Source organism: Oryx dammah, unplaced genomic scaffold (genome assembly GCF_014754425.2).
Source record: "Oryx dammah isolate SB20612 unplaced genomic scaffold, SCBI_Odam_1.1 HiC_scaffold_28, whole genome shotgun sequence".
Taxonomy (NCBI): domain Eukaryota; kingdom Metazoa; phylum Chordata; class Mammalia; order Artiodactyla; family Bovidae; genus Oryx; species Oryx dammah.
Window position 1 is genome coordinate 64,080,815 of NW_024070212.1, and position 144,179 is coordinate 64,224,993.

Genomic DNA, 144,179 nt, shown 5'->3' on the forward strand with positions numbered 1-144,179 from the left:
TGATGGGCTACAGTCCATGGGGTCGCAAAGAGTCGGGCATGACTGAGTGACTAACACACACACTACAATTCAACTGAGAGGCACTTGGAATAATGGGAACAGAGTGGACAGAGTGTCTAAAGCAATATTCTCATTATAGTACATATCTTATTCAGCTTTTAGTGAGAGACATGCCAGTACATTGGACCTTTAAGAGTTGTTATTGTTCAGTCACTAAGTCATGTCGGGCTCTTTGCCATTCCATGGCTTCAGGACACCAGACTTCCCTGTCCTTCACTATCTCTCTGAGTTTTCTCAAATTCATATCCATCGAGTCAGTGATGCTATCTAATCATCTCATCCTCTGCTCCCCTCTTCTCCTCTTGCCCTCAAACTTTCCCAGCATCAGGATCTTTTCCAGTGAGTCAGCTCGTCACATCAGGTGACCAAAGTATTAGAGCTTTAGCTTTAGCATCAGTCTTTAAAATGAATATTCAGGGTTGATTTCCTTTAGGACTGACTGGTTTGATCTCCTTGCAGTCCAAGGAACTCTCAAGAGTCTTCTCCAGCATCGCAGTTTGAAAGGATCACTCCGCCCTCTTTATGGTCCAACTCTCACATCTGTACATGACTATTGGAAAAACCATACCCTTGACTAGATGGACCTTTGTCAGCAAAATGATGTCTTTGCTTTCTAATGCACTGTCTAGTTTTGACACAGCTTTTCTTCCAAGGAACAAGAACCTTTTAATTCCATGGCTGCAGTCACTGTCTACAGTGATTTTGGAGACCCAAAAAATAACCTGTCACTGTTTCCAATTTTTCTCAGTCTCTAGGCCATGAAGTGATGGGACTGGATGCCATGATCTCAGGTTTTTGAATGCTGAGTTTTAAGCCAACTTTTTCACTTAAGAGTGCTCACTGCCAAATGCCTTATATGTGTTATATTAAAACATTTCAAATATGTCTCTTTCTTCAGATCTATAATTACTTCATTCTCGCTCATGTTTCTGCTGTTGAAGCTCAATGTTCAATGGAATTAAAAACCTGTCATTAGCTGTATCCTAAAAGGTCTAAATAAAATAGAAAGTGAAAGTGAAGTAGCTCAGTCATGTCCGACTCTTTGCGACCCCATGGACTTAAGCCTACCAGGCTTGTCCGTCCATGGGAGTTTCCAGGCAAGAGTACTGGAGTGGGTTGCCATTTCCTTCTCCAGGGGATCTTCCTGGCTCAGGGATCAAACCCTGGTCTCCCACATTGCAGGTAGACGCTTTACCCTCTGAGCCACCAGGGAAATAAAATAGAGTAATATGCTATTAGATTCATTAAGGGAATGAAAGGGCTTCCCTTGTGGCTTATCTGGTAAAGAATCTTCCTGCAATGGGGGAGACCTGGGTTCGATCTCTGGGTTGGGAAGATCTCCTGGAGAAGGGAAAGGCTACACACTGGAGAATTCCATGGGGTGGCAAAGAGTCAGACATGACTGAACAACTTTCACTTCACTTCACTTCTTAGCCAATTGCTTCAAAATCGATGGGAAGTGCTTACTAAAACAATATACTGCCCCAAATTCCTTCCAGCTAGTGAGAGACCTATAGCTAAATTCTGGTCCTAAATATCAGCAGAAGTGTTTTGTAGGACTTGAGAACAATTGATTGAAAGGTGTTACTAAAGTTAGTTGGAATTCATTATTTTCCCTTACACTATTCTTCCTTCTGCAACTCAGACAAGATGACTGAAGCTCTTCCTGCCATTTTGGATTATGTGGTGACCTGAAGAAGGAAGCCACACCCTTACATGGTAGAATACAGAATCAGAGTTTGGCTGCCTAATGAAGCTCTGTGACTGGCATACTAACCTCTGGATTTCATAGTTCTTTCTTTCTTTTCATGCCCTCCAATCTTCTACTGCGGCCACATGATAGGCTACAGTAGTAGAGAAATCCATGAATGCAGTCCATTGATGTCAGCCTAGTGAAGCATAGATTAGGGTAGAGAAAGAGAGAAAAGTACCCGTCATTCCAAGGTGTAAAATTATGTTACAAATGTGAAACACTGATCTCAGAGAAGTTAAGGAGCCTCCCAAATTACAAAGATTATAAACGGTAAGGTCTTGTCTTAAACTCATACTTTTATCCTTTCTATGCTAGCATTAGGATTAATTAACACAAGTCTAGACAAGCATGCAATCAACATGGACAATAGTGGATAAATTATATAGAGTGACAAGAAGAAAAGGAGGGTTGGAGGTGAGTTCCAGAAGAGACATGGTAAATAAAAGATCGTCTCTTAGACAGATCAAGAATCATTACATCACATTGAAATAATCCCCCTCTGATTGAAAGAACAGTAAGCAGAATTTACAAGCAACTGTCATCGTGTAATACAGCTAAGGTGGAGTGTACAGAGTCTGAAGATTACCTTTACTCAGAAGATCTTAAGACAGCTTCTCACTAACTGTGGTCAGCATAGTCTTTTAGATGACTGTTGCTTCTGTCAGACTTTGGATGACATGAACAACACTATGCCTTCACTTTTGTACTGTCATTATCTAATGCAGGTCTAGACACATGGTTCAGTTCAGTCACTCAGTCGTGTGCGACTCTTTGTGACCCCAAGAATCGCAGCACGCCAGGCCTCCCTGTCCATCACCAACTCCCAGAGTTCACTCAAACTTACGTCCATCGAGTCCGTGATGCCATCCAGCCATCTCATTCTCTGTTGTCCCCTTCTCCTCCTGCCCCCAATCCCTCCCAGCATCAGAGTCTTTTCCAATGAGTCAACTCTTCCCATGAGGTGGCCAAAGTACTGGAGTTTCAGCTTTAGCATCACTCCTTCCAGTGAACACCCAGGACGGATTTCCTTTAGAATGGACTGGTTGGATCTCCTTGCAGTCCAAGGGACTCTCAAGAGTCTTCTCCAGCACCACAGTTCAAAATCATCAATTCTTCAGTGCTCAGCTTTCTTCACAGTCCAACTCCCACATCCATACATGACCACTGGAAAAACCATAGCCTTGACTAGACGGACCTTTGTTGGCAAAGTCATGTCTCTGTTTTTTTAATATGCTATCTAGGTTGGTCATAACTTTCCTTCACCCGGTAGGTGCCCAATAAAACTTGCAGACTAAATTAACACAGATACATTGGTGGTTAGTGTCATGCCCTCTGTAGAAAAAAAAAAAAAAGGCTAGATTGGACCCAAATTCTACAATTTAAGTTACCTGGAACAACTTTCTTAACTTTTACACTTATTAATCAGTAAATTGAGGAAAATGACATCTTCCTCAGATAGTGGTTTGGAATAATAAATGAACACAAGTAAAACAATGCCTGGAATGTAATAAGCATTCAGTGTATGTTAACTCTAATTCTTACATGTTTTAAAATATCTTTTCTTTATTATGTTCCTTCGATTAAAATAATTTTTAGCCTAGTTGAATATGAGTACTTGGGAAAAATAAGAGAATGAGAGAAAACATTTATGTGAGAGAGGAAAATTGTGAGACAGTCATTGGAGAGAATGGGTTAGGACTCAATGTCAGAGAAACTGTGAGCTCATGGTATTGAATACTTGGTTGATGTTGGTGATCAGCAGTCTGTGGCTCCAGTAAGCTGCGCAAATGTGGTGTTCCTTCAGCAACATTCCACTGCTTAAGTACAAATGCAAAGACAGTGTGGAATTTGGTTTATTCAATTTTGCCAGTCAGATGAGTTAAATAAAAGAAAGGAGTAAGGGACTGGGAGAAGCTGAACAAATGATAAAGTGTGACAACTAGCAAGGTTATGACCAGAATTCCTAAGATTTCAGAGGTGGTTCTGTCTTCTCATGATTTATATCTCAGAGGTATTGGACACTGAAGTACAATGGTGGAAAAGACCATTAAAGAAATGGAGAGCAATATCTGAGAGACCAAGATGTTGGTTAAACCACGGAAAATATCATGGTCAAGGTGGTAATGTTTCCACTATGCAATAATAATGTTTCCACCGAAAGATCTACATTGATTCCAGGAGTAGGTGAAGGTGGCATAACAGGATGTTATAGGCCCTAAAAAGCTGTGGACTTTATAAGAGAAAGGGCTAAGAAACACAGACATCCTTACATCAGCTTCTATATCTAACCATCTGTATTTAAAATAAGAAGTTCACACAGTTACCTCCAATTCCAATCCATTAACAGGGATTATTTTACGCTTGTCCCTTTTCATATTTATAAATCCCTTCTCTGACAGTGAAAAACCTGACTCCCGTGATCCATGGCCTACTTACTTATTTACCTAATCCCCATTGTGTGTATGAACTCCTAGTCATGCGAGGTGAAATCTTAGTCCAGGACTCCCAGCTGTCCCTCACTTCCTGATGGGGCAGGAGGGTAGCTACTGGTTAAGACGGTTGGAGGGATAGGGAAGAAGGTAGAAGAATAATGTCCAGTTACAAAGGATGGCTTCAAGGAGTGCACTACATCTACTGAGCCCGTGCTCTAAAGCCCTCGAAGCATAACTACTGAAGCCTGCACACTCTGGGCCACAACCAATGAGCCCCTTTGCCGCAAATACCGACGCCCATGCACCCTAGAACGAGCAGGCTGCAACTACTAAACCTGCGTGCCGCAACTACCAACGCCCATGCAGCCTAGAACCAGCAGGCTGCAACTACTGAACCTGCGTGCCGAAACTACCGACGCCCATGCAGCCTAGAACCAGCAGGCTGCAACTACTGAAACTGTTTGCCGCAGCTACTGACGCCTCTGTGCCTAAAGCCTGTGCCCCACAGCAAGAGGAGCCACCACAGTGAGAAGCCCTTGTCCCACTACTGGAGAGTAGCCCCCACTCTGCACAGCCAGAGAAAAGCACATGCAGCAACAAGTTCCCAGTGAGACCAAAAACAAGGAAATTTTTTTAATTAAGTGAATTTAAAACAAAGTGTGGCTTGGCGCTCACTGCTCTCCTGCTCTTGTGCAGAAAGTACTATCTGAGAATTTTGTCTAGAACCAAAATCCCTGCCTCCCCTCAACCCCATCCCAACATGAAGGGCTTGATCCCCAAGGCAAGGGAAGAAAATATTTCCAGTTAGGTAAAGTTGGTCCCTTAAAGTCCTTCAGGTGTACTGCATTGACCTCTCCATGTCTTAATTATTAATCCTACTCAGTTAGAGATCTTCAACTTAGTAATTAGCACTACTGTTGTTGACTGAAACTAAATTAACTTTCAAAACTATAAATGAGGGTTTGCAAAACTAATATATTTCTTCTTCTCTTCCTATTTCTTCCCCATCCTCCCCAGCTGCTCTGCTTTAGTGCTATGAAGTTTAAGCAGTGGCTAAGTGTCTCTGACCAATAGCTCCTGCATGGCTCCAGGCTCTTGAACTCAGGTGACATTGATTCTCCTTGTTCCTTCGAGCCTCCATGAGTCATAACCTTTTGCCACTGTTGCTGGACTCCAGGTACTTCAGTATCATTTGTTGGCTCTCTTAACCCTGTCCTCACCTGTGTTAAAGTCTTTTCAGTAGATTCACTAAGTGTAATTCTATTTTCCACCAAGATTCTCACTGATAAAAGATTTAAAAATGAATGCAAATTTCTTCCTAGAGTACCTTAACACATACCATGTAGCTATTAACAGCTCTTATAACTGGGTTATCATATCACTTCTCCAAAGCTTTCAAGAAAGCCAAATATGTATCCAGAGACAGGCTTTGAAACATCATTTCCTTCTCATGTATTTGAAATACACTTGATATCTCAAAAGTATTTAGGTACAACACTAGTATTTCATGGGCATCAGCAGCTTTTAATACACACTTTTAAACATACATCTAGGCCATCATAAAAAGACTATTTTTACATATCACTTTAGCATGGGTATACATATTATTTATAAAAGCTTTTAGGATAAGAATAAGGATTAGATAGCATTTATTCTATTGGAATATAAAAAGTTGAGAGACATTTATTGGAACATTAGTTATGAACCTTACAAAATAAAACACATCCTCCCAAATATTTACAACTTCCCAATAACCAAGTGTCCTAATTTGCATAAATTCACAAGCCTTAAGAATATGAGTTAGTAGAAAAAGCCACTGCATGACTTCTAGCCAATAATAATCCCACATATCCATCCAGTACTTCTAACATACAAACTGAAAGTCAGTTCCCATGTACTTTAACTGATCATGGTATATTTTATTTTTCTCTCATTCTACTCCATACTCTTGAGAGTCCCTTGGACAGCAAGGAGATCAAACCAGTCAATCCTAAAGGAAATCAACCCTGACTATTCACTGGAAGAACTGATGCTGAAGCTGAAGCTCCAATACTTTGGCCACCTGAGCCGAACAGTTGACTCACTGGAAAAGACCTCGATGCTGGGAAAGATTGAAGGCATGAGGAGAAGGGGACGACAGATGACATGGTTGAATGGCCTCACTGACTCAATGGACATGAGTTTGAGCATGCTCTGGGAGATAATGAAAGACGTGCAAGCGTGGCATGCTGCAGTCCATGGTGTTGCAAAGAGCTGGACATGACTGAATGTCTGAACAACAACAACCCTATACCATACTCCTCACTCATCCCTAGCATATGTGTGTGCATGATCATATGTGCATGCAGACAGTGACTGTTTAGGGGAGGCTACCCAAAATATAATAGATGAAAACTAAGAATTAATAAAATCATTAAGTTCCACAGTGGATAAGTAGCTCAGTAGCTTTTGTGAGTTACGCCTTATACACTATCATCCCACCCTTCCCTTCAGAATGGTCTCTGGATTTTCAGACAACCCAAAGGGTGAATATGATCTAAACACAAAGTTCCTCTTGACTTTCCTTCTGTTGTGTTTCATTGTTCAGCTGCTATTTATTCCCATGGCTGCAGTATGCCAGAGAGTTTTCACAGTCACAGGAGTACAGTGGTTGATTTATCAATAGCTGTAAGATTTTCCCAACTGCTGATCAGTGCCGTTTGGCAAAAAGGAGTTGTTCGACATGGGGGACACAGCTACCACCTATACAGCCACCCTATCTCCTTACTAGCCATATAAACTTGTATGAGCCTCTCTGTGCCTCAGTTTCCTCTTCTCTAAAGTTTAGGGTTGTCATTATCTTATTGCTGTTGTTCACTCGCTAAGGCATGTCCGACTCTGCCACCCCATGGACTGCAGCACACCAGGTTCCCTGTCCTTCACTCTCTCAATTTACATAATCCTTTCTGTTCTTAAATTTAGATTAAAACAATTCACAAATCATCTAAATGTTTAGAGACTTGAAGTAATTTCTTCCTTTGCCGATGAAATAAAAATGCTTCATTTGTTGGCAATTTGTTCACTAAAAGCCTCATTAAATCTGAATTGTTAGTTCTGATAAATAACTTCTACCAAAAATTCCTCCCAAATCTCAATGGTTAATTCAGGGGAAGTTTATTCTTGATTTGTGAAACAGTCCAATACAAGGTGGTAGGGGAGTGGATGGAGGGTATCCCTCTGCTGCACGCAGTCAGTCAGGAACCCAAGCTGAGGAAGGCTCCACCATCTTCAACACAAACTTCCTAAGGTTGCTGCAGGCAACGATATCCCCAGCACTGGAAGAAGAAACACAAATAGGATCAGGCAGGATGCTTTAGGAGCCAGTCCTGGATTCAAGATTGCCGGGAAAAATATCAATAACCTCAGATATGCAAATGACACCACTTTATGGCAGAAAGCAAAGAAGAACTAAAGAGCCTCTTGATGAAAGTGAAAGAGAAGAGTGAAAAACTTGACTTAAACCACCATTCAGAAAACTAAGATCATGGCATCTGGTCCCATCACTTTATGGCAAATAGATGGGGAAAAATGGAAAGAGTGAGAGACTATTTGGGGAGGGCTCCAAAATCACTGCAGATGGTGACTGCAGACATGAAATAAAAAGACATTTGCTCCTTGGAAGGAAAGCTATGACCAACCTAGACAGCATATTAAAAAGCAGAGACATTACTTTGCCAGCAAATGTCCATCTAGTCAAAGTTATGGTTTTTCCAGTAGTGTATGGACGTGAGTGTCAGACTATAAAGAAAGCTGAATGCCAAAGAATTGATGCTTTTGAACTGTGGTTTTGGAGAAGACTCTTGAGAGTCCCTTGGACTGCAAAGAGATCCAACCAGTCCATCCTAAAGGAAATCAATTCTGAATATTCATTGGAAGGACTGATGCTGAAGCGGAAATTCCAACACTTTGGCCACCTGATGTGAAGAACTGACTCATCTGAAAAGACCCTGATGCTGGGAAAGAATGAAGGCAGGAGGAGAAGGGGACGACAGAGGATAAGATGGTTGGATGGCATCACCGACTCAATGGACGTGAGTTTGAGTAAGCTCCAGGGGTTGATGCTGGATAGGGAAGCCTAGCATTCTGCAGTCCATGAGGTTGCAAAGAATCAGACATGACTGAGCAACTGAACTGAACTGAACTGGTAGGTAGAGTTTGAGTTAGAGACAAATGGTCAGCATATGATTTTTAATAATCATTTTATTTGGAATAATTTTAGATTTTTTTAAATTTCAACTAGTACAGAGTTCCCATATTTCCTCACCCAGTTTCCCCTAATATCTAATATAACCTTGGTAAATTTCTCAAAACTATGAAACCAGCCTTGGTACATTACTGTTAACAAATGCCAGACTGTATTAGGGTTTCACTAGTTGGTTCACTAGTCTTGATTTGTTATCATTGTTCCAGAATACAGTCCAGGACTTCACATTTCATGTAGTTTCTTCTGGCCTGTGGCAATTTCTCAGTCTCTCCTTGTTTTTCATAACCTTGATAGTTTTAAGGAGCATTGATCAGTGATTTTATAGAAAGTCCTACAAATTGAATTCATCTGATGGTTTGCTTATGATTAGACTGGGGCTATAATGTTAGGAAAAAGTGCCACAGAGGTAAAACTGAAGTGCCCTTCACGTCACAACATATTAATGAATATATGCTATCCACACTCATCACTGGTAATGTTTGTCGAGATCACTTGGTTAAGGCAATACTTGCAAAGTCATTATTTTCTCATATTCCATCCTTCAGAAGCAAGCCATTAAGCCCAGTTCACATTTGGAGGATATTTTAGGTTAAAACTGAGCAGAGTAAAAAGTCATTGAAAAACACGATTCTTGTTCGGTGTTATTCTTGTCTCCATTAATAGACAATAGATACTAATGTCTACATTACAGTAAATAATAAAAGGCTAACTGTATTTACTGTCTAAAAAGCACTTTGAACCAGATGAATTTAGTGTTGCTTATTCATTGTTAAATTTTAAGCTAGCTCTTTTAGTAGTAGCTGGGAGGGATTGGGGGCAGGAGGAGAAGGGGACGACAGGGGATGAGGTGACTGGATGGCATCACGGACTCGATGGACATGAGTCTGAGTGAACTCCGGGAGTTGGTGATGGACAGGGAGGCCTGGGGTGCTGCCATTCATGGGGTCGCAAAGAGTCGGACACGACTGAGCGACTGAACTGAACTGAACTGAACTGAATACAATCTTAACTGATGCAAAATTCCACTCACAAAGAATCAGTCTAAGTTAGTTTCTCCTGTGAATCAGATAGAACCAATAATGCATAAAGTAGAAAGTGTTAGTCGCTCAGTCACATCCGACTTTTTGTGACTCCATGGACTTTAGCCCACATAACTCGTCTGTCCATGGAATTCTCCAGCAAGAATACTGAGGTAGGTAGCCATTCCCTTCTCCAGGGGATCTTCCCAACCCAGGGATTGAACCTGGGTCTCCCACATTGTGGTCAGATTCTATACCATCTGCGCCACCAGGTCACTCCTAAAATTACATTTTTTTAAATCGTTCACATTGGCCTTCAAACAATGTTCTTCCAAACTATGTGGAATTATTTCAAAGGACAAACCTTATTTTAAAATACATTTATATTTATTGCTTAATATTTGCCTTTAAAAGCTTAAGATTTTATTTTGGCAAAATAAACATTTAAAAAGCTGTTTCACATGTGAAATTCTCTTTGATGATAATTTAATAAAATGATCAACATATATGTGTTTCTACATTTTTTTTATAACAAGCTCTAAAAACCTGGCAAATTGTATTTAATTTTGTTTGTTTTGTTCTCAAAATTTTTTTATTCTCAAGTAGCCAACAAGGGAATGCAGAAATGTCTCCAATGGATGAAACTCAGGATTCTTTCTATTCTTTACAATATATATGATATATGTGGTAAATCTATCATTCTTGGTATGCCAACCACTATGCTAGGATATTTAACATTTCACTAGCTGAATGGTTTGTTTATTTAACTAATATGTGGGGGTGGATGGGAATACTACGAAAATGTAGTATTGAAATCTCTAAATTCTTTCTCTTCCCCAGATTTGGAATGCTTATTAAGATTCTTCAAAGAAAGTGAATTATTTCATTAAAATATGATGTACAGCAGGCCTTTCCTGAGGTTTACAAAGGTTTGCAAGGCTGTGTGTAGCCTATTACTATTTTATAAGTGGCTGGATGTTCTCTAAAATCAAAACAGAGGGAGACAAGACAGTAATTGGTCTTGTCATCAAACAATAAAACAAATTAGCTTTTTATTGGCTTTTTATCCCCTTTAAAGTTTCCTTAAATTTCAAAGTCAAAGAAAATAAAATTTCTCTGGCCATCAAACAAGCAGCCTGTTAAGGAAAACAACTTCTGATGACAGCAAAATGCTAAATAAATCTCTTTCGATTTGGAGAAGCCTCTTCTCTGTCTCAGGGTAGGACTTCACCAAAACCATTCCCGATCAGAGGATATCAGTTATGTTTTTAAAGATACTCACAGAAGTAAATTTCATCACTGCTCTTAGGAAAACATCTCTGTTAACAAAATACCAATGCAACAAACACTACTGCCTCCAGCCACTGTGGTATGCTTTGTGATTCTATCTTCAATTTCTGAAGTTACTGAAATTTTATCCTGGAAAGCTGGCAGTAGGAAAAAAAAAATCAGAGAACAAGAATATGCAAGTAGCAAAGGATAAAATTGAAACTTGTTCCAAATCTGGAAAAATCTAACAAATTACAAATATTTTTCAGACAATTTAATTGATAACACAGATACAGCTCTAATAAGTACTCATATAGTATTTATGAAATAAATAAATGCCATAAAATGTTTACAGCATCACCATGATATAGATCTCCCCTATCAGCATGATTCTTCCTGTGAGAAATTTATATGTAGCAACAAGTCAGGATAGGAATTTTAAAGAGGAATTCATTTTATTTCACCTTATAAAGATAATGCCACATAATATCTGAAATAACTGACATTTTTCATATTTTAAGCTTTTAGAACAGATGTATTAAAACAGCATAGTTATTTAAACTGGTCTAGCTCTTGCCTTTGAGTTCTTCCTTCCATTTTTATCTCATTAAGTATTTATTCCAAATAACAATGTGGCAGGCAACAAAGATACTGATAACGTGGTGACGTGGCAGAGGGGCTGATAAATGTTGCTTTCTATTTCTTTACATTTTGTGGCAAAAAGTACATAAGAATTAATAATGTATTATAACCAGTATTTAAGTTCTATTTCTAACTCTCAATAAACTTAATATCATTTGGCCTCCATTTGCAGACATCAACAACAGTAATTACCTACCACAGAACAGGAGACCGTGTATGAAAAATAATTAGTGCAGTCAGACATAAATTGAGTGTGTTATATATGTCAGGCACTATGCTGAATTCATTCTTTTTATCTCATTTTCAGTGTTTAAAGAACTCTACAAAAAGAAATTTTTTTCTTTCATATGTTGCTGTGATTAGTCGCTCAGTCGTGTCCAACTCTGCGACTCCATGTACCATAGCCAGCCAGACTCCTCTGTTCATGGGGACTCTCCAGTCAAGAATACTGGACTTGGTTGCCATGCCCTCATCCAGGGGATCTTCCCAATCCAATAACCAGGTCTCCTACATTGCAGTCAGATTCTTTACTGTCTGAGCCACCAGGGAAGCCCAAGAATACTGGAATGGGTAACCTATCCCTTCTCTAGGGGAACTTCCCCACCCAGGAATTGGACTGGGGTCCCCTGCACTGCAGTCGGCTTCTTTACCAGCTGAGTTACCGGGGAAGCCCCTCTCCTGTGTTAATATGCACATTTTGCATTACAGTAGCTATAGAGTAGGAGAAGGCAATGGCAACCCACTCCAGTACTCTTGCCTGGAAAATCCCATGGACAGAGGAGCCTGGTAGGCTGCAGTCCATGGGGTCGCACAGAGTCGGACACGACTGAAGCGACTTAGCAGCAGCTATACAGTACCAGAGAAGGCAATGGCACCCCACTCCAGTACTCTTTCCTGGAAAATCCCATGGATGAAGGAGCCTCCTAGGCTGCAGTCCATGGGGTCGCGAAGAGTCAGACACGACTGAGCGACTTCACTTTCACTTTTCACTTTCATGTATTGGAAAAGGAAATGGCAACCCATTCCAGTGTTCTTGCCTGGAGAATCCCAAGGACGGCAGAGCCTGATGGGCTGCATCTATGGAGTCGCGCAGAGTCGGACACGACTGAAGCGACTTAGCAGCAGCAGCAGCATACAGTATAGATGGGGAAAAAATGGAAACAGTGAGAGACTTTATTTTCTTGGGCTCCAAAATCACTGCAGATGGTGACGGCTGCTGCTGCTGCTGCTGCTGCTGAGTCGCTTCAGTCGTGTCCTACTCTGCGCAACCCCATAGACGGCAGCCCACCAGGCTCCGCCATCCCTGGGATTCTCCAGACAAGAACACTGGAGTGGGTTACCATTTCCTACAGACATAAAATTAAAAGACGCTTGCTCCTTGGAAGAAAAGCTACTACCAACCTAAACAGCATATTAAAAAGAAGAGACATTATTTTGCTGACAAAGGTCGGTCTAATAAAAGCTATGGTTTTTCCAGTAGTCATGTATGAATGTGAGAATTGGACTATAAAGAAACCTGAGCATGGAAGACTTGATGCTTTTGAACTACGGTGCTAGAGAAGATTCTTGAGAGTCCCTTGGACTGTAAGGAGATCAAACCAGTCAATCCTAAAATAAATCAGTCCTGAATATTCACTGGAAGGACATACTGAAGCTGAAACTCCAATACTTTGGCCACCTGACCCAAAGAACTGACTCATTAGAAAAGACCCTGATGCTGGGAAAGATGGAAGGGAGGAGAAGAAGAGGACAACTCAGGATGAGATGGTTGGATGGCATCACTGGCTCGATGGACATGACTTTGAGCAATCTCCGGGAGTTGGTGATGGACAGGGAAGCCTGGCGTGCTGCAGTCCATGGGGTCACAGAGTCTGACATGACTGAGTGACTGAACTGAACTCAACTGACTTTAGGTCCTTCAAATAAATTTTTCTTTTTCAAGATTGTGTTGGCAATTCTATAGATCCTTTACATTTCCATATAAATTTTAGAATTCATTCAGCAGTTTTTTTTAAATCTGCCTTCTTATAGCTTATTCTAACATAATGTTTATCACAATATAGCATCATGATTTGCTTAAATACCTGTTTCTTTTCTACTGTGAGATCCCTCAAAGAAACGAATGTTGTCTTATTTATTATATTCTTAGAATCTAGCCTCTTATTATAGAGAGTGCACTTTTGAGATTTCTAGTTATTTGTTAACTGACTAATACAATTAAGTCAGCCTTGAGTTGGTTCTTATGATTTCTATGAAACAGAGTACAGTCTTTCTCATAGGTTTTCTCCTGCTGCTGCTGTTGCTAAGTCACTTCAGTCATGTCCGACCCTGTGCGACCCCAGAGATGGCAGCCCACCAAGCTCCGCCATCCCTGAGATTCTCCAGGCAAGAACACTGGAGTGGGTTGCCATTTCCTTCTCCAATGTATGAAAGTGAAAAGTGAAAGAAAGCAATAATTCAAAAAAAAAAGTGTCCTTTGTATTTTAGCTATTTGAGGCTATTGAGCTTGTCTCTCCACTCCTTACCTATGATAGAATTCATTTTCCTAAATTGATCCATTTTCTCTAAATATTCAAATTACTGATTGATCAATAGGTCAAAAATGGCCAAGATACAAAACACTGTTGAGAAAAATTAAAGAAGACCTAGATTTTAAACATGCTGTGTTCATTGGTTAAAAGACTCACTGTTATTAAAAAAGTCTATTCTTCCAAATTGATCACACAGTCAACATAATCATTACCAAATTTAATTTAGTAGTGAGAAATTGATGAACTAATTCTAAAATTTATTTGGATGCATAAAGGATCCATAATTACCAACATAATCTTTAAAAAAGAGAACGTTGAAGTACTAATCTCAGATTTACTGTGAGACTCATTGTGAAGTTACTTCGATACAAAAAAAAAAAATGCTATTGATATGAGAATCTGTTCTGTTCTGTTCATTTGCTCAGTTGTTTCCAACTGTTTGTGACTTCATGGACTGCAGCATGCCAGACTTCCCCGTCTATTACCAAATCCCAGAGCTTACTCAAACTCATGTCCATCGAGTCAGTGATGCCATCCAACCATCTCATCCTTTGTCCTCCCCTTCTCCTTCTGCCTTCAATCTTTCCCAGCATCAGAGTCTTTCCCTATGAGTCAGTTCTTTGCATCAGGTGGCCAAAGTATTGGAGTTTCAGCTTCAGCATCAGTCCTTCAGTGAATATTCAGGACTGATTTCCTTTAGGATGGACTGGCTGGGTCTCCTTGCAGTCCAAGGGACTCTCAAGAGTCTTCTCCAACACCACAGTTCAAAAATATGAGGATAGACCAATGGAAAAAATAATAGAATCTAGGGATAGACTCACATATATACATTCAAATGATTTTCAACTAAGGTGCCAAGACAATTCAATAGCATCAGTGCTTCTAATATATGACATTGGAACAACTGAATATTCATATGGAAATAAACCTAAGGTATCCCATATACAAAAATTAATTTAATAAAATCCATGTACCTCACATAAAACCCCAAACCAAAAGTTCTTAGAATAAAGTGTAAAGAAATATCTTCTTTTCCTTTTATTAGGCAAAAATTTTTTGGATAACACACAAAAAAGAAAAAAATAATAAATTGTACCTCATCAAAATTTTAAAGTTGTTCCAATCCAAAGACACTACTAAAGTGACAATAAAAAGATGAATGACACAATTAGAAAACAGTCAAAACGCTTGAACAGACACTTTACAAAACAAGATATATAATTGGTCAACAAGCTCATAAAGATGCTTAATGTTTTACTTCAACTCCTTTTTACCTAAGAGAAATTAAAACATAGATGTCTATCAACAGAAAAGCTTAGCTTTGAATGCTCACAGCAGCTTTATTTTAATAGGCCCCAAACATAGAACAGACCAAATATCCATCAATAGGAAAATAGATGAGCAAATTGTGGTAAATTCAAACAAAAAAATACTACTCAGTTAAAAAATAGAAGGTGAGGCGAACAAATTACTAATCCATGAGTTAATCTCAAAAACATTTTGCTGAGTGAAAGAAGGCAGACACAAGAATATACATATATAATTCCCTTCATATTCCTTGTGAGAATAGGCAAATTGATCTCTGGTGATACAAGTGCCCAGAGGATTCCACAAATGAGACAGCCTTCTTGGGGCTCCATTAGCAGAAATGTTATAATAACAATACTTGCTGTTTTGCCCAGAGTCTGCATCCCCAAAACAGTGAATAAGACATCCACAGCAATGCAAAAGCATAAAGGGGTTTATTGCTAGCTCGAGTCAGGGCTCCTGTCACATCCAACACAGTGGAGTAGAACAAGAGCCCCGAGCCCAGATTTTCAGCAGTATTTATAAGTTTAGAACAAAGACAGGGAGTTGGCAAGGGTTGATTGGCTGCAGGGGTTTTCTGGTATTTACTGATTGGCCACTTATCATCCCTCTGATTGGCCAGAGTTATCATCTCTCTGAAGCCCCAGAAGCATGACTCAGGGATTATTTTTGGCCTAGTGCACTTCTCTGAGCCTGTCATGGCTCTGGTGAGGTTGTAACATTCCCCCCTGTCTTTAGATCATATAGAGGAATCTTCTTTGTTCTGGGGTACAGTTTGATATTGTTGTCTAAGCACAAATAGTTGAACTGTATTAATACACTCTTTTATAAACGTAATGAGCCTGTTAAGGATGCATGGGCCAATGGTGAGTATTAGTAAAAGCACCATAAGAGGTCCCACCAGGGTGGAAATTAATGTTGTCAGCCACGGAGATTGTTGAAACCAAGATTTAAACCATCCCTGTTGGGCTTCTCGCTCTCTCTTTCGCTGGGCTAGTCCTTCTCTCACTTTTGCATTGATTTTCTTATTATCCCGGTATGGTCTGCGTAGAAACAACATTTTTCTCCCAGGGCCATGCAGAGCCCCCCTTGCTGCAGAAAAATTAGATCTAGCCCTCTTCGGTTTTGCAAGACCATCTCGGACAGAGAGGTCAGCGATTTTTTTAGGTGACTAATTGACTCTTCTAGGTGGGTAATGTCTTCATCTATGGCTGCCCGCAATGAAGTAAATCCCTGGCCTTGGAGGGACAACGCCACTATCCCAGTCCCTGCCCCAGCGATCCCAAGGCCGAACATGGTCGCTATGGTGATGGCGGTAATAGGTTCTCTCTTGGTTCTGCCTTGTATCATTTGACCGGGTGTTTGTTTTTGGGCCCAGTAGTTGTACATTATCTCTTTAGGGTGGTACAGGATTTTTGGCACAACTGCCACCAAGATGCAGAACTCTTCTTTAGGATTGAATACTGAGATGTGTAAACAAGGGGTTAGACCAGTATGTGAGCAGACCCCCTGTCCCCCCATCTCTGGGATAATCTATTTAATCTCAGTTAGCTCTGTGGGTTTGGCTGTGTAGGCACATAAGGGGGAATTTTGGGGTGGAACTCTGCCCACACAAAGTCCCTTTCCCCAAACTTTTTTCATTGTGAGGCCTATTTTCCGTTCTCCCCAGCGACACTGAGGAGGATCTATACTATCAGTCAGGCCGTAAGAGGCGTTAAGACCCACTGCTTCATAGTAAGGGGGGTATAGATTATAGCAAAGCCAGCAAGATCTAGTTGCTTCCGGGTTAGTTTGATTTAAGGTTATATAGGCTGCCTTAACTAATTTCCATAACGGGTCTGAGTTTTTGAGGTTGTGGATGGGACCCGGAGGATCCAGTGAGACGAAGGATGAGGAAACCACTGTGATCGGGCTGGGAGTTACGTCAATTTTTCCATTGGGTTGGTACCTATACTATGTATCTGCATTGGCTCTAGAAACTGGCTTATAATTATAATTCCTCTGTAAATTTGCGTGCCTGCCACCGTTCCTGTTTATATTCCCCAGGATAAGCCAGAAATCCAAGCACTCTCCTTTTTTGCTTTTTTTTCGATTGAACCTTATCTTAACCTGTGCATAGTTCCAACTCTCTCCACATTTAAAAGTTGGGTCCCCAAGGGCTCTGGGGGTGGGCTTTGCGAATGAGAAGTTAAGTAAGTCCTGATTTCCTACCTCCCAGCGCCGAGGCCCATCATCAGAGTCTCATGATTTACAAAAATAATCTTGTGCCCCCCCACAAGTCTTTCATTTGGTCCTCTGGTAGCCTGGGCATGCCCAGAACCCCTGCATCAGGAGGAAACCCCTTGCCCAAGGCACACCCACCACCGGCTTTAGGTCAAAATATAGGTCTGGCCATCAGGTATTCGGAGAATGTATTTCTGTGGTTAAGTTGAGCACCTCTCATGTTAGTCCGTCTTGAAGTTTCCAGGTGATTTTGGCTGGCTGGTGTGGGTTGTCATGGGTGGCTCCAGGGCCGATGAGGATGGTCACAAATAGGACAGTCAGGATGATTTGTCTGGATCCTGTCGGCGGATGAGCTTTATCTTGAAGGGGTTTGAAGGGTGCAGCGTTACCTCCTATTCTTTTTGGGCCCTTTCTTGCTCTTCTGGAGTAGCTTGGTGTACGTGGTTGCAGTGCACCCAAGGTCCAATACCGTTGACCTTTAAAGCAGTGGGGGTGGTAAGAAGAACAACATAAGGACCTTTCCATCTAGGTTCTAATGTCTTGGGTTGGTGTCGCTTGACCCAGACCCAATCTCCGGTACCAATATTATGTGAGAGGATGGTCCCCTTGTTCTGACCCTCATGGATTTCCCTGATCAATTTCCAGACATGCGTATGCACCTTGCCTAATGTCATCAGGGCTTCCTGGAACTGTCCTAAAGTAGGGGGTGGTTGTTTTCTTCTCTCAAAGATAGGGGATATGGGAGGGGGCCTCCCATACATAATTTCAAAAGGGGTTAAGTTCAGCTTGTAGGGGGTATTACGCGCACGGAAGAGAGCAAAGGGAAGGAGAGTCACCCAGTCCCTGCCAGTCTCTATTGCCAATTTTGCCAAAGTTTCTTTTAGAGTCCGATTCATCCTCTCAACCTGACCTGAGCTCTGGGGACTGTATTCACAATGCAGCTTCCATTTGGTCCCCAGAGCTAAGGCCAGTCCCTGTACAATCTGACTCACAAAGGCAAGCCCGTTATCAGAGCCAATAATCACCGGCAGCCCAAACCTAGATACTATTTTTTCTAGGATCTTTTTAGCTACTATCATTGCTGTTTCTCCCTTAGTAGGGAATGCTTCCACCCATCCAGAAAAAGTATCCACCAAAACTAATAGATAACAGTACCCATATTTGCCTGGTCTTACCTCTGTAAAATCTATCTCCCAGTGTTGCCCTGGCCTCTCTTCCCAGTACCTCATTCCCGTATGCTGTCCTTTTCCCGGCTTCATCATCTGGCATGCTTTGCAGGCCTGGACTATGTCTCATACAGTCGCCTGTTGTTGGGGAAACTGCAAACGTGCTGTCTGTAAGAGGGTTAGAGTCTTTTTTTCTCCTGGATGGGTGGTCAGATGTAGGTGCGTACAGAGGTGTTGACCCAAGTCGGTTGGAAGTATTAAGTTGTCATCCTGGTCCCCATACCATCCGTCTTTGCCCTCCTGAGGGCTGGCATTTTTTTTTTTTTTTTTTGAATCCAATTGAGATCAGAAGAGGAATACTTGGGGGTTGGGGGCAAAGTTCCCATACCTGGGGGTGGCAGCCCCACAGTTAGTATAGGGGCTGTGCAGTCCCTGTCAGCCGCCTCATGAGCCGCCATATCAGTGGCTCGGTTGCCTCGAGCCTTGATGTCTCTTCCTTTTTGATGTCCAGGGACATGTACTATTGACACTGCTCGAGGTTGTTGGACGGCTGCTAAGAGTCTGCGGATCTCAGGCAGGTTTTTAACTTCTTTTCCTTCAGCTGTCAAAAACCCCCGCTCTTTATATATTGGGTCCTGGATGTGTATGGTGCCAAATGCATACCGACTGTCGGTATAAATAGTGATTCTTTTTCCTTTTGCCCTCTCCAGAGCCTGTATTAAGGCTATTAGTTCTGCTTTTTGGGCGGAGGTACCCGGGGGAAGGGCTTCAGCCCATATTATCTTTCCAGAGTCATCAACTATTGCGGCTCCAGCCTTTCTCTGTCCATCTTTCATAAAATTGCTTCCATCTGTAAACCATATCAGCTCACTGTTATTTAAAGGCACAGCTGTTAGGTCTTTTTGTATTGCTGTCTTCTCAGCCAATATCTCACCACAATCGTGGAGGGGGCTGTCTTCTTCCGGGTTGGGTAAGAGAGTAGCCGGGTTCAGGAAGCAGGGTGTCTGGAATTGTATCCGTGGGGTGTCCAGCAGCAAAGCCTGATAATGGGTCAAACGGGCATTAGAGATCCATTTACGTGCTGGCTGCTTCAGAATCCCTTCGATGGCATGGGGAGTGTAGACCAGGAGTCGCTGTCTATAAGTCAGCTTGTCAGCATCATGGACCAGGAGGGCAGTAGCAGCAATGATTCGGAGGCAAGGCGGCCATCCCGCAGCCACCGGGTCCAGTCTTTTGGATAGGTGGGCCACTGGTCGCCTCCAAGGCCCCCACTGCTGCGTCAAGGCTCCTTTTCCCACTCCCCGTTTTTCATCTACGAACAATTGGAAGGGCTTGGATGGGTCAGGGAGAGCAAGGGCTGGGGCTTCCAGTAGAGCCTGTCTGAGTTCTTGAAAAGCCCGTTTCATTGACTCAGGCCAAGTCCAGTTTTTATTTTCTCTACTTCCTTCATATAGTGGCTGGGCCTTTTCAGCAAATCCCAAGATCCATAGCCGAGAATACCCAATAGTCCCAAGAAATTCTCTCACTTGTTGAGGAGTTGCCGGCTCAGGGATCTGCAATATGGCCTCTTTCATGGCCTGCGTCAGCCATCTCTGTCCTTGTTTTATTTTATACCCTAGGTATATGACTTCCTGCTTAGCAATTTGGGCCTTCTTTGCACTAGCCAGGTACCCCAAGGTCCCCAAAGTTTGAAGGAGGTTGCCTGTTGCTTCTAGGCATGCTTCCTCAGTGGTTGCAGCTAGCATAAGATCATCAACATATTGCAATAGAACAATGTTGGGGTGATCAACCCGGTACTCATGGAGGTCTTCACCCAGAGCCTCACTGAATAGTGTTGGTGAATTCTTGAAGCCTTGCGGAAGTCGAGTCCAAGTTAGCTGTCCTGAGGTCTGGTTGCCTTCTTCTATCCATTCGAATGCGAAGATCTCTTGGCTCAAGGGGGCCAAGGGTAAACTGAAAAAGGCATCTTTCAAGTCCAGGACAGTATACCAGACGTAGTCTGGTGGGGGGCCACTCAAAAGGGTGTACGGGTTAGGGATGGTTGGATGTATATCATTCACCCGTTTGTTGACTTAATGAAGATCCTGCACAGGCCTAAAGTCCATTCCCCCTGGCTTTCTCACAGGTAACAAGGGAGTATTCCATGGAGATCGGGACCTTTTAAGAATTTTTGCCTCCAGAAGCCGTTGTATATGTGGTGCGATTCCTCACTGGGCTTCTAGGCTCAAAGGGTATTGTTTTACCCGGATAGGGGTGGTGTCTGATTTTAGTTTGACAATGATGGAAAGCCTCTGCTTGGCTAGTCTTACCCCCGCAGTTTCTGCCCAGGCTAGAGAGTATTTTTGGACCCAAGGTTGTACATTGGCGTCAATGGCCATGAGCAGCTTTGGCTGATACAGTCTGTATTAGTCCCTCAATGCCAGAGACAAAACTTGTATGGGATGTCCGGTCCCATCTAGAATTGATATCTCTCCATGGTCAAAGTGAATTTGGGCATTGACTTTAGATAGTAAGTCTCTTCCCAACATGGGTGCTGGGCATTCTGGTATCACAAGAAAAGAATGGGTCACCTGCTGGGCCCCCAAGTTCACTTGGCGTTTAGTAGTCCATCCATATCGTTTAGTTCCAGTGGCCCCTTGTACCCAGCTGGTCTTTTTAGACATCGGTCCGTCTTTCTGGTTAAGGACCGAGTATTGAGCTCCCGTGTCCACCATGAAGCCAACCGGTTTCCCCTCCACATATATAGTTATCCAGGACTCGGGGAGGGGTGTCGGGCCCTGACCCCCCTAATCGCTATCCTCTCCTGCATATAGGATGTGGGCCCCTGTGGGGGACGTGGAGGACACCTCCTGCTTGGTGGGTCTCTCCCTTAGGTTTTCCTTGGGGCACTTATTCTTCCAGTGTCCTTTCTCTTTGCAAAACGCACACTGGTCCTTTTTAAGTCCTTGCCTTGCTGGCTTCCCTACACCCTTCGAATGGACTTCCCTTGTTCTCCGAGAATTAGCTCCCTGTTCTACCCCTGCAAAGGATATCTGGGCCAATTCTTTCTGATTCCTACGGTTTTCTTTGGCCCTGAATTCTCTTTCCTCTCACCTAACGCGTTCCTCTCTTTCTTCTGGAGTCTCTCTATGATTAAAAACCCTCTCTGCTGCCCTCACCAGGTTTTGCAGGGATTGCTCTCCCAACCTCTCTAATTTTTGTAGTTTCCTCCTGATATCTGGGGCTGCCTGATTCACGAATGCTAGCATGACTGCTGCGCGCGACTCATCAGCTTGTGGGTCCATGGGGGTATACTGCCTAAAAGCTTCCATTAATCTCTCAAGGAAAGCTGCAGGGCTCTCATTTGGCTCTTGTCTAACCAGATTTACTTTAGCCAAATTTGTTGGCCTCCTGGCGGCCGCTCGGGGGCCGGCCATGAAAGTCTTGCGGTACACTCGGAGACGCTCCCTACCTTCAGTGCGCTCGAAGTCCCAGCAGGGCCACGTCAGGGGAAATCCCTCATCAATCAGGTTAGGTTGCATAGTGGGTCTCCCATCTACCCCCGGCACATTCTTTCGTGCTTCTGACAAGATCCATTCGAGTTCCTCTGTAGTAAAGAGCACTTGTAACAACTGTTGACAGTCATCCCAGGTGGGGTTATGAGTGAAAAGGATAGATTCTAAAAGGTCAATGAGGCCCTGAGGTTCTTCAGAGAATGAAGGGGTCTGAGTTTTCCAGTTGTAAAGATCACTGGTGGAAAAGGGCCAGTACTGGTATGTCCGTTCTCCGTCTGCTCGGGCAGGCCCCGCCCGAACTGGAAATGCCTGGACTGTGGAGGAGGGGGCTTCCGGGTTGTTTTCTTCCGCCATATTGGTGATGCCCCTGGTTCTTCCCCTAGTCCCTTGGGCGGGGCCTCCTTCCCGGGCTGGGGCCGAAGGCGCGGTGTCCCTCTGTATCCTTTCAGAAGAGACCTGAGGAACCTGTGGGGGCAAAAGTGGATCCGCATAGGGGGGCGGGGAGAGTTTGTCTCCAGGTCGAGTAAATTGGGGTATAGTGAGGATTCCTGGAATACCGGTTTCACCCGGTTGTTGCGCTCTTTGTCTTCTTTCTCTTTGGATGCTTCCATGACTAGTACCTGTGGACGTACTGAAGCTGAGGACGGGAAAGAGGGAAGGGAAGTGAGGGGCTGAAAAACAAAAGGTTTTAGCCAGGCTGGGGGGTTTCCCACCAGGTCCTGCCAGACCAGAATGTATGGAGTTTGGTCTGGGTGCCCTGAAGGGTAGGGGGCGAGCACCCTCTCTCTGACTGCTCAAATAGTAGGCAGGCTGAAGGTGCCCTCTTGTGACCAGCCGACATCAAAAGCAGGCCACCCGGCAGAACAAAAAATTACTAACTTGCTTTTCTTCACCAGAAATGATAGATTCTGTGCTCTAGACTTAAAATCAGAGAAGTGGTTAGTCATAAGAGATAAAGCTGTAGAAGTTGTTTGTCCCATGATCACAGAAAAGCACACTGGGAGCCAAAAGAGCACAAAGAGCAAAGATGGCAAGCAAAGATGGCGCCAGCACTCACGCAAACACAACAGATAAACAAACGCAAAGTGGCCACCAACAACACAACACTGGGTCTTCTTGAATTTCCACTCAGTCTTACCTGCAGGATGCTCACAGAGCCAACCGCCCCCCCAGCACGATGCTGGGCCTTGGCCTTATGCTGGACTTAATCCAGTAACCAGAGCCAGCTGCCTCCCTGGCACGATACTGGGCCTCAGCCTTATGCTGGACCTAATCCAGTAACTAGAGCCAGCCGCCTCCCCGGCACAATACCGGGCCTTGGCCTTATGCTGGACTTAATCCAGTAACCAGAGCCATCTGCCTCCCCGGCACGATACCGGGCCTCAGCCTTACGCTGGACTAATCAGAACTAACACCGGTGCTCAGATATCTCTCCTCCTAGTGAGGAAACCCCTTCTACCGGGAGAATGTTATTCTTCCCAGTTAAAGGGATCCCGGATGAGCCCCCAAATGTTTTGCCCAGAGTCCAAGTCCCCAAAACTGAGAGAATAAGACATCCACAGCAATGCAAAAGCATAAAGGGGTTTATTGCTAGCTCAAGCCAGGGCTCCTGTCACATCCAACACAGTGGAGTAGAACAAGAGCCCCAAGCCCAGATTTTCAGCAGTATTTATAAGTTTAGAACAAAGACAGGGAGTTGGCAAGGGTTGATTGGCTGCAGGTGTATTTACTGATTGGCCACTTATCATCCCTCTGATTGGCCAGAGTTATCATCTCTCTGAAGCCCCGGAAGCATGACTCAGGGATTATTTTTGGCCTAGTGCACCTCTATGAGCCTGTCATGGCTCTGGTGAGGTTGTAACACTTGCCACAGAACAGTTATGATGAAAAAATAGGACCATGCATGAAAAAATAATTAGTAGCTGTCAGTAACAAGAATACAGTATGTAATATGTGCCAGGCACTATGCTCTCTGATTTGTAGATTCTTCCTTATACTTGAATTTGATTGGTTTCCATGCTGATTTCCTCAGATCAAATATGGCTTGACTCCTAACTTTGTGAACTCAGGATTCTAAGCCAAAACTTAGGATTTAATAAGCATTTATGCTCATCAAAACACCTTGAGTTATCCCAAGTGCAATAGCACCCTTGACCTAATCTGTTAAATAATTATTACTCCTAAGTTCTCACTCATCTTATCACTGCATAAGATTCCAGATGTATTAAAACACACACACACACACACACACACACACTTCAAGTAGATTTGCTGCCTTCATTTCCACTTTTAAGTTTTCCAGAGTGATTTCTAAAGTACTCAGTACAATATTCTTCACCTAGTGAGTTCTGTAATGCATAGTGATGATTAACTGACATTGAAAAGGTACATACCAACAAGATTAGGTTGATTCTATTAATGATTAATGTATTCTATTACCCTATAAAGGATAGGTCTTTTGGGACTCTGGTATTTTTAAAACATCTTTAAAACATCATATGCCTATTCAATATCTTGAAAATATCAAACACGTTGATTCCAGAAATACATTACTGAAGCATTCAAGAGATGAATGCTCAATGATTAAAAATCTTTAGCAAAAGAGTTCCTATCATGGATTTTATTTTGCTAGTTCCAGGATGGGATAGGCAAGGGCTGGGGGAAGGGACTTGGTAATCCTTTATTTGCCAAAAGCATTTAATAAAACCAATTGCTTTACAAACTAATAAGAAAAACTGTAAGAACAAAGCAAATATTCTTGGAATATTACTTGTAGGATAAATAAGCCATAGAGTAGGAGAAAATAACATATTCAGACACACAATTCACTTTTTTTGTTTCCAGCAACATACATTATCTGAAAATTGAACCAGTATCAAAGAAAGGCATTCTAGGAAAATGAAGCAGAGAAAGAAGGAAAGACATGGAGAAAGAATAGCAAAGCATTTCTGGTTTTCTTCTTAAAAGAAAGGAGGAGGTGGATGCCAAAGGTTGAAACCTGCAAATCAGTAAAGGACAGACAGACTAATTGAATTCTCTCTCTGCTTCAGCCTCATGGAGGGGAGTCAAAAGATGTGAGAAAGAGAGGCAGCCGTTTCTGAAAAATAGAGCAGAATGTTGTTTCTTCAAACACCTCCAGCGTGATAGTCTGAAATCAGTCATTCTGTTTCTCCAAGTGATTGGCAATAATAGCAAGGTACCAAAACTATGATATTACAACCAAGATGAAGGTTTTATTTTAGATGGCCTAGATTATTTTCTTGTGTGTCTGACTTTCTGTAAAATTTAATCTTCAAAATTTCCAGAGATTCATATCCTGAAAGAAATCAAATAGGCAATTACAAGAAATAAACTAGGGAACAATACTGGATATCTTGTAATAACCTATAAGAGAAAAGAATCTGGAAAAGAGTATGTATGTGTGTGTGTATATGTATATATATATATATATATATATATGAATCATTTTGCAGCATACTTGAAACTAACACAACACTGTAAATTAACTAGACTTCAGTAATAAAAAACATTAAAATTAAAAAAAGAGAAACCACCTCATTAGCTTGAAAGAAACATACTACACCTAAATTACTTTCTTCACTTCTTTTGCTCTATTTTATATGTTATTAGTAGAAGATACAGTCAACACACTGTGCATTTCAACTGAGGTATGGTTGAATAGAGCTAATCCTGGGAACCTGGTTTCATGGACTAATCGTACATATTTTCACTGTTAACTAAGTCTTGTATTTACTTAGTTTGCTGTAGAAAAAAGCAATTGGAAGAATTGGGACTAGCTGAGAGAGAAGCAAGAACAGTACAAATTTTGTATTAATAATTTTCTATAGGCCAGAAGAAATTTCTTAAATCCGTGTCAAAGAATGGTAGTTTTCCTTCTCAACAAGTTTCCACTTAACACCTTTTCACTGAATTAACAACTGTCTCAGACATTCTAGGATGAAACCACATCCAAGCACTTCTTTGGAATGTGAGAGTAACAAATATATTTCTCTTAAGGAACAAACAAGTAAACACTGGAAAATAGAGCACCAGATTTATGTGTTACTTCATCTAGTCCCCCTAAACAATTTTATTTGATCCTTCCTGGTTATCCTCCTTTCTGATGAATATGAATTTAAAAAGTCAGTAAGCCATTTTGATTTATTCTCTCAAAGACCAAGGATACAGAATAGCATTGATGATTGTTAGAATTTGCATTATTTTATGGCTTACATATCTAGAATTTTCCTTAGGTAATTAGTATCTAAAATAGTAATGCTCAGAAAAGTGTTACAAATTATAAGAACAACAAGAAACTATGTTCTGCTTATCAACATCCTAGCTTCCCAAAAATATATTAAATGATTTCAGTAAGTATAATATGCAAGAAGTTTTGTCTCTAGCTAAGACAATTTGCAAACCATTAAATAGGTTTTTATCCTACTGTAGATCTAAACATGCTGTGGAAACAATTCAGAATGAGTTTCTCAAATGTATTTGACCAAGGACCTTTGTTTATATATCAGTTAACAATCTTTGATGTGTTAACTTTTGAAGAAGCTAGTATATTCACCTAGAAATCCTGAAGGCACAGAATATCAAAGTCAGAAAGAAAACGTGGATATTGTACCACAGCCTTTCCCAGTGTACAAGACAGTTTCCAGATGTCTAGAACTGAGTGATTCCTATAACAGCATCTTGCTCTCTGGCCCCAAGTGCTGACATGGTCAATTCTTTGTGATTTTTCTTTAGATAACCATCATCTGCCCCAGTGAAAGAAAATGGTAACTTTTTTTTTTTTTTAACTGGGGATTTATAAGCTTCTAGCATCTTGTTGTTTGCCACAGTTTGGTAATTCTCAGACTAAAGTCATTTAACGTTCCCATTACTTTGCCAACAAAGGTCTGTAGAGTCAAAGTTATGGTTTTTCCAATAGTCTTATGCAGATGTGAGAGTTGGACCATAAAGAAGGTTGAGTGCCAAAAAAGTGATGCTTTTGAACTGTGGTGTTGGAGAAGACTCTTGAAAGTCCCTTGGACTCCAAAGAGATCAAACCAATCAATCATAAAGGAAATCAACCCTGAATATTCATTGGAAGGACTGATGATAAGCTGAAGCTCCAATACTCTGGCTACCTGATGTGAAGAGCCAACTCAATAGAAAAGACCCTGATGCTGGGAAACAATGAGATCAGGAGGAAAAGGGAACAACAGAGGATGAGATGGTTGAATGGCATCACTGACTCAATGGACATGAGTTTGAGCAAGCTCCAGGAGGTGGTGAAGGACAGGGAACTCTGGCGTGCTGCAGTCCATGGGGTTGCAGAGTCAAACACAACGGAGCAACTGAACAAAGTTCCCATGACAAAAATTAACTTAGATCTCACGGGGAGATTGACTATCTTTAGATTTCTCTTACCTGCCAACTATGACGTTGTTAGTGCAATTCTCCTAACAGTTTTGGGAGGTTTTGGAGGGAGGGGTACTAACATAATTCCCCACTATATTAATATTTAATAGTAATGTTATGGTATGATAAATACATAAAGCCTCTTCGAGATTTACAAAGCACTTTTTGTTTACTTCAGTTTCATTGTAAAATAGTGACAGTAATATATGTCTCATGGGGTTTTCTTATTTATTTATTTTTGTTTGCACTGCTGCACGCAAACTTTCTCTAGTTGCGAGTGGGGGTACTCTTTGTTATAGAGCATGGGCTCTAGATTGCCAGCTCAGTAATTGTGGAGCAGGGCTTAGTTGCTCCATGGTAGATGGGATCTTCCTGGACCAGGGATTGAACCTGTGTCCCCTGCACTGGCAGGCAAATTCTTAACTACTCTACAACCAGGGAAGTCCTCAAGGGGTTTCTTTTGAGGGCTAAAAAATGTCCATCAAGTTCAACTATTGGAGTGAAGAACACTCCAAAAAATGTGTTTCCCACCCCTCTGTATACAAACACATATATCCCCCTTTATCCAACTGCCCACTTACAATTGGTGTAGAAGTATATGAACACTAGTAATGTCAAAGGATGTTATTAATCCTCAACTGAAAATGAATATTTCTTTTTTAAAAGGTACATTCATCCTGTACATAAATAAAAAGTATTTATTGTTTTTTTCTAGAAACCATAAATAAAATTTGTTTATTAAATGTACTTACAATGCAGAGTTTCAGTTTAGGAAGGTGAAGAATTTGGGAGATGGATGCTGGTGAGAGTTGCACAACAATGTGAATGTACTCAGTACCACTGGACTGTATGGTTAAATATGATTAAAATGTTAATATTATGCTTCATATTATGTGACTACTGTAATTAAGAAAAACATTTAAAACATAGGCATAGCAAAAAAAAAAGATGGTTGAATATATTTCTAGAAGAAAACAAAGAAAGTGGTAAAATAATGAACTGAATGGATCAAATTAGATAACTAATAAGCTTATAAATCTAAAATTTCAGGCAAGAGAATTTGATTTTCAGAACTTGATAAAGAGGCCTCAGTTCAGTTCAGTTCAGTTCAGTCGCTCAGTCATGTCCGACTCTTTGAGACCCCATGAATCACAGCACGCCAGGCCTCCCTGTCCATCATCAACTCCTGGAGTTCACTCAGACTCACGTCCATCGAGTCAGTGATGCCATCCAGTCATCTCATCCTCTGTCGTCCCCTTCTCCTCCTGCCCCCAATCCCTCCCAGCATCAGAGTCTTTTCCAATGAGTCAACTCTTCGCATGAGGTGGCCAAAGTACTGGAGTTTCAGCTTTAGCATCAGTCCTTCCAAAGAAATCCCAGGGTTGATCTCCTCCAGAATGGACTGGTTGGATATCCTTGCAGTTTAAGGGACTCTCAAGAGTCTTCTCCAACACCACAGTTCAAAAGCATCAATTCTTCGGCGCTCAGCTTTCTTCAAAGTCCAACTCTCACATCCATACATGACCACTGGAAAAACCATAACCTTGACTATATGGACCTTTGTTAGCAAAGTCATGTCTCTGCTTTTCAATATGCTATCTAGGTTGGTCATAACTTTTCTTCCAAAGAGTAAGCATCTTTGAATTTCATGGCTGCAATCACCATCTGCAGTGATTTTGGAGCCCCCCAAAATAAAGTCTGACACTGCTTCCACTGTTTTCCCATCTTTTTCCCATGAAGTGATGGGACCAGATGCCACGATCTTTGTTTTCTGAATGTTGCGCTTTAAGCCAACTTTTTCACTCTCCACTTTCACTTTCATCAAGAGGTTTTTAGTTCCTCTTCACTTTCTGCCATAAGGGTGGTATCATCTGCATATCTGAAGTTATTGATATTTCTCCCAGCAATCTTTATTCCAGCTTGTGCTTCTTCCAGCCCAGCATTTCTCATGATAAACAGGCCTGCTTCTGCTACTGCTAAGTCGCTTTAGTCGTGTCCGACTCTGTGCAACCCCATAAGATGGCAGCCCACTGGGCTCCCCCACCCCTGGGATTCTCCAGGCAAGAACACTGGAGTGGGTTGCCATTTCCTTCTCCAATGCATGAAAGTGAAAAGTGAAAGTGAAGTCGCTCAGTCATGTCCGACTCTGTGCGACCCCATAGATGGCACCAGGCTCCCCTGTCCCTGGGATTCTCCAGGCAAGAACGCTGGAGTGGGTTGCCATTTCCTTCTCCAATGCATGAAAGTGAAAAGTGAAAGTGAAGTCACTCAGTCATGTCCGACTCTTAGCGACCCCATGGACTGCAGCCTACCAGGCTTCTCGCCCATGGGGTTTTCCAGGCAAGAGTACTGGAGTGGGGTGCCATCGCTGCGGCCAAATTCAATTAGTCTCAGAGTACAAGCTTAATTAGGGGCTTCCCTGGTGGCTCAGAGGTAAAGAATATGCTTGCAGGAGATGTGGGTTCAATCCCTGGGTTGGGAAGATCCCCTGGAGAAGGAACTGGCAATACATTCCAGTAGTCTTGCCTGAAAAATCCTATGAATAGAGGAGCCTGTAGGGCTATAATCCATGGGGTCACAAAGAGTTGGACACGACTGAGTATGCAGGCATTCACAAGCGTAGTTATTGGTAAACACATCTGAAAAATAGAAGGGGACTCAGAAATCTCAGAGAAGGTTAAATGGTTTATTGGATTACCCAGACTCTCCAGAAAGGACCCACTAAAGACAAGATAATGAAGAACTTTGTTTGTCATGCTAAGTAATTTGGACAAATTTGATAGTAATGAAGACTGGAAATAATTTCAAATCAGTTTGTAACTGTTGTTCAGTCACTCAGTTGTATACAACTCTTTGCAACCCCATGGCCTGCAACATGCCAGGTTTCCCTGTCCTTCACTATCTCCTGGAATTGGCTCAAACTCATGTCCATTGAGTTAGTGATGTCATCCAACCATCTCACCCTGTTGTCCCCTTTTCCTCCTGCTCAAAGTGTTTCCCAGCATTAGGGTCTAGTCTAATGAGTCAGCCCTTCACATCACGTGGCCAAAGTATTAGAGCTTCAGTTTTGGCATCAGTCCTTCCAGTGAATATTCAGGGTTGGTTTCCTTTAGGATTAGCTGGCTTGATCCCCTTGCTGTCCAACGGACTCTCAAGTCTTCTCTGCCACCAGTTTAAAAGCATCAGTTCTTTGGTGCTCAGCCTTCTTCGTGGTCCAACTCTCACATCTGTACATGACTACTGGAAAAACCGTAGCTTTGTCTAGACAGACATTTGTTGGCAAGGCAATATCTCTGTTTTTAATACACTGCCTAGGTTTCTCATGGCTTTTATTCCAAGGTGCAAGCATCTTTAAATTCCATGGCTGTAGTCACCATTTGCAGTGATTTTGGAGCCCTAGAAAATAAAGTCTGTCACTATTTCCATTTTTTCCCATCTATTTGCCATGAAGTGATGGGACTAGATGCCATGATCTTCGTTTTTTGAATGTTGAGTTTTAACCCAGCTTTTTCACTCTCCTCTTTCACTTTTATCAAGAGGCTCTTTAGTTCCTCTTCACTTTCTGCCATAAGGGTGGTGTCATCTGCATATCTGAGGTTATTGATATTTCTCCCACCAATCTTGATTCCAGCTTGCGCTTCATCCAGTCTGGCATTTTGCATGATGTACTCTGCATATAATTTAAATAAGCAAGGTGACGATATGTCAAGAAGCCTTGACATACTTCTTTCCCAATTTTTAACCAGTCTGTTTTTCCATGTCCACTTCTAACTGTTGCCTCTTGACCTACATACAGGTTTCTCAGGAGGCAAGTAAAGTGGCCTGGTATTCCCATCTTTTTCAGAATTTTCCACAGTTTTTTTTTTTTTTTTTTGTGATCCACACAGTCAAATGCTTTAGCATTGTTAATGAAGCAGAAGTATATGTTTTTCTGAAATTCTCTTGCTTTTTGCATGATCCAGTGGATACTGGCAACTTGGTCTCTGGTTCCTCTGCCTTTTCTAAATCCAGTTTGTACATCTGGATGTTCTTGGTTCACGTACAGTTGAATCCTATAGCTTGAAAGATTTTGAGCTTTACCTGGTAGAGATTTTCCCTAGTAGTCCAGTGGTTAAAATTTTGCCTTCCAACGCAGGGAGTATAGGTTCCATCACTGGTCAGGAGATAAGATCCCACATGCCTAGCAGCCAAAAGAAACAAAACATAAAACAGAAACAATGTTGTAAAAACTTCAACAAATAAAGACCTTAAATATGGTCCACATCAAAAAAAACAAAGGTAACTAAAATAGAAATATTTTTAGGAGGAAAATTCCACATTCAATGTAAATGGTCAAAATAGTTATTCTTTATGAACAAAGTGGTTATAAAAAAGTTAGGCAGACACAGATCAGGTGAAACGTGATACTTGATTGCAGTGGGAATTATAATGAAGAGCAAAATTTTAAAACTTACATGTTGGGACTCAACAGCCAACTGCCCTCTCTTAATCATCAGAGCAAAGAATGACTTGTATTCATAAAGAAATGTATCAATGGGCAAGCGAAGGTCAAACCACACAGGCTCAGATGGTATTAATAGTTACAAATTTAATAATGAGACTCTCACTGACTTGCAAAACTTTTCAGAATTACAACTGAGATGCTGAATTTCAGGGGGTCATCATCTTATAAAGAATTACTGGCATTGCTTATGAGAGTTGAATTATTTCCAAGGGCAGTGTTGTAATATGATGGTGTATCATCATCCATTTCACTTTTTTAAATTAATTTTTTGGATTATAGTTGCTGTACAATGTTTACAGTTGCTGTACAATGTTTCTACTATACAGTCTCTACTATATATAATATATATTCTACTGTAGTCTCTAATATATATATATATATCCTCCCTTTTGGACTTCTTCCCATTCAGTTCACCGCAGTGCATTAAAAGTAAAATTCCCAGTAACCCACCAGGCTCCTCTGTCCATGGAATTTTCTAGGCAATGATACTGGAGTGGGTTGCCATTCCCTTCTCCAGGGGATCTTCCTAACTCAAGGATTTGACCCGTGTCTCTTATGTCTCCTGCATTGGCAGGCAGTTTCTTTACCATTAGCACCTTCTGGAAAGCCCAGTAGTATATATGTATATATATATATGTCAATCCCAATCTCCCTATTCCTCCCACCACTCCATTTTCCTTCTTGGTATCCATACATTTGTCCTCTATGTCTGTGTCTCTATTTCTGCTTTGTTATTCTTCAGATCTGCAAAAGTTTTTCTTCTGAGGCTAGAGACAATAAGATAATTCTTTTCCCTTGATGCTTACTTCTCACAAATTAAAATTCCAAAAACATTCTAAATACCTACAGGTGAATGACCGCAATGCCAGAGCATAAGCTAAGAGATTGATGCAGCTTCATTAGGTCAAAATGAATTGCTGTCTCACTTCTGAACTGAATCACAACCCATGATAGGTTCTCTTGACAGGTAAAGGCAAGTTGGTCCAAAATGTATTTCTATTTTAGTCAGACATAAACTGTAATGGGTTTAAATCAATAGAGGGCCAACAATTTATCATCAAAGGTGTGGAGGATGGACTAGCATGTTTAGGAAAAAAGCCAATTGATACCTCTTAGCGATAGCACAAAACCACAACCACCGCACAGATCCAAGCTGCTCTTCACCTCGCGGCCTTGGCACGTGGAGTTCTTGGAACACCCTTCCCGATCACAGGTTTCTGATTAATGCAATTAATACAGGCTGGGAGATGAGTGCCACACACCAGAAAGAGGGTAAGACCCACAGGAGCCACAGTGAGATCATCTGGAGCATGCTCCTTCATGGGGAATGCCACTGTTTCTTAAGGCATCACTGGAAGCATCACCCAACGACAATTTTAATATCTGCTTAACCACAACTTGGAAAGCAAACAGCTATGTAGTGCTTCTAATTTTAGCTTCTTTAATTCTCAGGACCTTTTTTACTCTGGGTAGCATTTTCTTTTGAGCGTTACTGTGAGGAAATCACTAACCTTATAAAATAAAATCATAGAGTGATGACAAATGTCACAATCTTCAGGAAACTGCATCCAGTTGCTGTTTTTCACTCTTTTAATAGTGCCATGTTTTACAGATTAGTGTATTTGGCACTGAGATTTCAGAATGATATATTTATTTTAAAAAGTGACTACTTAAAACATGTTTATCTGTGTTTATGTTACTTTGTAAGTCTCCCAGTAACCAATGATACATTGTTCTTCAGAGGAAGAGGATCTTCCTTGGCAGAACCTTGCATGTAAAAAGCACAGCCTAGGCCTTTGCTTCTGCAGTTTTTTCCCTTTACCTTAGAAATACCATTTATTTGGTCTTACATAAAAGACCTTGTATTTTAACGCCTTTAGAATGAGATTTTGTGTTCAAGTATTTTTATTTAGTTTTGGTCTGTTTATTGTCTACGGTTAATCTAATTTAATTAACTTGACCCCAAAGCATTAGTATTATATTTTATTTGGAAACTGAAACATTTCAGTACCCGCTGGGAAGCCAAAAACTGACTAAAGCTTTATTTTAGCAAAGCAGCAAATTATTTTAAGATCAACTGAACTCAAGCAAGAGTGGAAAATGTGAGGATCAAAAAAGATTGTAAACATTGAACGTGTAGGCAGGAAAATACAAAATTTATCCAAATAGCCTTGTACAAGGTTTCTGGTTAGGGTTATAAAGGGTAAGCAATATTTTTGGACTACTATGGGAATTTTGCCAGTGTACAACACAAAACTTCCTTTGACACCGGTAAGAAATTTATAACCAGTTAACTGTGTCCTCTCTTATGTCTGCTTTGTCTTTTTGAATATGATTTTTACTGTCAATCTATATCATCCCATATTCTCTTAGCCTCTTTCTGCTAAGTCTGCTAAGTCACTTCAGTCGTGTCCGACTCTGTGCGACCCCATAGACAGCAGTCCACCAGGCTCCCCCATACCTGGGATTCTCCAGGCAAGAACACTGGAGTGGGTAGCCATTTCCTTCTCCAATGTATGAAAGTGAAAAGTGAAAGTGAAGTCGCTCAGTCGTGTCCGACTCTTGGCGACCCCATGGACTGCAGCCCACCAGGCTCCTCCGTCCATGGGATTTTCCAGGCAAGAGTACTAGAGTGGGGTGCCATTGCCTTCTCCAGCCTCTTTCTAGATAGCTCTTAAATTTTTCAAGGCAAACTTTTGGGGATTGGGACGAAAACACTGTTTATGAAAGGAATTAAACTACCTGTACTAAAACAGTGATACCATTTTGCCTTGTCAAAAAGTTGTTTCTTGGTTCATTGTGAGTAGTTGATAGACCAGTGTGGTTCTCAAACTGTGGTCCCCAGACCAGCATTGCCTAGGGACCTTCCCCTGGATCTTGTTGCTACTGCTGCTAAGTGACTTCAGTCATGTGTGACTCTTTGTGACCCCACAGACTATAGGCCAACAGTCTCCTCTGTCCATGAGACTCCCCAGGCAAGAACACTGGAGTGAGCAGGCATTCACTTTTCCAGAGGACCTTCCCAACACAGGGATCAAACCCTGGTCTCTTACATCTCCTGCACTGGTAGGCAGGTTCTTGTTCAGTTCAGTTCAGTTGCTCAGTCATGTTCGACTCTGTGACCCCATGCACTGCAGTACACCAGGCTTCGCTGTCCATCACCAACTCCTGGAGCTTACTCAAACTCATGTCCATCAAGTCTATGATGACATCCAACCATCTCATCCTCAGTCATCCCCTTCTCCTCCTGCCTTCAATATTTCCCAGCATCAGGGTATTTTCCAAATGAGTCAGTTCTTCACATCAGGTGGCCAAATTATTGGAGTTTCAGCTTTAGCATCAGTCCTTCCAATGAATATTCAGGACTGATTTCCTTTAGAAGGACTGGTTGGATCTCCTTGCAGTCTAAGGGACCCTCAAGAGTCTTCTCCAACACCACAGTTCAAAAGCATCAATTCTTTAGCACTCAGCTTTCTTTATAGTCTAACACTCACATCCATACATGACCACTGGAAAAACCATAACTTTGACTAGATGGACCTTTGCTGGCAAAGTAATGCCTCTGCTTTTTAATATGCTGTCTAGTCCGGTCATAGTTTTTCTTCCAAGGAGCAAGCATCTTTTTATTTCATGGCTGCAATCACCATCTACAGTGATTTTGGAGCCCCCCAAAAATAGTCTCTCAGTGTTTGCATTGTTTCCCCATCTATTTTCCATGGAGTGATGGGAACAGATGCCATGATCTTCATTTTCTGAATGTTGAGATTTAAGCTAACTTTTCCACTCTCCTCTTTCACTTTCATCAAGAGGCTCTTTAGTTATTCTTCACTTTCTCCATAAAGGTGGTGTCATCTGCATATCTGAGGTTATTGATATTTCTCCCAGCAATCTTGATTCCAGCTGTGCTTCTTCCAGCCCAGCATTTCTCATGATGTACTCAGAATAGAAGTTAAATAAGCAGGGTGACAATATAAAGTCTTGACTTATTCCTTTCCTGATTTGGAACCAGTCTGTTGTTCCAGTTCTAACTGTTGCTTCTTGACCTGCATACAGATTTTTCAGGAGGCAGGTCAGGTGGTCTGGTATTCCCATCTCTTTAAGAATTTTTCACCTTTTGGTGTGATCCACACAGTAAAAGGCTTTGGCGTAGTCAATAAAGCAGATTTTTTTAATATTCTCTTGCTTTTTTGATGATCAAACAGATGTTGACAATTTGATCTCTGTTCCTCTGGCTTTTCTAAATCCAGCTTGAACATCTGGAAGTTCACAGTTCACATACTGTTGCAGCCTGACTTGGGGAATTTTGAGTATTACTTTGCTAACATGTGAGATGAGTGCAATTGTGCAGTAGTTTGAGCATTCTTTAGCATTGCCTTTGTTTGGGATTGGAATGAAAACTACCTTTTCCAGTCTTGTGGCCACTGCTGAGTTTTCCAAAGTTGCTGGCATATTGAGTGCAGCACTTTCACACCATCGTCTTTTAGGATTTGAAATAGTTCAACTGGAATTCCATCACCTCCACTAGCTCTGTTCATAGTAATGCTTCCTAAGGTCCACTTGACTTTGCATTCTAGGATGTCTGGCTCTAGTCCAGTGTTCACACCATTGTGGTTATCTGGTCATGAAGATTTTTTTTGTATACTTCCTCTGTGTATTCTTGCCACCTCTTTTAATATCTTCTGCTTCTGTTAGGTCCATACCATTTCTGTCCTTTATTGTACCCATCTTTGCATGAAATGTTCACTTGGTATCTCTAATTTTCTTGAAAAGATCTCTAACCATTCCCATTCTATTGTTTTCCTCTATTTAATTGCATTGATTTCATTGCATTGATCACTGAAGAAGGCTTTCTTATCTCTTCTTGCTATTCTTTGGAGCTCTGCATTCACATGGGTATATCTTTCCTTTTCTCCCTTGCCTGTTGCTTCTCTTCTTTTCTCAGCTCTTTGTAAGGCGTCCTCAGACAACCCTTTTGCCTTTTGGCATTTCTTTTTCTTGGGGACAGTCTTGATCCCTGCCTCTTGTACAATGTCATGAACCTCCATCCATAGTTCTCCAGGTACTCTATCAGATCTAATCTCTTGAATCTATGTGTCACTTCCACTGTATAATCATAAGGGATCTGACTTAGGTCATACCTGAATGGTCTAGTGGTTTTCCCTACTCTCTTCCATTTAAGTCTGTATTTGGCAATAAGAAGTTCATGATCTGAGCCACAGCCAGCTCCTGGTCTTGTTTTTGCTGACTGTATAGAGGTCCTCCATCTTTGGCTGCAAATATAATCAATCTGATTTTGATATTGACCATCTGGTGATGTCCTTGTGTAGAGTCTTCTCTTGTGTTGTGGAAGAGGGTGTTTGCTATGACCAGTGCATTCTCTTGGCAAAACTCTGTTAGCCTTTGACCTGTTTCATTTTATACTCCAAGGCCAAATTTGCCTGTTACTCCAGACATTTCTTGACTTTCTACTTTTGCAATCCAATCCCCTATAATGAAAAGGACATCTTTTGGGGGTGATAGTTCTAGAAGGTCTTATAGGTTTTCATAAAACCATTCAAGTTCAGCTTCTTCAGGATTACTGGTTGGGGCATAGACTTGGATTACTGTGATATTGAATGGTTTGCCTTGGAAATGAACAGAGCTCATTCTGTCATTTTTGAGATTGCATCCAAGTACTGCATTTTGGACTCTTCTGTTGACTATAAGGACTACTCCATTCCTTCTTAGGGATTCTTGCCCACAGTAGTAGATATAATGGTCATCTGAGTTAAATTCACCCATTCCAGTCCATTTTAGTTCGCTAATTTCTAGAATGTCAACGTTCACTCTTGCCATCTCCTGTTTGACCACTTTCAATTTGCCTTGATTCATGGACCTAACATTCCAGGTTCCTATGCAATATTGCTCTTTACAGTGTTGGACTTTACTTCCATCACCAGTCACATCCACAACTAGGTGTTGTTTTTGCTTTGGATCCATCTCTTCATTCTTTCTGGAGTTATTTTTCCACTGATCTCCAGTAGCATATTGGGCACCTCCTGACCTGGGGAATTTATCTTTCAGTGTCCTATCCTTTTGCCTTTTCACACTGTTCATGGGGTTCTCAAGGCAAGAATACTGAAGCAGTTTGCCATTCCCTTCTCCAGTGGACCATGTTTTGTCAGAACTCTCCACCACGACCTGTCTGTCTTGAGTGGCCCTACACAGCATGGCTCATAGTTTCATTAAGTTAGACAAGGCTGTGTTCCATGTGATCAGATTGGTTAGTTTTCCGTGATTGTGGTTTTCATTCTGTCTGTCCTCTGATGGAGAAGGATAAGAAGCTTATGGAAGCTTCCTGATGGAAGAGACTGACTGAGGGGGAAACTGGGTCTTGTTCTGATGAGCAGGGCCATGCCCAGTAAATCTTCAATCCAATTTTCTGTTGATGGTCGGGGCTGTGTTCCCTCCCTGTTGTCTGACTTGAGGCCAAACTGTGGTGGAGGTAATGAAGATAATGCCAACCTCCTTCAAAAGGTCCCATGCACACACTACTGCACTCAGTGCCCCCAGCCTGCAGGAGGCCACCACCGACCCACGCCTCCACTGGACACTGCTGGACACCCACGGGCAAGTCTGGGTCAGTCTCTTCTGGGGTCACTGCCCCTTTCTCCTGGGTCCTGGTACACACAAGCTTTTGTTTGTGCCCCCAAGAATCTGTTTCCTCAGTCCTGTGTAAGTTCTGGCAGCTCTCTGGTGGGGTTAATGGTGACCTCCTCCAAGAGGGCTTCTGCCGTACCCAGGTCTGCTGCACCCAGAGCCCCTGCCCTGCAGCAGGCCACTGCTGACCCGCACCTCCACAGGAGACACTCAGACACAGTTCTGGTTCAATCTCTGTGGGGCCTCTGGGTCCTGGTGTGCACAACGTTTTCTCTGAGCATCTCTGGCAGGTATGGGGTTTGATTCTAAATGTGATTTTGCCCCTCCTACCATCTTGCTGGGACTTCTCCTTTGCCCTTGGATGTGGGATATCGTTCCTTGGTGGGATCCAACATTCTCCTGGCTATGGCTGTTCAGCAGCCAGTTGTAGTTTTGGAATTCTCACAGGAGAAGATGAGTGCTCATCCTTCTACTCCACCATCTTGTCACATCTTGTTAGAAATGTAAATTTGGTGGTTCCTCCCAAGACCTACTGAATCAGTCAGTGGAACAGAGTCCAGCAATCTGATTCAGCAAGATGTTCAGGTACAAAGGGCTTTCCAGGTGGCACAGTGGTAAAGAATCCACCTGCAATGCAGGAGGCCTGAATGCAGCCTCCATCCCTGGGTCGGAAATATCCCCTGGAAAAGGAAATGGCAGCCCACACTAGTATTCTTGCCTGGGAAATCCCATGGGCAGAGGAGCCTGGCGGGTCATGGGGTCTCAAAAGAGTCAGACACAACATATCAATTAAACAACAGCAAGGTTAAATGAGATCCCCAGGATGGGCCCTAATCCAATATTATAATATTATCCTCATCAGAAGAAGATATTAGACACAGACAAAATACCATGTGAAGATAAAGGAAAGAGGGAGACAGGCTTCATTAGAAATCAACTCTACTGACACCTTGGTCTCAAACTTCTAGCCTCCAGAAATGTGAGGAAATACATTTCTGTTGTTTAAGCCACCTAGTCTGTGGTGCTTTATTACAGCCCCAGCAAAATAATATAGCTCCTAATTAACCCACTCAACCACCTGGAAACTATTGATGGTCATGGAAGACATATGGCAAACAGGAAAAATGGTATTACATAAATATCTTTACTCAAAAAACAACTCAAAGGCTGAGTCCTACTAGTGATAGTGGCATTGTTGAATACTAAGGGTAGTATTACTTTTATTACTGTGTGGTCTAGACCACTGTTTCCCATTCTGAGTTAATAATAGAGGCCAGGTGAGCTAAGTGAAATATTTCAAACAGTAGTGGAAATCTATCCAAGATAAGAGGTCAAAAATATAACTTAGAAACAAAATACTGAAATTACTCTCATGATGTGGGATCTATTAGTTATATATCTGGGATTTAAAAAGAAAAGTTATAGGCCCATTTCACATGCACACAAACACACATTCCATGAAAACTACACAGTTTAAAGATTAAAAACAAAACTCAAATTGTAGACAATGACATAAGGGGATATATTTACAATCTTTGAGGACAGAAAGTCTTTCTAAACAAGAAACAAAAGAAGGAATCCATTAAAGGTTAGTTCTGCCTAAGTGAAAATGTAAAATTCTTATGTGCTGAAAGACACCTTCAATGCAAAAGAAAGTAGCAGCCTGGTAGAAAAGCATTTGTAGCAAACATAGAAAAGTATCAATACCTTTTATGGACACAATTGGGTCTCCCTCCCACCAAATTCCTATGTTTAAGCCCTATCTCCCAATGTAACGGTATTTAGAGATGGGGCCTTTGGGAGGTAATTCAGTTTTTATTTTTTAATTAATTTTTTTTTGGAGTATAGTTGCTTTAAAATGTTGTGTTAGTTTCTACTGTACAGCAAAGTGAATCACCTATAATATACATATATACCCTCTTTTCTGGATTTCCTTTCTATTTAGGTCACACAGACCACTGAGTTTCCTGTGCTATAATAGTAGGTTCTCATTTGATGAGGTCCTGAGGGAAATGTCTTCATAAGGGAATTAGTGCCCTTAGAAAAAGAGCCCGGACAATTTGCTTCCACTCTCTGCCATGTGAGGACATAGCATATAGGATATAGCAAGAAGATACCTAGAAGGAGAGCCCTTGCCAGTTAATTGTCTAACACCTTAATCTTGGGCTTTCCTGCCTCCAGAACAGGGAGAAATAAATTTCAATTGTTTAAGCCATCTAGGCTATGGTACTTTATTAGAGAAGCCCAAGCTGACAAAGATAATATCCTTAATATACACAATCTTCCTGCAAGTCAAGAAGAAAAAATGAGCATATTAAAAATGGATAAAGGTCAGGAACAGGAAATTTACAGAGGAAGCGCAAATGACTCATAAACGTATAAAAAGTTGCTCGTCTTCATTAGCAATGGAAAATGCAAGTAACCACAAGGATGACTTAAATATAATTTATTTTTTGCCAATCAGATTGGTGCCAATAAAAAGATTACTGGAATACAAAGTAGCTAATGTCACGAATAGGGCATCTTCTCTTAAAAAAGGATGGGGGTACACATTGCACAATTTAGCAATGCATATGAACATTGAAAATGAGCAGGTCTTAAGCTAGCAATTCCACAAAACACACATACACAAAAATATAAAGTTGTGCATATCAAAATAACATCATTTTAAAAAGGGAAATAACTGAAAACAAAACCAACTTTCCCTCAATAGGAAAACTGTTAATTTAAATTATAGCATATTTATATTAAGTAATACTATTTAGCTGTTAACAGTATTCTGAATATATTGACATGGACTACAGGAGATCAAACCAGTCAAGGAAAATCAATCCTGAATATTCACTGGAAGGACTGACCCTGAAGCTGAAGCTCCAATACTTTGGCCACTTAATGTGAAGAGCTGACTCATTCGAAAAGAACCTGATGCTGGCAAAGATTAAGGCAGGAGAAGAGGATGACAGAGAATAAGATGGTTGGATGGCATCACTGACTCAAAGGACATGAGTTTGAGCAAGCTCCAGAAGATAGTGAAGGACAGGGAAGCCTGGCATCCCGCAGTCCATGGGGTTGCAAAGAGTTGGCACGACTGAGCAACTAAATGACAAATTGAAATAAAAAAGTGCAGAACACAACAGCATGTCTTGTATGACCTCATTTGTTAAAACTAAAATGATATAGGTGTGTATTAATGTAAAACTGTCTCCTTTAACATGGGAAAGGTAGCAACATAACAACAGGTGCAATTTGCTAATTTGGAGTTTTACCAATCAGACATTAAAAATAATTCAGATGAAATTAAATATGAAACTCTAAGACTGAGTTTACATTCAAATCCAAAATACAGTTCCTTCAGATTTCATTAACTCTACGTCTCTTTTTTATGACTAAGATGCATATAAAACCGATGCGTAGTTTTCCTTTTCCAGCCAGGACAGAGCTGCTTGGAGGCTGGTAGGGGTGGTGAGGCCTGAAGCAGCTTCTGGAATTTCTGAGCAGCCCTGATCAGTACAAAATGGACCCAGTAGTTTTGAGTTACGCGAACAGTTTCCTGCAGCAGTCATCTAACTACTGGATCCTCCAAACTGGCTCAATGGCCATTTTATTTGGTTTCCCTTGGAATACTTTGCCAACAGTCAATTTCATGACTGCTCTGACCACATCTGCTTCATCAGCCCCAAAGTTACTCAGTTCATTAAGTGGCTGTCAACCCAGCAGCAATCACCATGTTCCTTGAACCCTCAGATCTCCCCAATAAGAGAGTTGTATTTTTTAGCCATCAATGATAATTCCAACCATACAGGTGGGGGAACCCACTGGAGGTTGTTGGTTTATCTGCAAGGTAAAAATGGCTTTTTTCAAAATTATTATTCTTATGGTAGCAACTCATTCCATGTAGAGCAGGTAGCAGAAAAACTAGAGGCTTTCTCAGGCAGAAAGGGAAACAAACTGGCCTTTGTGGAAGAGAAACCCCCTGCTCAACAAAAACAGCTGTGACTGTGGGATGTATGTGATATGTAACACTGCGGCCTTGCGTCAGAACTCCTTTAGACAACAGCTGGAATCACTATTGCAGCTAAATCTCTCCTACATATATCACAAAGAAGAGAGAATGGAAAGATCTCATTGCCAGACTTGCTAAAAATTAGCTGTTGAAATATATTTGACTTTTGAAGTCTCTTTTGCCTTTCCCCATGTATTGGATGGCTGCAGTCTCAGTGCCTGAGGGAAGATGCCCAGGAGAGGAAAGCTTAGAACGTTTACTTTCCCCTGAGAGTATGTTGTCCTCTGCACTATCCTAATGGAAAGTTTTACTTTAACCCTAACTTCAGAGCAATATGTTCTGTGAAGGTGTCTTCACAATATTCAGCAAAACTGATTAATTCCCTTTTGGGCTCCCTCATCCACACTGGTTTATTCCAAAGAAAAAAGATTGATCTGTAAAACAAATTAAGAATACGTTACATCTAGAAGAAGAAGAAAATCATAGAGCAACCAAAAACCAAAAAGCATAGCCCACATATTTCACAAGATCAACTGGCTAGAAGCAGATTAAGACCTAAGCTAATTTAAGATCAAAGTATTATCAGTTACTCAGGTCTATGATAACTCTTCCATTCAACAAGCAAAGGCTTTCCCAGGCATAACCTTTGCCAATACTTGATAAAGATGATGTTAGCCCATAGTTGCCCATCTCATTCCTGGAGCACTTTAAGTGTGTTGAAATAAACGTCTGTGGTGGACCTCTAGTTTTGCTTCTGAAACTTACTATAAGTTGGTTTATTTTTGAGATATAAAAGAGAAAAGGTGACCTTTCTCAACTCTTTCACTTAATTCAAAATGCAGACAATGTAATTTTTGAAATGTGGAACCGAGAGTAAAGAAGAAATGCTATTCCTTCTAAATTAAAAAAAAAAAAAGATGTGTAATTTTACTATTCTTTCATAATGTAGATGAGTAACTAAAAAGTATACTTTAGCAAACATGAGATTTTTGATAATGTATAAACCTTCCAACTACTAATGCTTTTTCATAATTGTATATCATATCTTTATTATATTACTTTCAGTTGATATTTTTGCAGGGCAAAAAGACAGCTCTGCCAGAATTCTTTACAACAACTTCCTACAGAATCTTTGAACAAAACATTCGGTATACATCAAGATTCCTAAGATTTCAATTTTGCCAAATTTCTGATTCATTTCATATACTGTCATGTTTCGGTTCAAAATGAAGCGACTTGGCGAAAAAGAAAAGAAATATAGTTTAATCTTGTTCTAGTGCTATTATCCTACTTTGGATTTTCTAATAGTTTGATAAAATTCAGCAGCAAAGAGTATATTAAGGTATCAAGATATTTTAAAGAGACTGAAAATGCAAAGGTAAAAGTAAATTTCAAACATCTTCACTTATTAGAAAAACAACTATTTCAGACAATGCTGCAACTAGGCTATTCTTGGCATTGTACAGAATGTTTCACTCCCTGCATTTTTAAAAACAAAGCTTTTCACTTTTTATTCTATGGTGTCATCTAAAATTTATATTAATTGCAAAAAGTTTGTGGAATATATATGGCATTCATTCTGCTTTATCTTTGTAGATTACAAGATTCTTAAATAAATGAGACCTAAATATTTGTATTCCATGATGTTTCTAAATATATATATATATTTTTAAACATTTAAACCTGATTCCAGTTTGAATGCTCCTAGGAAGTCAATAACGAAGAAAAAAAAAAAAACCAATTACCTAATATGGAAATCACTACTGCTATCTACCAATTTTTTTCAGCCCTCCTTTGTGATATTTCATAGTATTACACACTTACCTGCCCTGCTTGAAGTTATTGGGGCCGTTTTACTTGCTTTGGCCAGAGATATGTGAGCAAAAGTAACATATGTCACCTCAAGGCGGAAGCCTTAGAGCCAGTGTGTGATTCATCAGGTTGTTTTTCCCTTTAGCACCACAAAAAGCAACATCTAAGATTACTGGTGCTTTGTCCCAAGGTCTCTGAGTGCTCAGAGTGAGCAGAGCTCCCCTTCTGAGTGGACAGCATCCACGGCTGAGATACAAACCTTTCTGGATTTATGGCACTGAGATTTGGGGGGTTGTTATTACAGGTATACTTGTGCCACTGTGTTTCAGAAATGATCAAATTCTGATCAGAATTATACCCTATCTATGTAAGTGAGGCACAGGAAAAAGAAACAAGGCAGATGTCACAGAAAAGTGGACAGGAAAGGGATAGCAAAAGGAAAATAAGCTGAAATCCTTCATTTAGGTTTCAGGAACCTAAACCTGAAAGTTTAGGTTCCAGAGTTCCAAATTTTATATGATCTTCTTAAAAATAACCAGTCTTGATAAACAGAAAAAGTTTATTTTTTAGAAATCATTTGTTTGACATTTTAAACTAGTCAAAGCACTAAAATGACATGAGTTGCATACTGATGGAAGACAAAAAATATACATATCACTATTTACTCTTTTATACAACTCAACAAGTATGAAGAGCATAAAATACGTTTATTCACATAACACATTTCATCAACTGTTAAAATATGTCAATGATAAGTTGAAGTCCAACAATATTATTTACCAGGCAGTAGAACAGTCTGACCCCCAGTGAAGCAGGAAAATGTACACTGCCATCCTTTATAGTCTCACCTTAGACAATTAGTTTTGAACAATAATGATAATATATATGTGAAGCTTGCACTAAGTTTCACAAAAAGTTCACTTTGTTTACTAAATGATCTTACTTGGACTCTGAACTCAGGTGAGGCACAAAACTAAAGCAGGTTTATCATTTTCACACTGAAAATGATCAAACAAGATCATTTGTTTTACAAGACAGATATATCTATGTATATGTGTGTATGTGTTAACTTAGTATTTTTCACTTCAGCAACAACAGATAATTAGAAGCAACTTTCTGCTTTTATTAAAAAAATGTTTAAAGAACATATGTCTATCACCTAGTTAAACTCATCAGTAAAAAGTCCAATATTTTTGGATATACTTAAAGCTAATTATAAAAACAGCGCTATCTCTCTGTACCCCTAAACACATCTGCTGGGGGTTTTTAGTCTCGTTTTTTTAAAGTTCACTAACATTAGAAAAAGCTTGCTATTTTCAAGTAATCTGCCTAGAAAAATATAATCCCCCAGAAATAATGTAATCAAATTGTATATGAAGTTGCTTAGATACTATTTTATCCAATGAGAAGGGAAATTCAGTTACTCTGATGGTCTAATGATAAATTTTAAAGTAGACTGTAAAACTTTAAAAGTGGTAAGCTTGCTGAACACTATTTCCAGTCATTTGAACAAATATCCTTCCCCTTTGAACAAATATATGAAAGTTATTGGTAGAAGCTCCACTTTATTATTCATTATATAATAAATTGTCAAACCACAAGGAAATATATATAATAACAGAAATAAAATTCTGAAGTCAGATATGCATATTGTTATGCTCATTTAATTTCATTTTTCTGTGAACAAAAAAGCCTAACACAATGTAAGCACACATATTCTTAGACTATTTTTTCCCCCAATTTTTGGTGTTTATTTCTTGAGTTTGACAGCATCATGAAACCGATTTAGTTGCCCTAAACCTAAGCTCAGATAATAGAGATAACCCTTCCAGGACATGCAGAAAATGACTGCCCTGTCACTCCCCAAAATTTTGCATCCTAAGCTCATGCATTCCCATACACGGCCATGTCACAATATCTCCTCAACACAGACACACATGGCCCGAGCGACATCATATCAAGAGAGAAACATTTGTCTTTTGTCTTCTCAAGGAGAAAAGGCCTCAAACTGAGGTTTTTCTCCTCTACAGATCTCCTAGATCAGGCTCTATGGGACTGTTCACTGCAGCAGCCCAACCAGCCTGAGGAGAAAGGATGGAACTTTGATTCCTTCTACCTCAGCTCACAGAACACCAACACTCTCTCAAGGAACTGTAGGAAATACATATCTCCTCTAAACCATCTATAAATTCTTTTAGTCTTTAAGTGCTCCTAAAACATGTGAGAACATTTATGTAATATATATAACAGCAATCACAAACTGCAACGGCTTTTTAAAAAGTATATACACTGGAGATAGATAGATAGATAGATCTTAAAATAACCAACATGTAGTTGTCAGCTTAAACTAAAAGTACACTAAACCTTTGCACTTCCATGCTCATTTGCACCCAGATATCCTTTCCAGTAGTTCAGTTTGGCAAGTATCAAGCATCCACTATGTGCTCTATATGGGTGAATGACCTAACTTGGTGTGATTCGTCATTTACTGGTCATAAACTAAGAATATCATATACCAGTGTGTACATGTATGTTGCCCTACTTTAAATTCATTGGGGAAAAAAAAAAAAACAGTTGTCTTTAAATCTTCACTGAGGCTGTTTGCTTGAGCAAACATTCTTCCAGTGTATTCATTGCATTAAACATACATTCTTTTAATGTACTCATTAGAATTTACCAACATTCACCAAAGTAAACAAGAACAAGAACTTTTAAATTACCAGTCAAAAGGAAAAATTTGTAAAAATAGTAATTTAAGTCTAATTGATCTGTACAGATTTCCTAGAGAATCTAGTCAGTTTCACAAGGAAGAGTAATATTAAAACAGACCCCAACTAATAAAAAAAAATGAGTTTCTTTTTATAGAAATGCATTTCCTGACTATAAAGCAGAACTAGCTACCCTCTGTTCTGACAGACTCAGGACATTTTGAATGATTACTAAAATTCTTCGAGTTCAGTTACACAAACAAGCAAAGAAAAAATTTAAAGTATTATTAGGAAATTTGGCGAGAGATTTTTATCTTTTGGTTACTCATTATAAGGGTCTCAAAATGCCTGGCTAATTGCCAAACTTCCCCTTGACACTGGTAGTACAGGCTTTGGAAGATGCCATCTTACAGATTTAAGGAATTCTTTTCAACTGAAATTTCTGCTGTCCTTGGTGTGTGTGAGAGTATGTGTGTGTATATATAAGTGAAAAGAAACACACTAGCTGCAGATGGTCTTTGAATATTTTTCTCTAGAGGCTGTGTTTCTTTTGTTCCCTGACACAGAAATGACACTGTGTCAATGGTGCTCAGGTAAAGCACATTTACCAATGTTCTTTGCACCCATCACTTGGGATTTAACTTCTGCTTGTTTGCATTATCCATAGCTGAGTTCCTTAGGAACTGCTACAGTGCAAGTCACCTCTACACCTGCTCACACAGACTTTGTTTCTCTACAAACTATTGACTATACATGAGAATTTTCAGAGGAAATGGTAATTACTTGAAAACTGTGCAAATCTATGATGTAACAAGAATATCTTCAAACAAAAACTGACCTTCATATCAATAAATGCAAGCAGTCGTATTTGTCAAATATGACAAAGAAAGGTTCATTCTAAACAAGCTCACAAGATCAGGCAACGTGACAGCCAACCACGTATGCGGAAGTCATTATAAGAAGCCACAATCAATCTCCTGTGACATGACAACACATGTATTAACTGAGGCTATGTAATAAGGAGTAAAACAGACCAGATCAAAAGAGGGTCCCCCATTTCACTGTGCCTGGTCTACATAGAGCAGTGACCCCCTAAACAGCCATTTCACTGTGCAGGTAGTAGATCAAATACACGCTTCAGGCTTTAAGAGAGTCACTGATTTCAAAAGCATCAATAGCACAGATAAGGCCCAAATTGCTTTCAGTTTGACTCCTATGGCATTACTTTATCACATTTACCTCCAGTTGACAAAAGCATGTTAAAATATGTAATTATACAGCTAATTTAACAAATTTAAAAGCCAAGTCTGACAAAAGTGCCCCCATACTATTTGGGTGAGGGCTGATTTTTCCAGTTAGACTTTCTCTATTTATACAATTAACTGAAGTATTGCCAACATTTTTTAAATTTTTTCCTAGACCTACACTGATTTACCATCCTATTCAACTAGGTGCTTGTTTGCTGAGTTACTTTCTCTGTAACTGGTAAATCAGAAATAGCAGCAACCTTTAAAGAATTTTTAATGGAGCTAAGCTCCCAAACATGTAAGCTGATGACATGTACTCCACAACAGCGTCTGGTACACACATAGAGATTCCTAAGGACAGCCTTCCGTAGAAGAATATACACCCAAGGATCTAAGATTTGATTCCATGTTGCCATTCGAAGAGTAAAAAGGGTTCTTTCACAGGAATCCTTAAAATCTTGTATATTCATTCCAATGCTGGCCATTGTCACCTGCAAAATAAACCAAATAGAGAAATCACTTGGTAGGCATTTGCTCAGTCCTACAGTTTTTTAACTTAACAAACTGCTACATGGTATTTATTCCACTTTCCACAAAGTGATGTTATTTTGCAAAACACCGAGAAAAAGAAATGATAGCAAAAGAGCAGAAATAGCAGAAACATTGACATAGACATCTGAATCCTTTGAATCCAAACTGACACCAGAACTATGAACATGACTACTTACATGGCAAGTCAAATGTGCACAACCAGAATGATCAAAGAGCAGACAAAGACTGATCCCAGTAACAGACCTTTTCTTACTTCTGGGAATAGAAAATTCAAAGCCAACATATTTGTAAATTTCAACGAAAAAACTAAAGTTTAGATTAAAGTATAGATAAGCTAAAGTTTATATAAACTACAGATAAGAGTTTTTAAATTTTTATTTAGAACAGCTATACACTGTCACTAAGTCAGGTGTGACTCTTTGCGACCCCGTGAACTGTAGCCTTCAAGACTTCTCTATCCATGGGATGTCCCAGGCAAGAAAACCAAAGTGAGTGGCCATTTCCTTCTCCAGGGGAATCTTCCCAACCCAGGGATGCTATCCATGTCTCTTGCATTGGCAGGCGAATTCTTTACCACCGAGGCACCAGGGAAGCCCTAGCGATAGGTTAGAACTGGTCTAAGCCCTGAGCCTAGCTTTAACTTCTCAATGAACATTTGCAGAACAAACAAAATGTCTTTGAAAACACCTTGGATATGAAAACAAATAACAAATAAATGAACAAAAGGTAAAACTGAAAATTTAAGGGGGATTACACTATTATGTCAGCAGGATTAAGAGACAGTGTAAAAGCCTAAAATCCAAAGTGGGGGGGGAATCAAGTCTTGGTCTTCTTGATAGGTCATTATCAAGAATAAAATGTTTCAATTTGGCTGGTGATACTTATGATTGAAGGAGGAATGTCCCTTACCAAAACCCTCATTGTCTACACAACAAAATACAAACTCCTTGTCTTCTTGATGACGCATCTGAAATCCATCTCTATAACCTCATCTCTCCTGCCAACACCCTACGCGCCAACGGCAGTAAAGGCCTCAGCTGTCCCACATCCACCATGCCCTTCTGAGCTTTGGCTGGTATGGCTCTCATTTTGAACCTCTACTCGCCATTTCTCTGCCTGACAAACTCCTATCCATCCTTCAAGCCCCAAGTCATAATGGGCTCATCTCCATGAAACTTTTCCCAACTTCACTGACATGAATTAGCAAGTTGTGCTGCCCCAGCACCCTGTCCCTACTCAGCTGTGTCACAGGCCACACTGCATGAGAATGATGTATTATTTACTTGCAAATCTACAATCATCTCTTCTTATTTTTATTTCTAATATCTGGTACAAAGCTGGTACCTAAGATGTTCTCAGGAAATGGTAAAATGAGCACAATTATATTACTTTTTATTCATTGAGGCTGTTTCTAGAAGAACAGCATCTAGTCATCAGAGAAACATCTGCTCATCCATCACAGTGGTCTGATATTTTGAGGCCTAGAATGTTTCTAAAAGTAAAGGATTCCAAGGCGGTTTGTTGCCACTAAAAGGAACAAGATCTTGCAGTCCATGCAGATCTTTTGGGAAATGATTCTTTCCTTTATCGTTCCTCTTGTAGGGGAACAAATGATCAAAGTGCAGGTCTAAAGATTCTCGAATAAAATTGACCAAGTTTCACTGCACAGATAAATTAGTCCTCAGACAACAGTACCTGGGTTAAGTCCAGATTCTTCTATCACTTCTCCCCAAGTTAGCTAACAGGATTGAAGAAATAAGCTTATATGAGCCCTGTTTCTCTTAAAAGAAAGAAGGGCCAAGACCCAACTGGCAATTGACTTGAGATACTTTCATTTTATATTTTTTCTTTACTTATCAAATATTTGTTGACTTGCTATGTGCCAGGCAATGTGCTAGGCTCTGAGGACACAGTGGCAAACGAAGCAGGTATTGCCTGTCCTTATGAAACTTACAATCTATTTGCTTCACCTTCTTTTTTTTTTTTTTTGGACATGGGGTGGGGAGGAGTGGGTTCAAGAATGAAAGAAGCAATAGTTCTCTTGCCTGATAAATATTAAGTGAGTGCATTTCCTGTTAACGACCACATGTGTTCCTAGAGATCTCAGAGCCGAGCCAAGACATTGCTCTCTGTAGCTGGGAACAAAGATGCTTGGTGCACTTGGATGGAACAGCTGGGCCTAGTTTAGAAACATGCAAGCTTAAAATGCTTGAGTTACATGACATTTACTTCTCTGACTTTTCTCCCTCCCTTGCAAACACCAATGTGGTCACCAGCCATGAAAAAAACATTGAGTCCTCTGCTGAAGGCAGCCAGTACCCAGGGTTTTTCCAGAATACCAGGGTAGTGGCCAGACACTCCTCACTCTCCCCTTCCTATGATCCCAGCCCCAGCCTGGAAGCAAGGTTGCTCTAGAACCTAGCTTGGGAGAAGCACCAAACAGTTACCCACCAAGTGGGTGGAATATTTATGTAAAAGAAAGATCATTAGTATATTGTTGACAATAGTATATTATTGAAAATTCAGGACAACCCAAGTATGCAACAAATCATAAATTATGGTAATTTCATGTAGTGAAAGATATGCAAGCATTTATGTTTGTGATTCAGTCTTATTTTAATATTTATTTTTATTTATTTATTTGGCTACACTGGGTCTTAGTTACAGCATATAGGACCTTTTCTTTTTAGTTGTGGCATGAAGGATCCTCTTTAGTTGCTAACTCTCAGCTGTGTCATGTAGGATCTAGTTTTCCAATCAAGGATCTAACCCAGGACCCCTGTATTAGGAGTTCAGAGTCTTAGTCACTGAGCCCCCAGGCAAGTTCTCAGTTTTAATTTTTTAAGACAAGTTACCAAATATATTGACTGTATGATCAGTTTTTCAATTTTGAAAAACTTTATGTAATTTTGTGCACACATAGAAAAAACTAGTGTATCTCAATGATTTTCTTGGTTAACTCTAGATAGTAAAATTGCAGAGGACTTAGATTTTCTCCTGTGCTTTGTCTCTAATTTAATACTTTGTTAGATTATGAATTGCTTTATAATCTGTACTTTTTTCCTCAAGTAATTTGTTGAAATATACAGGCATACCTTGTTGTATTGTGCATAGCTTTATTGTGCTTTGCAGATACTGTATTTTCTTTTTTTTCTACAAATTGAAGGTTTATGGAACCTTGTGTTGTCAGATGATGGTCAGCATATTTTAGTAATAAAGTATTTTTAATTAAGGTATATATATATATATATATATATACCTTTTTTTTTTAACATAATGCTATTGCAAAGTTAAGAGCTTACAGTATAGTATAAAACATAACTGTGTTTGCCCTGGGAACCTAAAATTTCATGATTTGCTCTACTGTGATATTCACTTTACTGTGGTGGTCTAAAACCAAACTCATGATATCTCTGAGGTTGTTGTTGTTGTGGTTTTAGTTGCTAAGTCATGTCCAACTCTTGGCAACCCATGGACTGGAGACCACCAAGGTAGGAGTCCGTGAGATTTCAGGCAAGAATACTAGAGTGGGTTGCCATTTCCTTCTCCAGGGGATCTTCCCAACCCAAGGACTGAATCTGTGTCTTTTGCACTGGCAGGTGGATTCTATACCCCTGAGCCATCAGGCAAGCCCTTGATCCCCAAAGTAGGCCTGTACTATTGCACTAAAGACTCAGAACTAATGTTGATTGTTTATGAATGTCTATGTTTATGTGAGTGGGGTTCTATAGAATTGCTGGGGAATTTCAGCCCTGATAAGCCTGATAGAAGGTTGGGAGTTGGGGTAAGAGCAGGAATGTCTACCATTTTCCCCAGGCTCCATCAACAGTCACCTCACAAACCTTGAAAGCATTCTTCTCTGGCTGGCTCATTGGAACTTGGATTCCAGAGAGTTATGCATAGATTCTCATCACTCATGCAGTCTTTCATCTAGTTTCCAACAGCTACTTGACACATAAATATGCTGTGTTATTTTCTAAAATATCTTCCTTTAGAGCTTGGTAGGTTATAGTCAGTCATTTTGTTAATGATTAGAATTCTAACTGAGAGGTGGAAAGGCCAAGTGTTTGGATATTCTATGGAAAAACAAATGAATTAACTTGATACTTCTCAAGACATTCAACATTAAGACAATAGAGAAACAATGAAATCAAAGAAGTATGTGGGCCAGAATGTTTGTGTTCATTGCTAATTGCAAAGAGCAAAATAGACAGATGACACAATACGATCTCCACGTATTTGGGCCACATAGTACAATTAACTGTTAAGGTAATGGCATATTTCCTAGAACTAACACCAAAAAAGATGACTTTTTCATCTTAGGGGGTGGGAATGCAAAGATAGGACGTCAAGAGACACCTGGAGTAACAGGCAAGTTCGGACTTCAAATACAAAATGAAGCAGGGCAAAGGTTAACAGAGCTTTGCCAAGAGAACACACTGGTCAGAGAAAACACCCTCTTCCAAAAACAAAAGAGACAAATCTAGATATAGACATCACCAAATGGTCAATACCAAAATCAGACTGATTATATTCTTTGCAGTCAAAGATGGAAAAGATCTATACAGTCAGCAAAAACAAGACCAGGACCTAACTGTGGCTTAGATCATCAGCTCTTTATTGCAAAATTCAGACTCATATTGAAAAAAGTAGGGAAAACCCTAGACCATTCAGGTATGACCTAAATCAAATCTCTTATGATTATACAGTAGAAGTGACAAATAGATTCAAGGGATTAGATCTGATAGAAAGCCTGAAGAACTATGAATAACTATTCATAACATTGTACAGGAGGTGGTGACCAAAACCATTCCCAAGAAAAAGAAATGCAAAAAGGCAAAATGGTTGTCTGAGGAGGCCTTACAAATAGCTAAGAAAAGAATAGCAGCAAAAGGCAATGGAGATATGGAATGATACACCCATCTGAATGCAGAGTTCTAAAGAATAGCAAGGAGAGATAAGAAAGCCATCTTAAGAGAACAATGCAAAGAAACAGAGGAAAACAATACAATGGGAAAAACTAGAGATATCTTCAAGGGAACATTTCGTGCAAAGATGGGCTCAATAAAGGACAGAAATGGTATGGACCTAACAGAAGCAGAAGATATTAAGAAGAGGTGGCAAGAATACACAGAAGAACTATACAAAAAAGATCTTCATGACCCGATAATCACGATGGTGTGATCATTCACCTAGAGCCAGACATCCTGGAGTGTGAAGTCAAGTGGGCCTTAGGAAGCATCACTACGAACAAAGCTAGTGGAGGTGATGGAATTCCAGCTGAGCTATTTCAAATCTTAAAAGACCATGCTATTAAAGTATTGCACTCAATATGCCAACAAATTTGGAAAACTTAGGAGCGGCCACAGGACTGGAAAAGGTCAATTTTCATTTTAATCCCAAAGAAAGGCAATGCCATAGAATGTTCAAACTACTATACAATTGCATGCATTTCACATGCTAGCAAGATGATGCTCAATATCCTTCAAGTTAGGCTTGAAGTACATGAACCAAGAACTTTCAAATGTTCAAGCTGGATTTAGAAAAGGCAGAGGAACCAGAGATCAAATTGCCAACACCCATTAGATCATGGAAAAAGAAAGAGATTTCCAGAAAAACATCTACTTCTGCTTCATTGACTACACTAAAGCCTTTGACTGTGTGGATCACAACAAACTGTGGAAAATTCTTAACAAGATGAGAATACCAGATCACCTTACCTGCCTCCTGAGAAACCTGTATGCAGGTCAAGAAGCAATAATTAAAATCAGACAGGAACAATGGACTGGTTAAAAATTGGGAAAGGAGTATGTCAAGGCTGTATATTATCATCATGCTTATTTAACTTATATGCACAGTAAATCATGCAAAATGCCAGACTAGATGAATCACAAGCTGGAATCAAGATTTCTGGGAGAAATATCAGCAACATCAGATATGCAGATGATACTACCCTAATTACAGGATACAAAGAGGAAATAGTCTTTTGATGAAGATGAAAGAGTGAAAAAGCTTGCTTGAAACTCAACATTCAAAAAACTAAGATCATGGCATCCAGTACCATCACTTCAAGGCAAATAGATGGGGGAAAAAAATGAAAACAGTGTCAGATCTTATTTTCTTGGCCCCCAAAATCACTGTGGACAGTGAGAGCAGTCATGAAATTAAAAGACACTTGCTCCTTAGAAGAAAAGCTATGACAAATCTAGACAGCATATAAAAAAGCAGAGACATGACTTTGCAGACAAAGGTCTGCACAGTTAAAGCTATGATTTTTCCCATAGTCATGTACAGATGTGAGAGTTGGACCATAAAGAAGGCTGAACACTGAAGAATTGATGCTTTCGAACTGTGGTGCTGGAGAAGACTCTTGAGAGCCCCTTGGACTGCAAAGAGATCAAACCAGTCACTCCTAAAGAAAATCAACCCTAACTACCCATTGTAAGGACTAATGCTAAAGGTGAAGCTCCAATACTTTGGTCTCCTGTTGTGAAGAGACAACTTACTTGGAAAAGACCCTGATGCTGGGCAAGATTGAAGGCAGGAGGAATAAGGGGCAATGGAGGCTAAGATGGTTGGATGGCATCACCGACTCAATGGTGTTCTGTAGTCCCTGGAATCACAAAGAGTCAGACACGACTTAGTGACTGAACGATGACAACAACTGCCTATCCCGGCTTCCCTGGTGGCTCAGCGCTAAAGAATCCACCTGCCGATGCAGGAGATGTAGGTTCAATCCCTAGTTTGGGAAGATCCCTTGGAGAAGGAAATGGCAACCCACTCCAGCATTCTTGCCTGGAAAATCCCATGGACAAAGGAGCCTGGCAGGCTGCAGTCCATGGGGTTGCAAATGAGTTGGACATGACAGAGACTAAACAACAATTTTGTATCAAACATTAAGGTCACCAAATTAACCAATCTTCCAGGCCACTCTACTCATACTCATAGAGCTCACATTCATTAAAGTTTTATTCTGGAAGTTACTCCATCATCCCCTACCCTGTCTGTTTTTCTGTTGACTGGTATCAGCACTCCAGTGGCTATTAACAATTATAAGCAATGTTAAATAAAGAATTATGCTTTTGATCCTCTGAGTAATCATGAAAGTAAATCAGTCCATTAGTGAACAGTTTCTTAGTGTATACTATGTCCAGTCCTTACAGTAGATGCTAGTGATGCAAAGAACAATAGTTAGAGAAATCTCAATATAAAATATATTTTGCTTCTTCATTTAGATTTTCTGTCTCTGCAACTAAAATATCATCTTCAAGGCATATATTTTTATCTGGTTGTCTGTTGTATACCCAGCACCTGGCATACATAGGACAGGTCAATATTAGTTGAATGAATTAAATGAATGAAATCCCTGAGTAGAGACTGATAAGAAAGCAAACAGTTATATTATTGTAAGTAATAGAGACACATAAAAGGTGCCACAGGCAGAGTTATTTGCTGGTACATGATCACAGATGCAGTCATTAAAATGGTGAGTTTTTGTAATTTTTCTAGTACATAAAAACCTCATTTAGTCAGACTTGAATAATTTTGCATTTATGGTGATTCTGCAGCACTTTGTATTTCTCCTTGGCACCATTTTTTTAAGGAAATTTAAATGAATATGTAATTAAAAACCCATTTCTGATGAACTGTTCAGCTTCTTTAGATACCAAGACATTTTTTAGAATTTTATCAACATCTATCTTCAAATGAACAATGTCTATGATGACTATACATCGGTCTCATCTAGTCACTAAAGCAGGTAGTTTCATACATAGTTATCTCATTCCAAGAAGCACACCATTCCTTCCCTGTTGCCATCATCAGAGAAGACTTAGTTCAGGGACACTTTTTTGGGGAATAAAAGCACACAGAGAGGTACAGTCCACTGATTTTGTTATTGTCCCTTATAATATTGTTATCCAAAGACTGATCTTTAGGTTTGACACTTAAATAACCACAGAGATGAGGGCTAATTCTGATTATGCAATTACAATCCAGTCTTACCAGATGATGATAAAGGTCCATTTGGAAGTTTTTACTGAAGAACCACTTCCTTATACCTCCATGTTTAAGAAGTTCAATGAATGTGTTAATTTGGACAACAAGTGATAAAGAATGAAACTGGAGCCAATTATACAGAGTGAAGTAAGCCAGAAAGAAAAACACCAATACAGTATACTAACACATATATATGGAATTTAGAAAGATGGTAATGATAACCCTGTATGCAAGACAGCAAAAGAGACACAGATGTATAGAACGGACTAACGGACTTTTGGACTCTGAGGGAGAGGGAGAGGGTGGGATGATTTGGGAGAATGGCACTGAAACATGTATACTATCATGTAAGAAACGAATTGCCAGTCTATGTTCAATACAGGATACAGGATGCTTGGGGCTGGTGCACGGGGATGATCCGAAGAGATGATATGCGGTGGGAGGTGGGAGGGGGGTTCAGGATTGGGAACTCATGTACACCCGTGGCGGATTCATGTCAATGTATGGCAATACCAATACAGTATTGTAAAGTAAAATAAAGTAAAATAAAAATTAAAAAAAGAATGATGCATAGATGAGTGATTTTTAAATGACATAGTACCTACAAAATTTCAAAAATTAAAAATTTAATTTTCATTTTATTTCATTTATATTGCCATATGGCAATTTTTATTTATTTATTTTTAGCTGATGTAATTTTTTTCTTTTTTTCAATATAAATTTATTTAATTGGAGGTTAATTACTTTACAATATTGTATTGGTTTTGCCATACGTCAACATGAATCCACCACAGGTATACACGTGCTCCCCATCCTGAACCCCCTCCCTCCTCCCTCCTCCCTCCCCGTACCATCCCTCTGGGTCGTCCCAGTGCACCAGCCCCAAGCATCCAGTGTCATGCATCGAACCTGGACTGGCAATTTTTAAAAGGTATATAATCACTGAATATAATTACTGAATCTATCTCACTAGAACAGGTAACTTTTAAAGTTAAATATACTTATGGTGATTTAACTATAGCATTTATGCTTAAAATAGAATATTTTATCTCTGCAACAGTGACTACAAGAACCTTGAGAAAAAAAACTTAACTCTAGTTAAAAAAAATTAACTCCTATATAATATTTTTTAAAAGTAACAAATTGAAATGTAGAAGCTCTAGCAGGATATATCTTTAAATTATGAACTTTTTCCATATCTAAATTTTATAAATTTCTACATTGTTGAATATAGAAGGTAATAGTACAATAATTTCCTATTTATTGAATACTCATTAAAATTAAGACAATATTTGTACTTGGTGAATGATACAGAGATAAGTAAAACAGAAATATTACAGTGTTGGGAGAAACAGACAAAAACATATTTCTTACAACACAACTCTAGAACAGCTGTGAAATGTTGCCTACCTCCTAAATATACATTATGCTGCATAATACAAACACTTGTACAAATAATTTTTTTTCTGTTTGATTTGTTGATAGATTAATCAATGATCCAATCAACAGTGCATTTTTGTCTCTGTCTGCAGACTCTGACAGTTTCAAAGAAATGAAAAAATAGGGCATACTGCATTAAGACAGCTCCCCTCTGGAATGGGACTGTCCTAAATTATAATATTTTACATGCATCTTTGCTCCTTCCTGACAGCTGAGGAAATGAGGTACAAAGCAAAGAGCAGGAAAAATTTTCAACTGAACAGTATGTAGAGAAGAAAAAAAGTATAATACTTGAAAAACAAAACTATTAATCTTTCTAGGCAAGGGTAATTTGTAGAATACATGTATTATCATTTTGTATTCCAGTACTTTCTGCCAGACCTGTACTATTTTTGAGTCTATTTAGAAGGAAAATTTATGCCAGAATTTCTAGAAATAATTGTCCACATAGCCCCTGCTGCTAGTCTTTAGCCCTGCAAAAGTTGTAATTTTCTGACACTTTTCAAAGGAAAATATAGTCATCCTAGAATACCAAACATAAAAAATTATTCAATAAAATGTTTATATATATATATACACGCATGCTAAGTTGTTTTCAGTTCAGTTCAGTTCAGTCCCTCAGTCGTGTCTGACTCTTTACGACCCCATGAATCGCAGCACACCAGGCCTCCCTGTCCATCACCAACTCCTGGAGTTCACTCAGACTCACGTCCATCGAGTCAGTGATGCCATCCAGCCATCTCATCCTCTGTCGTCCCCTTCTCCTCCTGCCCCCAATCCCTCCCAGCATCAGAGTCTTTTCCAATGAGTCAGCTCTTCACATGAGGTGGCCAAAGTACTGGAGCTTCAGCTTTAGCATCATTCTTTCCAAAGAAATCCCAGGGCTGATCTCCTTCAGAATGGATTGGTTGGATCTCCTCGTCATGTCCAATTCTTTGCAACCCCATGGACCCATAGCTTGCTAGGCTCCTCTTCCATGGGATTTTCCAGGCAAGACTACTGGAGTGAGTTGCCATGCCCTCCTCCAGGGGATCTTCCTGACCCAGGGATAAAACCTGTGTCTCTGGCACTTCCTGAATTAGCAGGTGTGTTCTTTACCACTAGTGCCACTTGGAAAGTCTATATATATATATATATACACACACATATACATAGATATTTATCACATGTGATCATTTCTCTAAGGAAGGCTATTGTTGTTGTTCAGTTGCTCAGTCATGTCTGACTCTGCGACCCATGGACTGCAGCACACTAGGCTTTCCTGTCCTTCACCATCTCCTGGAGCTTGCTCAAACTCACGTCCATTGAGTCAGTGATGTCATCCAACCATCTCATCCTCTGTCATCCCCCTCTCCTCCTGCCTTCATTCTTTCCTAGCATCAGGGTCTCTTCTAATGAATTGGCTCTTCACATCAGGTGCCCAAAGTAATGATGCTTCAGCTTCAGCATCAGTCCTTTCAACGAATATTCAGGGCTGATTTCCTTTAGGATGAACTGGTTGGATCTCCTTGCAGTCCAAGGGACTCTCAAGAGTCTTCTCCAACACCACAGTTCAAAAGCATCAGTTCTTCAGTGTTCAGCTTTCTTTGTGATCCAACAGTCACATCCACACATGACTACTAGAAAAACCACAGCTTTGACTACATGGACATTTTTCACAAAGTAATGTCTCTGCTTTTTAATACACTGTCTAGGCTTGTTATAGTTTTTCTTCCAAGGAGTGAGCATCTTTTAATTTCATGGCTGCAGCCACCATCTGCAGTGATTTTGGAGCCCCCCAAAACTAGAGTCTGTCACTGTTTCCATTGTTTCCCCATCTTTATGCCATGAAGTGATGAGCTTCCCTGGTAGTTCAGCTGGTAAAGAATCCGCCTGCAATGCAGCAGACCCCAGTTCAATTCCTGGGTCAGAAAGATCCCTTGGAGGAGGGCATGGCAACCCACTCCAGTACTCTTGCCTGGAGAATCCCCATGGACAGAGAAGCCTGGTGCACTACAGTCCATGGGGTCCCAAAAGAGTCTGACACGACTAAGCAACTAAGCACAGTACATCTTAGGAGAAGGAAGGCTATGGATATGTGCTATGCTTAGTTGCTCATTTGTGTCCGACTCTGTGACCCCATAGACTGCAGCCTGTCAGTTTCCTCTGTCCATCGGATTTTTCAGGCAAGAATACTGGAGTGGGCTGCCCTTTCCTTTTCCAGGGGATCTTCCCAACCCAGGAATCAAACCAGTGTCTCCTGTGTCTCCTGCATTGCAAGCAGATTCTTCACCCACTGAGCCATCCAGGAAAAAAACACATAAGAAATGTGAAATAAAATAAATCAAAAGATATGTTCCATGAATTAAATCGAGATTGTACTGAATTACAATGAGAGCAACTTACTCATAACTGAATGAGAACAAACTCTACAGTTAAAAGAAAATTTATTACCAACTGCAGACTCTACCACAAAACTGGACCAGCATCAAAACACATGCCAAGATCCAGTCATAGGAACTGGTCATACTGGTAGTTACAGGATACTAATTCTCAGGAAAGACAGAAAGCCTGCTGTAAACTAGAGCAACATGCTATAGAACCTAAAGCAAGAGATACGGCCATGAATAATAACAACTAGGAAAGCTCTTTTATATAGTTGATCAAATAATCTTCATAATGACCCTATGACTATGTACTCTTGGCATCTACACTTCACAGATAAGAGAACTGAGGTTCAATAAGATACAGGACCAGTCCATGCGAAGTGTTGGGCTTGAATGAAAGCATACTCAGGGTCTGTCCTTCTAATGACTACACTAGACTGCCTAGGGGGCCTGCAATTTACTTGCTCAATATTCTTGCCAAACTTCAGGAGAGTAAAGAAAGCTTCTTAGGGAGAGGGAGACACTGAGAGAGATTCTTACCTGAGGGAACAGAGCTCTCACCACAACCAGGCCTAGGGAAGGAGGCCCCTGAAATCTATTGCTCCAGCCAATGTTTCCATCCACCTTGAGGACGTGGTGGGGATGGAAGGAGAAAGAGGTTCAGGACTGAAGTCCTGCTTGAGTTGTAAACATGCCTGAAGAAGCCCTTCTCTTTTTCCCTTCAGATTAACACAAATATATCCAACTTGCCACTGAAAGAGGTCAAGAATAAGGCAGAAGCTACAAAATAAGGTTTAGGATTGATGTCTCTGAGTCAGAGGGGTCTGAAGAACTATGTTAATGTTTTTGTGACCCAGATCCACTCATGCGTAAATGATTATGTGTTTCTGTGATCCATGTTAGCTTAGCCAGTACAGCTAAGATCCATGTTCATGTTTCAAAGATAGAATTTAATTGATCCCGAGAGTAGAAAAAAAATGTGCTCTATTTATTATATACACATGGAACTGTCTCCATCACTTCACCTGAAAAGAAAAAAATCACAAAATCTTAGACAACACAGGAAAGTCTTTATCTAGTCCAGTCTTCTCCACAAAGCAGAAATTCCTTAATTAATTGTGAGAAGACTCAGCGTATTACTCATGAAAGAACTTCCTCCACTTCAACTGTGTGGACTGTTGAACATTCCCTATTATCCATGTTAAAATTTACTCTACGTATCTTATTTTTTTGCCCTCCAAAGCATCATGGATTAAGTCCACTTACTAAATGTCAGCCTCTCACATACTTTAAAAACAACACTGATCTACCCTAATATAAAAAAGAAATACAAAATACGAAATCTAAAAAAAAAGAAAAATAACATTGGTCTTACATTTTCATCAGTTCTTCAACTACTCCTCATACAACATGGTTTGCAAACTCCTGGCTGTCTTCCTCTTATACCCCAGTCTGAATCTTCCTTTTAAAAAACTCACTAGTCAGAAATAAAAGTAATGCTCTATGTATGATCTAATAAGTACAAAGTTCAGTGGAACAATTATTTCCTGGGATCTGAATAAACTGCCTACCTGTGCCTCCAGGATTATGTCAACTAGTTTCTCCTCTGCATGCACGAATTGACTTTAACTCCTAGAACATCACAGGAAATTTAATTCCTCCCTGGGAATGACCTATCTCTCCACACTTCCTACTCCATCCTCACTAAGAAGCCTTACCTAAGCTGGCTATAGCTTGGTAATCTCTCATCCTAGAGTCCCATCATGCTTGGCACCACTTCATAAGCACTGACAGACATAGTATCAGTATAATATGAAAAGATATATTACAAAGAGATAATGACTATATGTATACTAGTCCTTCCCTATATTGTAAAAGCTTTGAGCAGGAATTATACTTTCTCAAACCCTTCTCTCTAGGATACACAGGAGAACAGGGAAAAGACTCTCATAGCTTAGGTAAGAAAGATAAGAAGAAACAGGCAATTTCGAGAACAGAAGTTCAGAGATTCAAGCAGAAAGCAGGCCTGGCAACCCCAGATCCAAGTCAGGGATACAAGGTGAAAAACAACAGATGTAAAAGAAAGCTTATGTGGACTTGTGTTTCAAGGATTATCTCAGATCTTTGAGATCATTAATTTCTAGTCTGCCCAAAAGTGTCTATTTACTTAAAGAGACTTGGTTAAAATGAATTCTAAATACTTAAATTTTTTAAGGTTAGAAATCAAACATCTTCTCAGACACCTTTCCTGTCCTTAGCGAAGGGTCATAATCTCAGGTCAAAACTGAGAATGATTTGGGAGGGTGAAGAGGAGAGAAATGGATCAGAGATTTCCAGCTGGCTAGATTCCAGAAGGACTAAGGAGCTTGGAAATGGGAGGAGGGGACCTTGATGTGTTAACACAGACCTTCATGTGTTAACACCTTGATGCTATAACACAGACCTCTCTGTCTTACAGGTTAAAAAGCTTATGCTGATTATCATAGTAAGTAAAATAAGTCAGACAGAGAAAGATAAATCTCATATGATATCACAGGTGGAATCTAAAATAATGATACAAATGAACTTATTTACAAAACAGAAATAGAATCAGACATAGAAAACAAACTTAGTTATTAAAGGGGAAAGAGGGAGAGTTAAATTGGAAATTTGGGATTAACAGATACATAACACTATACATAAAATAGATAAACAGGGACCTACTGTATAGCACAGAGAACTAAATTCAAAATCTAACAATAAACTTATACACACATATATAATGAATATCTGAATCACTTTTCTGCACCCTTAAAATACTGTAAATCACTATATGTCAATTTAAATAAATAAAAGCCAAAAAACAAATAACAAGTAACAAAAAAGAAACATTGCATATCTATACAAGTACTATAAAAAAAAAAAAGATGTAGGACCCTTGACATATCCTACTGGGGCAGTCTCCATGGCACACTGTTAAGGATAAAAGCAAGGTGCAGGACAGGGAGTTCAGCTTGGTGCTCTGTGAAGACCTAGAGGGGTGGGATGGGGGTGGTGGGAGGGATGCTCAAGAGGAAGGGGATATATGTATACATATAGCTGTTTCACACTGTGTACAGCAGAAACTAACACAACATTGTAAAGCAATTACACTCCAGTTAAAAAAACGTTAAGAATCAAGGTTGCAGAAAAGCATTACATTTTGTATGAAGGAGAAAAAAGTTTATACATATAAGTTTACATTTGCATGCATATTCATAAAATGTCTTTGGAAGAACAAATAAGAAACCAATATCATTGGTTGCCTGTGAAGGATAGGACAAGAGTGAAACAGACTTACCTTTTTAAAGCTTTTGAACTTTGAACCAAATCAAAACATAATGCAAACAGTAATTCCAAAGAGGCAAATAAAACTGAAACCCCCCCCAAAAAAACCTTTTTAAAAACCCTGATAAAATCATTCTTACTCCATTAAGATAAAAAAATTGCATAATCTTTAAAAATTGGGAATCACTATACTGTACACCTATAACATATAATATGGAACATCAACAACTTTGAAAAGATTTTTAATGTCTAAAAATTATATCATTCCTTGAACAAGACTGTAGTGTTTGCTACCATTGAAAAATAAAAGAAAGAGCTTGTGCTATGCACCTTCTACATAATATATTGTTAGATTCAACCACTGTTAAATCAAACTCTGGCAATCACTTAGCTTGATTTAATTTTAGAGAAGCCACCTAGCACCACTGGATTGGTACTAAGCCATGGGATATTCCTTTCTTTCACTGTCTGACACTTCCAGTCACAGGAGTGGAGCAGGAAGATGAGATTTGCTGGGGTGGCTTGGGCATAGTAGGAATAATGGAATTCTTTTACTCCATCTGTCTTCAATGAAGGGCAGAAAGGGAAAGGAAAAATCATATTGGCACTTGATATATATTGACAAAACTCTCAAGGAATTTTGAGACTATTTTTATAGTCTCAAATAGTCAATAGTCTCAAAGAGTCAATAGGGACTATTTTTCTGATACTACAGATAAGAAAACCAAATCACAAAGACATTAATTTGCCTAAGTTTACCCTGCTGGTAAACAGCAAAGGCAGGATTTAAATCCAAGTCTACCTGGCTTCAAAGCCCATGACCTTTCACTATACCATTCCCGGTAATGAAACCAGTAGTGGTATATTATGTTCACAAACAAGATGATAAAAAGAAAATAAATAACAGTTAGTGAATACTTATTATGTTCCAGGCATTGTTTTAATAATTTATATCTATTATCATCTTTAAGCCTGTTAACAATCCTTTGAGGAAAGCAGTATTATTCCCATATCAAGATAAAGAAACTGAGGCTCTGAGAAGTTAGGTAACTTGCCTCAGGTAATGCAACTAAAGTATGGTTGAGTCAGGATTTGAGAAACTGGAGATGATGAGGAAGGATTCATCTATTCTCCCTGGCATTGGTATGTCTCATTTTTAAATCTCTAGGTTTCTATTTCTGTCTGCCTACGTCTAGTTCTCTTTCTAGCTGATTCTAGTACTCTCTCATCCAGTATTTCTATTAATATACTTTTACTAGTATCATTTATTTAAATCAGGAACATATGCTAATAAATGCATTGCTCCAAATTTCTTGTGCTCGAAATAACACATGCAACTGACAGGTAAGTCATATGAGTTGAGTACCACACAACTGAGGTGTTCTTCAGAAGGACGGTTGTCAAAAAGATGCAAGAGCAGAGGAGAGCTATCTATTCAGAAAGGAAAGGTATTTTTTTAGTATTAACTAAGTGAAGAAAGCTGAGCACTGAAGAATTGATGCTTTTGAACTGTGGTGTTGGAGAAGACTCTTGAGAGTCCCTTGGACTGCAAGGAGATCCAACCAGTCCATTCTGAAGGAGATCAGCCCGGGGATTTCTTTGGAAGGAATGATGCTAAAGCTGAAACTCCAGTACTTTGGCCACCTCATGCGAAGAGTTGACTCATGGAAAAGACTCTGATGCTGGGAGGGATTGGGGGCAGGAGGAGAAGGGGACGACAGAGGATGAGATGGCTGGATGGCATCACTGACTCGATGGACGTGAGTCTGAGTGAACTCCGGGAGTTGGTGATGGACAGGGAGGCCTGGTGTGCTGCGATTCATGGGGTCGTAAAGAGGCGGTCATGACTGGGTGACTGAACTGAACTGAACTGAAGAGATGTAAAGTGACAGAATAGACAAAGCTCTGCTGTGTGTTGTGCTTGGTTGCTCAGTCATGTCTGACTCTTTGTGACCCCATGGACTGTAGCCCTCCAGGCTCCTCTGTCCATAAGATTCTCCAGGCAACAATACTGGTGTAGGTTGCCATGCCCTCCTCCAGGGGATCTTTCCAACCCAAGAATCAAAGCTCAGAATCTTTTTTCTTTTTCCTTTTTTATATCTACCCCATGATGAATGGCATGATTATTATTTTATTAGTCTCTTTCCTCTCATCCTTTTGACTGGTCTTCAAATACCCTTTTGGATCTTTTTTCTTTCAATTTACTTTTTTAAAATCCACACTCCTAAATTGTTATCCTTAGTTGATTAGTTTTGTTCTTTGGCAATGATGAAAATTAAAAATTAGCAAGCAAAAATTTCAGGCCTTAGAAAAAGAAAACATCCGTATGAAAATACATATGTTTCTTTGTATGTCCTACCTATTATAAAAGTGATATAAAGTATTTTACTTTGAACTATGCTATAGCAGTACTGTAAACTCTGGCTTTTTCTAGCTATGATCATCCATCTCCAACCCATAATTAGACTTAAAAAAAAAGGTTATTTTCTAAACATTAGCAGTGATAGATATATAAGGTATTTTCATCCTAAGAAATGTTTATCTTAAATGTCATGACTAATGTAATTATTAGCAAGTCACCTATGACTTAAAGGGAAAACAACTAGTGGCAAATCAATTGTAGTATTGGAGGAACAAAACTTTGTTTGACTGCTGGCAACATTGTTTTAATAGCAAAAGCAGACTATAGCAGTAAGGTATTTCAGAGTGGGTTAGGGTGTTTCAGTACTCTTGCCTGGAAAATCCCATGGAGGGAGGAACCTGGTAGGCTGCAGTCCATGGGGTCCCTAGGAGTCAGACACAACTGAGGGACTTCACTTTCACTTTCATGCATTGGAGAAGGAAATGGCAACCCACTCCAGTATTCCTGCCTGGAGAATCCCAGGGAAGGCGGAGCCTGGTGGGCTGCCGTCTATGGGGTTGCACAGAGACAGACACGACTGAAGCGACTTAGCAGCAGCAGCAGCAGGGTGTTTCAGTAAAACATCCACCCTGAAACACAATGTTTTTCCAAAGGGAAATTTACAACAGGCAAAGTTGGTTGATTAAGGCAGAAGTTTGGAAAGATTTTCTAAAGCCTCTTTTAGGCTCTAGCACAATAATTCATTATGTAGCAAGAATTTTTAATGAAATGAATGTACCTTTAAAGAGAAAAGATATCCACCATTTTTAAGAGGAAACTGGTCATTGAAAAAGCCAATCTAAACCCACAAACCAACTGCAAAGGCTCTTAACAACGTCATGGGTATGTCTGTCACATACTGTTTACAGATGAGCAAAGTGAGACATAACACATAACTAGGCAGTCTGGGTCAGGATTATAACCAAAGTCTATTTAACTAAAAGCATAATATAAGTATAGTTCAAAGTGAAATCAACATATGCATCTGCTCAGGAGAAAGAAAACAGACCTTGCAGATTATCCAGTCAATTTAGTGAAAAATAATTCTGTTTCATGACAGCACTTGAGTCATGTGTCTGTCTTGGGTCTGGTTGTTTAGTCACAAAGATAAGATAAAAATGAATTATCAGTCAGTTACTGATAAATGATTAACAATAATGTTAATCACTGAGATTTTTTTACTTTCTGATCTTAATTTTCTGGAGTTATATAATTTCACTTTTAATTTTTCTTCAGGATATCTAAGTAGCAAACTGAAATTCATCTTCCTTAGTTGTAAGTCAGTGTATAGGATAGCATTCTTTTGACAACAGGCTACTGGCCTAAATCCAATAAAATTCACTCTCTTCTATGTGATTTTCAACACTTAGCCACAAAGCTCTGTTCCAAATCCATTTCCTCTACGAAACAATCTAGTGCAATCATTATAACCCACGTGGTTCTTTCCCTTGACACTTTGTTTTGTATTACCCAATCATCAACCATTTCAGAAGCATATACCATGGCTCCCCTAAGCCATAAACTCTGCAAAGAAAAAGACTGTCTGTCTTGTAAATCTTTATCCTTATTGCCCTGCTCAGTGTGCAATACATAATAGTGAAAGTCGCTCAGTTGTATCCGACTCTTTGTGACCTCATGGACTACACAGTCCATGGAATTCTCCAGACCAGAATACTGGAGTAGGTAGCCTTTCCCTTCTCCAGGGGATCTTCCCAACCAAGGAATCAAACCCAGGTCTCCCACATTGCAGGCAGATGCTTTACCAGCTGAGCCACAAAGGAAGCCCAGTAAATACCAAATGGAGGAATGAATGAGAAGAAATTTCATGATCCATGGAAGTCACAAAAACCATGACTCTTACTTTACACTGCACTGGGCACATAGCACTCACTAATTGTTAACTGGCACACAAACTTCTCATTAATGCTGAGAACTATCCCAGTTGGCTTCAGTGGTTGCATCAGCATCATAAATAAATGAGTAGCCAGCATTCATCAACTTTATGATACTGTTATGTTCAACATCCAATAGAAGGCAGAGTTAATGAGTTGTAGTGCTTGGGAAGAGGGGATCTTTTAAATTTTATTTTCTTTTATTGATTTTTGGCAAGAGACTAAGTTACTTGAAGTGGTAAACTTGGACCTTGAAAGTCTAGCATAAGTATGTCACTGATATGTCTCTTTGGCATGATTTTAGGGAATGCAATTACAATGACATTTTGCATTGCATTAATCATTATTTCCCTAAGACTTCAGAAAGGCTATCATTTACTGGTGTATTAGCATCATCATCATCAAAAATTACAATAAAATCTTTTGTTAGTTTAAAATACAGTTAAGATTCAGAGGCCAGCAACCATTGTCTAAAAATTAAACCATTTTACAACAATATGAAAAATTATTGCTTTATGCCAGTAAAAAGGTTTAACCTTTTATCCCATAGCTTTCTCAAAAGTCATAAAAAATCTAACTTTTAAATAAAAATAAAAACTTTACAATGCAGTACATACAGTTTTTAGGTTGAGTTAATACTCTTTCTGAAAATAAAGTAAATAAAGTACTGACTGCAAGAGCTCTGTCTTTTATACAGCATTTTATCTTACCTAAAAATTCATAGCTGATATGAATTGTATGGCTTGTGGGAAAGTATAAGAACACTTTGAGAACTTGCCAAAGTGGTCTACTAGAAAGGAAACATCAATCACACTATTTGCTGTTTGATGAACTCTCGTTCATCCTTAACAAGAGTTACACAGCCTTGTGAGATTTGCCTTTCATGAAGCAGATTGAATTCTCTACCTATTTTATGGATAAGTTATGGTTATTTCTACAAATCACACAAATGCATTCTATTCCTTTTAATGAGTGACTGAAACCCATCCATTAAAAACCTCCTTGACTCACGACTGACCCCATACTTTTGCTCTACCAGACACTTCACTCCTATTACTATCACAAATCACAGTGCCTGTCGTGACTATTTCTTGCCACACAGTGACACAGGTGGTGATCTCATTCTTTTCATTTGTCCCAAATGAGAGTCTATGTTTTAAAGAGTATGCAGAAATGCCGGTGACCCAACTTCATTCTGATAAAATTACTGGTGTTCTTGTCCTGCCCCTCTATTAAAACTGTTGGTGAAACTGTTTGGGACCTTGGATGTCTGTGGCAAACTGGATATTAGCACTACTCACTAACACCACCCATTTTGATCATTCCTCACTGACAAATGATGCCAAACAAAGCAAAAGGCAAGAGCACCAGGACACATCTAGTAGGATTCAGTCCTCTCACTTGAGATGTGTGGAAATGTATCGTGCCTGCAGTGGAGGTGCAGGAATATTCCTGCCTTATCTGCTCTCAGTGTGGTGGTACACTTGCTGCTACACCAGCCCTGCACTTCAGCAGCCTCTCAGAGAAACGTATTGGTTGTCTTCAATGTTTTATCACCACGTAGGACACCACTTTGAAATAAAGATCTAGCAATAAATTCTTAGTTTTGGTGAATAACATGTTGTGTATAGTTCTTGCAGTATTGGGCAGGACCTGGAATCTTTGTTTTTGTTTTGCTCTTAAAGGCATATTGCCAACCTAATATAAATAAGTCTCAGTAACAGATTAAAATCAACTAGAGTACTCCTTGGTTGTAAGCATTATGTAAACATTTATTGATATTATACAAGCCTGTCACTAATTTTAGAAGATTGCTTATAATTTATAACTAGTGAATTGAAACAGTTTCAAAGATTTCTAAGCAGCAAACAAAATATTGTGATACCACCCTTGGTCCTATAGTATAATAAAGAATTTGGGTAGCCATTGTCCCCTGGTTCCTGGGCAGGAGACTCTAAGCCCTTGAAATTTTCCCAATGATAGATGTGTCTATTATTCATGGTGGGCCCCTGGAATCAGGCCTGAGTTTATGCTAATGAGGTGGTGCATGGTGGTCCCTTAAATAATTTCATGATGGGGACAGGCCAGGCTGGAAAGACCATTCATGTAATTAGTGGGCTGGAGCTTTGAACCACGTGAGATCAGCCTGACCTCCTGGAGGCTGACATGGTCAGTAATTCAATCAGTCATGACTAGGTAATGAAACCTAATTAAAAACTCTGAACACTGAAAGCTTGGGTGAGCTTTCCTGGTTGATGCTGCACATTGATGTTTTGGGAGGGTGAAACATCTTGGAGACATGTAAACTTGATATTGTGGGACCCTCCCAGATCTTGCCCACTGGGTCTCTTCCTTTGGCTAGGCTGATTTGTATACCCACCCTACAGCAAAACACTAAAGAAAATGTTGTGGGAAGAGGGGTGGGAGAGGGGTTCATGTTTGGGAACGCATGTACACCTGTGGTGGATTCATGTCAATCTATGCCAAAACCAATACAGAATTGTAAAGTAAAAATTAAAAATAAATAAATTAATTAATTAATTAAAAAAAAAGAAAGAAAAGAAATTAGGATCAAAAAAAAAATAAAGAAAATGCTTTCCTGAGTTCTATGAGTCACTCTAGAGAATTATCAAACCTGAGAAGGTAGGAGGAATGTGTGAATTTATTTCCAGTTGGTCAGAAATGCAGGTGGCCTAAGAATCTCCAAATTTGCAGTGTTTAAAGTGAGTGCAGTCTTACAGGAGACTGTGCCCTTAATCTGTAAAATCTGAAATAACTGTGACCAGTTAGCACCAGAATTGCATTACAGGTCCCTTGTTACATCTTTGCACACATACGTGTGATAAAGGTTAAGTAAGACTGGAAATATTATAATAGTCCTGAACTGCTTCAGTTTAGGCATCCTGATATTGACCTTACACATGTTGGAACTGGTGATCAAGATACCATTTTCATACCTTTAAAAGGCAGTCGGAGGATATATGTGAACTAAGTCATGGTGGATACCATAGACATTGTGCTCGTTCAGGTTCAGTCACTCAGTCACGTCCAACTCTGTGGCCCCATGGACTATAGCCTGCCAGACTCCTCTATCCATGGGATTTTTCAGGCAAGAATACTGGAGCGGGTTGCCATTTCCTACTCCAGGGGATCTTCTTGTCCTGTGATCGAACCAGCGTCTCCTGCATCAGCTGGTAGATTCTTTACACTGACCACCTGGGAAGCCCACCCTAGGCATAATCACTAGCAAAAAAAATTCTTGCACTTGTTCAAAGTATACAGTTTTAGATAAAGTTATTATGATTCCCTTCTGATTGACATAAGATAAATACTTTATTAGAAAAGTATAAAGGATGGAATCAGAAAGAACCTTAAAATCATATACCTTGGCTGTTTGGTTCACAGGGAATAAAATAACTAAGGAAAAGGACATTATGTGATTTGCCCAATAGCTATTTAACATCAGAACTGGAACTAGATCTGTAATATCTCAAATCACACTGTGATATCCAGACTCCTTGTGGTGAAACATGTTCAGTTACCAAGGCAGATAAATTGTATTCTAGTTGTTTGCCAGTGAGAGAGAGCAAAAAATAGCTATGTGGGATACAAACACATGCTTTGTCTTTCTTCTGTTGATCATTAAAGTATCACTTTTCATAGCTTCTTTACATTTCTGCTGACTTACCTAACAAAAGAGGTAGCCAATGCAGAAACCCACTCATTTCATAAGCATTTATAAAGCATCTATTATAAATTATATATTATAAATCTGTACTAGGTACTTCGAGATGTCAAGATTAATTATTAAACCCCTCTTTTCTAGTGAGGAGAACTTGATCCTTCATTAAAAAATAAACACAGCTGTATAAGTCCTGTGGTGAAGGCCATGAGAAAGCACAGAGAAGAAAGTTGGGGATATCATGGGTGGGTCTTCTCTGGCCAACTAAAGAATTTGGCCATTATTCTGTAAGCCTGACAAGCCATTAAAGGGTTTTAAGCAAAACAAAACAAAACAAACAAACAAACAATCAAATTTAAAAAAAAAAAGGAGGAAAAATAAAACCTTCCCTATTGCATACTTCCCTATTTCGTACATGGAATATGACTGCCAGCTTGCTTGAAGCTCTCATTAGAAATGTTTTCTTATCTTGTTGCTTTTCTTTCCACATAGCTCAACAACCACAGTGGTTTTGCTAAAACGATGAAAAGTCAGGTATACTCTAACTTAGTATTGTTCAATGTCTATCATAGAAGTCTTATAACAAAGAAGGTAGAACCAATTCCTTGTCTGAACAGTTAAAACTTAGTTCTGTAATTCCTGGCTCAAGTGAGAATCATGATGGAATCTAAACCCAGGCAGACAGTAAAGGAATCACCTGAGTGTGTAAGCACATTCTAGAGCTCCTACACACCTGTGGCCCACTGAGCCTCCATGGTACTGTCCGGGGGGAAACCAAGTAAGAGATTTTCTGGTTGCAGAAGACCTTCCAACACATAGCTCTCCAGTTCCATAGGGAAAAGTGGGAGGCATGCTGCTGTTTGCAGAAACCTTGGGTAGCTCCTCAGGGTTCCAGGAATGAAGAATGATACAGTCCATCAAAACAAACACACAAGTATAAATTATTTACATGAAAAATTAATTAATTGATTTAGAGGCCTAGCAGTTAAGACTATCAGTTTATGATCCAGAGCTAAAGCCAAACTGAGGGACATCCTACAAACTAATGACAAGAACTCTTCAGAAATGTCAAAGCCATAAAAGACAAGACTAAGAAATTGTCACAAAGACCAAAGAGACATGACTAAGGAGTCACATCAGTGTAATACTGGATCTCAGATTGGACCTGGAACAGAAAACGGTCTTAAGTAGACTCCAAATAGAGTCTATACTTAAGTTAATTATATCATACCAATGTGATTTTCTTAGTTTTGATAGTTGTTCGATGGTAAAGCAAGAGGTTAACATTAGAGGAAGCAAGGTGAAGGATATCTTTGCAACTATTAGTAAATCTATATTTTTTCAAAAAAAAAAAAAGCTTGTATAGTTTTTTGGGTTTCTTTGTGGTTGTTCTGTTTGGGGAGGTTTTAGCTTCTTCTTGCTGTTGTTGTGTTTTGTTTTTACAGGAATACAGGTTTTAGAGTCAAAGTCTTGGGTTTAAAACTTAGTTCTATTTCTTACTAGCAATGTAGCCTTGGGTAAGTTCCTTAATCTCCTTTAATCTCTGCCCATGGGAATGGGCTTCCCCAACGGTTCAGAAGGTAAAGAATCTGCCTGTAATGCAGGAGACCAGGAGAGGTGAGTTTCATCTTTGGGTTGCGAAGATCTGCTGGGGAAGAAAATGGCAACCCATTCCAGTATTCTTGCCAGGGAAATCCCATGGACAGAGGAACCTGGTGGACTACAGTCCATAGGGTTGCAAAGGGTTGGACATAAGCAAGAATGCAATCTGACATTTGAAAATGGGAATAATAAAAACATATTTGTAAGTGAATAAGGTTAAATAAAATAAACACAGTATTGTGTTAGGTACATAAATTCCTACAAAGTTATATCTAGTATTTGCTAATGAACATTACCATAATTATTAAATTTACCATTATTATTGTTGTTATTATTAGGATTTTCTGGTTCCGGAGTCACTTCAAGAACGGATAAAAGGGCAGTGGTACTATGGATAGCATATATTTACTCTCTTGCTCATTCTGTAGGAGTCAGAAGGAGTAAACAGGCTCCAGTATCTTCTGGGGTAAATCAATTAATCAAGCCTAGGGTATGTACCTGGAGAAGGCAATGGCACCCCACTCCAGTACTCTTGCCTGGAAAATCCCATGGACGGAGGAGCCTGGTAGGCTGCAGTCCATGGGGACTCGAAGAGTCAGACACGACTGAAGGACTTCACTTTCACTTTTCACTTTCATGCATTGGAGAAGGAAATGGCAACCCACTCCAGTATTCTTGCCTGGAGGATCCCAGGGACGGGGGAGCCTGGTGGGCCGCTGTCTCTGGGGTCACACAGAGTCGGACACGACTGAAGCGACTTAGCAGCAGCAGCAGGGTATATACCATTGCTGAGTGTGGTGTGAAAGGGGTGGAGGTTGAAGTGGACAAGTACATGGATGGAGGTGGCTCTACCAGCCTATAACAAAAGCCCTCATCAATTTATATAATTCTCTTTCAATGAACAGATTATTATCCTCAATAAGCTACTACACCAGCTGCCTGAAAGGTACCATCAAGATTAAGAAATTCATGAATTGTTGTAAACTGTCAGTTACAACCAGATCTTTGTGTTGCAAAGAGCTGATGAGATTTTGTCTTCAGAAATCTGGTATTGATATTTTTGCTGAATTGGAGGCCACTTTTAGACATACTAGGAGTACAGTTCCCAAGAGTTAAGAGTGTATCCAGACAGCATTTGAACATATGAGTGACTGAGTACTTTAAAAACCTTCTGGACCCATTCTTTAAACAATGAAACATAGACAGTCCCTGATTAACAAACTTTTGAAATATCACTCATTTATCAGTTACTTTTTAGAGTACAGAATACAGCTCACATAACAATGCAGAATCGAATTTAAAATATTTTGCACTGCCACAAAATATTAACTAAAATAAAATTCGGTTGCAATGTTAATAATCCATGCACACACACAAAGTTATTTTATAAATTGAACTTTATATCATATCTGAGGGCTTCCCTGATTGCTCAGTTAGTAAAGAATCCACCGGCAATGCAGGAGACCCTGGTTCAATTCCTGGGTTGGGAAGATCCACTGGAGAAGGGACAGACTACCCACTCCTGTATTCTTGGGCTTCCCCTGTGGCTCAGCTGGTAAAGATTCCACCCGCAGTGTGGGAGACCTGGGTTCCATCCCTGGGTTCTGACCCTTAGAGTCCTGATATTCTAGTTAATCCAAAGACATTTATACTTGTCCTTCACATTCTCCTTTTCCCCAGATGCCATTCTCTAATGCAGAATTTTTATTCCTGACCACCTCCCCATGAGCTCTGAATTGAACTGTTTCTCCTCCTTCGACTGCCTCAAGGTACTGGCCACCTTGGACTCAGTCTCTAAAGATATTAATCCCTAATTTTACAACTTTTTAAAGATGTAAGTGAGACTTCTTGGAGAAAGAGGGAAGTCTACAAACTAGTTTAATCTGAGTGGAGAACAATTTTTCAAAATACATCATATGTCTTTATAAGATATTTTCCCTTGAAACTATCAATTTTATGTCTATGAATTTATTCTAAGGGAGTAAATAGGAAGAGTGTGCAAAAATCCACAGGATTCTCATCTCAGTGGTGTTTATAAACAGAAAGCAGCCTCTAGAAAAACAGAAGCAACCTCTAATAAGCAGTAATTTGTAAAATAGGTTATAGGATAGCTACAAAATGGGACAGTGTGCAGCCATTAAAATGATGTTGCCTAAGAATGCTTACAGAAAAGACAAAATATTTACATTGTAGTTAAGAAAATAAAGAAGATTACAAAATAGTAGCATTTTAGTTTGATTACGATAGTAATGACAAGAGCTAAAATTTACTGCATAGTTACTACATGCCTTCTGAAATAGGTACTACTAATAACCCCATTTTAATTACAAGGAAAAAGAGACAAAATAAAATTAATTAACTTGCCCAAGGTCAAACGGTTAGTAAAGACAATCTGGCTCCCAAAATCACACCCATAATACAGCCTCTCTAATACATGTTTATATGCTTTGAGAAAAGCATGGAAGAATTTAACAGAAAGATAACAGTACTTAACAGAGGTTGGGTATGTACCTGCCACAAGCAGAATTTCTAGACTGACCCCTAAAGATATCCCAACCCAATCCAACGTAATGAGATGTACCTCCCATGATTATGCTATATTATAAGGTACATGGGCCATATTAACACAGTGAGATTGTCCAGGTGGACCTAATAAAGCTACAAAAGGTCCGCTAAAAGCATAGAGCTTTCTTCAGCAGGTAGGAAAGAGTCAGCGAGACCCCAAGGATTCAGTGCACAATTTCTGCTTTATTGACAGAGGGGACCACATGAGAAGGGAGGTCAGCTGCCTCTAAGACCAGAGAGCAGCCCCCAGCTGACAGCCAGGAAACAGGAACCTCAAATCTATGGCTGTAAGGAACTGGACTCTGACAACAACCGGAATCAGTTTGGCAGAGGATTCTTTCCCCAGGCCTCTAAGCTGGAGCCCAACCTCACTCTTACTTTGATGTCATTCTCAGGGTAGAGAACCTAGATGAACCCAGACTTCTGATCTCCAGAACTGCAAGGTAATAATGTTGGCAATTTCACACTGCTAGGAAGGACTGATGTTGAAGCTGAAACTCCAATACTTTGGCCACCTGATGTGAAGACCTGACTTATCTGAAAAGACCCTGATGCTGGGAAAGATTGAAGGCAGGAGGAGAAGGGGACAACAGAGGATGAGATGGTTGGATGGCATCACCGACTCGATGGACATGAGTTTGGGTAAACTCCAGGAGTTGGTGATGGACAGGGAGGCCTGGCGTGCTATTGTTCATGGGGTCGCAAAGAGTCAGACACGACTGAGTGACTGAACTGAACTGAGTTCATTTCAGTTCAGTCACTCAGTCCTGTCTGATTCAGTCCATGGACTGCAGCAAATGAGTCAGTTCTTCACATCAGGTGGCCAAAGTATTGGCACTTCAAATTCAGCATCAGTCCTTCCAATGAATATTCAGGACTGATTTCCTTTAGGATGGACTGGTTGGATCTCCTTGCAGTCCAAGGGACTCTCAAGAGTCTTCTCCAATACCACAGTTCAAAAGCATCAATTCTTTGGCGCTCAGCTTTCTTTATAGTCCAACTGTCACATCCACACATGACTACTGGAAAAACCATAGCTCTGACTAGATGGACATTTGTTGGCAAAGTAATGTCTCTACTTTTTAAGTCACTCGGCTAAGTTTGTATGAACTTGTTATCTAGCAATAGAAAACTAATAGAGTACTCACAAGGGACTTAGATTAGGTAACAATAAAATTTATATATTAAAAACCTACAACAGCATTATACTTGAAGGAGAAAATCAAGTACAGACACTTTTTAAGATCTGGAACAAGATAAAGACATCTGTTATCAGTACCATTGCCTAACTAAGTATTGTAATTAATGGCCAATGCTATTTTTTAAATGAGGTATATAAGAATTAGGAAAAAAGAGATCAAACTTTGTCATCTTGAAATGATTAGAATCAATAAGTGACTGGAAGCAATAAGTTTATCAAAGTTGCTGAATACACAACCAAGTCAGAAAGACAGAAAACATTTCTCTACACTGACATTACCAACCACAAAATATAAAAGAAAACTCATTCAAAACAGCATAGAAATTATAAACTATCTAGGAATTTATTCAAACAAGAAATAAACAGGCCAAATAAGGGCCATTACATTTTTCACCTCTCCTTTTCTGTATTTTCCAAAATTTATTTAATGAACACATATGGCTTTGCTAATAAAAATACACCATGCCAATGGTGATATTCAAAATATTTAGAACATTGGTACCAATCAGAATTGCGTGGGCAATAAAGAAGTCGCTCAGTCATTCAGGTATTTGCCAGATGAAGAAGAGCCTCACAACCTCTAATTGTTAATTATTATATTTCTCTCCCTGAATTGGCTGGGAAGAACAAACTTCAACCTTACACTTTATTTGAAAATTTTCTCTCAATTAATTATTTTTTCCTGTACTCACAAAGAAAGAGAGGATAATTAAATCAATAAGGCAAGCTGGCTTACTTTAAAAACACATGAAACAAAAAAACACAGCTGGCAAAGAAGGGAAAAGGATATATTTACATGGTTTTACATGGGATGGATAATGAAAGAGTAAGAAAGCAAAACCAGGGAATTCCCTGGCGGTCCAGTGATCAGAACTCGGTACTTTCGCTGTAGTGGCCTGGGTTCAAGCCCTGGTCAGGGAATTAAGATCCCACGGGCTTCACAGCTCAACCAAAAAAAAAAAAAAAGTAAATCAGCCCATTGGCCTGCAAGTGATCAGCAAGCTGAGCATCTTAGACTGCCTGAGGGAACAGAGTAAAAACATATGGCTCAGATTACATGTCCCCACATGAATTCAGTCATTCAGAAATGCAAACAAGAGAACCTTGCCATTACTTGCCTTCAAATTATGAAATGACCAGGTTAAAAATCCTTGGAGCTTGATTTTCAGACCCCGGAGAAAGCAAAAGAGAGTAATTAAAGCATGTGAGCATATTAAGTAAGTACTTTTATCAAATCCACCAGCGTGATAAGTGTAACAAAAAGTAGCTTAAGAGGTCAAATTGGTTTTTTTTTCTTTTTATCACAATGCTGGTATCCCCAGCAGATAGCTTGTTTGTCCTAATTCAGAATTATTTTAGAATGTCAACACATGACTTCTAAAAACATGCCATCTTAGAATTTTGCACTTAGTCCTTTCCATCTTTGGATAGTTTTCAAAATATTATTCATGCAGCTAGTTCACAATCAAACATCAATGGTGCCTAACAATAGTTGGCCTTGCACAAAGCCATAAAATATTTAAAACTGAGAAAATGCACATATCTACTTTACAAAACAGAAACAGACTCACAAACTTAGAGAATGAATTTACAGTTACCAGAGGGGAAGGGATAGATTGGGAGTTTGGGGTTGACATGTACGCACTGCTATATTTAAAACAGATAACCAATGAGGTCAAATTGTTTTCATTTTACAAAAACATTCAAGGAGCACCAGAGAGAAACACCTTCTATATACTTTAACAATAATTGATCCCAAAGTGAAGGCAGTTTGTTGCCAAATTGCACTAATTCATATCACTCAGAAAGGTCTGGCAAGTCTGAAAATGACCACCAAACGTATCAACAGTGTTCTTCCCGTAGGAGACTATCAACAAATGCTCCGGAAATTTCATCCTTGCACTACTATAAAATGGTGGTTCCATGCCACTCCCTTCTTTCCAGTATATAAATTCCCTGTTATTTTTTCCATCAAGCTACCAGTTTTCTGGTATTATTTGTGAAACCAGAAAGCCAAGACCTTCCTCTGTGGCTATATAGTAGATATCTTATTCCTAAGAGGTTTTGCAAATAGTACCACAAAAAATGGTCTTGCTTAAAAGAAAATATTTCCCAGAAATAAACAAGAGGAGATGAACATATGTAATCAACAAGAAATCAGGCTTTGCATTCAGGTAAGTGTTTAGATAAAGGACTGAACTAGCCTTCAGATTCCTCTGCTTGGGTTAACCAGTGAAAGATACAAGATCCAAAACCCTGACTTGGAAAGGTCCAAAATCCCAAAAGGTAAAATGCTGTCAGGTTGGCATCTTCGAGAAGAACTGACCTTATTAAATGCATTCATATTAAGAAACACATCATGAAAAGAAAGGAGGCAGTACAAACTGAAAATGACATTGACAACAAGTTTATGGAAAAGAAATCAGTGTGGGGAAAAGATGAGATCATTTAACCCAAGGAAGAAAAGAAAACAAAAAGTTTGTAAATCAGTGATTGAATCAAAAAACAAGAATTGCAATTCTAGATGGGAACTCAGTCTCATGACTGGTAGTTAAGAGCCTACTTCACTAAACCTAAAGACCACCAGAAAGCACATAAGCCTGAACTCAAGGGAGCTTTAGTCAAGAACTCTCTACCCTCCACTGCTAAGTGTAGACTAAATACAGATGAAGGTTCCAGCAAAGCTGCTCCTTGGAAGGTCATGGGCACCTGTTCACAGGGTGCTTCTGTAATACAGTCAGTTCTGCTCATGCCTCCCCAAATAAACCACAAATTCCTTTGAAGTTAGGATCCCATTTTATTCGTGTTTATATACCCATGAAGCACACATGCAAATGCCCATAGTAGACACTTAGTGACTGTTCTTCAAATCACTACCTTACTAGAGCGTCATATGGAATAATGGTCATCATAATAATCAAAACAATCACACGGCACCTCTCACTGGATGCTTGCCAGGTGTCATGTGAAGATTCACAGGTTACTTAATCAGTGATATAGTCAGTACCATTATCCATATTTTACAGAAACTAAAATTGAAGCCCACAAAGATCCTCAATAATTTGCCAAAGGAGATGTGGCTAGTCATAGGTTGGGAATGAATGCTGATCCTTTCTTCCCAGCGACTGAAGCTGAAGAATAGTTAAGCGCTTTGACTTAGAAGGCATAGTCTCTACACAAGTCAGAATTTGCTGAGGCTTTTTGTGGAGGGCTTGTTCTTTTCCTCTGTCTTTAAATACTTTAAGCCCCTGTAGAAAAAGTCTATAAAATAAAATGATATGCCCCGTTGATGTTTCACACAATTTAAATAGTGGGAACTATAATAATAAAATAAATAGTAAAATAAAAAAATGTTTCTTATTCCAGAATCAAAGCCTGAAAACCCCAAACAAGGGATCTGTAAATGCCTGTGGCTCATGGTCCATCTGACATGGAATATACACTCTCCTAGAAATACATGTACATACTCATTCTTCACACTGTAGTCACAGACACAGTAATGGTTGAATGTTTCTCTTTTGTAGTCAAATAATTAGTAGGGTGTTACAAAACTGATGTCTCTAGAGTCAAGAAACAGAAAATCACTTGTAACTAAAGCATGGAGTTATGTAATTTGTGTGTAGCTGTGTAGCTGTGTAAAACCAAAAAAATAAACCATAATAAAAGGAATCAAAAAAGAGTCAAACAAACTCATCTCAAAAGCAAAACAAGATGGATAATTGCATATTTTCAGCCAAACAAGTGATCATCAAAATGCCTTTTGGTAGGTCAGTAGAGAAGACATACTGAGATCATTGACCAAGTAGAACAGATAAGATACAACTAACTGTTTTTCTTTAAAATTTTTGCCACACAATATAACTGCACATTAAGCCTTAAGAAGAATTGTTTTCAAAATATTTCCTTTGTTACTCACAAGCTAAATAGTGATTTATTATTTGCCTTATCTCCCAACATAAGTTCTAGAAAAGTATTCATTACACATATTTCAAATGAAAATTTTCAGACAACTTTCTGCTATATTCCTGCTCTGTTGTAATCTGTCCTCTACGTTGCAGCCAGTTATCTTTTAAAATCATACATCAGATCATATCTTTATCTTGTTAAAGCATTTCAACCAAATTTAATCCAAACTCACAGTGACCAAAAACATCCTCGACAATCAAAGGTCCCCGACAATCTGACCCTTGCCTTCCTCTCCATCCTCAAATCCTGCCACCCTCATCTGTGCACCCCTTGTTTCAGTTAATGGCCTTTGTTCTGTTTCTCATTACAAGAAGCTCATCCTCCCTGTTAACTTTTTTGTGCCGGTTGTTCCCACTACCCGACCACCCTGCCAGTATATCTTCTTGTGGTGGGCTTCTTTTTGTCATCCAGGGTTAACCTCATCATGAGGGCTTCCCTGACCACCAACATAAAAGAGCCCCAGACCCACTCTGAGTAACAGCACTTACCTCTATATGAAGTTATTCTGTTAATTTCCTTGGTAACTTTCTCTCTCTCTCTCTTTCTTTCTATCTCTCTGTCTCTGTATCTCTCTGTCCAAACAGTCCCTACCCCTGGCAACCACCACTGTTAGAAAAATGGAACCTCCATGAAAGAGGGAATATTGCCTGTCTTGTCTAGCACCATGGGCTTCCCTGGTAGCTCAGCTGGTAAAGAATCCTCCTTCAATGCGGGAGATCTGGGTTCAATCCCTGGGTTGAGAAGATCCCCTGGAGACGAGAAAGTCTATCCACTCCAGTATCCTAGCCTGGAGAATCCCATGGAGTGTATAGTTCATGGAGTCGTAAAGAGCAGGACATGACTGAGCGACTTTCACTTCACTGTCTAGCACCGTAGTCCTAGAAGACAGAACAATGCCTGACACGTGGAAGGCTCTAAGAAAAATATTTACTGAATAAATGAACATTTCTTAACATATTATATTTATGGATGCACTTCAGTTGTTTTTAATAGTGAATTTTCACTAAGGCCCTATCTTCAACTGTCTAAAAATCAAGGACAATGGCTTCCTCCAACTGCAAATATGCCTGGCTATGACTGACTGCAAGACATTTGGAATAAACAGGCTGTTCAGTGAGAAATGAACACATTTTCAAGATAAAAGTTTGTTTGTAGTAATCAAAATTCTGAAACTGGCTCCTCATGGAACCCTCTGGTTTTAATCAAGCCTCACTGGTCCCTCCAAACATTCAGCAAGGACAGTCTCCTCTGGTTTCCACTTTCAATAGTGGAAGAAAAGAGAAAAACACTTCTCAATAGGAAAAAAAAAACAACTGTACATTATCCAGGGTACTTTCAATATTTAATACCAACTAACAGAGCTGCCATTATTTTTTTAAATTTACCCAGATAAATTAGGACCATTTAGGTTGAGGACAGCAGAGAAAGCTAAGGACATCATCAGTGCTCTGGAAGGGAGAAGAGAAGCAATTGTTCTTCCAATTATTGAAGGCAGACTTGTCAGCATATTTGTTCAAAGATTTACTCCCAGTCAGGCCTATGTCAGGATAACAGTGGAGTACCAAAATAATCCTCCTTTTTGTCCTGTTCTCCTTTTTCTACAAATCACAACCTGATCAGTATCTTTCAGCTGTCTTCAGGTCAGAGCTCTTATCTGTGAATCTTGACTTAAATCTGAAGATATTTTAACTAAACTTTGCATTGTAACATATGTCCAATGATGTTACAACTGCTCATGATGCTAAATGCAAATAACATCCAGCCTTATATGATTGTATTCTTTGGGGAGACCTTCTGAACATAGAGAATTATATTTTCCTTGTATGAGGAAATATATAACTGAAAAGGCAATAGGAATTCAGTGCACTAACATCTGTAATGGCTGCCACCATGAAATTAAAAGACACTTGCTCCTTGGAAGGAAAGTGATGACAAACCTAGACAGCATATTAAAAAATAGAGACAACACTTTGCCAACAAAGGTCCATATAGTCAAAGCTATGGTTTTTTCTCAGTGGTCATGTATGGACGTGAGAGTTGGACCATAAAAAATGTTGAGCACTGAAGAATTGATGCTTTTGAATTGTGATGCTGCAGAAAACTCTTGAGAGTCCTTTGGACTACAAGGAGATCAAACCAGTCAATCCTAAAAGAAATTAATCCTGAATATTCATTGGAAGGACTGAACGTGAAGCCCCAATACTTTGGCCACCTGATGCAAAGAATCAACTGCTGGAAAAGACCCTGATTCTGGGAAACCCTGAAGGCAAAAGGAGAAGGGGGCAGCAGAGGATGAGATGGTTAGATAGCATCACCAACTCAACGATCACAAATTTGAGCAAACTCTAGGAGATAGTGGAGGACAGAGGAGCCTGGCGTGCTGCAGTCTACGGGGTTGCAAAGAGTCAGGCACGACGTACTGACTGAACAACAACAACAAACATTTGCAAAGTGCTCAGAGTGTTGTCTGGCATATGTCAGGAGCTATAGATGAGGAGTTTTAATTGATTAATTTTTACACTACAAAACAAAATTTCTAGGCAAAAACTTTACATTTAAAATGATCACAGTGATTACAGTTTCCAGTTATATTTCATGGAGAAGGAAATGGCAGTATTCTTGCCTAGAAAATCACATAGAGGAGCGTGGCTGTTGATAGTCCATGGGGTCACGAAGAGTCAGACACAACTGAGCGACTAACACTTTCACTTCAAAACTAACATTTAAAAATAAAATCCTTAGGTGACATCATATGAATTTAATAACCATCATTACAAGGATGCTGTTTCATTCACTAATTTCATTTGTGATGAAAAGATTCTAAGAGATGAGCTGCATTTTCCCTGAACCTCTGCAAGTAGTGTACCAGGCACTGCAGGATAAATAAAGTAGAAAAATACGGCCTTGACTATGTCATTAGGGGCTCCTTGTTTGTTTGCGAATTAGACAGTCACAAGACAAGCAGTGCAAATTGACAACTATATAGAAATTTGATGCTATACTTTCCCCATAGAAAGAGAGATAAATATGGGCTATAATAATCAGGATAAGTCATGAAGAAAATTATTACAGATATAAAAAACAAATCAAGACTTCCAGAACTGTAATTCTCCAATAAAAAGAAAATCAGATTTGCATTAGTGTAACATGCTACAACAACATATTCTCCTAGAAAGATGATCTTTAGCCAACAGCCACATATACATTTGATTATACTTCATGCTAAACCATGCAATTTGGACATTTTAGTTATGAAATTTAGATTTTCTTTAATAAATTTTGGAAGGAAAATTACATTACTTAATCAACATTTGTATATGAGCATTCTGATTTGGGGCTTCCCTGCCAAAGCCTTTGACTGTGTGGATCACAAGAAACTGTGGAAAATTCTGAGAGAGATGGGAATACCAGACCACCTGACCTGCCTCTTGAGAAATCTGTATGCAGGTCAGGAAGCAACAGTTAGAACTGGACATGGAACAACAGACTGGTTCCAAATAGGAAAAGGAGTGCGTCAAGGCTGTATATTGTCACCCTGCTTATTTAACTTATATGCAGAGTACATCATGAGAAATGCTGGACTGGAAGAAACACAAGCTGGAATCAAGATTGCCGGGAGAAATATCAATAACCTCAGATATGCAGATGACGCCACCCTTATGGCAGAAAGTGAAGAGGAACTAAAAAGCCTCTTGATGAAAGTGAAAGAGGAGAGTGAAAAAGTTGGCTTAAAGCTCAACATTCAGAAAACAAAGATCATGGCATCCGGTCTCATCACTTCATGGGAAATCGATGGGGAAACAGTGAAAACAGTGTCAGACTTTATTGTTTTGGGCTCCAAAATTACTGCAGATGGTGATTGAAGCCATGAAATTAAAAGATGCTTACTCCTTGGAAGAAAAGTTATGACCAACCTAGATGGCATATTCAAAAGCAGAGACATTACTTTGCCGACTAAGGTCCGTCTAGTCAAGGCTATGGTTTTTCCAGTGGTCATGTATGGATGTGAGAGTTGGACTGTGAAGAAGGCTGAGCACCGAAGAATTGATGCTTTTGAACTGTGGTGTTGGAGAAGACTCTTGAGAGTCCCTTGGACTGCAAGGAGATCCAACCAGTCCATTCTGAAGGAGATCAACCCTGGGATTTCTTTGGAAGGAATGATGCTAAAGCTGAAACTCCAGTACTTTGGCCACCTCATGCGAAGAGTTGACTCATTGGAAAAGACTCTGATGCTGGGAGGGATTGGGGGCAGGAGGAGAAGGGGACGACAGAGGATGAGATGGCTGAATGGCATCACGGACTCAATGGACATGAGTCTGAGTGAACTCTGGGAGTTGGTGATGGACAGGGAGGCCTGGCGTGCTGCAATTCATGGGGTTGCAAAGAGTCGGACACGACGGAGCGACTGAACTGAACTGATAGCTCAGTTGGTATACAACCCGCTTGCAATGCAGGAGACCTGGTTTGATTCCTCGGTCAGGAAGATCTGCTGAAGAAGGGACAGGCTACCCACTCCAGTAGTGTTGGGCTTTCCTTGTGGCTCAGCTATTAAAGAATCCACCTACAATGTGGGAGACCTGGGTTTGATCCCTGGGTAGGGAAGATCCCCTGGAAAAAGGTCCTGATTTTAATTATAAAAGCATTATTTAATGATACATATTCACCTGTTCTTAGAGTCATGCCAGCACATTAATTTCTCCCTCCCCTCCTCAAGCTGGTGGTAGGTCTGTCTCTGAACAAGGAGGCCTAAGACCTATCTTCTCCCTCTACCCACTGCAAAGAAGGCTCTTGTTTCCCACAGATCCCAGTGGCCTTCATGGACAGGAAAAATGAGGCTAATTCCAAAATACAGACCTTTATCCTTCAAACTGAAATATTTTTGTTTTGGCTGTGGGGGAGGGGTGAGGGGCATTGGACCAAGAAACCCCTCTGGACTCATTAGGTTCTATTACTTTGCTTAAGACATGAATATACAGGGCATCCTTCAGGAATCACTTTGATGCATGAATTTTAATTGCTTGTTTGCTTGTCTCATTATCCTGTTTAGCATATAAATAATCTCTGGGCAATTTGAACTGATGTGTATTTAAGTTTTCAGCAGCTATGTAAAACAAAGCAAGAAGTCCCAGAGAAAGGTGACACCAATGCCATGGTTAAGCTTACATCATTTCATACTCAAAGCAGATATTCAAGACAAGGGCACTGATACAGGTAAACCAGGTTATTCATTCATCTTAACAGCCAAATATAAAATGGCTTGATAGATCAACCATGAAATCCACATCAATATAAAACCACAGAAATAAGCAGAGTAGCTTTTTCATTCCTACCATTTATCTTAGACCTAAAGTGGGCAATCTGAAGGTCAACAGCACACAGTGGAAATTACACCTAGACAGACTGCTGTCTTCTCTACCATTCAGGAGAGATTTTAGTTCTGGCATCCATAATCACAGATCAGCCTGCTATGAGCCAAGAGAGATGTACTAAAAAGGCAAAGATCTCCTCCAAATGCCATGCATTTTAAACTGCCTAGTATTTTTGTTTGTTTTTGACTGAAAACAGCAATTCTTTTTTTTTTTTAATTGGAGGCTAATTACTTTACAATATTGTATTGGTTTTGCCATACATTGACATGAATTAGCCATGGGTGTACATGTGTTTCCCATCCTGAACCCCCCTCCCAACTCCCTACCCATCCCATCCCTCTGGGTCATCCCAGTGCACCAGCCCCGAGCACCCTGTCTCATGCATCGAACCTGGACTGGCAATTCGTTACACGTATGATAATATACACGTTTTAATGCCATTCTCCCAAATCATCCCACCCTTGCCCTCTCCCACATAGTCCAAAAGACTGTTCTATACATCTGTGTCTCTTTTGCTGTCTCACATACAGGGTTATCACTCAGTTCAGTTCAGTTCAATTCAGGCGCTCAGTCGTGTCTGACTCTTTGCGACCCCATGAATTGCAGCACACCAGGCCTCCCTGTCCATCACCAACTCCCAGAGTTCACTCAGACTCATGTCCATCGAGTCGGTAATGCCAGCCATCTCATCCTCTGTCGTCCCTTTCTCCTCCTGCCCCCAATCCCTCCCAGCATCAGAGTCTTTGCCAATGAGTCAACTCTTTGCTTCAGGTAGCCAAAGTATTGGAGTTTCAGATTTAGCATCAGTCCTTCCAATGAACACCCAAGACTGATCTCCTTTAGAATGGACTGGTTGGATCTCCTTGCAGTCCAAGGGACTCTCAAGAGTCTCCTCCAACACCACACTTCAAAAGCATCAATTCTTCGGTGCTCAGCCTTCTTCACAGTCCAACTCTCACATCCATACATGACCACTGGAAAAACCATAGCCTTGACTAGACAGACCATTGCTGGCAAAGTAATGTCTCTGCTTTTGAATATGCCATTTAGGTTGGTCATAACTTTCCTTCCAAGGAGTAAGTGTCTTTTAATTTCATGGCTGCAATCACCATCTGCAGTGATTTTGGAGCCCCCCAAAATAAAGTCTGACACTGTTTCCACTGTTTCCCCATCTATTTCCCATGAAGTGATGGGACCAGATGCCATGATCTTAGTTTTCTGAATGTTGAGATCATTACCATCTTTCTAAATTCCATACATATGTGTTAGTATACTGTATTGGTATTTTTCTTTCCGCTTACTTCACTCTGTATAAAAGGCTCCAGTTTCATCCATCTCATTAGAACTGACTCAAATGTATTCTTTTGAATGGCTGAGTAATACTCCATTGTGTATATGTGCCACAGCTTTCTTATCCATTCATCTGCTGATGGACATCTAGGTTGCTTCCATGTCCTGGTTATTATAAACAGGGCTGCGATGAACATTGGGGTACACATGTCTCTTTCAATTCTGCTTTCCTTGGTGTGTATGCCCAGCAGTAGGATTGCTGGGTCATAAGGCAGTTCTATTTCCAGATTTTTAAGGAATCTCCACACTGTTCTCCATAGTGGCTGTACTAGTTTGCATTCCCACCAACAGTGTTAAGAGGGTTCCCTTTTCTCCACACCCTCTCCAGCATTTATTGCTTGTAGACTTTTGGATCACAGCCATTCTGACTGGCGTGAAATGTACCTCATTGTGGTTTTGATTTGCATTTCTCTGATAATGAGTGATGCTGAGCATCTTTTCATGTGTTTGTTAGCCATCGGTATGTCTTCGAAGAAATGTCTGTTTAGTTCTTTGGCCCACTGTTTGACTGGGTCGTTTATTTTTCTGGAATTGAGCTGCAGGAGTTGCTTGTATATTTTTGAAATTAGTTGTTTGTCAGTTGCTTCATTTGCTATTACTTTCTCCCATTCTGAACGCTGTCTTTTCACTTTGCTTATAGTTTCCTTTGTTGTGCAGAACCTTTTAATTTTAATTAGGTCCCATTTGTTTATTTTTGCTTTTATTTCCAATATTCTGGGAGGTGGGTCATAGAGGATCCTGCTGTGATTTATGTCGGAGAGTGTTTTGCCTCTGTTCTCCTCTAGGAGTTTTATAGTTTCTGGTCTTACGTTTAGATCTTTAATCCATTTTGAGTTTATTTTTGTGTATGGTATTAGCAAGTGTTCTAGTTTCATTGTTTTACAAGTGGTTGACTAGTTTTCCCAGCACCACTTATTAAAGAGACTGTCTTTTCTCCATTGTATATTCTTGCCTCCTTTGTCAAAGATAAGTTGTCCATAGGTGCGTGGATTTATCTCTAGGCTTTCCACTTTGTTCCACTGATCTATATTTATGTCTTTGTGTCAGTACCATACTGTCTTATCATTGTTCAGTGCTAAGTCATGTCCGACTCTTTGCAACCCCATGGACTGTAGCTCGCTAGGTTCCTCTGTTCATGGAATTCTCCAGGCAAGAATACCAGAGTAGGTAGCTATTCCATTCTCCAGCAGACCTTCCCAACCCAGGGATCAAATCTGGGTGTCCCACGTTGTCAGGTTGACTCTTTACCATCTGAGCCTCCAGGAAAGACCCAAGGTCCACTGTGGTCTGCAGCAAATTTGTGGGATGAGGCAGAAATGACCTACTTTCTACACTGGAAATTAGCCATGCTCTTCCCTTCACTGACCTGCTCCCCTTCTGATTTAACTTCATACTCCCCAAATTTTCAGAACTAAAGCATCCACCAGAATACGGACCACAGAAAACACAAAAATTTACTCCCCATGTTGTATTTTTTTCAAAATCAGAATTCTAGCACCCAACCAAGAGTTATTGGAGGCATGACAGAAAGAGAAAGAAAATTTCTTATTCTGTTTGAATGTTATGACGATGCTATATTCCATTAATAAGAATGGCATGAAAAGATTCTTAGACTATTCCAATAGTAAATGTACAAACGAAATCCAAAATAGTCAAAAAGTCTATTGCTATCATTGCACTAATAAAGCTCACCTTCAGTATAAGATAAATAATTTAAAGCAAAATGTTTTTAAAGGGAGAGGGAAGATTGCTTTATATTTATAAAAGGAATAATGTAAACAAAGATATAAAGACATGAATTAACCCCTGATGACATTACACTGAAATCTAAATCTTTGAAATCCAGTGAAAACCATTAGACATACAAACTAACAAAACATAAATATAATGAAATTCTAAGTTCTCATACATATTATTTGACAGAGCAACTAGAAAGAGAAATAAGAAAATAAGATTCTACAATAATTTGATATAATAGCTGTATATTGAAATTTGTAACTTAAAAAATAGTATAAATTCTTTTCAAATGCCCATGGATATTTATAAAATCTGATAATAAGAGCTTAACTAACTTGAAAACAGTAAGATTTATAAATTGATATAAGACATTTTTAAACTATTAAACAATCCTCTGGGAAGACTAACTTAAAAAGAAAAATTTCAAATTTCATACACAATATTCATAAAATAAACACATATATAAATGTATATATCCATATTTGTATATATGTAATATATATATTAGTAGAGAAGAATCTTAATAAGCAAATTCTCAGTACAAAAATTTGCTACTAAATTTATACTCTCAAAAATTGATTAAATTATACTAAAATGTACCAATATTGGATCAAAAAAAGTATGAACCTCAAACCAATAGACAGAAAAAACTAAAACTTTATGAAAATAATACTGAAATGATTCCATATCATCACAAAACAGCTGACATCCAAGTTATTTCAATTATTCCAGAACACAGAAAAATTTTTCCTACTCTTGTTGAAAACTAACATAATTCTAGTATTAAAAGCAAAAGAATAAAGAATAAAAGAAATGAAAATTATGGACCAATAAAACTTTTATAAACACAAAAGCATGCATGAAAGACCCCTCCAAAAATATATGCAAATACCAACATGCACATGAATAAAGTGTTCAACATTATTAGTCTTTGTGTGTGTTAGTTGTTTAGTTGTGTCCAACTCTTTGTGACCCCATGGACTGTAGCCCATCAGACTCCTCTGTCCATGGAATTCTCCAGCAAGAATGCTGAGGCAGGTAGCCATTCCCTTCTCCAGGGGATCTCCCATGAGACTGAACCCATGTCTCCTGCATAGTGCTACCCAGGAAGCCTTTCATTAGCCTTTAAGGAAATGCAAATCAAAACTAGAAATGACTTACCATATCAACTAGACAGCCATAATACAAAATGTTTTAGTAAAATAAGTGTTGGCAAAAATGTGGAGATACTGGAACCCTCATACGCTGTTGACAGGAAAGTAAAATGGTGCACCGTGTGGAAAAGAGTTTACTGGTTCCTCAAAAACTTAAACATAGAATTACCATATGACCTAGCAATTCCACTCCTAAGTATAAACTCTTAAGAGCTGAAAATAAATGTTCAGACAAAAATTTGTTCACAAATGTTCATAGCAGCTCTATTCCCAACAACCATAAGATGGAAACAATCCAAACGTCCATCAGCTAATGAATGGATAAACAAAATGTGGTCCATTTATCTGAATGAAAATTATTCAGCCAAAAATGGAATAATGTATTGATACATACTGTTATATGGAAGAACTGTGAAAAAGTTATGGTAAGTGAAAGAAGCCAGATATTAAAGGTATAAGCTTCCATTTACATAAACTATCAAGAATAGGCAAATTCATAAAGACAGAAAAGAGAGTAGTGGTTGCCAGGGATCACAAAGAATGGGAAACGGGAAAATGATTGCTTAATGGGTATTGGGTTTTTTTTAAGGGGGAAGTTAAAATCTTCTGGACAAGACAGGGATAATGGTTGCAGAGTACTGTGAGTGTACTAAATGTCACTGAATTGCATCTTTTAAAGTCAAAATAGTGAATTTTATACTATATGAATACTGTCATAGTAAAAATGAAAAATAAATGTATCAAGATCGGTGCTTTCTTATATAATGATATGAAAAATAAAATAAAATAATAAAACAAAAAGATTGTATTATTATGATAGGAAAACACTTTAAAATCTTAGGATAAAAATGATGTAAAGCACTGTTACGAAGAAACTACAGAATTATTATTCAAAACATGATTATGATCATGAAAGAAAATACTCATACTGTAATTGATAAACTGAACAGAAGTGTAAATAAAATGTGAAGAAAAGTTAAAGTTAGGTCAGTAAGGTGAAATAAGGGTATAGAAAGATTCAAACACATTTAAGAATTGCATATATAATAAAGGTAAAAATTTTAAACAGTTGCAGAAAGACGATTTAATAAATGATTTGGGATAACAAGCTAACCATTCAAAATGAAAAAAAAAGTCATGCTATTAACTTGCTAATTAAACCAACATAAATTATAAATGTATTAAAAAAAGGAAAAAAAATGAAAAAGCAAAAGTGCTAGGAGAAATGAATACCAATATCATCTAAGCCTGAGAAAGCACTTCTTAACATGAAACAGAAAGCAGTAACTACAAAAACATTATTGACTCATTCACTACTTATAATGAAAATACTAAATTAAAAAGCTAGCAATGAACATGGAAAAACAACTGCTTTTGTAACAACTGCTTTTATAAATATTTTTACATATCAGCATTATCTAATCTTTGTCATCCAAAGACTTCTTGAAAATCATTTACAGATAACCATACCTTCACAAAAGAAAGGAGATAATGCCCAATAACCTAAGAAAAAAGCTCACTCTGTTAATCAAGGAACTTAACTAGTATGTATTCTGTTTCTGATGAGTAAAAGGATGCACCCAGTATGTTAACAGTGTTTATCTCTGGGTAATGAGATTTGAACAATGTTTTTAAATTTTAATTTGTACTTTACTTTCTTACAATCAAATTTTATGGTTGAGGAAAACCTTGCTTTTTTTAGAATAGCTTGAGGGAATATAACACATATAAGTCAATATTCCTCAATAAGGAGAAGATGCCCATGGAAATAAAGGGAGGGCTTTTCTTTCCCGCAGAGTTCCTACAACAGGAGAGCACCTCTCCACCCTCACACCCATATAAGCCAGTTTTCTGCTGCCTTCACTGCCTCTTCCCTGCTCCTCTCCCCATCCTGTATCCTGTCTCTCTGTCATTCATGTGGTTTTTATTTTCCTTGTTTTCTGGTCCTCCGTCATGAACATAAATGCAGGAAGCAAAATAAGGAAAGATGCAACCATAGTAATAACAATAACAATTACTGTTGCTGCTGCTGCTTGAAGTGAAAGTCACTCAGTCATGTCCGACTCTTGTGACCTCATGGACTATACAGTCCATGGAATTCTCCAGGCCAGAATACTCGAGTGGGTAACCTTTCCCTTCTCCAGAGGATCTTCCCAACCCAGGGATCAAACCCAGGTCTCCCACATTGCAGGAGGATTCTTAACCAGCTGCTGCTATTTAATACTAATGCACCTTTGGGCCCAGAGGTTCCTCCACTATTGCTAAAGCATTAACCCTCTGCCGTGCTCCCAGGCAGGGCCAGAAAAATACAAATAGTTATATTTATGTCATATTAAACAAAGAAAAAGAAGGAAAAGGAGGATGTACATAAGAGAGATTGGAGGAGCAAGTACAAAGCTCATAGATAAACTGAAGAAGCTAGAAAGTATGATTTCTAGAATTTGGCTCAGGAATATTTTCCCAGGTCGTGTCTTTATCTCCATGCTTTACTCTTCACCTAGAGAGATACCCAGCCTTTTGCTCAACAAAAAGCTGCTGAAAGAATAAATCAGTGAATAAGTTAACAAGTAAATTGAAGCATAAATGATTTAATTTCCTTCATTTATATTTATTAATGTTCACAGCAATTTGTTTTTCTTTAAGTCCTTGCTAACACTTTCTTAACCTAACTTCTTGGAAAGAGTTAATTGCTTTTGTAATGCTTTCACCAACATTTATTCCTCTTCTATATCCTGAGTCACTTTCCTTATCAAAAGATAATCTAAAAATACCAATTTGAATTATTAAATTTTTATTATCTGATTCAATTTTTCTGCTAGACATATTTTACTTGAAAAATCATCTAGCTTTTAATATTAATTTATTACTGCTGTACTCTAATCTGTACTCTAATCTTGTTCAGTACAGTAAACTGCTGTACTCTAATCTTGTTCAAGCCTGTTCCAAATACTAAAGAGCTTCTTATTTGTACACTTTTATATCTCTAGTAATTATATACATTATTATCTCTTTTCTGTTTTATATTACAATTTACATCACTTGACTTTGGATCACATTTTTTCCAGTAATTTTCTTTGTAAATGATATGCTATAGGTGTTTATAAGTTACCAAAACAGTCTCATCCACTACATTCATAACAGAATACCTGCTATTCTTTTTGCCATAGTTTTTTTTTTTTCCAAGCAAAAGCATTTATTTCATTATCCATTTTAAATACAGCAGAGGGATAGTTAGGGGGTCCAAACTTGACTGCACCTGCTGTTGTATCTGCTATTTTATTCTAACATAAAACATAATCAAATATCTCTATATCTCAATTTCTATAAACATCCTCCATTTTCCTTTTCTATAAATACTATTAATTAAGGCCATAGATATCATTGCCAATTAGATCACAGAGATTGTTATTCTGCATTTAGAATACTGCCTGGCACCTGCTAGTGCTCAATAAACATTTGTCAAATAAGTAAACAAATAATTCCTTGTGGACCACCAATTTGAGGGTAACAGCTTCCTGCTATAGCACCCTTATTCATTTAACAACTAATTAAAAAGTGCCTTTGATCATCTTGTTGACAAATGATCTTTTGTTGGCTTTTACTGGTTGGCAGCATTAATATTTAACAGTAACAGCAACAATAATGATAACAGCATAGTAACTGAAGCAAATGGTATTTACTCTGTCAGGCACTATATTAACTTGGTGGTGGTTTAGTCGATAGGCCGTGTCCAACTCTTGTGACTCCATGGACTGTAACCCAACAGGCTCTTCTATCCATGGTATTTACCATGGGAAGCATAGTGGAGTGGGTTGCCATTTCCTTCTCCAGAGGATCTTTCCGACCCAAGTTCTGAACCCATGGACCCACGTCACTTTTTTTGCAGGAGGATTATTTTACCGTGGAGTCACCAGGGAAGACCAATTATTTTAATTCACATATATTAATTTATTTAGTCCTCAAAAACAACTCAATGAAGTGATACTATTACTCTACCTATTTTACATATGAAGAAACTGAGGCACAGAGTGGTTAAGGACACAAAGAAAGTGGAAGAAATAGGACTTGAACCCAGACTCTTAACCATTACATGATAATGACTCTCCAAGACCTAGTATTTTAATTTTTAGGGTGTATCTTTTACTCCAACTAAGTTACAAGTTCTTCAAGTAAAGAGCTTAATCTTTTACCTCCCGGAATCAGTCACAGCCCTAAGAGTAGTGCCTTATATGTAACAGGCTCAATAATTTTTTCCTAATTTTAGCACTGATCAATAATGTATAAGTTAATATCTAATAAGTTATACTATAATAATAAAAATTTGAATTCAATTAAGATGGGAAAGATTAGCACGAAACATCTTTACTTTTGGTACGGCAGTGACATGAGGCAGAATAATCTGGTGAAATTGTCCAGGAACATTCTCTGTAACTATGAACTCCCTCTGTTCCTTTCTAATGTAACCAAATCTCAACAGAGGAAACGGAAACCATCTGAACTAAACACAGATGATTATTTCTAATTGAGATGGGGGGTGGTAATGACAAAAAGATTTTTGAGGATTTGGGGATTGTGTTGAGCACACTATGCGCCAATCACCATGTTATGAGATTGTAAATAGGGCAGATCATACCCACTGACAGTACTTGTCAATAAGTACTATTATCATAATCAGTTCACAGATGTACAAAATTGTCTTAGAGTAACTACAGGTCACAGCTAAGAGGTGGTAGGGTTGGCACCTGGCCTATGCTTAAGTAACTAGAGTATTCTAAAAGGAAGGTTTGACTGGGGATTATGCACCAAAATCTAAAATCATGGAATAACAGACTGTTTCCAAATTGGGAAAGGAGTACATCAAGGCTGTATATCATCACCTTGCTCATTTAACTTATATTCAGAGTACATCATGTGAAATGCCAGGCTGGACAAAGCACAATCTAGAATCAAGGTTGCCGAGAGACATATCAATAACCTCAGATATGCAGATGACACCACCCTTATGGCAGAAAGCGAAGAACAACTAAAGAGCCTCCTGATGAGAGTGAAAGAGGAGAGTGAAAAAGCTGGCTTAAAACTCAACATTCAGAAAACTAAGATCATGGCATCTGGTCCCATCACTTCATGGCAAATAGATGGGAAAACAATGGAAACAATGAGAGACTTTATTTTGGGGGCTCCAAAATCACTGCAGATGGTAACTGCAGCCATGAACTTAAAAGATGCTTGTTCCTTAAAAGAAAAGCTATAACCAACCTAGATAGCATATTAAAAAGCAGAGACATCACTTTGCCAACAAAGGTCTGTCTTGTCAAAGCTATGGTTTTTCCAGTAGTCATGCATGCATGGATGTGAGAGTTGGACTATAAAGAAAGCTGAGCACTGAAGAATTGATGCTTTTGAACTGTGGTGTAGGAGAAGACTCTTGAGAGTCCCTTGGACTGCAAGGAGATCCAACCATTCAATCCTAAAGGAAATCAGTCCTGAATAATCATTGGAAGGACTGATGCTGAAGCTGAAATTCCAATACTTTGGCCACCTGATGGGAAGAACTGACTCATTGGAAAAGACCCTGATACTGGGAAAGATTGAGGGCAGGAGGAGAAGGGGATGACAGAAGATGAGATGGTTAGATGGCATCACCAACTTGGTTTGCACAAGTTCTGGGAGATGGGGATGGACAGGGAAGCCTGGCGTGCTGCAGTCCATGGGGTCACAAAGAGTCAGACACAACTGAGCAACTAAACTGAACTGACTGACTAAAATCTAAAATGATTCCTTTTACATAATCCAATTGTCTGTCTCCACTGCCATCACACCAAGCCACATTTCACTTTGGCATTTCACTGTCTGAATTTAATTTGGGGATTCAATAGCTTAGCAGGAGTGAGAAAAACCACCTCCCTGTCTGGATAAAGCCACAACTGTACCAACTCCTCTGTGGCATCACCATCCTGACACCTAGCACTAACAAATTTACCTAAACTTTGAAAGGTAATATTTGGAAATATCAAAAGGCAAATTTCTCCTATTGAATGAAATTCTCTCTGAATACAGTTAAATGGCATTGATAGACCAGGTAAAGTCTGATGTGGCTATGAATGCCTTTCAAAGCAAATATAAATGAAATGCACTTTATACACCTCCTGTAAGGATAAGACTAAGCAAATAAAGTTAGAACTGGCAACCCAAAGAGATTCAGGGCACATCAACATCTTGAACAGTGCTTCAAATGTTTTGGGGCTTAACTTAAAACTCCAGAGCACATTAAGGCAGAAGACTTTCAGATCCATGATGGTATAAATTTAATCCACATGTGTCTGATTCATTTACACTTGAAGCATTCAAGTAATGTTTTGTAAGTGCTGTCTCAACGTCTATGAGGTCTCTGGGCATTTTGTGTCTTTCTCCTTAAAAAACAGGAAATCATACTTTGGCAAAAGTAAATAAACTTAAAATACCAAAGTATTACAGACCACCATGCGCAACTAAATCAACAGGCTTTTGTGTAAATTCTCAATCCAGCAGTGTCTTTTTCAAATTAGATTGACTTTTGCTGGTCCAATTTTATACCATTCATTTCCATGAAGGGAGATGTTATACTCAAATATGAGTTCAATTCCAAAGGCCTATAGCCAGCTCAATAGATTTACCAAATCACACTACAAACCTATGTGTAATATACTTTATATTGAGATAACATGTAAATAAACAGACTTCTAGAAGAAGGTCCTAAGCCAGATTCTGTGGGAAACAGACTTTGAGACAGTAATCTGCATGCAGAAATTTTTCTGAAGGGTGTGAGGCAATGAGGAAAGCAGGATTTGGCAGAAGGAGGTGCAGAGCTGGAATGCAGTTACAAGCTCTACAGTGCATAGGACCCTTCAGAAATGTCCCACAGGAGGCAAGGGTGTGCTTTAGGTCCCCACACCCACCTGTCACTGTACACAGAATGACCAAAGAGAGGGGGGCACAAGCACGGGCAAGGCAGCTCCCTTTGGCTGAGGGTAATTTCCCTGAGGGGAAAACTCACCCCATAGGGGATCCAAGTGGGACACCAGTGTCTACTGAACAAGGCTGTTGGAGTTTTCTGAGAATTAATCCTCTGTGAATATAAGACCTACTCAGTGTTTCAGTCTGATTAGCAATACAAATTGAGCCATATATTCACTCAATCAGCTAGCAAAGGCTTGAGGTAAGCAAACTCATTTTATAGAGAAATTTCAACATTTACTATGGAGCTTTTATTTATGACAATGTACAACCAGTGTCTGTAGGTCTTACTCAAAGACATTTTCTCCTCCTGTGTCCTGAAATAATCCCCTCAAAGATAAAACACCAATAAAAAATACATTTTGGAGAAAAAAAAATTGTTCACATAGAGAAAAAGGCAGTGCTAAAGATAATAACGGGGCAAAAATAACTTTGAAGAAGTTGTATCACCTAGCTTTTTCCCTTTGCCTTCGATAATTCACATTTGATACCTGGTTCCTTTTCATTCATTCATTCAATAAACATTGGTTATGACTTACTTCTTGTAGAAACTAAAACATAAACCGGCAAATAGCTCTTAAACGCCAAGAATCATTGAGACTAACAGAGGAAACTGACATGAAAAAAAAGTAACAAGATAACATCAATCCTAGTTTATCTATGAACTTCTTCCAGATTGCTGATGAAATTCCTAAATCCTAGTACCGGACTCAAATTGTAGAATGTTCAGGATTCTCCCAGATGCCAATTCTAATACTCCTGGGAAACCTCTGAACACACTTTCACCTCTCGGACCTCTCCAATCCAAATCTTAATCCACAGTTTTGAAGTATTCCCAAAGCCAACCAATCAAGTCCTGACCCCATCAGCAGACTGAGTCCAAAGTGGAAATGAGAACCACCACCCACTGAGCATTCGTTTACATTAAATTCATTTAGAAAATACTTATTGGGCCCTACTCTGTGCCAGCCATTGGTTTTAGAATTGAGGACACAGCAATAAACAAGGTTCCTTCCTTCAGGGAGCTTACATGCTAGAGGCAGAAGCCAAACAACAACCAAATAAGCAGATAAGTGTATCCCACGTTATCTGATACTGCTAAATGCTATGAAAGAAAATAAAGCAGAGGAATGGAATAGAGAAAGGGTTACTTTCTAAGACAGCTGGATTAGACAACATGATATTTAAGAGAGGAGTCAGGGAAGAGCCACATGGATGTCAGGAGGAGAGTACTCTAGGCAAGAGAACACCAAGGCTTCAGGCTCAGGATGTGTTCCCAAATCTCTCGGAACTGCTCCTCTGCCAGCTCCCATCAATGACCTCACACCACATACCTCATGTCCACCCAAACACAAGAGCAGCCTGAATACCCATCATAGAAACTATATTTAACTAACTCTAAAATGTGCCTTATCTTCTGGATATGAATTTTGAGTTGCATGTGTCTGAGTTGTTAAAGAATTTCATAAAAGTGGGGTTTCCCTGGTGGTCCAGCGGTTAAGAATCCACCTGCCAGTGCAGGGGATGTGGGTTAGATCCCTGGTCCTGGAAAATTCCACATGCTGAGAGGCAACTAAGCCTGTGAGCAACAAGTACTGAGCCTGCGCTCTGGAGCGCATGCTCTGCAACAAGAGAAGCCACCACGAGAAGTCCACACACTGCAACTAGAGAGTAGCTCCTGCCCACCACCACTAGAGAAAGCTTCCGTAGCAAGAAAGACCTAGTGTAGCAACAAAGATCTAGTGCAGTCAAAAATAATAAATAAATAATTTTAAAAGAATTTCATAAAAGTAGAACCCAAGTACTATCAGTCCTTTCTCCAAACATCATCATTGCAGCTTCCACTTTCTAAACCAGGGAGCACTCCCACTTCACAAGGGAAAACAGCTAAACAATTATCAACAATATCACCTCTAAATTAGTAGCAATGCAAGAATAGCCAGAAAGATCTGACATAAAGCTATAAAACAATCCAGTTTGTTTTTAATTTTAAAATGAAACTCATTCAAAGTCCTTTATTTGGTACAGTGAGATCCAATGATGGATTGGTTAATTATTTTTTTTAGTTTGGGAAATAATTCAAACAGGTACACATTATGTATGCATATATTTATAGATTTCCATATTTTCATTTGAAATATGTAAATGTACATCCATTCACCATCCTTTTGGTGTAGAGCCAGGTAGACAGGACACATACACAGATTGTCATTATACAGTTTTTACACATGATAATGAGGGCCAGCCTCTCAAAGAAAGCAATCTTTACTAATAGTCAAAATGTTCTATTCTGTTGTGTTGTTCCACCATTTGCCACTGGCCCTGTAAGATCTGGTCTTTATGACGCCAATACCTTTAGCAATTCAGTAGAATTCAATTAGCCATTCAGTTATTTGATTTATATCTGACAAACATCTTAGTGACCAAATGTTTAACTACATGACTAGAAATACTAGCAGAAGAGTAAAAACCTTAGAAAAACTAAAATCAAACTCTATGTATGAAGGAAAACACATTTCTTGGGTAAACTCACCTATATAAGTTATCATTTTGCTCTTCATATGCCTCCCAATTCAAAATGATCCTTCCAGTAAAAGACTGCTAAAGTTGAACTGTGTCATAACTCGACAGTTGCTGACTTACGGAACAGATTAAAAATTCCATTTGGTTTCAATATCTGCTTAATTAACTTACCTACAGAACTCAGAACCCACATTCTGGTAAATCATTTCCCATCTCTTGACATTCATACTGCTTAAGTTACAGTCAACCAGTCAACAAGTATTTATTGCTCTGCCAAACTAGTGAAATAAGTATAGGAATAATAATAAGTTCTTTTTAGGATTACATAGTCTAGAAATGGAATGTTAAAAAGACTCACTACCTGAAGAAAGACAAAAGTAAAGAATATTAAGGAAATGTTACTTAGAAGTGCTGGTAAGTGTCTTCTTTTTCCATATCACTCTAGAAACATCAGAAAAATATCTTCAAGGTTTATTTATTAGGAAAAAGTGGTTCACCTAAGATGCATGCAAGACAATTTTATAATGGCCATTTGACTCTCAAAGATTTTTGTATTAACTTGTTGCTAAATGGAATTGTAAGTCAGTCAGTACCTGTTGCATTTCCTTGTATTTTTCAGTTGGGATCGTAATTAAATGAATTTATATGAATTAACAATGTTTAAAACTATAAAATTCAGATATTGAAAATTTTTACAGAAATTAACAAGTTATACTTTAAGTTAACATTATGATTATGTTTCTAAGTAACAATTCCTGAAAATAAACATATACAGACACACACATACACATATATCCCTCCTTTTGTGGGGGAAAAAATAGGGGAATTTTAGGGCAGGGAAACTATTCTGTATGATACTGTGATGGTGGATACATATCAATATACATTTGTTAAAACCCACACACTGTACAGCATGAGAAGAACCCTGATATAAACTACAGACTTTAGTTAATCATAATGTCCTCATACTGGCTCATCAATTGTAACCAATGAACTACATCAATGCAAGATGTTTATAGTAAGGATTACTGGGTGTGAATGGATGGAGACATGAAGAGGTATGTGAATTCTGTGCTTTCTACTCATTTTTCTGTAAACCTACAACTACTCAAGAAAAAGAAAATCTATTAAAAGAGATTTCTAGCAAACATCATGATCATCTTACCTTTGTATTAAACTCAATCATCAAAATTAGTAAAGTATCCCCTTTTTTATCAGCCACAAGTTTTAAAAGTTTTAGAAATTATGCCAAAACTATTGATAAGTTTTGATGCAGTAAATCCTGCCAATCCCAGTCATCAACACCTGCATTACTCACTTCCTCCTTTCAGTTTATGCATGCACCTGTACTCTTATTCCAGTTTGAGGCTTGAAAAATGACAGTGAACACAGGTCAAAGATTGTCTGCAGATGTTCGTTCAAAGGACAAATTCAACATTTCATCCTTATCAAGATGAGAGAAGGCACAGTGTAGAGCATTGACCTGGAAGATGTCACAATTACAGTACATCTGTGGGAATTTAGAAGCTCAGTTTCAGAGATATGTTTTAAACATTCAGAAGCTTCTAACATGTAGGGTGCAGAATGATGCTCAGTCATTAACACCTATGCAGTTCCTCCTGGGCATTCAGAGGATAAAGGAAAAATGGTTCAATAGGGAAATCAGCGTTGGGTATTATTTTGGTATTCCCAAGCCTGGATTTTTCACTCAGCTTCCATTTAGAACTGTCTGAGGGCCTTAACAAAACACGTAAGGCACTTGTTATAAGTCACAAGTTATAAATCCTTTAGCCAAAACTTGCCATGAAGACCCAAGACTTCACAAGAGAAAGAAACTAGGAATGCAAAGAATGCTTGAAACAACTTAAAACATCAATTCAGCCTGGGGTATCTGTGATAGCCCTACCACCCATCTGATGCAGAAACAATTTTCCACACTAAAAAGCATTTTAGAAGTATTGATGCATTGGGGTCATAAGTGTAGCAATAATTCACAGTTAAATAAAACACAGACCTCAGAAAATGTTTCATAAAAATAAAATTATATTTCCACTAGGATATATATGCAAGATATTAACTAAATTGTAATATCCATTTTAGCAGTAAAGAAAACCAAAACTTCAAGAAAAGAAATTAGAGAAAAACATAAATTCAAAATATTCCTGGTGAGGATGAAACTTTCTATTGCCTGACAGTAGTTAACCTAAAACTCCTATTTTTCAAAGTCAAAAGCCAAAACTAAGTAGAATTTTAAAGATGACTTGAAAAAAAAAAAAAGCAAAAACCAAAACACCAGTGATTAGCCCAGTTGTCCAGGGTTACCTGTGTCTCATTAAGTTCACTACTTCATGGTTTTCAGGCTTTCTCCAGAGCTTCATTTTTACATTTTATTTAAATATTTTCAGCTACCTCTTTTCTCCCTTTCTTAGCATTCCCTTTCCAACTCTCAAATTAGTCATTTTTACTCAGACTCACTTTTTATTTTAAAAAGCTACTTTCTTTCAAAGTTTAAAAGAAAAGGAGAATTATTCTAAGGGAATTCCCTTTGTCAAGTAGCATAAATTAAACTCTCCAAGAATGAACACTGAAGTGATTCCGAGTGTTGACAGACTTTTCTCAGCTATTCACGTTCAAACAACTCAACTATGAGCTCAGATGAGACCCCAAGTTGGGTTCACCTAAGGCCTCCTAAATTGACAATAAGCAAGCTTCAACATGTTGCCTTGCCATTGACAGATGTAGTCTATCCTCCACTAGATTGGGCACCTCGGACCAACTCTGGAATACTGTGTAAAAAATACTTAAGTGATACAATTCCAGTAGCTAAATTCAGATTGTAAAGAAATAAGAGGTATAGAAATAAAGAAATATTTTAAAAGCAAGAAATCCTTTTGCAGAGTAAAATTGACTACCATAGGACCTATCTGCAGCAGCAACTCTCAAGACTTCTGTTCACCAGAACCATCAGGATTGTTTATTAAAGCTCTACTGGCAACAATTCTTAGACAATGAACCCACAGGGGCATAGAAGAACTGCGTTAGAACGAACAAGAGCAAGCACTTGCATATCACTATGCAAGGTATGACTATGACCTTTGTGTTACGGCTGCCTTTGTCTTAACTCTTTTGCCTTACCTCTACCTGAGTATCACCTGTATTACTACCTTTGAATACCAATCTGTTTCCCAACTGGTAAACAGAAAAAGGAATGGAAATAATCTTCACTGCCATCAGTAGCTACACACACCAGGATGTTTTCTCTTTCATTGTATGTTATCACCTTTTCTATCATAAACTGCTGGACAAAGTTATGGCCATACTTATCAATCACAAGTATGTTTTGTCTTCTATTTAGAAAGTCATATAAATGATTCATGTTTGTTGCTGATTCTTTACCCTTAGCCTTCATTTCCAAATAAAAATACCAAGATGTTAAATATAGACGTTGGAAAAAGAGGAGATGAAATGAAAAGAGAAGATTCCTTGGCTCTCATATCCCTCCCTGCATTACTATCATCCTGGGTTAAAGAACTAGAGATTTCTTCACCTGATCTACCCATTGAGGTCACCTGCACTATCCAACTATCTCAGCTCATCACTTCCCTTTGCAAACTGAAACCTGGTCATTGTGTGTTGAGAAGAAGCCAATCTATAAATTACAAGCCCATGTGATTTTCTATCAAGACTTACTGGAGTCCATTCCAATATTGTTTATAGTCATTTTTTCACATTTTAGAAACTAATCATATTCAGTATATTAAGACTGTCATTTCTGTGAAAATTACTTTATACCACACTGCAATATTTAACACTATGGCTAGAATTGTTTAGTGAGATATTTCTTTTATTTCCAGGCTTGTGAGAATATAACCATCTGTGTCACAGTTAGCTTAATTCTAAGCCAGAGCTGAGAACTAAAGCAAAATTCTGAATAGGAGTAAATTCCAGCACTCAAAAGATGAAACAGCTTTGCCCATCAAGACTAACATCTTTGAAAAAGACAACAAACCTTGTATTGAATATGGATTAACTGAAAAAAGCAAAAAAAAAAAAATTGTCAAAACCATAGATCCTTACCAGAAATGGACTCCAACAAATGCAGGAAACACACATTATACCCAGAAGCTGGATGACCATTTCAAAGTGATGAGACCTGCCTTGTCTGTGCTGCTGACTTCTAAATTTAACTTTCAAAAGTGAAATTCCTGTGATCGCATTGCAAATAAATGAAACACCCAGGGCTAGGAGCCCCAGAAAAGCAAAAAGTAAAAGATAAAACCTATCTTCCCAGTCTTTGATTTGATCTGTCTTGTAGAAACACCAGGTCCTTGAAGCTTGAATTTTATAGTCTCGATGCCCAAGAATGGGCAGCAAAGCTACAAAAACAGCAAAAAAGCACACCCCACTCAACATCATTTTAACATGCTTGGTTGTAATTTTTGTAGAGTGAAATATTGGTTTGGTGACTCCAATGCATCGCTCAATGGCCATCAAACTGCCTAGAAAAAGTGGGCACAGACCAGAGAACACCATGCAGATACCAAAAATACTGCAAAGGATATTTGACTTGTCAAAGTAGATCCAGTCTTTATCAGAAGCATACACAAAGACTGCTATAGTTCCATTGATGAGGTGCCCAAAGAAATCTGTGATTACTAGAGCACTAGCCAAAAGCAAAAACGATGACTTGTACTTCTGTCTAAATCTCTGGTATGCCTTCATGAGAATAGCAATGGCAAGGCTGTTCGATAAGATTCCCACTGTCATGAAGATTATTGAAAAAGATATTGAAAGGTCTTCTTCCAGTTGGCAAGTTGTATTTGAAAGGAGCTCAGATGCAGGAGACACTGGCTGTATAGAATTGTTCGTGGACATTGTTGTGGAGATAAGAGCCGGCCACTCAAGTCATCTCCCTCTCAAGAGTTTAGGCTTGCAGTCCAGAGATCTGTAGCATAAAGACAGAGAAATCATGAGCCGTGGAAAACTGCTCATCTGGCATCCCAGCACCCTATAGTGGGAATCAGATTTATCCAGCCTATCAGGAGCCAGGTTGCATCATGCTGAAAACAGCACACATCTGCCTGGGGTTCCACATCTCATTTTCAATGTAAAGAAGCTACCAGAACTGAGACCTCTTGGTTAACTTCTGTGTCTACTCTGCCAATGAGCATCTCCTAAATCTCCTCCTGACACTTCACTGACACCCTTAAACTTCAGACTTACCAAGTCACTTAACAAGACTAGATTTAAACCCAAATGAGTTTTTAAAAGTATGATAGTCTATTCTAATAACTAAGTGACCTTCTAAACTTTTTGCTTTTTCCTCGGATGAACTTTGCCCCAAACGTGTAGATTATTCCTTTGGGAGCTATGTCTGTTTGTCAGGCAGACAAAAATCATCTTCCCCAAATTTTGGAAGGGTGCAGGGTGGAGCCGCAAGTGCAGTGACGCCGCATGGGCTTCTCTGAATAAGTTCTGAATTCGAGCTAAAACTATGTGATGTAGCTCAAATAACAGCAAACCACACGTATCAGTAACCCATGGAAGGCTACCTACCACCTGTGCAGAAATGCAGGTGGGTGACAGCAAGGGAGATGGATCACCCTAACTGTGTACTTCTGCCTAGATGCTGCTGATCTTAAGTTACAGCTTCAGGGCAGCAATATCAAAGGCGAATTATTCATTTGTAGCTCTTTCCCTAAGGCTTCCTTGGTAGCTCAAGTAAAGAGTCTGCAATGCAGGAGATCTGGGTTTGAACCCTGGGTCAGGAAGATCCCCTGGAGAAGGACATGGCAATCCATTCCAGTATTCTTGCCTGGAAAATCACACGGACGGAGGAGTCTGGCGGGCAACACCCCACAGGGTCGCAGAGTTGGACACGACTGACACACAGCTCTTTCCCTAGTGAGCTGAGGCCTGAGTCACAGACCCTCTATGCCCACCGCCGCCGCCACCCGGCCCCGAGCTCTTTCGGCCGGCGTTTCCCCAACAGCTTTCCCGGAGGCTAAGAATTCCGAAGCCAGCCTTTCCTGGGACTGGCCCAAGCTGGGCCGCCCCGGTCTGCCCGCAGGGCGGCCGCCTCCTCCGAGTCTTACTCACAGCGCTACTTTCGCCCACTGCTACCCCGACGCCCCCAGGCCTCTGCTTGCAACATCCTTCCCAAACCTCCTAACTGGATGAAACTTTCTGCGATTGCTCAAACGCCAGAGGGCCGGTCTCCCTCCCACCCCGGGGGCGCAAAAGACCTGCGCTGATCCGGATGTGGGAGTCGAAGTGTCGCGGGCAGGGAAGCGAGGGGCGAAAGAGGATCTTTTCCTGTACCCGTTTCCCTCCTCTTAGACCCGTTCTCCCAGGTCCCAGCCGCGCACCTCAGAATCCGGACGGGTCGGTCTTTTCTCTGAGGCTGTATCCCGAGCTGGGGGCATCTGCTCCAAACTTGTTGGCCAGCGCAGGCTCAGGTGCCCTCGGGTGCGGCTGCCTGCCGCCGCCCCGGGCGTCCGAGAGTGGGGTGGCTAAACCTCAGTCAGCTTGAGCATCCGGAGACCAACGCGTGGGAATCGAGCCGCTAGAGGGGTGGTGACCTTGGCATCCCCGGCTGCGGGCAGTGCTCTAGGCGGAGCAGAAGGGCGCGCCGGCCCGTGGGCCATCCCGCGCCCTGCTCTGCTTCGCCGCCGCCGCCGATGCCCCCTGAGCGCAGCGCCGCGCCCGCGCCACGGCTCCGGCCCGGACTCGCTCTCGCCGCGCGTCCTTCCGCGCGCTCGCTCAGCGCGGAACCTGCCTGGTGCGCTCGGCTGCTTGGATCCTTTAGCACCTAGCAGCGCTCGCCGCCTGGGCGGGGAGGAGGGCGCGGTTGACCTCCGCCCCTTCCTCTCCGCCCCTTTTGCCTTGAGCCGGACCCGGAGAAACTTGAACACTACTCAGATGCTACAGCCCCCCTCCTCAGCATCACTAAGGCCCTCTTAGCTGCCCGACCACTTAGGGAAAAGTTTTGTTTTAAACTCATTCTCCTGCTAAAGGCGCCATCTCTACGGCTGTAAAATAGGAATTAGGAGAGCCGAGGAAAGCCCGCAGACAGCAGTCGTGACAGCGTATTGGAACTGTCAGATTGTAGTTTGCCGACAATTCATCCCAAATCCAGCTAAAAACGAACAAACCAGATACAAAGAAAGAGATGGTGCATTTGAGACGGTGGGCTTAGGGGCCGATATCCCCAAGAAGTGAAAAACATTCGGGCCACGTGTTGTCAATGGGAAGTCGCTGCCTTAGGATTCTCTGTCACTTACAGGATTGGACTGTTTCTAGCTTTCTAAAGAAGGTGAGAAGGGAAAGGGTGAGGCGTATTCTCGAAGACGCATGCAGATAAAACAATAACATTTTAATGATTTTAAAAGCCCAATGGTGAGAGAATTTCTAGTGGTGTATTTACTCAAAGAAACTCTAATAAATTTTGCTGAAATCGTTTTATAATCAAGTAAAGAAATATCCACTATTTCATTAGGAATTGTAATTCAAGTCATTTTAATATTGTAACCGCTTTTTGCTTATATTGTTTTGATCCGTACCTATTAACTCAATGTCATTTTCATAGCTTATGGAAATGTATTACTGACTTTTGCTCTTTTTGTCAGTAAAATATTGCCACAACTTATGTGAAAAACCAATGCTTCATGGAAATAAACCCTCTTCTCTCTGTTCTAAAATCAGAAGGGGCCTCTAAACTCCTAGAAATTAAAAAGGATCATAAAATGCTACAGTGAGATAAATAAATTAGCCATTAACTATAGAAAAGAATGATTGCAGTTTTTCTCTGTGGTAGACAGATTATTTTTAATGATATGATCATAACTTGTAAAATAAACTTACTCAGGTAGAGTCACTTGAAAATTCTGGTTAACCAAATATTCTAGTTAGTAGAGAAATGGTATATCTGAATGACCAGTGTCCAAAAAACAACTATGTAATAAGCCACTTGGAAAATATGAATCACACAGATTACTATTCTATCCTTTAGTGATTAATATCACTTGATCACATTGGATACAATTATCTAGTTACTTACGCCTCTCCCACTGAACTGCATTTCTGCAAAGGTCTTAATTATCTCTCCATCCTCACCTAGGACTATCCTCCCGGTCACTTATTAACATTGTTTGAATTCATCAGTGGTACAACCAACATTTCCAGGATCACACTTCAAGGTCTTAAAAAGTCCCCATCTCTCACTGGCACATCTCACAAACAACAGCTACTTAATCTACTGGGTGAAAAAGAGAACATTCTCATAAAAGCAATTTTAAGTCATAATGTTTATTATATATATTCAAAACATTAATTTATTTTTAAAGTGCTAGATAAATCCTATTATTCTTAAACTATCTACCTTGAAAAAAAAGTGTCTACTTTGCATGTATTCTTGGAATTCCATTTTTAGAATCCATTCCTTAATCAAGATACATTTCACCTGAATCTCAATAAAAGATTCTAAAGAACCCACATCTCTTCTCAAGATAGAATATATTAGTATCAGTAGAGAAGGTACTAACTAATATGGAAGAGTAAATAATTAACTAACTACTCTTAAAGGAAAAAAATATATTTCTGGCCTTATCACACCCAAATGTGACCCCTATTCAAAGTTCCCAATGGCAGCCTCTGACTGCTTATATAAGGAAGTACTAAGTCACTTCAGTCGTGTCCAACTCTTTGTGACTGTATGGACTATAGCCCACCAGGCTCCTCTGTCGGTGGGATTCTCCAGGCAAGAATACTGGAGTGGGTTGCCGTGCCCTTCTCCAGGGCATCTTCTAGACCAAGGGATGGAACCCGAGTCTTCTGTGGCTCCTGCATGGCAGGCAAATTCTTTACTGCTGAGCCACGGGGGAAGCCCCAGTATAAGGAAGAGCTGGCAAATCAGCAGATGGAAACAAACAGATCCAAAATTAGTTGGTGGGTGGAGGGGGTGAGAGATGGTGAGGGGAGGAGGTGGGAAGGAGGGTAGCTGATAAAATTCTTCTGAAAAACAGTAGTTGCTATCATTACTGCTGAGAAGCGGACGCACAGGACACTCTTAACTTACACATTCATTCAGCAAATTTCTTGAGCATCTACTTTGAGTTGCACACTGTTTCCAAGAGGCAGAAATACAGCTGTGTGGACAAAACCTCCGAGCCCCTGCTCTGGTGTGGCTTTGAGGTGAGCGAGGGCACTTACTTTTGTGGAGCCTATGTCTAAAACCTTGATGTGATTTGGTGGCTTCCCTGTAATGGCACCAAAGCTGATGTCAGCCTGTCGACAGGAGATAACATGACAGGTGTGTGCTTGGCAATCACCTTCGTTCAGGATTAGACGCAGAACCCTGTGCTCAGAGAAGAGTGCACATTATAATTAAAGTCAGAGAAACCGGAACTCAACGACACTGAGGATGAAGCAAAAACTCCATAAAAATTAACAGGCGTGTTGAAGTTGATTTTTATAGTTTTAATAAAACTGTCTAGGAAAACTTTTCTGGAATTTACCATTGACATTCATGCTAGAAACTATGTCCCAGTGTGGCAGTAATTAAAACAATAACTTCTTTTTTTTTTAAATTTATTATGTAACTCTTTGAAACACCAAAAGTAACATATGTAATGCATTTGGAAGTTGTGAATTATAATATAAAATAAACACCCATGCACCTACCATCTAATTTAAGGACTGTGTGGATTTCTTAGGGCTGCTGTTACAAAGTACTACAGACTGGGCAGCTTAAAATACAGAAACGTATCTTGCAGTCTGGAGTTTAGAAGTCCAAAATCAAGGTGTTGGCAGGGTTAGGTCCTCCTAGGGGCTGTGAGGGAGAATCTGTTTCATATCCCTGGCATGGCTTCTGATGACTGCTGGCAGTCTTTATCATTCCTGGCTTTTAGATGCATCACCCCCGCTTTCATCTTCACATGCCATTCTCTCTCTTGGTCCTCACATGGTCATCTTCTTATAAGGAGACCAGTCATACTGGATTTGGGATCCACCCTACTCCAGTATGACCTGATCTTAATCGATTACATCTGCAACAACCCTATTTCCTAATACAGTCACATTCTAAGACACTGGGGGTTTGGATTTCAGCATATTTGGGGGTGTGGGGGGAAAGAGTCATTCAATCCATTGCAAAGGCTATACAGGAATATTACTAACGTTGTTATATCTGTCTTCATGTTTCTTTCTCCATTTCATTCTTCTGTATCCTTCCCCCAGAGATAACAGAGATAACCACTATCCTGAATTGTATGTTTGTCATCATTCTCTTGCATTGTATTGTTTTATTACATAAATATGCATATGAACCAATGTATTATTTAATTTTCCTTGTTTTGTAACTTAACCTCCTGTAACTTGTTTTTTTAACACAAGATTTATAAGATTCACAGATATTGTTGTATGCAGTAGGAGTTATTCATTTACAAAATTCTACAGGCACAAAACTTCGGATATCCAAATTTTTCAAATATCATCCTGTTAATGGTTATTAGGATTATTTCCAGTTTTCTGTTCTTAGGAAATAATCTACTCTGAATAATCTTGTATTTATTACTTTGTGTAGGAGTTTCTCTAGGACATATACCTAGAGTGAAATCACTGGGTCACAGAGTTTGAGAATGTCCAACTTTCCAAGATAAGGCTGTGCCTAGCATTTTCTTTCATATTTGTGACAACACTTGGAATTGTCTATCTCTTTAATTATTACTAACCAGATGGTTGTAAAATAATATAACATTGGGGACCTAAATTATATTTCTCTTTGCATTCCTGTCTCTTTTTCTGTGAAATATCTGTTTATCTCTTTTGTCCAAATTTTTATTGTATTCGTTGTCTTTTCACTAATTCTTTATGTGTTCTAGATACTAATTCTCTATCAGTTGTAGAGAAAACATCTTTTTCTAAATCACAGCTTGCCTTTTCATTTTCCTTCCTCTCCTTTCTTTGCTATCATTGTTTTACACAGCGCTTAATTTAATGTGATCAAATTTCAAGATCTTAAATCTCATCTTTTATGCTGTACTTTAGCATTTTTTCTGTCACATTTTAAAAGCCTTTCCAGAACCTGGATTATAAGATATTCTACTATATATTTTCTAAACATTTTAACATTTGTGCCTTCCACATTTAAGTCTTTAATCCTACAGATAATTATTTTTGAGCGTTTGTGAAGTAGGAATCCAGGGAGTTCCTCTGTATAGATAACCAATATTTGTGGTGCCATTGGTAAGTAATCCCACTATTATGGGTTGCACTGTGTCCTTTAAAATTCATATATTGAAGTCCTAAACCCCAACAACTCAAAAAGTGACCTTATTTGGAGATAAGGCCTTTACAGAGGTAACCAGGTTAAAATGAGGCCATCAGGATGAGTCCCATTCAATCTGAGTGGTGTCCTTATAAAAGAGGGAGATTCAGAGACAGAGACACATACAGAGAGAACACCACGTGAATGTGAAGACAGCAGCACAGTTACAATACCTGCCCTGGAAAGAGGCCTAGAACAGGGTCTTCCCTCACAGCCCTCAGAACAAATCAATGCTGCCAACAGCTTCATCTTGGACTTCCAGCCTCCAGAGCTGTGAGACATTTCAGTTGTTTAAGTCACCCCATTTGTGATACTTTGTAATGGCAGCCCTAACAGATTTGTACATCCTCCCTTCCTCATGAATCTAACATTTATATCTCTCACAGACCAATATCCAGTTCATGGGAAAATAATTATTCCTTGACAGACCTACCATACTCATTGGGTTCCACTGGACTCCAGTTCCCCTGGAAAGTACTATTTGGGGAGTGCTATTGTTACCCTTAGGATAAACTCTGAATTCTTTAAGGTGGTTTTCAAGACTCTTCTTAATCTATGTTCCTACTTCTGCCGTGAGGCTTAACTCTCCTTCCTCAGCCCTAAAACTCTTTGCCCCAGTCACACTGACATCCTCAGCTCCTACCACCTGCCCTTTGGCCTTCTGCCACTGCTATCTTTAGTAATCTTCCTTCAATCCCTCACACATTGCCTGATCCCTATTCAGACTCCAATGTTCAAAACTTAGTGTGCTTTCTGTGCATCATGCTAACTGCACATCTATCACTGCCATTGTGTGTCCAGCACTTTGCACATGCTGTGGAGGTGCTCAGGAAAGAAAGAATGAGGTGGACATACTTCAGAAGCAGAAATCCAAGCACAAAGAAGTAACTTGCCTGATTAGAGTGGCAAATGCATGTGACAAACCACATCTATCTGACCAAAAAAACCCATACTCTCACCAACTCTTCATATTGCCCCTGGGTTCAATGAGACATAAAGGGCCGTCCTTTATGCAGTTTGTTGCTGCTAAGCCTACCACCAGAAGGGCAGATGCCTGTATTGTTTTTCTTTTGGTACAAGAAGTTTTGCAATAATCCACCTACACTCTTTCACAAGATCCAAGACCCACAACGCCATTATTCTAGCACTGATGCTTTTGTTAATGCTTCAAGACAGGCAAAATGGAAAATCTAGGTGGTGAAAAGAAGGAAAAAGTTGGAAGGAAGCAGAAGAGAAAGAATATGTACTGATTTTCTGCCCTTTGCCCAGCACTGTGATGGGTTCTTTAAGTGTACATATCAATGCTACCAGGTGGTTAGTCTATCCTCATTGCACAGAGGAGAGATGAGGAAACTGAAGCCCAGACAAAAATAAATTCTTTGCCCAAGATCACACACCTGTGCTGAAAGTGAGGTGCAAACCAAACTATAAAATACTCAGCAATTTCTGCTTCGTTCAGGGATAGGGGGCCAGTGCAGATCCTCCTAAATCTCCTACCCATCCCCACATCTCCCCATTAGCCTGGACCCTGCTATTGGCTACTCCCCCCAGAGCTCTGGGTGCCTATCACCATTCACTATTTATTCTACACATTTACTAGACTCAAAGTGAGCAACGTGTTATGCTAACAAATTTTGAAATGTAGTGATCAAGTAGCCCCTGTTTCTGCCCTCAAGGAGCTTAAAAATCTAGACTGGCATGCTAGTTCTTGGTAATGACCCCCTGTTTTTTTCCCTCTTCTTTCCATTTCATCTTCATCCTTTTCCAAGATTCCATTAGCCATCTTCACATCTTTCTTCCTGTCTTATCTGACTTCAATATTTCATATAGATATCTAGGATCCAACTAAGAAGAAAATTTAATCGACCCAGTAACTTATTTTTAAGTGGCCCCTGATCAGGTGAGACACAAGACATACAGCGTTTGACAAAAGTGAAGTGACAAGGACAAGTTTGCACCAGGAGAGAGAATGGACCAGACACAGCATCACAGAATTCCTGAAGGCACTGGGGATCACAACAGGGGCCACAAAGGAAGACTGTTTGCAAAGAAACTGCCACCTTCACTTTTTTCTGCATGCTTACATATGAAAAGATATAGAATTTACAACTATTGAGGACTGACTGTGTCTCAATGCTAAACGCTTTACATATATATTAAATTAACTTTTCCAAGAACTCTATTTAAAAAAGGCAAAACCATGATCCTCACTTTGCACAGAGGTAATTGAGGCACAGAAAGATTAAGGAGTTAAACTACTTAACAGAGAGAATGAATTCAGTACCAGGTCTGCGCAACTCCTTGATCCTAACTCCTGGCCCAACTGCCTCACTGGCAGCTAAGACACCCCTGCACACTGTGGTTTGACATGCAAGGTTTCCCAATATTGGCAGCTGTCACAGAATGTCCTTTTGTGGCTAAGTTGTTATCAGGGGTCATCTTGATTCTTTATCTGCATTCAATACTTGTCTACAATTTTCTCATGGATTTTACTTCAGTGAAGTTTCAAAACACCCACATCCAAACCCAGAGCAAATCTGAAACCACCACAAAGATCATGAGACCATCCTTGCCAAAGTAAAAAAAATCCCCCTTTAAAAAAAACATTAAAAATGAGTCCCTTGCTGGAAGAAGAAAATATTGATAGATTCACTATTCCCCCAACTTGGCACAAAGGAGAAATTGCCTTCTCTGAAAGATGGAGCCATCTCAGGGGTGTAAAAAAAAATATCCAAAAGCTGAACTCGAATAGGACTGCCTGCTTCAGCATGCAGCCAGTGCCATCTTGAAATTTCTCAATCATTTTAGCTTTGAATTGTGTATTTAAGTGAAGTCCAATGAGACAATGGAGCGTGCACACCCAGCTGAGACCTCCAAATCCTGTACACATTCACCTCCCTGGAATGCGCCTCCCTGGGATGGGTTCTTGGCCACCCAGTCCCCTGTCCCAGACCTCAGCCAGCCTCCATCGACATCTTCACGTGGTAACTGCTGCCATTCTTCACCAAGGAAGGGGCTAGCCAGGAGACTGGGTAAGGTGGGCATAAGGGCCACTCTTCACCAAGGAAGAGGCCTGGCCATGAGCTTGGGTAGGTAGGGTGGGGATAAGGCATCTTGGGGCCAAGCATGGCTGCTGTACTCCCACTCCAGGTGAGCTTATCTGGGCTGGGGCAGGGCAGGCTTCTCACCCCCTCATCCAGGTACTGAGCACATCTGGGCACAGAGGTTTAAGATCTTCACATGCTCAGTGGCTCAATCGTGTCCAACCCTTGTGACCCCATGGACTACAACCCACCAGGCTCCTCTGTCTATGAGATTTCCCAGGTAAGAATACTAGAGTGGGTTGCCATTTCCTCAGGGGTCTCCCATCTACTATGAACTGAGGCAGTAGGCCCATGGAAATAGGGAGCCACCTGGCTTGATCCCTCTGGCCCAAGCCCCATACAGACACTGCACATGGGTTCCTAGGTTGATGGGAGAAGGAACTCAGTAGCCATCAGGCTCAAGTAAAATTCACACATACCTCAAAGACCCTTGGGTACCTGTGAGGGTTTTGTATTGACCCCTGTTCCCTGAGGGCCCCTCAAAAAGTTCCACTCTGGGGAATTTTCTCTCCAAGTCTTTCTCATTCTGTCTTGAGTTTGTCTCTTACCAGCTAGAGGCAGCCTTGAAAGACAAGCCACAAAATAGAAATTGTGTAATTTTGGTGACTCCTCACCCAAGTGAAATGTGATATTTGCATTTGAATTCGCATTGCACAATATAGAAAGGAACAAGAAAATTCATCCTAGTAATCTAACATTTTAATTTCTATTTTTTTAGAACATCAAGTAGCAAATAAACAACACCATGACAACTCCAGAGAGAGACCAAAAAAGGGAAAAAATTTATATTGTAGTATTTTTAAGTGTACTTTTCCCCTACTTTTTATATTTCTTTCTCAGCTTCCACACATCAAACACTGAATCCAAGTTTTCCTCTAGGCTACAACATACAATCAATAAACACTTGGTAAGTGAATGAATAAATTTCTATAACAATTTTCCCTTATGGCATTAAAAACTCTCTACCTGCTAAACTGACAGTGAGGCTGTGTCTTTTGTATTTTTGTATTTCCCTAAAACTCAGCATAATTCCTTTGTGGATGATCATTATAGTGTATTGAATCACCACATACACTTTTATTTTCCCTTGTCTCAGTAACTGTATCTCTGTAGACATTGTGAAGTGGAGATCAAAATTATAGGCTGAATAAATAAAAACAAAAAATACTCTCGAATTATCCAACACACAAGACAGAAAAAAAAAATTGAGAGGAAAAAGTCATTCTCAGATGGAATTGTGCAACTCATTAGCCATCTTTTCCACAACTTGCTTCCTACCCAGGCAAAGCTGAGGCATCAATCTCATTTTCTAAAAGCCAGTTAGAACTTATGCTAACATGGTTGAAGTTGTTTCTCCTCCTATCATAAAAATTTTTTAAATCAAATTGAAAGTTGAAAGCTCTGCATGGTCATAAATTTGTTTTAGTTCAAAAAAATCTTGGCTCTCAGATGTGACTTCTCTGACAGTAAGATGCTCTCATCTTGTGAAAGTGTCTGCCAGAACCAGTTATCACTAACCAGAGGGAACAATGTTGCTGTCAGAACGCTGTGTCCTTGACAAACAGAAACTTAGCTTTTCCACACATGTTGGGAGTTTGTCCTTGCACATCATCATAATTGAGAATAAATCTTTATTCTCAACAGGACAATCATCAGACAGAAATGTCTCCCTTTCCAGAGGGGAAACATTTCTCCTACACATTGAATACCTTCTGCATCTCCGCCACAGCTGATGGTCTAAGCACAACTGAATTAGGCTGGGACTTTGTCTCAAAATGTGAACATTCTCCTGATACCGCTGTTCTTTTAAATAATCCTAAGTACCCAGTGGGTCAACATTTTAGCCATTTGTGATGCCCCCTCTCCCTACTCCAACAATGGCTCAACATGCCAACTTAGTCATCAGTTTGCTGATTACCTTGGAAAAGTCACTGGACCTTTCTGATCTTCAGATGTTTCATCTACACACTGGAGAACAAGAGGCAAGGGAGAGAGAAAGAGACAGGGCAGGGCTAGTCTTTAGGATTCTATGTTGTTGTTTAGTCATTCAGTCATGTTCAACTCTTTTGCGACCCCATGGACTATAGCCTGCCAGGCTCCTCTGTCCGTGGGATTTCCCAGGCAAAAGTCCTGGAGTGAGCTGCCATTTCCTTCTCAAGGGGATCTTCCTGACCCAGGGATCAAGCCCACATCTCCTGCATTACAGGTGGATTCTTTACCACTGAGCCACCTGGAAAGCCCTAGGATTCTGGATTAGTTCTCCAGAAAAACAGAATAAATCAGGTATGTGTGTGCTTGTGTGCACATTTGTGTATGTGCATATATACATTACAAATATACACAACACTCATATTCATATATACATCATGTCTAAAATATATATTACATATACATATGTATACTTAATATACTACATGAGTATTCAGCCCACAGGCAGACTCAGCAGAACCATGCTCCAGTTCAAGTCCAAAGATAGACAGCTGGAGAATTCCCTCTCTCTTGGGGAGGCCTGCCTTTTTGTTCTAGTCAGGTGTTCAGTATATATACACATACACATACAGCCTAGTGGCTCTCTTTCTCTATGGAACCTAATACAAAATCCTAATCCTACTCTTTGACCTCTACATGAGAACAACCATTCCATATACCAGGTGGGTGGTCAGGGCACGAGCACCTGGATAGCACTCCACACAGAATATGAGTCACCCAGGGAACTAGAGGACAGAATTAAAAAACTAAGGGGAAAGCCATTTGTAAAGACTAGGTGAATGTAGTGGGATTAGTGGAAATGAGTTCACTGGACATGCAAGTGCCTAGGACTCATCCCACATTGTCCATGGGAAAACGCATGCTGGGAGCCAGTGTGAGGAATCCCGCCTGTGACTAGGTCATGAGGAAGGAAGCCTGACAAAACGCAAGGACATGATTAGGCTTCAGGGGTTCCCCCTGGAATTTCCTGAGCATCCATCCCCCCAAAAATAAGAATCTGCCTGCTTTTCCACTCTTCTGATATTCTCTGGAAAAAGTCAAATCAGGGCTTTAGTCTTCTGCATTTGAAAGGGATGTTTCAGCTCAAACCCCCTCTGATAGCTCTCTAGCTTGCCTAACAGATTCCCCTGGACCTCTTACAGCATGTGAATTGCTTGCAGCCCCCAACCGCAAGAGGCACGAAGCTTAAAAGCATCTTAAAGATACAGAGCCTTTTCTAAAGAGCTAAAAATCATATTGGTGATAGGATTTCACTGTTGACTCAATGATTGCTGCCAGGCCTCCATATTCTTTATCTTTTAGGCACCTGGGAGGATGTTAATCAATGTAAACAGGATATGGAAATAGAGATATAGTAGTTTTGATGTTAGCAATATTAGACTTTTGAATTAATTACTTTTCTTTTGTTGTAAATCACTGTACTCCTTTTACTTGTTATAAATTGCTGTATCTTTGCTATGTAAGAATGTAACTTTATTTAGTGCTTTCTGAGAGTGGCACCAGACTTTGGGAAGATCAACACAAATAAGTCTTCTGGTTGACAAACCCTTATCAGAAAAAAGGCTATAAAATGTTAATTGGCCCTTTTGGGTGGAAGACGATGTAAATTACCTAAGACTTGTGTATACAACTAGGTATGCAGAGAGAAAAACCTGGTTTTGATAAGAGTCTAGGCTGCTAACGCTGCATAACTTTGTGTTACCCATTGATCTCTATGTATAATCAAAAAGTATAAAAGGCCTTCTGAACAATAGAGGACGGGCCAGTCGCTGGACTGGTTTCCCCCATGTCTCCTCTCTAATTTCTGGCTGAATTCCCGTCTGGGGCGTGGAGGCTCACCATGTCTACTTACTTGTCCCGGCTTTTAAGATCCACGCGAGGGGGAGCCCAAGGCGGGGCACCCCCCGATATTCAAGAGGACACCAGTGGCCTAATGTAGATGGTGCAAACTCCTTGTCTGGAACTTTATTGGCTTCCCACGTAAACCAAGTTATTCAGCCTTCTTTCTCCACTTAATTTTCCTACTACACTATTTCTTCATAATCTAATCTTAATAAATAAGTTTTCCTCACCGATTCCATCCACCCTTCAAATTCCCTGGATCCACCGGGGCTGGACCCCAGCAAGTGTACTCCAGTTCCCCTTGGCTTGTGATCTGAGTCCACTGATAGCTCCATCAGAACAGGCCCATCAGAACAGGAATCTGCTAGAGAAGATTCTAGCAAGGACAGACACACCCTGCTAATTCTACCACTGGCTTACTCATTTATTCAACAAACATTTATTTGTTTAGCTTAAACAAAGTTCTGGATGCAATGATTTTAGGCTTTCTGGAGTGAGTTTGCCATCAAGTTATACAGCTAAAACCTAAGTGGACAAGAGACCTTTGATAGAACTGGCATGATAATCACCACCCAAATATAATACATCAAGAAGAAAGAGAAGTTGAGCTCATAATTCATACCACATCTGCAGGTTATCTTAGAATTTAACCACATTGGGGTGTGGTATAGAAAACACACTGGGTAAGCCATGCTGCCACTGAAAGCCTGAAGGTGCTTGGAATGTGAAATGAAACACTGGTCTAGGATTAGACTGGCCATCATTGTGTCATTGTGCCTTCAACTTGCCAAGAAATCTCCTCAAGTGGTCAGTCTAGCTGTTTGGTCAGGAAGGCCTGAGGCTGACCCATCTAACTAAAACTTAATTACCTCTCCCTCATATGTAGATTTTACTAGTTTCAGATACATTAAATTCAGATACCAGTTCAGTTCAGTTCAGTCACCCAGTCATGTCTGACTCTTTGCGACCCCATGAACTGCAGCACGCCAGGCCTCCCTGTCCATCACCAACTCCCGGAGCTTACTCAAACTCATGTCCATTGAGTCGGTGATGCCATCCAACCATCTCATCCTCTGTTGTCCCCTTCTCCTTCCCCCTTCAATCTTTCCCAGTATCAGGGTCTTTTCAAATAAGTCAGTTCTTCACATCAGCTGGCCAAAGTACTGGAGTTTCAGCTTCAACATCAGTTCTTTCAAAGATTATTCAGGACTGATCTCCTTTATGATGGACTGGTTTGATCTCCTTGCAGTCCAAGGGACTCTCAAGAGCCTTCTCCAACACCACAGTTAAAAAGCATCAATTCTTCAGCACTCAGTTTTCTTTATAATCCAACTCTCACATCCATACTGGAAAAACCATAGCTTTGACTAGACAGACATTTGTTGGCAAAGTAATGTCTCTGCTGTCTAGGTTGGTCATAACTTTTCTTCCAAGGAGCAAGCATCTTTTAATTTCATGGCTGCAGTCACTATCTGCAGTGATTTTGGAGCCCCAAAAATAGTCTCTCACTGTTTCCATTGTTTCCCCCTCTATTTGCCATGAAGTGATGGGACCAGTGCTATGATCTTAGTTTTCTGAATGTTGAGTTTTAAGGCAGCCTTTTCACTCTCCTCTTTCACTTTCATCAAGAGGCTCTTTAGTTCTTCGCTTTCCGCCATGAGTGTGGTGTCATCTGCAAATCTGAGGTTACTGATATTTCTCCTGGCAATCTTGATTCCAGCTTGTGCTTCATCCAGTCCAGGATATCTCATGATATACTCTGCATATAAGTTAAATAAGCAGGGTGACAATATACAGCCTTGACAATATAAATCTAGACATAGACTATACCAAAAGTGCATGATGTAATCCAAGACTATGTGCCAGAAGAAGAAAAAAAAACTGAGAAGAAATTACTTCATTGGAATTAAAAGCTTGACTTTAAAATAAGCAAATACTTATAAAATAAAAAGAGGCAATGATATCTGTTAAACTTAGTTATTTCAAGTACAGTCATTATATATTTACACTCAAAAGCAATGGAAAACTTTTGTCTCACACACATCATTGGTTGATTGATTTCATTCTCCCAAACTGGTATTTTGAAACTAATTTAGAAGATGTATGTGTGTCTATGATTATCCCCTATTTAACTTAACAGACCAGATATTAATGACTTCCTCTTCCTAACAGTAGACTACAAAGGCTTACATAAATAGCCTGAAAACTACTTCTCTAATCATCTTCTGCCTCTCACCTTAATCACCTTGGTTATTTTTCCTGCCTTAGGGTATGTGTCCTCTTGTTCTCTCCATCCAGAATAATTTTCCCACAGATATCCACTTAGCTAACTCCTTTTCCAACATCATGTCTTTGTTCAAATCTCACCTTCTCAATGAGGTCTGTTCCCTAGTTATTCCATAAAGTGAAGCACCACCCCACCATGCCTCACCAGCACCCTGCATGGATCAGGCCCTCTCCCTCCCTCTTACTCTGTGCTCCTTTTTCTCTTTTCCATAGTGTTTTCTACCTGCTAACAAAATATATGATTTCCTTATTTCTTATAACATTTGTGCTATCTCCTCTTCTAGAATGACATCTCCATGAATACCTTAGTGTCCCATGGCTGCAGTAACAAACTACCACAGACTTGGTGGCTTAAGCAACACAAATGTGCTCTCTTATGGTTCTGGAGGTCAGAAGTCCAAAGTCAGTTTCCACAGGCTTCCGTTAAGGTGTCAGCAGGGAGGCTCTGATGGAAGGATCCATCTCTTTCCCTTTTTCAACTTTTAGAAGCCATCCTCATTTCTTGACTTGTGGGCCCTTCCTATAACTTCAAAGCATGCTACTCCAATCTCTATCTTCTCCTTTACTGAAGGAAAATCTCTGTCTCCCTCTTGTAAAGACACTTCTAATCACATTTAGAGGCTCACCAGGTTAATTCAGGCTAACTTCACATCTGAAGGTCCTTGACTTAATCCTACCAGCAAAATCCCTTTGCCACAAAAAGTAACATATTCACAGGCTCCTGGGACCATGATGTCAACTAATTCTCAGCCTACCTCAATGAGAATAGGAATGTTGTCTGCTCTGTTCCCTCAGGTTATCTCAACCCAAACCTGGTACACAGTAAGGACTCAATAAATGTCAGTTAGCAAAGTTAAACTGTATAAGGTAAAACCATACAAATAGTTTAAAATATTTGGTTGAGAATTTGAATGTATAATATCTGATCTTGAAATGTGGTTTTTGTTGTTGTGCTCAGTCGGGTCCAACTCTCTGTGACTCTGTAGACTGTAGTCCACCAGGCTCAGTGGAATACCTTTTGCCGTAAGATTTCCCAGGCAAGAATACAGGAGTGGGTTGCCATTTCCTTCTCCAGGGAATCTTCCCAACCCAGGGATGGAAGCTCTGTCCCTTGCATCTCCTGCATTTGCAGGTGGATTCTTTACCACTGCACCACCTGGTAAGCACCTCATAATGTGGTGCTTAGCCAAAGAAGCCAGACTGCCTAGTGTTACTCACATAATCTTTAACCTCCATCACATCTTAGAACATTTCTTTTTGTAAAATAAATGAATTCTCTATTGAATTGAATTACCTCTGAATTAGACTGAAATATGACCTCTCTCTTGTTTCTTTTTAAAAAATTATTCCACTTTTTTGTTTTGTTTATGTTCTGTACAATTCTCTGTGAAGGACTGCTTCTCGGGGTGCATATATTCAGAATTACTAATCCATAATGCTTAACTAACCATTAGTCAACAGTTATTGAATGACATATTACTCTTGGCATGCTCTTAAAATGTTTATTACCTCACAGCAAGGAATTATAACTCCAGATAACAACCCATAATATTGACACTCAAAAATGTATATTTTATCACTTGATTATTTGAGATTCATACAACTTGTGGAAATAATCAGAAGCAGTGGTCACTCTCAGTCAATAACTATCTTATCTTTAATCCACCTTGTTAAGCAATTGATCAAGCTATGGATATCGGCTTTATTTATTTATTCATTTGTCTTGCTCCACAAAAGATCTGACTATGGCTTATAGTTTGAATAAAACAGATGGTTAATATTTATTTTATCTTTTAATTTCTTTTTATTGAAGTACAGTTGATATACAATATTAAATAAGTTACAGGTGTACAATATAGTGACTTACAACTTTTAAAGATTATATTCCATTTAAAGTTGTTATAAAATATTGGCTATACTCCCTGTGTTATACAATATATCCTTGTAGCTCATTTTATATCTAATAGTTTTTTAAATTTAAAATGCAAATTCAGAATTAAAAATTAGGACTGGGCAAAATACCAATAAGAGAGTAGACATGAATACCAGGAAAACTTAAATATGCAGTTTATCAGCATTATAGAATTACTGCATTTGAGTCTTGTATTTGGATGTAAGCTTCTTAGTAAGAACCACATAGAGGAAGTCATGTAGTTGTTTCAGACAAAGAAAGAAGGGAGAAATGTCAGTTCTTTGGGGTGGGAGTCGGGGGGATTGCTCCTAGCATGTGAATGAGAGAGATCATGATGGAAGATGCATAATATGATGTCACATGGATTGTGCAAATATGACTAAGAACACTCAAATCATAAAGATCTGGCTCTGAAAATTGGCCCCACTACTTAACCTCTGTAAGCCTCAGTTTTCTCATCTGTTAATAGATATTTTTAAGTACCTACCTAATAACATTATTGTAAAGATTAAATTATGCTTGTATGCTAAGCAATTTAACATGGATAGCAATATCTACTTGAAAGGACTGCTGTGCAGAATAAGTAATGTAAGTGATGCAAAGTGATGCATTATTGTCAGACACAGCAACAGATGCTGTGCCAAAGTTTCAAGCAATGTAGGCTATTATTAACATCCACCAGCATTTTACATCTAAGACAAATGTCCTACCTGGAACCTAACTGGAAGCTGAAAGTTAAATGTGAGGCTCTAGAGTACTGTTTTATATAAATAACAATGGTGTGGAATTAATTTGATGATTTCCTAATGTATTGCCATCTTTGCTATTCAGTTCAGTTCAGTTGTGTCTCAGTTGTGTCTGACTCAGTTGTGTCTGACTCTGTAACCCAATGGACTGCAGCACACCAAGCTTCCCTGGCCATCACCAACTCCTGGAGCTTGCTCAAACTCATGTCCATTGAGTCGGTGATGCTATCCAACCATCTCATTCTCTGTCATCCCCTTCTCCTCCTACCTTCAGTCTTTCCCAGCATCAGGGTCTTTTCCAATGAGTCAGTCCTTCGCACCAGGTGGCCAAGTATTGGAGTTTCAGCTTCAGCACCAGTCCTTTCAATGATTATTTAGGACTGATCTCCTTTAAGGTGGACTGATTGGATATCCTTGCAATCCAAGGGACTCTCAAGAGTCTTTTCCAACACCACAGTTCAAAAGCATCAATTCTTTGGTGCTCAGCTTTCTGTATAGTCCAACTCTCTCATTCATAGATGACTACAGGAGAAACTATAGCTTTGACTAGATGGACCTTTGTTGGCGAAGTAGTATCTCTGCTTTTTAATATGCTGTCTAGGTTAGTCATAGCTTTTCTTTCAAGGAGCAAGCATCTTTTAATCTCATGGCTACAGTCACCATATGCAGTGATTTTGGAGCCAAAATAAATAAATAAATAAAGTCCCTCACTGTTTCCATTGATTCCCCGTCTATTTGCCATGAAGTGATGGGACTGAATGCCATGATCTTAGTTTTTTGAATGTTGAGTTTTAAGCCAACTTTTTCACTCTCCTCTTTTACTTTCATCATCTTTGCTTTCTGCCATAAGGGTAGTGTCATATGGGTATCTGAGGTTATTGATATTTCTCCTGGCAATCTTGATTCCAGCTTGTGCTTCATCCAGCCCAGCGTTTCTCATGATGTACTCTGCATATAAGTTAAATAAGCAGGGTGACAATATACAGGCTTGATGTACTCCTTTCCCAATTTGGAACCAGTCTGTTATTCTATGTCCAATTCTAACTGATGCTTCTTGAACTGTCCCCTTGTAATCAACAAAAGAGTCTGAACTTTGCTGCAAATAATGGTAATATCTGAAATTATTGAGTGCCTGCCACACAGCCAGACATTGTTCCCAGTAATTCACACAGACTATATCAATGAATCCTCACTGCAAATACTATCCTGTTCTTCATTGCACAGACAAAGAAACTAAAGTTCCAGGAGTCTAGGTAGCTTGCCTAACTATACCCAGCAAGGAAGTAACTGATAACTCTAGTTCTCTCCAAATTTGATTGAATAACTATCCCCATCTTATAATAACACTAGACTGGAAAGTTCAATTAGAGAACCTTGAATGTAACTCATTTTAAAGATGGAGAAACAAGTCCCAAAAGACACTGCAGACTTGTCCAAAATTCTCAGGTAATTATCACAAAACTAACATAAGTTCTTTACTCTGTAGGGGAGAATGGGAAAGGTGTAACCGATAACTCCGTCAGGGAGAGGTGTGGTTGGTGAGTGCATTCAAATGTATGATGAGCTCCAATACTGCTCTGTTACAACATACATTTGACACTCAAAAAAAAAAAAAGAAATCGGTGAAAAAAATTCATTAAAATTAATTAATGTTTGACTAAGTCTGATGATTCTGTCCTAGTGGCCCATTTGATCTCCTCATTAGGCAGGACCACTGTCTTATTCTCCCCACAAAATGAGTAATGAAGCACAGTGTTGATCATCAAGAGCACAGTAAACCAGGCCCATGTTTTGCTACTTTGTTTTGAACCGCTCGGGCAATTAACATGACTAATCTCATTCAATGGGAGCAGTCTCTTTTATTTCTCTGTCTCTCACCAGACATCTAGTAACAGTTCTCATAGAGTATCATATGCTTTGCAGATTCTTACTATTGTCTGTTTTCATGCTGGTTTTCATAAGTAAACTTTAGGTGGTCATCTGTATGCTTTGACTTTCAAAAGTAATCAACATTTTTGAGCATTTTCTATGCTTCCAAGAATTTTCTTAAGTTCTTTATTTGTATTAACCTCACTAACACATTTTTCACCCTGCTTATTTAACTTATATGCAGAGTACATCATGAGAAATGCTGGACTGGAAGAAACACAAGCTGGAATCAAGATTGCCAGGAGAAATATCAATCACCTCAGATATGCAGATGACACCACCCTTATGGCAGAAAGTGAAGAGGAACTAAAGAGTCTCTTGATGAAAGTGAAAGAGGAGAGTGAAAAAGTTGGCTTAAAGCTCAACATTCAGAAAACAAAGATCATGACATCTGGTCCCATCACTTCATGGGAAATAGATGGGGAAACAGTGGAAACAGTGTCAGACTTTATTTTGGGGGGCTTCAAAATCACTGCAGATGGTGATTGCAGCCATGAAATTAAAAGACGCTTACTCCTTGGAAGAAAAGTTATGACCAACCTAGATAGCATATTCAAAAGCAGAGACATTACTTTGCCGACTAAGGTCCATCTAGTCAAGGCTATGGTTTTTCCTGTGGTCATGTACGGATGTGAGAGTTGGACTGTGAAGAAGGCTGAGTGCCGAAGAATTGATGCTTTTGAACTGTGGTGTTGGAGAAGACTCTTGAGAGTCCCTTGGACTGCAAGGAGATCCAACCAGTCCATTCTGAAGGAGATCAGCCCTGGGTGTTCTTTGGAAGGACTGATGCTAAAGCTGAAACTCCAGTACTCTGGCCACCTCATGTGAAGAGCTGACTCATTGGCAAAGACTCTGATGCTGGAAGGGATTGGGGGCAGGAGGAGAAGGGGACGAGAGAGGATGAGATGGCTGGATGGCATCACTGACTCGATGGACGTGAGTCTGAGTGAACTCCGGGAGTTGGTGATAGACAGGGAGGCCTGGCATGCTGCGATTCATGGGGTCTCAAAGAGTCGGACACGAGTGAGTGACTGAACTGAACTGAATTGAACACATTTTATCCTCAGGACAGTACTATGAGGCAGGTACTCTTCCTATTCCAATTTTGGAGATGAAGTAACATACAAAGAGGATAAAGAATGTGTCCAGGATAAGGATAAGGAATGTGCCCAGGGTTTCAATGTTAGTAGGTGGTAGGCTGAGAGACAAACTCAAGCAGTAATGATCCAGAGTCCACACTCTGAATCAAACTTTGCTGACTAACCCCACAGCAAAGATGCCAAAAAGAAACTGGAATATATTATTACAGTCATTTTGTTCTACAAAACTGAAGTGATCAAAAGAGGAAAAGGCAATATGTAAGCATGGAGCTCTTCTCACTGAAGACTTTGTACATTGCCTATGCCCTGAAAGGTAGACTCATCTGCCTAGAGCACCTAAGTGCTGTGCTAGACATGGGACACAATCTTGTCCTCTTATAACTGATGAGCCCACAAGCTAGAACACTGCTTCATGCTCACTCAGATTTTAACCCCACACACAGCAGCCATGCTCTCCTCCTCCCTAATAAAACCAACAAGGGATCAAGGCTAAAATAATATACAGTCAGGAAGAGTAAGAATTAAAGGATCTAGCAAAACTTGGAGCACAATTACTGCATGTTTTTATCCATTTTATGATATGCAACACCTTATGAGTTCATAGTATTTTCTCACATTACAATTTTAATGATTTAGTATATAAAATGTATATGTATAACATATGTATTTATATTTAATATACTTTATATATTTGCAACATTTCTCACAACACAATTTAATTGAACACTTTAATAAATTATTTTCATTTCTTTTTAAATCAACCTATTTCCAATTTAAAATGGACTTCATAGTTTTCCATACTTTTGAAAACTAAAAAAATATATACCAGACACATTCTATTGCAATTTTCTCCTTTATGGTTTCTGAAGTTCATTTCACAACCGAATTTCTTATGGATATGATTTGTGATAGAGGATCAAGCAGCTTGATATCCATTTTAAAGTTCATTTGTCTCCCTTGGACTCAATTCCTATACCGTTCATTGAGGTTTAAGATAAGCAGAACACTAATTATTAGAGAAATGCAAACCAAAACTACAATGAGGTATCACCTCATACCAGTCAGAATGACCATCAACAAAAAGCCTACAAATAACAAATGCTGGCAAGTGTGCACTAAAAAAGGGAACCCTCTTACATTGTTGGTGGTAATATAAACTGGTGCAGCCACTATGGAAAACAGTATGGAAGTTCCTTAAAAAACTGAAAACAGAGTTACCATATGATCTAGCAATTCCACTCTTGGGCAAACATCTGGAAAAGAGTAAATGTCTAATTCAAAAAGATACATATTCATAGCAAGTACTATTTATATTAGCCGAGACATGGAAGCAACCTAAATGTTCATCAGCAGTTGAACAGATAAAGATGTGGTATATACATACAATAAAATATTACTCAACCATAACAAAGAATGAAATAATGCAGCAAAATGGGTGGATTTAGAGCTTATCATATTAAGTAAGACAGAGGAAGACAAATATCATATGCTATCACTTATATGTAGAACTAAAACATGATACAAATGAATTTACTTACAAAACAGAAACAGACTCACAGACTTAGAAAACTTATGGTTACCAATCAGGGAAGGAGATAGGGAAGGGACAAATTAGGAGCCTGGAGTGAGCAGATACAAACTAGTATATATAAAATAAACAAAGGCCTACTCCATAGCACAGAGATCTACATTCTATACCCATAGATGGAAAAAAAATGAAAAAGAAAACATATACATGCATATGTGTGTGTGTGTAAAACTGAATCACTTTGCTGTACACCTGAAACTAATACAACGTTGTAAATCAACTATACTTCAATTTTAAAAATAAATGAATAAAATGAAATTTTAAGCTTAAAAAAAGACAAGCAGCACACATCTCTCTGAAGCTGTATTACACACTAAGAGCACAGGTCCTGGAGCCAACATTCCTGTTTCAACTCCATCTTCATCATGTATTAGTTATGAAATTCAGTGAGGTACTTGATCCCTCTGTGCCTTGATTTCCTGCAAACTGGGGATAACAGTACCACCACTAGTTCTAATATTCTTCAACATGCACCAGGATGGGAGATCTGGTTCCTTAAAACACCGAAATATTTTTATGCCAGTAGATAACTTGCTGCCATCTCAAGCATCACAGTGCCCACTCACACAGCCTCCACCCAGGCCTCATCCCCTGTGTGGCTTCTATGTTAGAAACATTAAATTTAAACATTGAAAATCTAGTGCTCTGAACAGCATAAATCTGAAAACCCTGATCCAGCTCTGTACCCCAAATTCATTCCAGTGGGCCAGATACCAAGCCTTATAGGTGGCTAAATGCTTTATATTACTTCTAACTACCTCATAATGTTGTTGCAAGGAGCAAATAAATTTCACACATTATAAGAAATGCTCGAGAAAACTTTATTATTACTCTGGTCAAAATTATTGAGTAATAATATGTAGTGACAACTATCAGTTCAGTTCAGTTCAGTCACTCAGTCGTGTCCGACTCTTTGAGACCCCATGAATCACTGCACACCAGGCCTCCCTGTTCATCACCATCTCACGGAGTTCACTCAGAGTCACATCCATCTATATGCACCACTTAAACAATGTTACCAGTAGTATTTCCTTACTTATCACATAGCCTCAATTCTTAAGACTATTTGAAAGATAAAGCAAGTGCTTCTCAGACTTATGAAAATCAAGCAGTGAGAAGAATCCCTCTGAGAAAAGCTCAGTTGTAAATACATGTGCTTATTAATATTAATAATACAAAACAAATAGCTTTTCTTAAAAATACAGATATGAAAGGGTTAAGAGGATATCCAATAACAAGTGATGCTGCTATCTTTCTAATATAATATGATCTTTTCTAACATAATCAATGCTTATTTAAAGTGTCTTTTCTTTAGAGTCCAATACAAACTTAATGAAAAAGTAAGAACTCTTAAATAGCATTCAGTTCAGTTCAGTTCATTTCAGTCGCTCAGTCGTGTCCGACTCTTTGCGACCCCATGAATCGCAGCACACCAGGCCTCCCTGTCCATCACCAACTCCCGGAGTTTACTCAAACTCACATCCATCGAGTCAGTGATGCCATCCAGCCATCTCATCCTCTGTCGTCCCCTTCTCCTCCTGCCCCCAATCCCTCCCAGCATCAGGGTCTTTTCAGATAAGTCAGGTCTTCACATCAGGTGGCCAAAGTACCAGAGTTTCAGCTTTAGCATCATTCCTTCCAAAGAACACGGCTGATCTCCTTCAGAATGGACTGGTTGGATCTCCTTGCAGTCCAAGGGACTCTCAAGAGTCTTCTCCAACACCACAGTTCAAAAGCATCAATTCTTCGGCACTCAGCTTTCTTCACAGTCCAACTCTCACATCCATATGTGGCCACAGGAAAAACCATAGCCTTGACTAAACGAACATTTGTTGGCAAAGTAATGTCTCTGTTTTTCAATATGCTATCTAGGTTGGCCATAACTTTTCTTCCAAGGAGTAAGCATCTTTTAATTCCATGGCTGCAATCACCATCTGCAGTGATTTTGGAGCCCAGAAAAATAAAATCTGACACTGTTTCCACTGTTTCCCCATCTATTCCCCATGAAGTGATGGGACTAGATGCCATGATCTTCATTTTCTGAATGTTGAGCTTTAAGCCAACTTTTTCACTCTCCTCTTTCACTTTCATCGAGAAGCTTTTTAGTTCCTCTTCACTTTCTGTCATAAGGGTGGTGTCATCTGCATATCTGAGGTTACTGATATTTCTCCTGGCAATCTTGATTCCAGCTTGTGCTTCTCCAGCCCAGCATTTCTCATGATGTATTCTGCATATAAGTTAAATAAGGAGGGTGACAATATACAGCCTTGAAGTACTCCTTTTCCTGTTTGAAACCAATCTGTTGTTCCATGTTCAGTTCTAACTTTTGCTTCCTGACCTGCATATAGGTTTCTCAAGAGGCAGGTCAGGTGGTCTGGTATTCGCATCTCTTTCAGAATTTTCCATGGTTTATTGTGATCCACACAGTTTAAAATAGTTCAGAGAGGGTTTTTTAGGTATTAGAATGAATATTTGAGCAAAAAATAAAAAGTTAAATTGCATAGATCAATATTTAAAATCCCATCATTTTAAAATTACACAAAAAGCTGTGTTTATAACTTGACACCATTTTCTCTCTCCTAATGGTTCCCAGTATTTAAATGCAAAAATAGAATCTGCATATGTATATGTATGTAGCAGGGTAGAGGTAGGCTGAAGCTAAAATAACCAGCTACAAATAAGAAGTAAGAACCAACTGCCTAAATGAATGCACTTTTTTTTTTTTTAACTAAATAACAATTTAGGAAAAGACTTTTGATTACTGGAGCAATAACAATCTTAACTGTGAAACTACTACTGTGCCCAACAGTATTTTCTCTCTATAAGCACTGAAGACAGATTTTATGATTCCTAGCTCTCAAAATTCATCCTTGGTATTTTTATGAGGTCTGAGATGATTTTATAAAAACTAAGACCTCGATTCTCTGAACATTTTCCAGAAAAGAAATGTTTAGGGTTACTATGAAAAATAATATCTACCATTCACCAGCATTTCTGGAAAACTCAGGAGAGTAGATGGAGTGATTCAAGGGGGCAGAAAGTAGAGATCCAAAGACTATTTGAGAAGATCCTCCTATTTTAGGCTGTCTACAGCAGTTGCTGTAAACTATGAGCCATGCCATGCAGGGCCACCCAAGATGGATGGATCACAGTGGAGAGTTCTGACAAAACGTGGTCCACTGGAGAAGGGAATAGCAAACCACTTCAGCATTCTTGCCTTGAGAATCCCATGAACTGTATGAAAAGGCAAAATGATATGATACAGAAAGACCAACTCCCCAGATCAGTAGGGGCCCAAAATGCTCCTGGAGAAGAGCAGACAAATAGTTCCAGAAGGAAAAAAAATGCTAAGCCAAAGCAGACACAATGCCCAGCTGTGATGAAAGTAAAGTCTGATGCTGTAAAGAGCAATATTGGAACCTGAAATATTAGGTCCATGAATCAAGGCAAATCGGAAGTGGTCAAACAGGAGATGGCAAGAGTGAAAAATCAACATTTTAGGAATCAGTGAACTAAAATGGACTGGAATTGGAGAATTTCATTCAGATGACCATTATATCTACCACAGTGGGCAAGAATCCCTTAGAAGAAATGGGGTAGCCCTCATAGTCAACAAAAAAGTTCAAAATGCAGTACTTGGGTGCAATCTCAAAAATGACAGAATGATCTCTGTTCATTTTCAAGGCAAACCATTCAGTATCACAGTAATCCAAGTCTATGCCCCAAACACTGATGCTGAAGAAGCTGAAGTTGAATGGTTCTATGAAAATCTACAAGATCTTCTAGAACTAACACCCCAAAAAAGATGTCCTTTTCAGCAAAAGGAACTGGAATGCAAAATTAGGAAGTTAAGAGATATCTGGAGTAACAAGCAAGGTTGGCCTTGGAATAGAAAATGAAGCAGGGCAAAGGCTAACAGAGTTTTGCCAAAAGAATGCACTGTTCATAGCAAACAGCATTTTCCAGCAACACAAGAGATGACTCTATACATGAACGTCACCAGATTTCAATATCAAAATCAAACAGATTATATTCTTTGCAGCTGAAGATAGAGAAGCTCTACACAGTCAGTAAAACCAAGACTAGGAGCTGGCTGTGGCTCAGATCATGAACTCCTTATTGCCAAATTCAGACGCAAATTGAAGAAAGCAGGGAAAACCACTAGGCCTCAGGTATGACCTAAGTCAAATCCCTTCCAATTATACAGTAGAAGTGACAAATAGATTTAACGGATTAGATCTGATAGATGGGATGCCTGAAGAATGATGGGCAGAGGTTTGTAACATTGTAGAGGAGGCAGTGATCAAAACCATCCCCAAGAAAAAGGAATGAAATAAGGCAAAACAGTTGTCTGAGGAGGCCTCACAAATAGCTAAGAAAAGAAAAGAAGCAAAAGGCAAAGCATAAAAGGAAAGATAGACCCAACAGATATATTCTTTTGGAATGCAGCATTCCAAAGGATAGCAATAAGAAATAAGAAAGCCTTCCTCAGTGATCAGTGCAAAGAAATAGAGGAAAACAATAGAATGGGAAAGATTAGAGATCTCTTCAAGAAAATTAGAGATACCAAGGGAACATTTTATGCAAAGATGGGCTCAATAAAGGACAGGAATGGTTTGAACCTAACAGAAGCAGAAAATATTGAGAAGAGGTGGCAAGAATACACAGAAGAACTATATTTAAAAATCGTAATGACCCGGATAACAATGATGTTGTGATCACTCACCTAGAGCCAGACCTCCTGGAGTGTGAAGTCAAATGGGCCTTAGGAAGCATCATTATGAACAAGATGGAATTCCAGCTGAGCTATTTCAAGTTCTAAAAGATAATGCTGTGAAAGTGCTGTACTCAGTACACCAGCAAATTTGGAAAACTCAGCAGTGGCCACAGGACTGGAAAAGGTCAGTTTTCATTCAAATCCGAAAGAAAGGCAATTCCAAAGAACATTCAAACTACAGCACAGTTGCATTCATTTCATATGCTAGCAAGGTCATGTTCAAAATCCTCCTAGCTAGGCTTCAATAGTACGTTAACCAAGAATTTCCAGATGTTCAAGCTGGATTTAGAAAATGCAGAGGAACTAGAGATCAAATTGCCAACATCCGTTAGATCATAAAAAAAGCTACAGAATTCCAGAAAAACATCTACTTCTGCATCTACTTCTGACTATGCTAAAGCCTTTGACTTTGTGGATCACAATAAACTATGAAAAATCCTTCAAAAGATGGGAATTTTAGACCACATTACCTGCTGCCTGAGAAACTTGTATGCAGACTAAGAACCAACAGTTAGAACTAAACATGGAAAAACAGACTGGTTCAAAATTGGGAAAGGAGTGTGTCGAGGCTTTATATTGTCACCCTATTTATTAAACTTATATGTAGCGTACATCATGTGAAATTCAAGGCTGGATGAAGCACAAGCTGGAATCAAGATTGCCAGAAATATCAATAATCTCATATATGCAGATGACACCCCCCTTATGGCAGAAAGTGAAGAGGAACTAAAGTGCCTCTTGATGAAAGTGAAAAAGGAGGGTGAAAAAGCTGGCTTAAAACTCAACATTCAAAAAACTAAGATCATGGCATCTGGTCCCATCACTCCATGGCTAATAGATGGGGAAACAATGGAAACAGAGACAGATTTTATTTTTTTAGTCTCCAAAATCACTGCAAGATGGTGATTACAACCATGAAATTAAAAGACACTTGCTCCTTGGAGGAAAAGCTATGACCAACCTAGATAGCATATTAAGAAGCAGAGACATCACTTTCCCAACAATGGTCTGTCTAGTTAAAGCTATAGTTTTTCCAGTAGTCATGGATGGATGTGAGAGTTGGACCAAAAAGAGGGCTGAGCACCGAAGAATTGATGCTTTTGAACTGTGGTGTTGGAGAAGACTCTTCAGAGTCCCTTGAAGTACAAGGAGATCAAACCAGTCAATCCAGAAGGAAATCAGTCCTGAATATGCATTGGAAGGACTGATGCTGAAGCTGAAGCTCCAAAACTTTGGCCACCTGATGTGAAGAGCTGATTCATTTGAGAAGACCCTGATGCTGGGAAAGATTGAGGGCAGGAGGAGAAGGGGACAACAGAGGATGAGATGGCTGGATGGCATCACCAACTCAGAGTTTGAGTGAACTCCGGGAGTTGGTAATGGACAGGGAGGCCTGGTGTGCTGGAATTCATGGGGTCGCAAAGAGTCGGACACAACTGAGCGACTGAACTGAACTGAACAGAGTGGAGTTTTGGGCTTCCCAGGTGGCGCCAGTGGTAAAGAACCCGCCTGCCAATGCTAGAGACATAAGAGATGCAGACCCGTTCCCTGGGTTGGGAAGATCCCCTGGAGGAGGGCACGATAACCCATTCCAGTATTCTTGCCTAGAGAACCACATGGATAGAGCAGCCTGGTGAGCTGCAGTCCAGTGGGTCCCAAAGAGTCATATATGACTGAAGTAACTTAGCATGCACACACTCAATGTAGTCTTAGACTTTAAGCTAATTACAGTATATTTCTCTTATTATTTCTTAAGCAGAAGTTCAAAAAACTTCAAAATAAGAATGCATATTCAGGATTAGAAAATATTTCCCAAGAAATGGCAAGATTAATGTTCATGAAGAAAAAATGTGTTCATAGAAATAAAATTTTTAATTTTTTCTATTATGTTTTAATGAATATTACAAATGTTAATATGCACACTTAAGAATAAAATATCAAGTTGCAAAAATAATTGAATCACAAAATATCATTCTCCCACATCCCCCTCCTTCCCTTTCTGAAGTGAATAAACATAGTTGTGGAAAGATCTTAAAAATATAAAGCACAACTAGAAGGTAGAATAAAAAAGAATAAGATTGTCAGGGCAGAGAGGAGTAACAGTGGACAAAAACAATTATTATTACTTGCAAAATTTTCATAATTTTGCAAGTAATAATATAAAAAATTTTACAGTTTTTATATGAGAAATTGTACAACAGAAATCCACAGGCTTCTTGTCATGAGATATCATTAACAGTAAAATTTTAAAACAACAAATAATTTTGGAGGCATTTCATGACACTTTGAGGATGTGTGTGTGTGTGTGTGTGTGTGTGTGTGTGTGTGTGTGCACGCATGTGTGTGTTAGTCGGTCAGTCATGCCTGACTCTTTGCAACCCCATGGACTGTAGGCCGCCAGGCTCCTCTGTCCATGGGATTCTCCAGACAAGAATAGTGGAGTCAGGTCCCTTGCCCTCCTCCAGGGGATATTCCTGATCCAGGGATAGAAACCATGTCTCCAGCATCTCCTGTACTACAAGCAGATTCTTTACTGCGGAGCCACCAGGGAAGGCCTCTGAGGACATAGCAGTGAACACCAAAATCCCTTCCCGTAGAAACCTTTCATCCTAATGGGAAGAGACCTGGGTCCTGGCACTAGCTGTGCCCTCTGGCGTGGCTGCTCTTACTGTTACTTCTGCCAAGTTCCTCTCACACTTCAGGCCCCCAGTTTGGAGGTAACCAGACTAACCCACGAAGGATATGATGGAGGCTTGGACCAAGCTGTGAAAATGTGAGAAGAGGTTGAACATATTTTGAGGGTAGAGTCAATAAGATTCACTGATGGATTGGACACTGAGTATAAGGAAGAGTCAAGATGCCGCCCAGATCTTGGCCAAAGCAACGAAAAGGATGAGGTTCCTAATAGCTGAGAAGAGTAAGAATAGGTGTAGAGATGGTTTGGTGAGGTAGATAGGAATTCAGTTGCAGATGTGGTAAGTTTTAGATGCCTGTTAGAACTGCAAGTAGATATGTTGAGCAGGCAATCATATACATAAGCTTGGAGATAAAGCACCAGATGTAAATTTGGGAGTTATCAATATTTACCTATAGATGACTTTTTAAAATAGAAGACTGAATGAGATCACTGAAGGAGCAACTATAGACAGAAGAAAGAAGAGGAGGACTCTCAGTTGAGTTCAGGCTGATGACAAAGGGATAGCAAAAAAGACTAAGAAGTAGCAGGAAGGTGGAAGGCAAATCAGATAGGTGTGCTATTCTGTGAGGCAAAAGTTAAAGAAAACAAGTAAAGGTAAAGGACAGAAAAGTAATCAACTATGACAAATGCTACCAGGAGGTCAAATAAATTCCTAAGAAGTGATGCTTAAGAAAGTGGAAATATATGGCGACTCTGACAACAAAACCAACTGAATGCTGTATTAAATACTACACATGCATGCAAGATAGGTCACTTCAGTCATGTCCAACCCTTTGCAATCCTACGGACTGTAGCCCACCTGGCTTTTCTGTCCATGGGATTTCCCAGGCAAGAGTAATGGAATGGGGTTGCCCTTTCCTTCTCCAGGAGATCTTCCAACTGAGAGATCAAACCCACATCTCCTGCAGGTGCAGATTCCTTACCAAGAAATCCCTGGGAAGCCTAATATATAGTATATGTGAAAATGAAAGAAAGTGAAAGTCGCTCAATCCTGTCTGACTCTTTGTGACCCCTTAATACAGTCCATGGAATTCTCCAGGCAAGAATACTGGAGTGGGTAGCCTTTCCCTTTTCCAGCGGAATCTTCCCAACCCAGGGATCAAACCCAGGTCTCCTGCATTGCAGGCGGATTGTTTACCAGCTGAGCCATGAGGGAAGCCCAAGAATACTAGAGTAGGTAACCTATCCCTTCTCCAGTGGATCTTCCCGACCCAGAAATTGAACCAGGATCTCCTGCACTGTACGCAGATTCTTTACCAACTGAGCTATCACGGAAGCTCAATATAATATACAGTATACAGTTTACAGTACATAGCTTAAGGCTCAGGGGTAAAAAATCTGCCTTCCAAGGCAAGATATAATCCAGGGTTCAATCCCTGGATTGGGAAGATCCCCTAGAGAAGGAAATGGCAACTCACTCCAGTATTCTTGCCTGGGAAATCCCATGGACAGAGGAGCCTGGTGGGCTACAGTCCATGGGATTGCAAAAGAGTCAAACATGAATTAGAAATTAAACAACAAATATACTATATATTTAATAAACATATATTAAATACCAAATTCTGTAATTTGGATTTGTACTGTATTATAAGAACATTTGGAAAGTGAGTTATAAAGTCAGGTCTCAAAAAAAGGTCCTCAGACCTCACCTTTATGTTTGTGTAATTTATATAATCTCAGTGAAAGTGAAGTCACTCAGTTGTGTCTGACTCTTTGTGACCCCATGGACTGTTTTCCAGGCAAGAATACTGGAGTGGGTCAACATTTCCTTCTCCGGGGAGCTTCCCAACCCAGGGATTGAACCCTGGTCTCCTGCACCACAGGCAGACTGTTTCCTGTCTGAGCCACTAGGGAAGCCCTCATATAATGTTGAGATAAGTCTCAGTAATATTGTGATCTGCAGGGAGTCCCTATATGACTCTTTAGGTTACTTTTTGCTCAAAGGTGTCTAGCAAAGAGAGCAAGTGGGGCCGAAAGTGTGTGAATTTGCAAAGCTGGGAACGCACTGTGCACTGTTTTATAAGTTACTTTTCTCTTGTACCACATTGCAAGCATTTCTCATGTGGTCACACTTAGACATTGTTGGCATGTAGACAGTGTTTAAAACTTAGGTAAGAGTGAAATAATCTTGGGAGAAATAAAAATAAATAAAAGAGGAAGTCCACTAGGATGTTGAGCATAAGAGAACCAAAGAAAAAGCAACATAAATACAACATGGAGATCATTAATGAATTTAACAAAAGAGGTTTCAGTGGGGTGACGCAGTTTATAGAAGCCAGATTGGAGTTGGTTTAAGAGTGAATGGAGTGAGAAAGAAGAAAAACATGTGTAAAGATGTCTTTCAAAGAGTGTTGTTTTACATGCCTTAACTCAGATGCTTACTCCTTGGAAGGAAAGTTATGACCAACCTAGATAGCATATTCAAAACCAGAGACATTACTTTGCCAACAAAGGTCTGTCTAGTCAAGGCTATGGTTTTTCCAGTGGTCAGGTATGGATGTGAGAGTTGGACTGTGAAGAAAGCTGAGTGCCAAAGAATTGATGCTTTTGAACTATGGTGTTGGAGAAGACTCTTGAGAGTCCCTTGGACTGCAAGGAGATACAACCAGTCCATTCTGAAGGAAATCAGCCCTGGGTGTTCTTTGGAAGGAATGATGCTAAAGCTGAAACTCCAGTACTTTGGCCACCTCATGCGAAGAGTTAACTCATTGGAAAAGACTTTGATGCTGGGAGGGATTGGGGGCAGGAGGAGAAGGGGACAACAGAGGATGAGATGGCTGGATGGCATCAACAACTCGATGGACGTGAGTCTGAGTGAACTCCAGGAGTTGATGATGGACAGGGAGGTCTGGCGTGCTGCACTTCATGGGGTCTCAAAGAGTCAGACACGACTGAGCGACTGAACTGAACTGAACTGAACTCATTTTATTCTCTCAACAGCCTTATGGAATAGGTACTCTTGTTATTCTCATCTTACACATGAAGTAATTTGCCCAAGGTCACACAGCTACTAAGTGCTCGAGTTGGGATTTGAACCCAGGTCACTGTAATTCTTAAGTCCATGCTCTTAACTGCTATTCAATATGGCAAGATACATAGCACAAGATAAAGTACAGATTTTGATATTCACTGATTCATTCATTTAATGTATAAGAGTTAAATTACACAATAAATTCTTAGATATTTATCTAACCCAGAAGCAATTTTTTAATATGTGAAAAACTAGATTTTATGTTCAAAATCTGGTATTTATAATAGAGGAATGAAATGCTAATAAATTCCTCAAATATTTGCTCATCACTTCTTATGTACTTAAGATAATGGTGAGGTAACACCAAGTGTAAGACTTGTCTGTTCTCAACTAGCTGAACCCACTTGGCTACTACATTGATAAAATGATGAACCAAACCATCAACACTGTGTGTAATCCAGATAGAATTTGCTGATATTATTATGTGGGACAGTGGAAAGAGATATTTGCAAGGCTATTATAAACTCATTTTAAAATACTCAAATCTAGTTTATTTTCCAGGCACTTTTAAAACTGTGAAAGGTTAAGGTTTCAACACTCTTTATCCATTTTTCTCTTTTATAATCTGATTACTTGAAAATCACATATATTAGGCATATATGTCTGGCAGGTCTGGCATATGACTTTACAGGTCATATGGTTATAAAATATGTAGTAACACAATGTTAAGAGTAAATGATTCTTATGTTTTGACTTTTCAACGTGGATTTTAAGAAATAACAGTGTTTTATAACCATTCCTATGTTCTTGAGAAGAATTTCCTTCAGTATTAAGTTGTTCCAGCAATTATCACACTATAATGTGTCCTTTCTTCTACACCAATCAAAATCATAAAGTTCTTTTATTAAATAAACCTGTACATTTTTATATTTTTCCTTGCATTGCTCTAGTGTTTTTCCAGATGATTTAATTTTATCATAGGATTTTCCATGGGTTAACTTCAGTCAAATTCTTAAGATTCATGCTTGGTTTTTATACTGCATTGCTTCCCAAATTCTCTACAAGTGATTTACAACAGGATTGACAAACTAGAAAATTCTCTATGTGTACTTATAAATAGTATCTGTAATATACAGTGCATGTGTATTCAATCCCACTTAACAGGAATTATATATATAATTATATATAGGAATTATAGGAATTATATATATATATCAGTATTTATGTTAATAATAACATTATTATAATTATGAATAGCACATGTTCTCTGACACATATTTGAAAATAACAAATATTTTCAGAAAAGAATTCAATATAAAATTGATAAGAATCTAAACTCTAAATCAAAGTAGAACAATCCATTTATATGTATAATATATATAAATGGAATATGCTATACTCCTGTTATATATAATTATATTTATTTTTTAAGTTAGTTAATTTAAATTACATGAATATATACTAATTTACTATATAATTATATATTTATGTAAATATTATTAGTGGACTAGAGCAACTGTATTGTTCTACCTTGATTTAGATTTCAGACTATTATCAATTCAATATGTTGGATTATTTTCCAAGAATATTTGTTATTCCCAAATAATTTAGAGAATATGGTTCCTTTATATGAACAGAATGTTGTTGAACAGCCAAAACTTGTCATCTTACTTGACTGGGAGATGCTGCCAGACTTTATCAATCAGTTGAACAGCAACTGAGCTCCTCCTGATGCTGGAGAGCCCCTCACAACAAAAGCCTCTAGCACAGCTCTACTGTCATGCTCACATCATTTCACGAAGAGCATGCCCATGAGATTATGCTCCCCAGATCAAGGATAATTCTGGGACTCAGCTGAGAACTGGCAAGGAATCTCAGTCCTCTTTGCAACCCCAGTTCTTGGTGCACAAGGTTTTCTGCAAATGTTTGCAGAATGAAACAAGGGTAAAGAATAAGAAGGGTGGGTTAATTTAAGTGTCTCTAAAACTCCACTGTAACTCTGTACCTCCTTTCCATCAACTGAATATTTGAAAGTCTGTTTCCCTAATTCTTCTAACTCCTCAATCCCTTTTACCTAATCTATTGATGAATTTCATTGGTCCTTCTTCCCCTATAAATCCTGACTCCATCTATTCCTCTCCTCTCCTCTTACCCACAACCTAGCCCAAGCCACACTCTAAATCTCACCCGAAATACTACAACAGCCTTCTTGCTAGGCTCCTGCTACCACTTTGTCTACCTCCAATGTTCCATACATACCACTTCCAGAACAGTTTTTTTTATATAAACCTAATTAATGCCACCAACTTGCCTGACATGCACCAACAACTTTCAAATATACTTAAATGAAAGCCAATCTCTCTCCTCCAAAAGTTCTGCCTAATTCAGGCCCTGTCTACTTCCCAACTGGCATCTTCTGTCATTCTTCCCCAAGTTCACACGTTTCCAAGCACACAAGCCCAGTTGAGGTTTTCCAAACTCACAAAGGTATTCAATGTTTGCACATACACTCTTTCGACTGCCAGTTTGAAAACATAAGAGAAAAATCCTTCCCCAACAAGGGCTTGATTCTTTAATGTCAGGGAGTATACCTAGACATTTTCTGGTGAGATCTTTTTTAATTCCACAGGTATTAAAAAAGTGATACATGCTTAAAAAATAATTTTTATAATATTATCCCCAACTGAGAATCAAAAGGTTTTAGATTTCTATCTTATATTATTGAGTATAGAATTTTAAAAGTAAATCTCTTAGCCACTACTAGGAAAAAAATAGAATTCTGAACAAAAGAACTGTGACCTTAGAAATATTTATTAGATCAAGGAGAGAAAAATAATAAAATAACAGAAAATTAGAATAACTTGATAAGTTTGATTTATTAACATGTAGAATTTTGTACCCAATAAAATACTCATTCTTTTTCAGATATCATGGAATTATCTTTAAAATTAATAATACAGTAAACCATAAAAGAAATTATAATAAATTCCAAAAAGTAAGAATATTACAGTGTGCCTCACTAACCACACTGTTATAAAAGCAGTTATTACTAAGCAGGTATCCTCCACACTCCCACCATCCAGCTAATCATCTGTAACTTTAAAAATCTTCCTCCAAATAATTTGGGTTAAATAGAAATTGATTCTGAAATTATAGAATTTTTAAAGGGAAAGGCAATGATAATACACTGAAACTATAAGATGAAATCAAGGAGTATGGAATAAAAATAATATAACTCCAATTACATTCGTTAGAAAATAAGATTCATGTCAATGTATGGCAAAACCAATACAGTATTGTAAAGTAAAATAAAGTAAAAATAAAAATTTATATTAAAAAAAGAAAATAAGAGATATCAAACAGGTTATTTCATTATTCTTCTAAAGGAGCTAGTGAAAGAATAAGTAAGTAAGCCAAAAGGGAGTCAAAAGAAGGACTCTGTTGAGACAAAAGCAGGAATTAATGAACTAGAAATGTGATATTTCTAGAAATTGTGAAATGGAATTAAAAACCTTTTCTAGCACAAATAAGACAGACAAAGATCTAGCAAGTCTGAATAAAAATTAAAAAAGGGAAAGAACAAAAGATATGCAAAATTAGCAATAAGAAAGCCAATACAGTCACAAACACAGGTGAAATTTGAAAATCTAGATAAAATAGGTTATACTCTTAAAAATATATATAAATTATCAAAATCACCCCAAGAAGAGGCAGATGACCTAAGAGAGCTAATTCTAAAGAATAAAATAAAAGTCTGTCAAATTTGTACCATCCCAAAAGTCACCAGGCCTTCAACAGCTACCATTATTAATGTTCAACATAAGAAAGAGGGATTGTTAGCAGTTAGCACTTTCCAGGCATTGTTTTGAGCACTTTATTTGTTAGGTGACTGACTACAATCTTACTTCTTTCTATAATCAAAGAAGCAGAGACAGGCAAAGTAATTTGTCAGCTTTCACACAGCTATTGGGGGTAGACCTGGTATTGGAACACAGTTGTTCAGTTGCCAAGTCGTGTCCGACTCTTTGTGACCCCATGGACTGCAGTGTGCCAGACTACCTTGTCCATCACCAACTCCCAGAGTTTGCCCAAGACTGGAACACAGACATAAACATATACACTACATGGTATGTAGTGACCACAAAGCCTAACATCTTGACCTCTAAATTATGTGCCAGAGTGATTTCACATGAAAACAAGGTATTATTTTTAAGAGATACAGAAAAAACATTGATCATTTCAATAAAAGTAGAAAAGGTTTTGATAAAAAGTAAAAGCTATTCCTGAGTTTAAATAGAAATGTTCAACATCCTTTACAGGATAAAAAAGTATTTCTCAGAAACCACCAGCAGACACAATACTCAAAAGTGAAACAAGACAGCAGAGATCCTTAAACTGTTATGAAGGGAAGAGATGTGCCCAGGTATATTTAGAAAAACCATCTTTTGCAGAACAAATAAGTTGGTTTGTTTAGCTATTAAGCAAATTAAACGAGTTTCTTTTATACTGGGGCATTTCTCAGGGCTTAAATATGCTAACATGTTTGTTCCATGACTCCTCTGGAATGGAATTTGCTGTGATGTTTCCCAAGCTTCATAAGACTACTGAACCCTTTGTTCTCCCCACTGGGAACTAGGGTACACACCTAAACAGTTTAGAAAACACAGCTCTGAAGCCTGATAGTGCTGAAGGTATTGGCACTAAAATTACTAATAAAATAAGGATTCTCACTCTGATGCCTACTATTCGCGATTACTCCAGTAACCTAGCCAATGCATAAGAGGAAATAAACAGAGGTAGATATTGGGAAGGAAGAAAAAACAATATTTGTAAATGATATGATGACCTACATAGAAAATTCAAGAACAAAATAGCCTATCAAATCACTGTCTTAAAATGACAATAACTTAGATATATTTTTAGATACAGAATAAGTATGTGTAGAAACTGGCCTCCACATTCAATAAACTCACAAGGCAGAATCTATATGCAGTCAGAAAGGGATGAAAATAAGGATAAGAAAGGGGGAAAAAAATCTCTGAACATAAAATACATCAATTAATAATTTCCCCATTTTATCTCAAGAGTAGCAACAAGATTAGATGAAAAACACATTTCATTTGTTTTGAATTTTGTATTTAAGGAAAATTAAAACAAGCCACATGATAGTGGATAATACAATTAAAAGTAAATCTGCTTATAAATAGCTGAGTAAACTTTGACAAGTTAACTTTCCTAGCAGAATCTCAGGATTAAGAAGAATATTACAAATCACCTAATATGGATCAAAAGCCTTATAAATATTTACCTTGATATAGCATAGCCACTTCAGAGAATTTATCATTAGAAAGA

At 39.3% G+C, this 144,179-nt stretch overlaps 1 protein-coding gene and 1 pseudogene across 2 annotated transcripts; one reads left to right on the forward strand and one right to left on the reverse strand.

Annotated features, from left to right (window-relative positions):
* The first annotated feature begins 42,176 nt into the window (after positions 1 to 42,176).
* On the forward strand, positions 42,177 to 42,840 carry LOC120856965 (annotated as a pseudogene).
* Positions 42,841 to 45,048: 2,208 nt separating this feature from the next.
* Positions 45,049 to 107,414, reverse strand: PTGFR (prostaglandin F receptor). 2 transcript variants are annotated; one of them, XM_040232479.1, is made up of 3 exons: positions 106,928 to 107,414; positions 104,637 to 105,504; positions 45,049 to 48,953 (listed from the first exon to the last, which is right to left on the reverse strand). In XM_040232479.1, exons 2-3 carry the CDS (start codon positions 105,432 to 105,434, stop codon positions 48,663 to 48,665), a joined length of 1,089 nt encoding a protein of 362 aa, XP_040088413.1. In that variant the 5' UTR covers positions 105,435 to 105,504; positions 106,928 to 107,414; the 3' UTR covers positions 45,049 to 48,662. The 2 variants fall into 2 exon arrangements, with proteins under 2 accessions (XP_040088413.1, XP_040088414.1); XM_040232480.1 differs by having other exon boundaries at positions 106,881 to 107,414.
* Positions 107,415 to 144,179: the final 36,765 nt, after the last annotated feature.

What these genes read in the sequence shown, in the direction of transcription:
- PTGFR (XM_040232479.1), bottom strand. Translation starts at nt 105,434, where the DNA reads ATGTCCACGAACAATTCTATACAGCCAGTGTCTCCTGCATCTGAGCTC. An exon ending in TTTGTTGGAGTCCATTTCTG is followed by an intron (nt 48,954 to 104,636) that starts GTAAGGATCTAT and finishes TTTATTTTGCAG; the next exon opens with GTGACAATGGCCAGCATTGG.